We start from the raw sequence: 127604 nt of genomic DNA, 5'->3' as shown, positions 1-127604 counted from the left end.
TCCAGCAGGAGACCCTCAAGTAGCCTCTGCTGAGGCCCTTACTTCATTTTAGAAAGAACAGACATCACGGTATCATGCCAACCTGACCACGAAACAAATGTCAATTTGACCCAGGCCCTTTATGTGACCCATCTGCATGATTTTAAAAAGCACAGCATTCAGTTCCTTAGCATCATCAACAGATAGAAAACTCAATAACATTTATTAATTATTGTTATGATTTGTAGTTCAGCAACACAAGACCTTGATCCATTGTAAAGAAGCTCTAATAACGAGTAAAAGTCATAAAAAAGCAATCAGCAGGATTGAATCAAATCAGAAGCCATCTCATCTGGAATTCTGATTGTCATGTGATGGCACACAAAAAGAGATGAGGGCAGATATCATACTGTCTGTTGATTGGTGCTTTGGTCCTCAGTGATGATGTCCTGTGAAGGGTGGATATTTAAAACTGAATTAATGAATATTTTACTCTAATGAGTCAAAATATCACAGCCTGCATGGACGCTCTGACCAGTCTATATGCAGAAGTGATGCATTGTGTGTTGTGACACAGTCCTTTAAACATCACTGAAATGTTCTGCCACTTGTTCCACAGTCTGTGTCAGACCAGATGGTGTAAAGTTTGACCTCGCACATTAACTATGTTGCAGTTTATGGTTTGTCCCTGTGGACCAGTGTCCTTCCTCTGACAACCTCAGGTCTACACCACTACTGTTTTAAAGATGCTCTGATCCTGTTGTCTGCTATAATGATGCAGCTGAACACCCCTCACCTCACCCTCCCCTTCCAAACATGAAAGAGAACCTCTGGCAGCTTTCAGTTTTCATAAAAACTCAAAAGTTGTTTAGTTTTGGACTACTGTAAAAACAAAATAATGGCCTCCGTTGAGAGGACCCGCTCTGAATGTCAATATAAAGTATTTAAATATAAAGGGCCCATTCTAGGGTAAAGAAAACAACAATTCATACAATTTGGATGAAACACACTAGAGAAAACATAAATAGGATTATTATATATTAAATTTCTGCCAAAATATCCCTTTCACCTTTAACCTGTCCTACACAATTCATTGTTGAAAATCCATTAAAAATTACATTCTAGGTCCTTTCCTAACCACTCTGCCTTGACCTCAAAAAGTCATTAATACGAAGGTCACTGCCACAAGGAACTGTGTGATGGCATTATTTCCATAGTTTCAAAAAGTATCCTTAGTATTTATATAATTCAACCAGCTCTTATCAAGGCTGCCACTGGGTCATTTTATGCAGTTACTTTCTTCCCTGAGCAAAAAAAGACCACAGTCCAAGTGTCACTTAGTAAAAGCACTAATACAGCTGCAGGTTGGTTATTATTTCCTTGATGTCTGTGGCTTTTAACACTTGGCTGATGTTTATGTCATGGCTTTTTTTTCAAGAGGCCAGCAGCCCCCATTTCTGTTTCTTTTTTTGAAAATTGTATTTTCTACTTAACATGAGCGTCTGGTTGTTGCTTTGAATTAATGAGCCGACATTATCCTCACTGATGGAACAGAACTAAGTGACCACAGCAATGAAAGAGAGATGCAATAGTTCTAAAATCGAGTATAATTACAGACGGGATGGAAGGAAGATAAAACCCATCTAACAGAGGATGATATTGTGACACTTCTTCTACTCTGTCTGATAGAGAGAAAAAAATTATTTTTGTACATTATAAATTACACATTTGACAAATTATACATGTGCACTGTAACAATGATATGCTTGATATTAATGGCACAGCTGTGTGGAGGTGCTGCACTGTATTATATGACACAAAGTGGTATTTGGTGTTAACACAGGTATAATCAGGGACAGAACAGGCTGATTCATCTTGGGGTGGATGAATAGTGTTTGATTACAGAGGAGCCATTACCAGGCTTAAGTACATGAGCTATATAATAGGTGCCCCGGAGCTTTAGAAGGAAGCCTGCAGGATGGTTAATATGCTTAGCTCAGCTGTACGGTAAATGAAATCCTGTACGGAAACATGTCTTTGTATAAACAAGAAAAAGGACCATGGTGGGTTACTTGTCAATATGTCATCTATCTGTCTGTCCGTCTGTCTATCCCTCTGTCTTTCTCTCTTTCTGTCCCTATAATAAATCAATATCCACAAAATAAATGCTCTGTTAAACATATACAATTCATCTTTTCTGCTGCATTACTTTTTTTTTTGCAATTTCCAGCCGCTCCTGATTGTAATCACCACTGCTTCAGGATCAGTTAAAGGTCAGGTCGTCTTTTTACCGTGTCAGAGTCTCCTGTCTGAGTGTCCTCCCTCCACTCTCCTGCTGACCTGCGCTCACTTTACACATTAACAATAAACACAGACACTAGTGAGAAGTTATTAGGGCCTGAATAGTAGGATGTTTACTTTGTGTTGGTCCATTTGCTTCAGAGGTTATGAGGCACGTATTTAAACACGTGCCCACTGTGTGCACATACTTCATCTGCTACACACACACACACAAGGCACACACAGCAAGGACCTCTGTGTTAAAGTGACTGGAACCATCTGGACTCATGTTCCGACACCATGGATTGATAACTTAATACATGTAGTAATATTTTTTTGTGAGCGACAGAGAAGGGCACTCTCCCACTCTTACACACACACACATACTCATAAAGATAACATGCTTTTGACATTTAGAAAGCAAGTTCATTATATTTTATATACTTATGTGTCATATATTATGTGTTTGTTTTATATGTTGTCTGCATGCATGTGTTTATATGTAATGTGCAGTGTTTGAGGGATTGTAGGTTTGATTTGTTTCATCTTTATCTTATTCCTTTAAAAACAAAGCAGTACATATTCACAGCTAGGGAACAAAGGCATTGTTTGGTTGCCATATAACAGACCTGCCTTTAAAATTGTAATGTCCAGCAATAAAGTTTTATTTCTCACCATTTGCAGCATTAGTTGCCAAGTGCAGCGGTATTTTGAGTTTTACTTTTGTGGTATAATAGCCAGACAGCTGCAAGAAGAACAAGGGGGCATTGTAATATCTTCTAATCTTATATGCTTCTGGGGCACATTCTTATCTTTGTTGATTCAGAGAAATGTAAATGCAATGTGAATATGGCTTGAGTGTGCATTTGAGTGATATTCTCTTAAATCTGTGCTGAAATTATAGGCTCATTTAGTGCAAAGTTACTAACTGCTGTCAGCTCGTTGCATAGCCGCTAAAGCACAGATAAAGTTCTGTCTTGATTCCCATTAATAATCCAAAACAACCAAGAGGCACAGAGTGCACCTCTTACCCTCCCAGACACGTTTCCCCTGACTGCTGTTAAAAGGCAACTTTCAGCCCATTTCCTGCACTCTAGTTAACCTTCAGGGCGAGTCTATGAAAAGGTCTGTGTATCACTATGGTTGTGCTCCAGTAGAATCAGAGATGTTTGAAACCAAACATCATTTGTCTGCGATGTCTTAGCAGAGCCTTGACCTGACATAGTTAATTTTGTTTATGATGTTTTGAGGAGAACCTGAAGTGTAACATGACCAAGCTTTGGTACTTAATAAGTCAAACCCTTTCATTTACCTTGTGAATTGACAGGATTGTAACTTTCACATTCTGACAGTCTGTTCATTAATGCTCAGTATGAGTTAAGCTATTGTGCCACCATGTGGACAGTAGCCTACACCACAGTGAAGATGTGCAAAGTAAAATAATTGTGACAACCGATATGACTACTTTTAGAATGGGGATTGTAGGATAGAAAACCTCACATATAAAACTCTACTTTGCTGATCAGCTGGAAGAACTGCAAAAGTGCTGTCATGTTATTGTAGGTGATCTTCAATGTGCTGCACAGCAGGTAGTTGTTACATCCATCAATAGGCAGGATAGATTGAGCTCTGAGTGGATTTTCATACACTGATCTGGCCCTCTACCTAAAATCTACTCTAGTCAGGACTAGAGCCTGAACAATTTATCTCTTGGGTGATATTTGTCAATATAAAAACTTTTATTTTGTAGAGTTAACAATGTAGAAAGGATGTGCCTTTATGTTTAAAGTTTCCTTCTCATTTAAAAAGCCTTATTTCCATATAAATATATATATGACTTTGCCAATAAATTGGTATCAGCAATTTTTTCAAGCTCTAGACAGGGCCCTAAAAACACATGGTGGAGTCCAGTGACCTGAAAAGACCTATCAGACTATCAGTATGTATATTTTTTAGTTTTTTTATGATTTTGTGCAGTGAATTTTTTCCCCTTTATTGCTGATGCTGTCACCAAGGGACGATAAAGATTTGACTTTATTTGAAGGCGTTTAATGGAGATCAGCAGTGAGGCACTTTACCGCATGAGATCCTAAACAGCATCACCTCAGGCAAGTAAGCTTTGCATGTTGAAACACTTTTTAAAATTTGTCATACAAGATAAATTAAATTACAGCAGCCTGAATTACTTTAGAGAGCTGGTGCATCATTGCAACCATTAAGGTGCATGCTAACAGTGCAGGATTGCCTATATTCAATATACTCAATAATTAGACCTGATCCTGGGTTTTATTGATCTATGATTAATCCGGTTCCTCAGGCAGTGGAAAGGAAATGACTTTGGAGGACTTTACTGAGCCATGACCCCAGGGACTCACCCTGCGTTATCTTTGGCTTGGTGGAGACTAAATCAATTTCCCTGTGCTGGCTCATTAGCTGGAGCCCTCGGGTGCACCAGGCTCTGTGCTGATACCCTTGGAGAAACAAAGCCGAGTCACTTGAGGTGGAGTTTATGGGGCTGGGAGATGTATGCACACAGTAATAACAGGCAAAATGCTTTATGCAGAACTGAACTGCAGTTATAAATGTAATACACTGCACAACTATACCATAATTACATCTAAAAACACAACAAATATGAAAGGCTTCATCCTTTCTACACTGCATCCAGCCACCAGGTGGCGATTGAGACATGCTGGCTTCACTTTTGGAGAGGAGTCAAGTCATCCATCTTTATATACAGTCTGATTAATACCATTAACCTTTAAACAAACCTTTAATGTGGAAATCTGTAGTCCCACATTGATTACAGGCATGATCATCTTTGAATAAATTAATTCATTTAATAAGATTAATGAACAATTATCCAAACAGTTAATCAACCATCTTAATGATTTATTTTAGGATCAATGGGTGAAGTGAACCATCATCAAATATTCAAAATTAGGGGTATCATTTTTTTAAAAATTGCCTCTTTAGCTCACATTACAAAAAAAACATGCAGCATTTTGCCATCTGGTCCTTGCTGCATTACTTGGACTGCAGGATTCTCCTGATGCCGCTCTGCCTGGATACACACCCTCAAACACATTTGAGCATAACCGTGTGACTTTGAGGCTTTTATCCAGTTCTCACCATGACACATGGCACAACATTAATGTGGGTAAACTTGTGCCTTGTGATCCAATGAACAGCTCAGCTTTATAATCTCTCTGACCACAGATTGTTAACAGGTCTGCCAGTTCAACACCAACAGAATGCAGTGAATCTCAGCAAGATTACAGCTTTTGTTGTTTGGATTATCTCAATCTAATTACCTCGCAGAGGTTTATTGACTCCACCGTCTACTGGCCTGATTGCTTAACTGTCGCTGAATGTTGGAAAAATTGATAATTTAGGGACCAAACAGACGATTTAAAAATTATTATTTTACAAAAATAATCTTTTATTTTACAAATTGAACTCCATAGACCAATGAGGATTCACAGCTCTGAATCTACAAGGATACAGCTGTCTGATGGACATCAATGTGTTAATATTTTCTTGGTTCGTCTGTGTTTATTTTGACAATAAGTTTGTGAGGAGTATGAGCATTGTGAAAATTTCCCACACCTTTTCTCTCCTCAAGACCGAAAGAGAACATTGCCCTTTCCATATAAAATGCAGCTTCCACAGACTTCCCTAAACATGAGTCCTAGAGCAAACGCCAAAGGGCAGGCAGATGGTCAAACAATAGGTGAGGACATACTTATATATATATATATATATATACATATATATATATATAATGGAAATGTATCTGATGTAAAACCTACTTTGGCGTGACGACTGATTGGACTAAGTCTCAAGTTATGGCACTGAAGCGTCAAACGAATGATGGATGTCATGAGAACAATACAAAATCTCTTCAGCACACTTGCAATAAAATTTACAAAAAGACATGCCCCTGCTGGTCATTGTTTTACACAGCATGGGTTTGGTTTGGGTTTCGACAATTCACACACAAAAAACTTTTCCAAACACTTGAACAAGATATAAAAACAGAAAAACATGCATCAAGAAACGTTTTTAGTTTCTGAGCTTCTTTACAGGAAACATTCAAAGTTAGGTTTGATACATTTACTATTTGAGTCAAACTAATTTGATTCTTCTTGGATCTTTCCACCATTTAATTTCAATATTTCTTGGCTCACATAGTTTGTTATGTCAGAGACACATGCTGAACATGCAAACAAAATCATAAAAAATTAGTTGGCTCTCAGTCTAATTGCGATTATTACAGTATTTGAATGAAACAGTATCAATTCTTAAAATACACAAAATACACTGATTTTCAGTTTTAGTTTGCAGTGCTAATGGTAAATTGTCAGTTAGGGCTGATGTGTATAACTTTTAGTTTGTCATTATAATGTTAATGTAAATCTAAAGCTGACTTTGGGTCCAGACTCTATAAGAGGGCTGGCCTAAAAAAATAATAGCATTCTGCACATTGATCTGAGCTCTAAGAGATATTATCTCTGGCCACAAACAGTGTGTCCATTCTTCTCTATTCAGTGTTTCCCTGCTGAGGACCTGACACTAGTTACCAGCTGTTTGCAGACATCAGGCCCATGTCTCGTCAACACGAAGTGTACAGCACAGATGAATTAGTGAGTAAACCTTCACTTTCTGCTCTGTCTGTGCTCAAAGTGATCATTAAAGTTGATGTCTGTACTTAGCTGAAGCATCTGCTACTGACTCCATGTGGAGCTGTATGAGACAGCATTTACTTTTTAAAACATGCATAGTTAAGAAGCCATTTTGAGTGATGGAGGTTTTTTTCATCTGCCCAAAAATACTGCTGTGTCTTGCTCTGTGTCAAATTTTGCCATTTCAAAAAATAAAAAGTGAGTACATTTTTATAACCAGGAAACGCTTTTAAAAAGGATCTGTTGAATGTAGTGCATTTTACCCAATAACAATTTATCTGATGTAATCATCTTGATCAGGAACTGAATCGATTAAACTGAGAAAAATAAATTCTGAACTTTATCAGAACCAAATCAAATAATAAGATTAGCGCCAAAATCCAGCTTGACTAACAAAGCAAAACCATCAGCAATATAACTCATAGTCAGCTGATATCAGTGTCTTGGCATCTTGGCGTTGAACAAAAATAGTAACGGTTTGGAGATGTAACCACTTGGATCTAATTAGTTATCATTCATATCTAATCACACTTTGACACTGACTATGATGTGATAAGGTTAAAACCAACTAACTTCTACCTTCCAATGTATTACATTCTGAAGATTTGCTAAAATCATGCCTGTATATACACTCCTGTCTATCCATCCATCATTTATACTGCTTATCCACAGGGGATGAGCGGGTGGGTGGGTGATCAGAGCCAATCCCAGCTGACATTGGGCATGAGGTAGGGAGTACCTTGGACAAGTTCCCCAGCACATCATGGTGCTGACATAGACAGGAGTCAAACAACCATCCATGCTCACATTTACAGACCATTTTTGAGCCTAACTTCTATGTTTTCAGACTGTGGAAGGAAGCTGGAGTACCTACAGAACTCATGTCTGTGAAGTTAACCCAATTATTCCAGTGAGGTCAAAAGAGGCTAGTTCTATGGAAAATACATTTGTGAAATAGTCATTAATCTAAAATCAAAGCTCAAACACCTAAAACTAAAGAAACCGTGGCTCAGGAAGAGCAGCTTGTCCACGAACCCTGGGATGTCCAGCCCCATCTGTTCACATGTTGAAGAGATCATGGACAAGATATCGAGAATGAGAACCAACTGAACAGATCTGCAAGCAACCATTTCAATTATTTTAAAATTTCATCATCAGATTTTTTTTTTTCTCCACAACCATCTGGTAACCCCAATAAATTGAAGAATCACAGGCTTAGACCAGCAACTTGCATCAGTTTGTGTGTGCAAGTCAATGACTGATAAAGTGGGATAAAGTCACTTTTAAATGCAGCCATTTACCAAAAGTATCTGTATTTGAATGATCAGTTAAAGATTTGCAGCAGAATCTCTGGTCATGTCTGCCAGATGGACTATCATCAGTCATAACTGAAAACCACCAATGTTTAATTCTGAAAAGTAATGAAGACCAAAGATACTGACTCATCACTGAAATGATAAAAAACATCTGTGGCCATAAAAAAGCTTTTTTTGTAAAGTCTGTAAGGCTCTTGCAGCGAGTGGAGTTTGAAATTTGAAATGAAGTGTTTTCCCAAGCTTCCCAGCAGGATTCACAGGGAAATGTAGAAAAAGACTTGAGGCCCGACACAGCGTTGTCGCATGCAAATGAGCACCAGTGATTTCAGCAGCACAGACCTTCTCTAATAAACACATGTGCTAGCCCAAATGTGCTGTGAAAGAACTGTGCGACAACTTTGGTGGAAAAAAACTGCTTTGCCTCATATTTTCACTCAAGCAAAACATTTTAATGAGAATATGGGCCAGTCGGCAGGGTTCTTTCTCTCTCTGCTGTCAACAACCAGATAGTAGTTTTGCTTTCTGAAATAGATGAGGATGGGGGTGGCCTGTTTCCACCCAGATTCAAACTGCTCTATGGCTTTGATCTTAGTTGTGTTCGTGGATTCTGGAAGGGAGCTGCTGCATGAGATCTCACAGAGATAAAAGAGAAGATCAATTCCTCGACCAAGGCTTGGATCTGCCTCATTTGCCAGTCACAGCTTTGACTGAGTCCTCATTAGAACCCTTACGCACACTGGATCCTCTGTCACAGCGTTCAAGTAGGATGTTGCGACACAGAAGAAAGTGCATTGGAATCAGCTGCCGAGCACAAACTGACACGTTTCAATAATTTAAACCACTCAGACACACTGTCTAATTATGAATTTACAATATTCCATTTCACAAGCAGGGTCAGAGCAAAGCCCGACAAGTTCCTTCACACATTTCCTTTCGCTGCATTCGTATCAGGCAGTATCAGTTTGCACTTTCTGCAACCATTCATTGTGTGTGTGTGTTCGCGAGTGGGAGAGCGCACTGTCAGTGGCCATCCAATCCACCACCCACAACATTTGGTTTGACTCGCGACACTGGAGAAAATCTCTTTCTGGGTCGGGTCTCAGCAGATCCTCATCTGCTGTCACCAGACTGAACACGTTTGTTTCAGTATGAAAATGGAAGCAGAGAGTTGCTGACAATATGGGAAACATCCTGACCTTGTTGGGTACAGCCTCTGCGTCACCTTGCCTCAGCCAAGTCCACTTCCATTAGCATACTGTAAGTCATGTGTTACCTGTGAGCTGAACTGAGTTTCCCCATAACTGCAAGTTCTGAATGAGCTCTAACAAGTTCAGTAAAGGAGCTGCTGACATTAGAGACAAGAGCAATAATTCTACCCACAAGCCGTCATTGCAGACTAGCTTCCTGACTACTGCTGGTTACAGAAGTTCAGACAGGATGAAACATGATTAATAAAACTGATTGCCAGGTCAGGATTAGGACATACACTTCTCCATGTATACAGGACAACTGTCACTTTCCAAAAATACTACAATTTAAACAAAGGTGATTTCATGTCAACCTTGTTTGGTCCGGACCTTTGGTATTTTCATTTTAGTCTGAAAGGACAAAACCTAGTCAGACAAAAAGAGGTGGTCTCAGTTCGTATCAAACTGAACCATAGTGCAGTTTCTTTGCAGTATGGAAATATAATTTTATAAATGCAGTTGCGACTTAGGGACCAATTGCAGCTACTGAGACAGCATTAAACAATAAAAGAAGAAGCAGAACCATTCCAGTTTTCTCAGAAACAGAGTTCCCCAGGCCTGCAGGTTTGCTTGCAGTCTTAACAGAGATACAATGTTGAACAACAAGGACTACAAGGACGTTCATTTGTAACATTTAAACTAGTGTCAGGTACTGTGCCAGAAGTTGGAGATGCTGTGTATAACCAAAACGATATAACAGTGACAACATTTTAACGAAGTGAACTGGTTTAGTAATTTTCTCCATTCCAAACTAAAGAGTACTACTCAATAAATTGACAACATGCCAATGCCAGATTCACGCAGTTTACACATCAATCAATGTCTAGTTTAGGCAAACACAAACAAAGCGAGTGATGACAACAGGACATACATTTGTCATACAAAAGTCTATAGTGTACTGTACTAATACTAAAAGAAAGTTGTTACACCGTATCATATTTTCGAAAAACACCTGTTCTTTTTGCTGTTTAATTATTCCTGTCTTTACTTCCCTGTCCTCAGTATCCTAAACAGGAACTGTATGACACCAGGGTTGGCAGCAGTGGCTGTTAATTTTGCTGATTGGGAATCGTGAAGTAACAAAAGCATCTATACTCATCCATTTGGAAAGTTGCCACACTTGAAGAAGTGTTATGGGCTGGCCCAGATGAATTCTTTATTAGTGCTTCCCTAAGACCAATTTAATCAGCTGGCAATAAAAAATCCCGCTGACTGAACCTGTACAGTGTGCACCAAAAAAAAGCGCTGCACAAGTTAAGTGGGTTTTCTGAATTACACACAAGCAAGAAGTTGCATTAAAACACAGTTATATAACATGGGTTATGTCACATCATCATTTGATGGATAGACCCATGGTGAATGGAAGCAAACTTATTTGCATGCAGTGCAAAAAAAAATATTACTCAGTGATGAATAATGTCACCAATTTATAACAAACCCGCAGCAAAAAAACGGCAGCAATGTGGCCCAGAAACTGTCAGGAGAGCAGTGACATTTTTACAGTGTTTTACTGTCACACTGACAGCCAGAGGAGCTGGCACCACAATTATATAAAACCTCAAATTACATCCACATGAGATGAGCTTGGATACCTGACGAGAGACGACTACGCACCGTTCAGAGGAGCAAAGTGTCCTTTAACTCATAAATTCACAGATAACTGATATCATCCATTCTTTTTCTGCAGGAAAGGTTATGGGACCTATGCTGGTGGAGAACAATTACATGTTCAGCCACAATAAAAATGATCCTGATGCTAAAATACTGTGTGCCAGTGTGAATGTTTAATTAATGCTATGTTCAGAAGTCTAACAGTTAACAGCGCACTAAGCATGATTGTTTTGACCAGAACAAATAGCACTGCTGGTTTCGCCTCCAGCAACAGTGACACACACACAACGACACACTAGAACATTCAGTTTCTTTCCCTGACAACATGGTTCCTATGTGATGAAAGCAGAAACAACAAAGCAGTTCCTTTGGCCAGAAAGAACCCTTGTGAATTCCTGCCCAGAGTGAGAGTATGTCATGAGAAGTTTGGCATATTTCACACTTTTGGTTTAATCTGATCAGAACACTGAACAAAGTTTTTGTGGCCCAAAAGCTCCCTTCAGACGCTGCATCATTAGACAGATGCCCCTCAGTGCTCTAACACCATCACTGAGCTGTGTAATCTGGCTCTGACACACTTGGCATGCATCAATTCTACCATCACAAGATAGATTCGTGACATTGCAGGGCCTGATAAGTGTTCAGCAGAGGAGATGGATGCCTAATCACCACACCGCTGTGGCCGCTAACAGCCAGTTTTCATATTAGCTAAAGCCCCAATTAGATCCTAATTGTCCCAGGTGACGGTTCCCGTGGCAACAGGCAGAGATGTCTGCATTTTCACAGAAACGTCTCGTACCACAGTCAGTCGCGTTGTAACGTCTTACACGGTTAAACCTCCAAAGAAAGCTCAGGACTTACTCCACTTTTCACAGAGTTCTGACTCAATATAAAATCACACACACAATTCACTATGAAAATAAATACTGATCCAGTTCCAGACTGTATGTTAATGTAAGTATTCAGCACACTGCATCTACTCGTGTTGATCTTAAACTATTTGGACATTTATCAGACAGGCAAGTAAACAACAGGAAGTACTGCTTCTTCTGAAGACTTGATCATTCATTATTTAAATATATATATATATATATAGAGAGAGAGAGAGAGAGAGAGAGAGGGAGAGAGATCCATATCTATATATATATGTAAGATGGTCGAGAAAAACTGCACATAGAAGAAGGTCATCTTGTTTTCAAAGACTAATAATTAATCATATTTTACAGCGAGAGTTTAACTATGACTTAAACTTCATTTTGAAATACTCTGGCACAGTTAATTGAAAGGCTATTTTCATGCTAATTCTCCTTCTATTGTTCTTAAATAGATAGAAACTGTGTTTCTGGTTTATTCAAACTAGCTCACATGAGAGCAACTTCAGCATACAGCTGTTAAAAGGTGTTAAAGTCACATGTAAGATGTTTTAGCTCCGTTAATGTTTTAACAAACAAGATAAACTATAGGCGAGTACCTGTGTGTGTAGCTGCTAGCTGCTAACCCTGCTAGCTTGAGCAGGTGGCAGGTGGCTAAGCTAACAGTGGGTTCATCTCCCTGCCTGTGTGCTGTGGTGTCTCTGACATGTAGAGACAACATGGCTCCCTCTGCACAAGTGGATCACTGTGATTTATTTTCCACTCCGGGGAAATGGAGAGCTGGACTTCAGCTGCATTTCCTGACAGATCAAAAATGAATCCCTTCGTCCATAACTTTACCTGAACGCCTTCAAACTTCAAGAGTGAAAATCAGTAAGATCAGTCTTACTGTCTTTCCTGAGGCTGCAGGAGGAGATGAGTCCCCCGCGATGGAGGTGTCTATCCCGGGAGGGACGGAGTGTCCACACTCCTCCAGTCTGAGCTGAGGGACGAGCTGCCCACGTGCTGTGTGTCCATGTAGGACCACATGTAGAGGTTCTGTTTACCTGTGTGTCAGTGGACTGAGCTGGATTCTGCTGAGTCACTGTTCATCTTCACAGCTACACACGTTTGTCTCTGTCCTCATAGATGTCTCCTTCTACCTCATAGATGTCTCCGTCTACCTCATAGATGTCTATGTCTATCTCAGTGTCAGACATGATTCCAGCAGCTCATCTCACACTTCATTTACCTTCAGGACTTTTGAAGCTGCTAAAATATAAATCAACATGTTTAAGATGTTCTGTTTGTAACCTGCTGTGAAAAGTGCCATGTACATAAAAAATATTATTATTATTATTAGTATTGTTAGTAGTAGTAGTAGTAGTAGTAGTAGCAATTGTTTGCCTGAATTGAATACTTAAATCAGATATAAATAATGCAAATTTATTTCACAGCATATTTTGATCAACATTTTAGACGAACGTGTGTTGTACAAGGTATCAGAGCCTGAAGGAGAAATCCTCAGCTGAGTGGTTTAAAAGAATTATGGATCACTTATAACTAATTTAGCCTCCAGTTAATTTTACTTGCTTGCTCCATTTAAAAAAAGCTCTGTCATTAATTGATTAATTTTTCAATTAGATGCACTAATAGCTTTCCTGTGAACAGTTTGAGTTAGCAGGCAGTTTAGCACCAGAGAAAGGTGACACATCTCACACAGCACTTACTTCAAAGCTCATCTACCAAGATCAGAGAATCACAAAGTTAATTGATGCTTACATTTATCAGTGATGTCAGATGTGCATTAATCATAATTTTCACTGTCAGATAGAACAGTATCACTTTGCAGTTTTGCCCTCAACAAATGAATAATTCTTTCCACAGCTCATCCATATGCTGTTTTTAAACTGGAATCATCAGCAGGGAATCAGTTCCAAAAAATAGCATGCTATTAACCCCTCAATAGAAATATATGGCAGCACTATAATTAGTGCAGTTGTCAGAGAGTTGAATATAATTTAAATGTGGGTCACAGTGTAATTTTCATCACCCGGTCATAATCAGTGCAAGGACTCACAAAGCACTAGCAAAGGTCCACAGTGATATTCACAGAGATTTTCAATAATGAAGCCAATTTACTGCCGTCAGTGGTGCGCTAAAATACATGGCTTTTACAACCTTCTCTTTTTTTAAATTAAGTGATGATGAGCTTTTAGATCACAGACTTATACAAGGATGGACGACGTGAAGCATCCAAAAAGTGTCTTTACAGCCCCTCTGTCCTTTTAGGTCATTCTGCTGTGTCCAGTGCTCATTAGAGAAAGTTTGGTTTTAATTTCTTATTTGATGCTATAAAAACATGAAACCTGAGTCACACTCTGCACAGTAAGTGGAGTGCACGTATCAACGGGACCCTGATAACATGACTCCATCTCCTGATTGCTACAACACAGCCTCTCTTTTCAAATGATGAATTATGAAGCCATTTTTATAGGTAGTTGATTTTGGATGAGTGGAATACAGAGATTATTGAAAGGTTTAAAAAATAAATATTTAGTTATCATAGATCTACTATCACCTATCCCACTCGTCTGTGTTGCCCTTGGTGCACATGTCAGGTTCCACCAGGGGGAGCTTTAAGCAAAGCCACTCATGTAGTACCTGTACTCAGTGAAATACCACTAACAACATCAGTGCTATGTTCCTACAATGAACCATATAGGCCGACAGCGCACAGTGCAATCGCTACTATGATCATTTTTGTTTGTGGTGGGATTAGATTAGTTATCTGTGGGGACACAGGAAATTAGATCTGGTGATTACTGGTAAGGTCAATTTCCAAGAAAGAAGAAAATACTGTCCAGACCTCACAGACATAAAAAAGAAAACTGAGTTTGAAAAAGAGTGACGAGTGAAACAGACCGTAACGTTCGTTTTCATTTTATGTTGTAGGTCACACTATAGAGGTTTCTAATTAGCTAATCTCAACTGGTGATGTGTGAATTATGATTTCTCTCATCCCATTAGGAGCCTCTCGGCATAACAGATAACATGAGAACTATCCCCAATCAACACCAGGGGATGCTATTATATAAGCAACCTCAATTACAAAGGCCTTAAGTGGCAATCTACAAGTATTTACTTTGCAGATTACAGAGAGAGACGGAGAGCAAAATACCATTTCCTATTAATTAGGCTACAAAGTCGGCTCAGAGCCAAAAGATTTCCATATCTGTGTGATGACGTTTTTTGTATCTGGTCTTCTAAAAGTGTGAGTGTTCCTTTTCCTAATTGTGACACAGTATGCTGTAAAAAAACAGTTGTAGAATAATAATGAAAAATAAATAAAAACATATCATCCGTTACACTAGGAACAATCATCTTTAGTTGTCTGATGCTCCGAGCTGGAATCAAATGCAACACACCATATGTATGTATTTATAGGTGCGTGGGTGCGCCAGTGCGATGGGTTTAGGACAGTGTCATCATACATGGCTGATCATGTGTGAACAATGACCACGGCGGCATGGAACAAGGAGCGGAGAAATGTGATCTGGCCTTGAAAATTTGATCTCGCTTAATATGGATGCCGTGTTTTGAAAAGATGTAAATTTAGCATAGCAGTCTGCAGCCAGCTCCTCAACAAACAGATATCAGAGAACACTGGTAATTGCATGATCCCCCATGGCTCATTCATGAGCCTTTCCTCTGGGGCGTTATCTCCTCATGCTTGGACGCTGCTTTTTTGAGGACTTCTTCTTTTTTGCACCTTTCGCAAGCATCCTTGAAGCTCGAGCATAAAGTCACACCCTGTCTCTTTAACCAGGGTTGCTACACACACACACTCCATCTGGGCGGTTCAATAGATCGTCAACATAAGAACTTTTCAGAGGGAAGAGATGAATGTCACTCAATAAGAGGCTGACAGGTCAATAGAAATGCTGACCTTGTTGCCTCGTGCCTGAGTGTCACGTTGAGGGGCTGAAAGATCAAGAGAGATCGAGAGGAAGAGGAAGAAGAAGCAGCCTGCCCCCCCGCCCCCGCCCCATGTGTCATCTTCAGCCCATCCTGGATCATGGACTTAGAGTAAGAACAACTGTGCAGAATGTGACGCCCGTATTTGTAATAGAATACTTTAGAACCACACCAGTGTCCCTTTATGTTTAAGCTAGGGATGTTCTAAGATTTAATTCCTGTGGAAGCTGCTCACCAGTTGTATATATACAGCCTGTATATATACATGTATACAGACTGTATATATACAGGACGTACTCTGAAAACGTTCCTCAGGCGCAGGTTATAGATTGATTTGGTTCTTCATTGTGAAGGTCAACTTGCTGAGTCTTGAAACTTACGCTCATCCATTATGTGGAACATTCAGTTGTTCACCATTACTACACCTCCATCACAACTAATAATGTTTTAATGCATCCGTGAGCATTTAGGGACTATTATAAAATCTATCCTTCTTTTCCATGCAAGGTTTTTCCTACTAATTAGTTTTGAATTGCTTCTTGTGAGTTGACTTTTGAATGGTGCATTTATAACGTTGCTGTTGGCTTTTTTCCAGTTCCACTTATACATTTTCAGGGAAGGTTATTAATAAAGTGTATAAAAGTCATAGTCGTAGTACAGAAGCCATGGAAACCAGAAGACAAGAAATGGACACACTCCAGTTGAGACAGCCATCATTTTTTTAAATGTTCTCCAAGGGAACGTTTAACAGAGCATCAAAACGGCCTGTGTCTGAAATGTTACCTGGGCGGTAATAAAAAAGTTGTGTGAGTATCTTAATAATGACAGGGTTTTTGGCAGCTGTCTAATTCAAGTAGAGTCAGAGAGCTGATGCAGAATTTAGTTTTTTAAATACAAATCAACAATGTCAGTTTACTATTAGCATTCAGGCTCTGACCTTATCCATCCGCACGAACATAGGAGATTGGGAAGTTAAAATATATTCACAGATTTACATCAGGAAACAAGGAAAGGTTTACTGAATTAATCAGCCAAACAAAATCCAAATCAAGATGCCATGCAACCAGTTAAGTTGTCATTGAATATTTTATTTGCAAATGAAAGAGTAATAACTCAGAAGTCGTAAAAATATACATTTTTTACTTGTGATATTTACATGGATTGTTTTTCATCAAACCAACAAAAAAAAACTGTACTGTTTTTTTTTTTTACAAAACCAAAAAAGAAGCCACGGCAGAAAAAACAGATGAGTGTACAGAAAACAAAGGTGTATTATATTTCCCTTTTGTAACGCCGCACTGAGCGTGTCTGTCCCTGACATCAAAACAATGCGGTCAAGAGAAACAGCCAACCACACGCAGCCCTAACAGGCCGAGGTGAGTGTATAGCACACAAAAAAGTGCAAAGTACATGGATGGAAAAAAAAAAAAAATCAAACGAATGAAGACAAAAATAAAGCTTCATAAAATTTTTCTGTGAGTATATTTACAATTGTAGATTTAATTTTTTTTATTTTTAGCCTAATACTGTTATGTTACATCAAAGCAAAGCATTCCCGTTCATCTGCTCAATCTTCTATGACATGCAGGTACCTTTGCTTTCTTCCACTGGGTTGACTCTCCTCTCTTAAAAGTAATGATACATCACATTCCTTTATATCGAGACACAAGGCTTAACCACAAAGTCTGAGTCGCTTTGTCCCACTCAACAGCTTCAATCAGAAATAAAATTGCTTAATAGAACATAAAACCCTGTGGCTACGTGAGATTCGTACTTCTATCATATCTGCAGGATAACCATTAACGATTTCATGTTTACTGCACCGCTGAGTGTCGATAATAAGACATTATATCGTGCTGATGGATACAGTTTTCAAGGATGATTTTGGATGTGCTGCTGACACTCGTCGTGTGTTAAGATTTTCCTCCTCCACCCTCGACTGAACTGACCAAAGCTCCTTAAAATGAATTTGTTGGAGCGATCGCAGGTCTGTCAGCGAGTGGAGGGACGCAACACGAGGGCTCATAAACCGGGGGAATCTGCCACCTGAGACTTGCTGCTGCTGGAAATAAAATAATCAAAAAAAAAGCTTGGAGGAATTTAACAGCTGGAAGACTTGCATCCCATCCTCCACCTCCACCGCTACTTTCGTTTGTGGTGGGGGGAACTTCAGTGGCAGGAGCCCACAGGCCTGGCTCAATATCAATCCTGTTATAACTCTTCTGATTCCCAGCGCTTCTCTTGCAGGAGAAAAAAAAAGGTCTTGAATCACATGCTACCCAGATTTTTAAGATGCATAGCAGTGTCTGTCCGTCTGAGTGCATGTGTGTCGGCATGCACGTATGTGTTGTTACAGTTACTGTTTATATATGTGTGTGTGTGTGTGCAGTGTGTCCCTTTCTAGGCTGCATTTTGTATCCTGGTTCCATCAGTCAGTCGTAATACCACCGGACATTCAATCCATCAAATTGATTCTAAAGGAGCAGAAATGACTAGGATTGCATTTTGGGCTTTTATGTGTGTGCGCCTGTGTGCATCTGTGAGTGGACATGAAGTACACGCCTGTGTTTCCATGTGCACCCATGTGTACATGTGTACCTGTATGTATTGTGTGTGTGTGTGTGTGTGTGTGCGTGTGCGTGAGGCTTTAGATGCCATCATTACACCCATGGCCGAGTGCATTACACGTTAAGAGACAGCTAGAGAAGAGACGGAGCGTACAAGTGGCCTCCAGAGCTGACGACAGTTATGAATTATGGACGTGATTTGTCTCAAGATGCCACCCCCACAAGCAAAAACATGACTGCTGCCTGGGACGCCAGGTTCAGTAGACATGTAAGTCAATGAAAATGAAAGTAAACACTGCCAGTCTGCAGTCATATCAATTTGGACAGAGGTTACCTTGCCTGACTGGATCCTTCTCACTCACTGAATGGCCAACATGAGAATGTGTGGGTGTGGCCCAAGGGCTTATACTGAATTTACATGCACACACCCACACACACACATTCACACACATTCACAGACATGCATGCATGCACGCAAGCACGCACACACAGACCAACTCATCCAGTAGCTTCCCTGGTCATATATAAGCTGCTACCTCTAGTTGTATATAAAAGGCATTTTTTCCCCAGAAAACGTCCCTTACAGTTAAGTCACGTGAAATTCCACAGGTCAAAGTCAAACCACATGTGCTTTTCAGCCAGATGTTGGTTTTCAGCACTTTTCATCGAATGGTTTCACTATTTTCAGATTTGTAAAGTGGAACAAGAGTAAAATCCCTCTAGTGAAACATTAATAACAGGATATAATATTAAAGTGTTAGACATACTGATTATTAGAACCAGTAGTGGAGTTAAGTTTGTCCTGAGAGGAGGGGTCATAGAACCATTAACATAAAAAACACTTTATATTGATAATATTAACATGCTCACTTCATTTCATGGCAATCTGCCTATTGGGTTTGATATATCGTGTGCATAAATTTTTGCTGGATGGAATACAAGGTTAAAGGTCAGGGTTACACCGAACAATATTCATCATGTGTCGACTATAAATACTCACAGCAGATTCTGTGGTCATCTGGAAGTGACTTTTTAAAGATAAGTCGTTATTGACCAAAATGCTGGTCAAGGGAAATTCTTGAGCCAGCGGCAATGCCTCCAGAAAGGTCACCGGGTCCCTTTAATCAAATGAAATAGTTCCCACAGGATCAATAAAATCCATGGAACATCTCAACAGAATTTGGTGTGTAGTCGTAAAGACCGAGTGTCTTCCTTTGGACTGAGCAAGATGCCTTTTTTTCTTCACTTTCCTACACCTCCATACATGTGATAATGTTTGTTTCACATGAATTCACTCAGAATACAGCATCTGTAAAAGTACACGGTTTAAATTCACTTTTGGGTTTCCCATTTGACTCATTTGTAAGGGCTACATCTCCCCTCAAATACCCTAATTTGTTAAATTAAATGACATCATGTGCGTATACCTATCCGTATGTACAATATAAAACAAGACTGATTACAGAATATACATTACATTGTCCCGTGACACGGGATTGCTTTCTCACCACGGATAATTCACTCTGCTTGTGCTGCCAAGGCTGCGTCTGTTTATTACTGGGGCAAGTTTGTGAAGTTGTATCTTTCGGTATTCACTGCTGTTGACCCTTGAAGCTGGATGTGACCAGAGACTTAACCACTGGTGTGCTGAAGATAAGGACGAAGAAAGAAACCATCAAAAGGAAGAGGGATTGCAAAGGCACACTCGATAGGCTACTTGCCCTTTTTTCAGCTACTTTCAATCAAACTGCACTGGGTCTGTCGGAGGATATGACAAAGGGGGGGGGGTTGGCCGATAGCACGGCTCAACCAATAACCAAGCAGGGCCCCGTAATTCAGCGAGACAGCAATCGAGTGCCACTCCATTGTTATGGATCCAGGGAGAGTACTGACAATGATACCATACACGCCCGACACAATTTAAGTCTCCAGAATCATACTCCGTGTTCCATCCATTCAGACTTTGTAAAATTGAATGTCGAGGTCAATTCTTTGTGCCTTAGCTCGAATATTGATTCAGTACCTTATAGGAGGCTGAATGTAATGGGATCCACCATCATTGTACATCACACATTCATGGTAACAGATTTTGGTTTCACTTCAGAAATGTAGTAAGAGTAAAAAAAAAAAGAAAAGCAATGATAATAACCCATCCTAGGGATTGGTGGCACTTCTTCAAATGGATGAATGGACACATGGCTGTCTGTCACCCTTTACAACCTGTTCAACGAGAAGAGACACAGGAAACCCGAAAGAAAAAAGAAAAACAAGTCCAGCTTGGCTACTAGATGCTTATCCCCTATATTTAAATGACTTGCTATAGGCCTAATATATACTATTTAAATTCAGGGAGTATATTCAGTACCAGAAAAAGGAAGTCCATTGATGTAGACAGGATGTGGGAGGGGGTTACAAACTCCATTGGACTTAGACTCCACTGCCAGTGCTACATCCGTGTACCTGAAGTCTCCCCCTGCTGATTGGTAAAGCAGATGAGCTGTTTGCGAGCCGGCTGAGTCAGTCTCGGGGCCGCTGTGGTATCTGGCAGGTTCTTTATGAGCGCACGAAAAAGACCGAGAGCACTGAGGCAGATGATGCACATGCCACGCACTGTGTCTGTCCACATGGATGGGCACAATCGGCCCGGCCCATGGGAGGCGGAGAGGTTTGTGGTTTCAGAGCAGGTGCTGGAAGCAGTGAGTCGGAGGTGCGGGGTGACATGAATCACAGAATCGCCACATGCCTCCCCCAGCCCCCTCCTCCCACAGAGGAAAAAAAATCTGTGGCAGTCCGATGTCCGTTTTCTTCCTCTGTTTTCCTCTCCATCTTGCATTTGTTGACAAGTGAAGCTCAACATGCTGTATGACTCCATTGGCTCAGAGTTCTGATCTACCTTATTATCCAGCCTTCTCTCCTTCTCTCTTCCTCTCCTCTGTATGCCCAACCCTTTGATTCGATAAATAAATAAAAGCTCTACGAGGGGGCTTCTTCCACCTCTCTGCACACAGTGCTTCCCTGTGCCTCCCACAGCCAAAAGAAAGAACTCACAAAATAAGTTCTGCCTTCAGCCATAGAGACACAAACAGTTGCATCTCGGGTCTTGTTTTTTCTTCTGTTTTGTTGTTTTATGTAATTCAGTAGGGGGCAAGCATGTCGTATTTTCCCTTTTTAAGTATGCATTCATTAAAAGTTCTTTTGGACTTTATAGTATTGATTCTTTTAATTACATCCTTTTAACTAGTTGCATTTCTGTGTTTATGGGAGAGTCTTTAGGAAGGGGTGAGGGGGGCTTGGGCAGGGATGGGGAAGGGGTCTCACATGGTTGCAGGAATGGCATGGCTCTCAGTCCTACACAGTCTGAAAGGCCTTGGTCTGGGCGGGGACCATGAGGGTTGGGGGTGTGGGCCCCGACATGTTCCTGGAGTTGAATTTGGGAGTGGTAGGGGGCTCGGGGTTCTTGGGGGGCACCACTGTAGTGTAGGCTGGTGGGGACTGGGGGAAGCCTGGAGGCTGCCCATTCTCCTTGAGAGCTGCTACAGCAGGAGGGCGGGGGCGGTGACCACGCTGAGCGCTGTTGTGCACCATGGACTGGGTGGAAGAGGCCCCGGAGCGTGAGCTGCCGGAGCGGGACGAGGACAGGGAGTTTGGCTTCACCAGCTTGGCCTTGGGAGCCTCCGCATCCTCCCTGTGTTAGAAACACACACAAAGAAAAACAATGGTATATTTATTTTATATGAACTGTACCTCTAAAAATAGGAAAGAGGCACGCACACATACACACAGGGAACAGCAAAACAACACAGTAGCGTTCTCTCACACGATTCCAAGGCCTTAGTCACATGGGACAAGTGTTATGTGGAGCCTCATGTTATTCATGAGATACCCCGCAGCCTCCGAGTTTTGTGAAAACACATTTGCATGGAATAATGAAATGTGTGGAAATCACCAGATGGAATTTTTGAAGGGAAAAAAATGTTTTGCTGAAAATGTTTCTTTCAGAGTTCGGAGTTTTCTATAAAAGCCGGAAAAAAGAAATGTGAGTTAAACAAACTTCAGGTGAGAGCAGCGTTCATCACAAACCTACCGTCCAGGTAGTTTGTGCTAAGATTGTCACACGGATGGTGTTAAACCTCCACAGGGTGTGTGGTTGTGAGGATGAATCAGTAGATAACATTATCCCACTGATATAAGGCTTTTAAGTCTCTACAGAAAGTCAGAGAAACCCTTCATCAGCACTCTGGTTTCTACAAACCTTCCCGGAGATGGGTGTCTCTACTGTGCTGCTGTGTTTGGGTTAAGCACATAAGCAGAAAGGCTCAAACTCTTCACATATGGTACAAGGTAACACATCTGCATTATTTACTGGAGGTTGTCCGTCATGCTGCATTATTCATCGTTACATCCGCAATTATCCACGATAACCAGTCACAAAAACAAGCTGTTGCCTTTACATTCATTAATGGTGCACACTGTCCACATGACTTTAGAGTGAGGAATAAACACTAGTGTGCTCCCTCACTCTGTTGCCACACACACACACACAAACACACACACACACACACACACACACACACACACACACACACACACAGAGAAATACAAACATGGAAGGAAGGGTGGTGTGAAGAACAGACTCATAAAAACATAATCGATGAGCTCTTGACCTTGTAGTTTTATTTTTACACTCTCTCTTTCTCTCTCACACACACACACACACAAACACACACACACGTACACACTTACACACACATACACACACAGACATTTGTGCTTCTGTCTTTGTGGGGACAATCACTAATAATGCATTCCCTCTTTCATCTCTTTCAACCAAATGTCACAGTTCCAACCTTAACACTGAGCAAAATCTAATCCTATAACACTAAAACCAAGTGTCTACCCTAGAACATTCCTATGAGAGTGAATCAGAAAGTGAAGACAGGCTAAAATGTCCTCACTCCAAAGGTCTCAAATTTAAACTAGAAGAGAGTGCTACCCCTGCCAAGGCCAGCAGTCCCCTTATGAAACCACATTCAAATTTAAGATGTATGTATTTTGATCTGCACCACACTGCTCACACTCATAAATACCAGTCTCCTAAAGATGCCTGGTTTGTTCAATAAGATCTATAAATCATTTCCTGAGAATAAAATGTTGAAAAACATCTCGCAATGTTTAGGAAAGAGAAAAAAATTCCTTGATCCGCCCCCATGTTTTTGTAATCATCTGGTTGTTATTGCATAACGCTGCGAACTAACAATCAAACACACACAGATGAAAACATTGGCTGAGACACACACACACACACACACACACACACACACACACACACACACACACGGAGAGAGAGACAGGTAAAATGCAAAGACATTCAAGCGTTAAGGGTCTGGTGCTGTGTCACTTAGCATGTGATCCGCTCAGCTGTGCTGCTTTCATCTGGACTGGTTTGTCAGGGGTCACACGCAGGTCACACAGCCACATGCTCACATCATCATCATCACCGCTCCATCAAACCAAAGCTAAACAGGTCTGTAGCTAAATTGAATGTGCAACAAACTCAGTGATGATCCAACAAAACACAGATTTCAGTGGAATACTCAAAGTCACAAAATCACAGTCTGGGGTGTCACTAGAATTCCACCATTCCTACAATGTTTAATGCGTTACCCTGTTTCTGAGTCAAGTATTAAAGAACATATTAGCCGTCAGAAAACACTGTTCCATAGGATGATATGCATTTAAACATTTACACTATGTTTAGTTACTGTACATAACATTAATTATTAATAAGCTACATAGTTTTTAAAGAATCAGCATTATCTAATTCTCAAAGGAATCATTTTAGGCTCCACATAAGACAGCATCCTCATCAAGACCTTTTGGCGTCCAGCAGGTCCTACCTCGAACATCAAGAGACACACACACACTGAACCACATATTCCCACCCAATTTTAGCATCTTAGCAAACATTTTATTCCAGTTAAATTAGTTCAAAAGGACAAGAAAGTGAAACAATCAGAGAAGAAAGAAGGATGACTAAACCTGATCTCGTTTGGAGTCTCCTCCTCCTCGTACTTCTTCTTCTCCTTCTTCTGGAAGACGAGCCAGATGATTAATAGGACAATGAGGACGCCGAGGGATATTCCCACCACTATACCGGCCGCCATAGCGACATTCTTTGCCCCTGTGGACAGAGAGGATATGATGAGAGGTGGAGGCACTTCCTGTCACAGTTTTTATTCTTAACTTTTAATGGGAATTTCTTTAACACTCCCTTTGTTTGTGGCAAAATAGCCAAATACAATTTAGTACCAAGGCTACCGAACTGCTCCCGCTGTGGTGATAAACGTGTAATCATTTTCTCGACACATGACCTCGGCCGTGCTGGGCCTCTCAGCGAATGTATTAGAGTGACAATGAAACATAACTGTTGCAGCAGAGGTGGTGACCAGTAGCCACCAGTTTACATTTAGTGCAGTCCCTGGTGTTGGAGCACTGGGGGTAAGAATGGAAAGTGTGAGCGAATGGGGAGGTGGGTAGAGAGGCAGTGAGGAGGTAAAAATGTATTTCCAGCCACAGTTTGAAACAATAACCATCAATCAGTGTGACAGTTTGGTGTGAGGCGAACACAGAGGGGTCGACTCCCTCTCTCCTAAAACTCACGCTGGATTGTAACTTCGATTGTGCAGTTTTCCTCTCCCACGTTGTTGTGTGCTGTGCACCTGTAGACACCGGTGCTGTCCATGGTGAGATTCCTAAGGGTCACCATCTCTGGGTTCTTCAGATCTGAGGGAATAAGACAGTTTTTATTTGTTTACCAATTTTGTTCAAATCTTTCTGCAGGTCCACCATCCTCATTTGTAGAACAGAAATATAAATATATATCATGACCGAAGACAGAGAGACATTGACTACGTTTACGACTTACAAGACACCATTGTTTAGAAAAAGAACAAAACATAGAGCAGCAGCATCAATATCAATATGCGACAAATAAACCATTCTGAGGTTTTTAGAATTAAATGAAACAGCTATTCCATTCTGTCATCATCAGTGCACTGGAACATTTCAGGACATTTCATGTATTATAAAGATATTTAAGTCATCATAAACACAATTCATACAACCTGTTATCCTTCAGGGATGTTTTTAAATCAACAAAACAGAAGTGGACATAATGATGAGAGTTACAATCAGACTCTGCTCTGTAACATGTTAACAGGAATGTGAATGGAATATTCTATTAGCAACTTGTGTGAACACCACAATCCAAATAATGTCTTATTCAGAATTAGTCCAATAGTTGGAATATTGAATACAAGTCAACACAGTCACTGAGGCCCACCACACTGAAGACGACTTAAAGAGAGTAACAGGAATGTGAGTATGAGAGGAGCCTCACAGCCCCATGGGATATTTAGTCATCTCAACCAATGACAACCATGCGATATTACCTTTCACCAGAGCCATAAATAATGGTCGCAGACACTGTGTGTTATCGTCCAATGAAAACTAATTAGACTGAACAGGTGTTGTGTGGTGGAGGTCATTAATTTGAAGGTTTTCGTCTGGGCACGTGCCATCGCCGTTGCCAGTTGAACCGTGGAGGGAAAAGTGAGACAGAGATGTTGGCACCCCGCTGTGTTTATTCTGCTTTAGAGAGTTCAAGATGAGGAGAGCTGCTCAACCACTCGCTTTTATTTCTGCTTTAAACTGTGTCAGTTACTTTGTAGAGGAAGCCATGTTTGGTTATGATCCAAGAGGAATTCAGGAATCCACATTACGTGAAGAAAAAGTGTCTCAGTGCTTCTACTGAGCCATGTTTTTATTGTTCTTGGTCGGCTGACAGTTCAGTTGGATTTTCTTAACTATAAACACACAATCCAAGAAAACACTCCCTTCACACGGACTTTCCACAGGTATAATTCACTTGGGCCACACTGACATTTCAACATCACAGGTGCTTTCATCAGTATCAGTCTGGATCCTTGTGTTTATATAACTCATCCCAGCAGAGCACATTGAGAAGCCACACGGCTGTGTTGTGTTTGATTTTCGTGCCGTGCATGAAGAATCAGTGGCCTTGGCGGGACGATCCTAGCCCATCTAAGTGCCCTTGAGCAAAACACTTTAACTGTTAATTACTCCAGTGAAGCAGCTAAAGGGACGAGTGGTAGAAGAGTGTTGAGGTGTACCGGGCAGATTTATGTTTCAGTGTTTGCAAACGTGCAAATCTAAAAACGGGAGGGAGGTGAGGGAAACATGGTGTGCTCAGCAAAACACTCCATTGGATGAATGCAGCCTATAAACTCACTAACATGAAAATGAATCCTCGTAGCGTTTCTCTGCGGAGCGCGGGATGGTGAATCAGCATGTCACTGTGGTGCCAGTTATTTTCCTTACCTATCAGTGCCAGGTTTGGCAGCTTGCCCAGGCTCCTGCCTTTGTCCAGCACTCGCTCCCACTTGTAGTTGATGGGTTCTGACCCGTTGCTGGACTTGCAGCTCAGCTTGACATCACTGCCCTCCAGGAGTTTGCCGTCCATCAAGCACGTTGGCTTGGAAGGCTTGACTGTAAGAAGACATAGGAATTACAAATGGTTTAGTACAAATTACAAGTCATGTGTTCGTTATCATATTAGTTCAGATTTATTTATAGTTTTGCATCAGATTTTAAGACCTTGGATTGTATTATGTAATAGCATATATGTTAATCTGCATTTCAATTGATTTTTTTTTTAATTATTAAAATTGTAGGTCTATTATTAAGTAGTCAATCAATTAGTCTTAGATCAGTGTATATCCATCCATCCATCGTCTTCTGCTTAGCAGGGTTCGGGCAGCAGAGATAGGATATCCCAGACGTCCTTCTTCTGAGCCACTTTCCAGCTCCGCCTGGGGGAACCCAAGGCGTTCCCAGGCCAGATAGGACAGAAGGCGCCCAGGAGGAATCATGAATAGATGCCCAAACCACCTCAACTGTTCCCTTTCAACATGAAGGAGCAGTGGTTCCCCTGCGAGCTCCCTCCGGATATCTGAACTCCTCACCCGCTCACTGAGGCTGAGCCCGACAGAGAAAAGGCACTTCAGTCGCTTGTATCTGAGACCTGTCTACCCAGAGCTTGTGACCTTAGGTGAGTGTTGGTCTATAGCATCGTCAAAACAGGCCGTCTGTGTTTGTCCCATTACTAGTCCTGTCCGGATATATATGGTAATACATACAACAGAGAAATGTTACTGCTGTAGAGCATGACCACTTTTAGCTCAGGCTCTGGAAGTACATTTCACATTCTTTTTTTCCATTGACTTTTTAGAAAATCCTTATGAAAAGAGTTTTAAGCCTGGAACCAGCCTGACCAGCTATGAGGTGAATATGATCATCATACACTCTTTTCCTCATCTCTAAATAAACCACGGCATGTTACAGAGGGAAATTATGTTTGCTCTGTGGTAAATGCAATGTACACCAATCAGAGACGTTGCCTCTGCCCCTGATGATTGTGGGTAGTTTCCCCGATTTGAGAATAAAACACTTTTTCTTAAAACGCAGTTGAAATGATAGGAATTTGTGGCTTTGAGAAGCATTTAACATTGTTTCACAATCTCGTAATCCGCCTTGGATGGTAACAATGTTACTTATGTAGTGTAATTTCTTTTTTTAATAGTATTTTTAGAGAAAAATCATAGACACACAAAACATCAGCTACAACAACAACGTTAACACACAAAAAAAGTACTCTTTCCAGTCTATAATCTTTAATCTATATTCTATTTTGTCTGATAATTAAAACATCTATTCAGAAAATAAAGTTTAAAAATTCAACACCAGCTAATAAATCTTAAATTCACTGTTGATATGTAAGTGATTATATTATTTTCTAAGTGTGTAAATAGTAAATTTACCGGAGCTTGATTTATTCCATAATGCAAAGTCAAGTGAAACAGTGCATATGACCTTTAGGATAAAACATAACGTAAAATGTAGAGCACATGCTGTAATGAGATGTTAAGTAACTTGCACAAGTTAAATTTTTACTGAAATGTGTCCATCATTATCTATTACTGGTGTCAAATACATTTTTAATGAGGGATAAGTGAATGTAACTTTCACAGTCATTCCTCGGAGCTGGTGACACACACGGGGGAAAAAAACAGTCCCATAGGGAACGGATCAATGTGACCCCGACGCTGGCTGTGAACGCTTGTGGTGATATGTTCTCCACAGGTCAAAGGTTTTGGTCATGGACCAGTAGCTGGAGGCAGAGTGCAGTATAGCTGGAGCCTGCTGAGCGCTGTACAGCTGCTCTGTTTAGATACACGCCAAGAGGCACCGCTATAAATGCAGGAAAAAAAAACAGCACATCCTTTTTCTCTTGCCCAAGATATATTTTTAGATCAGGGGAGAGCTAAATTTAAAAACGTCTATTTTGTATTTTGGCTGTGCTGTCTATTAGGCAACTTTTGAAATCAGACTCCGCAGCTTGTCAGCAAAGTAACTCCTGACTAATGCTGAGATGTAGTGACTTAGCGATAGCCGCTACACAAAGCCAGACAGCTTACGTGCATCTCTCCCTTTGTTCGTCTTCTTCACTCCCCTGGTCTCAGAGGCAGAGTTCTCTCTCTCCCTCTTTCTCTCTCAGTAAGCAATATAATGAGAAGAGCCGAGCGGACGAGCACCGACGCTTCATCTGTGCATCTCGCAGCTCTGTCAGGGTCAGTTAGGCCCAAATGCTGCAGGAGCAGTAACGTAGTAACCTCATGCACAAACTATTTTCCAGTGCACACACATAAAAAAAACAGCACAGACACTTACTAAGTCAAAAAATCTGCACATGCAAATCCACATTTAACAAAAGCAGAGAAGGCTATCAGGCATGAACCTGCAGGCTTGCCCATCAACACATACACAACCAGTGGAGGCACGAGTAGAAACCCCTGGCACGCACACAAATACATACACCCGCACACTGCCTTGTGCCAAGCCAGCTCCTGGCTCTGCTGCCAAGCTATTATCTTAGCATGGGGGGAGAGAAAAATGCAAATGTTCGTCTCTCTCAAGATCGAAAGTGCCACCGCAAAGCTGAGGGCAATTTGTAAAAATCGAGGCACTAACTCACTGAAATGTCTTCATGGAAGGGAGAGGAGAGCGAGAGCGAGAGGATTAACAGACTGTTCCATTAGAAAACCAATAACTGCGGGTTGAACTAATCTCCCATGATGTTTTAATAAATCTCCTGCTTTTCTGACATTGAGAATGATCTTGCTCCTCCCGCCGGACTTTGTGGCCGGCTTTTGTGGTGCAGCTCTTCCCCCTCCTCGCTGTCTGTCCTTCAAAGTTGTTTAGCTATTTGAGATATGCAGGCGGAGACGCACATTACCACGGAGCTAGCTATAAAACTAAGCCATTTATAACCATCTGTGCGCTGGGCATATGAGCGAAACAAAGCGAATTGAGAAAGAGGCGGATAAAATGTACAATGATGTGGCTTATGAGGCCAAAACAGGCTTTTCTTTAGTTGCTAAGAGCTAAGACGTGACTCCTACAAGTAATTTTCCTAAGTAGCTTATCAACAGGGAGATTGATGACTTTTTTCCAATGTCATTTTCAACTCCTAAATTTCATTAGAGAATGTACCTCAAACTTGGAACTTGAAGAAGAGTGTGTTGCTGCCTGTTCCCTCATAGATCTTACAGAGGACAGAAATGAATTTAACTTGATGCTTGACGTCCATGGAACTCGGTCCCTAACTCAATCAATCAGATCTGTGCTCTTCCAAGCCCAGTCGCCTGTTTCTGGTCTCACCTCATCGACAAACCAATCCGAACGAACCCAAACAGCATGAGTGGAATCAAATCACACCGTCTGAATCAAATTGAATCATTAGATCAGTCAGCATGACGGAGGAAATGTGCCAGGCTAATGATCCAGTGATTAGCTCTTGGTGTGTGTGTGTGTGTGTGCGTGTGTGAGAGTCTATGTCCATTTTCCATATACAAACGGGTGCAGGTCCCTTCATAACCTGATGGCATGTGCACCTGTATGCATTTCTATCAGTAACCTGTGTGTGTGGAGTACGATGAGCCTGCAAACACTCACCCAGCACAATGAGGTTGACCTGGCTCCAGTGGTACTTGCCCCCGGTCTTAACTTTACAAGAGTATTCACCGGAGTCGGACAACAGCAGGTCACTGATCATCAGGGAGGCATCCCCGCCCAGGTACTCCCCGGCAAAGGACACACGGCTGGCGTCAGTGCCCGTTGCCTCATTGGTGTAAACCTTGCCCCCGAAGAAGGTTATGATCTAAACACAGAGAAGAAGAAAATCAGAAATGCATTTTTAACTTAACTGGCACTCAGTATTGCATACCTCCACCAAGGCCCAACAGTCCCCTCAGACTCAATCAGTGTCCTACACTCATAGATATCAGTTCCCTTAATGTGCCTGATTTTTTTTTTCATAAAGATCCATGAATTATTCCCTGGGAAGTCAAAATGTCATCAAACGGCCTCTCTTGCAATGTAAAAACATAACCTCCTTGGCAGAGGTAATCACATGGATGTGATAGTGTAAACCAACATTTTAATTGTTGATGTCGGGACTCATGTAATTATTGCAACCAACTAACAATAAAAGCTTTCATGTTACATTAAGAACCTGTTTGTTTAACGTCCCAACAGCAACACTCTTGATATTATCAACTGGTCGCCTTCCATTAACATTTACAAGTACATAACTCCGATGAGGGAGCATGTACAGCTCAGACACTTCCATGCAGTCCCTCACTGGGCGCAGTGTTCGAGGGAAACGGTACACCAGCACTCTTGGGTAACAATGTTAACAATCACTTTTTAATTAATTAACACTTGGGAAATAATATTTTACAAATGAATGCATTTGTCTGAATACCAGTATCCTGCCAACGTTCATTTAGCTGATTGTCTGTGAGCACTGTTATCTCTCCTCATGCTCCTTCTACAAGCCGAGCTCTCAAATTGACCAAAAAAATATTCTATTCAGGGGCTGAGATAAAAGATTCATGTCCCCACAGTGGCACTGATGTGATGGCAGCACACTGGCACACACAGATCTGAACACGTTCCAATACCACTGTTCCCCTTCGGATACAAATTCCAATATCAAGATTTTGCGTATCTGGTACTGATACCGAGGGGGTGGACAGAGGACATTTGGGCTAAAAACACAGTGTAAATGACGCCGTTTCAAGTCCAATTTAAATGGCGAGGCTTGCAGACACTTGGATGACACCACAGGATGGTATGTTTGAGGAATCGGTCGCCATTTACTTCAATTCTATTGGTTTAAGCAAATTACCCCTGAGACTACTAAAGTGTTTTCAAAAGGGAAGTCTTGCATACAGGGCATGGCTGTTTTAATTGTGGCGCACCTCAGCTCCAACATTTCAGCTAGCTCTGGCTAAGGCCACATTACTGGGCATCACTTCTTCTTTGCCGCTCTAAAAACAGCACTTGCCCTTGTCAGTGCAGCACGACTTCTGATTCAAAGCAAAGAAAACTAATAAACAGATACCAAAAGACTTGGTATCTGATCGGTACATGGATCTGTATACCTGTCATTCCTGTTAATGGTATTGGAACATGTTTAGTGAGAAAAACAAAACAATGTTTTATATTTAAAGTGCACACTAAACTATAAGGCTACTATAAATTCAGACAGTAAACACGTATTATTCCACTTTGCTCTGTTTATCTCTGGCAAAATCAGGTCATGTTTGATTTCTCTCAGTTTTCTCTTGTTATTTAGCAGCTGCACCTTAGCAACAAAGATGTCAGAATGTATTATAGCAGCTGTTGTGTTGATATAAAGACTCACTTACAAGTAGAACTGCATCAGTTTTGTTTCCCGGAAATATAACACACATAGTATATGCATGTGTGTATTATTGGCTAATATAATTATATAGCCATAGCAGTCATTTTTGAAACACTTTGAACTGCACTTACCTGTATAAAAGGTGCTACACACATTTTGTTGTGTGTGTCTACTTTATGTGCACAGACTTATATGTTTGTACTGTGTATGTATACATCCCTTCATCCATCCATCCATTATCGTTACTGCTTATACTTAAAGGTCGAAGCTGAAGCCAGTCCCAGCTGACATTGGGTGAGAGGCAGGTCACAGCCTGGAAAGGTCACTAACGTATCGCAAACATACTGTGACAAACAGCCATTCACACTCACATTCACTCGTACGGTCAATTTAGAGTCTCCAGTTAACCTAATCCCAATCTGCATGTTGGAGGACGCCGGGGAGCCTGATGAAAACCACACAAACACAGGGAGAAGATGCGAACTCCTCACAGAAGGACCCGGTCAAAAGTGGGATTCAAACCAGGAACCTACAACATTGCTGTATACATACATGTAATATGTGTATATAATCTGGGTGCAAAAGATAAACACAATATAAACCATAAAAGAAACAACAATTGGGTTTAAGGTGTTTTTATCAGAAGTTTTAAACAAAGAGTGAAATTGGGTCAGAGCAGAAACAGGCGTGTTGTGATTGACACAATCTATTTTCCATTTTTATTTTTAGCTCAAGGTTCATTGATGTTTGCAGTGGCTGAGTCTTCAAAGAAAAAATCTCATGATCTGAAACTTCACCGAAGACATGTAACATCGGTAAACCTGCTTTCATTTTCTCTTCCCTGCCTGTTTATGTCTACTTCTCTTTGCCCCCCCCACACCTCCTATCTTCTCTCTCTTTCTTTCTCTCCATCCACACACACACACACAGAAACACAAACAAACACAGCTGTCACGGTGGCCTATTACTCAGGGCAAGTGAGAGCCTGCAGATGGGGCCTGCTAAATGCCGGTGCCACAGTGCATCAGCGCCTAAGCAACAGGGGCACCTGCTGTGATTACAGGTGACGACTGGCCATTTACACTAACACACACGTGCACAGGCCTACACACGTAAACCAGCTCCAAAGCAAACATGTGGAGCGGAAACACACCATGGACGCAAACAGACATACATTACTGTGCCATGGCTGCAGGCACGAAGCGACACTGGCCTGGCACCTACACAAAGTGGGACATACTTGAAAAGCATCAGCCTGCGGGTGCACGTCTACTGCCCACACCAACTGTTTATTACTCACATGTATGTGTGTGTGAACTATACTATCTGAGCTGGTTATGACAGGATGTCTTCTGAACATATGAGACTGTGAGTGTGAGGAGTTTAAGAATAATTTAGTAACATGACCTGCGGTTGTTGGCAATAGTTTGCAATTAAAATGACGTTATTTGTTTATTTAGTAAAAATGATAAATACTTTATACAGATATGGAGAGAACCTGCCAGCTCTGGCATTTCTGAATGGATATGTAGATGACTCTAAACATGTTTCAAATTGATCGGTTAATAAAACCTATTGATTTGAATAAATGTATTCTGGAAACAAGAGGGAGAAGTTATCTTCAGTATCAGACTGTGAACTCTGTACAAACATATGTATTAACATCTATCTTAGTTTCATACTAACATCATTTGATTAAAACCATAGACCTTATTTAAAAATATATGACATGACTCCACTTCCTCACATTGTACAAAAATGAAGCCAAAATATTCCAGATGCAGGCGCTGCCATCATGCACTTTGCATAACATTTGAGCCTGAGTCTGCGCAGCAGTAATCATGATGAGGAGCTGCAGTAAAAAGATCCTGCCCATACACACTCTTGACCAATGATGAGTCAGTCTCAGCTGTCAATCACAATGTTTCACTCTGTTTTTATTGCATCAAATAACTTTTAATAACTAATTTAATAACGAATAACAACTGAACTAACATCATCAAATAAAAGTAGAAGCAGATTTCTGACCTTTCTAAGAATCTACAGTTTCATGAGCACTCGGAAAACTATGCAGACATTAATCTTTTGTTGTCCATGATAATGTTAAATTAAAACAGTCGATGGATTTTGGTCATCTACATGGACGCCCTGTCTCCTGCCCCTATGTGTCCTCAACACATGTCGTCTGTACATTGCTAACAGAGTTTAAATGTTGACACGATGCTCTTTCCCTCTCAACATGGCCTTCCAGCAGAACAAAAGAATGATTTATTCATTCAGCTACAGGCGCAGTCTCTTTCCTAATCAAATTTTCAGACGTTTGATTTTAATTAATGGCGCCTTCAATGTTATCTTCCTGTTAAATATTCATCGCAATGTGGCAGCCCCCCTCTGAATCATCAAAGCGTGAGACACTTGTTTTCCCTTTTCTTTCATTCCTAGCCCCCCTGTTTCCCCGCCCTTCCCTCCTTTTCTTCTCTTTCTCACAGCGCTACACGTCTGTGCGTTAACCAACACATCAGTGCTCGAATGAACGACTTCCAAAAAGGAAAGGAAATCTTTTTCTTCCGACAGAAAGCCGGTTCGATTTGAATGCTCTGTCTGTTATCAGATACTAAGCTCAGTTTGGGTGAAGAAAGGCAATGATTCAAACTCGGTGAAACGATACCAGAACATCTTCTGAGGCTGTGAGATGACAAAACCAAGTGAAGGGCATTTAAGGATTTTCAACTAGGTGATGCTTTACTTATCGCAAAAGGAAAGGAAACCCCCTTAAAAAATGAGTTAGTGGAGCATTTTCTGGCATAGCAGAACATGTAGTGACACAACATGTGAAGTTGCTCTATTGTTTATCTCTTTTATGCTCAAGATAAAGCTGAGAATAAAGGGTCCAAGGTTACGACTACAGAATTAGTCGGGGAACATTCTGCGACTTGATTGTTCCTTTGTGGAAAGGCACTTAAAACTTGTACTGCTACAGTAACTTTAGGCATCGAGTTAATGTGCAACTATTATGGCTCCCGTTGGAAATCAATCAGCATGGCCCAAATAGAGAAGAAAGAAGAAATGTAAAAGAAAAGTGTTTGTGAAAGAGGAAGGAAAAGAAAAATATAAGGCAGGTAAAAAAATAAAATAGCAGCACTTAGAGCTTTCTGTTCCTATTTTCAAAACATTCAGTCATGAAAATGTTTACATTACTTATGTGCTGACGTTCCCCGTGTGGATTAAAAACAGTTTCTCAGACTGCATTTTTTTTACTTTAATTTCCAGCAGCTTATGAGAAGGAAATCTTATGAGGAAGTTTCCAGCAGATCTCAGATGATTTAAAAAGGTTTATTCAAACTTGACGCACCAAGGAGAGAAGTGTAACTAGAAAAGCACACATGGCCCCAAGATCCAGTCCCCTTACCTTATTTAAAGGTTCAGTGTGTAGAATTTAGTGGCGCTGAAGTTGCATGTTGCAGCTGAATACTCCTCATCTCACCCTCCCCTTCCCAACAACTTCAGTTGTCATGAAAACTCAAAAGGTTATAGTTTGTTCAGTTTGGACGACAGTAAAAAAATATGGCAGCCTCCATATAAATATAACGTTTTTAGATATAAAGCTCCCATTCTATGGCAAAGAAAACAACAATTCATGCAATTTAGATGATTACACACCAGTGAAAACATCACTACGATTATTTTATATTCAATTTCTGCCAAAAATCCCTTTCACCTAAATCTCACACACTGTACCTTTAACTCTGTTGGGCTGGCAGGAAAATGTCTGAAGCAACTGACTTGGACGTTTGCTTTCTAATATACAGCCCCTCTGGATGATTTCAAGAAAGTGTCTGGAGTTCAGTGGATGATTGAAAGCAGCTCAAAAGAAAGCTTGTATAACTAATGACCTGGAGCCCTAAGACCCTGGCTGGTTTATTATGGCTCCTCCACCAACCACTATGACTTGCTGTGGCGGCTGCCAATGGGAGGAAAATACACCTAATGAAAGAAAATAGGCTTATTTGGAGAAAATTGCTTCACAGTGTTAGTATGTCCAAAAAGCCAAAGAAACAGCAAGTAATTACTATACTATTACTATACTACTATTACTATAGTGACATGAATGTGTCGACTGATTGTCTGATGGTGGAAAAGTGGGATAAAACAAAAGGAATCTCCTCTCACCACTCTCTGTTTGGAGTTTGGTTTCAGCAGGAGCCACTCAATGTCGATAGAGTTGGTCGACGGGAACTGGTGGTGGCAAGGTAAGGTGGCGTTGTCCCCGACGACCTTCTTCATCTCCGTCTGGGCACCCACCGACAGCAGGCTGAAAAGAGCTGAGGGAGAAGAGGAGAGATGAAGTCAGATGGGGACAATAACTCGATCTCAACTTGAGACATGAAGCGGATGCTGCCGATAGGAAGAAAAAAAACACGGCAACAGAGGAAACTGAGACGCAGTGAGAGATGACCAGGAATCCCAATAGCTATCTCGACAGATGCGGAGATATGTCACACGCAGACATTGAAGAGAGACAGTATGGGGATTCTATTTTTACAGGAAATAGAGTTTGGTATAAGAGGTCAGAGAGAGAGGGGAATTATGGTGATCTTTGCTTTAACCCCTTTTGACAAGGGCAGTCAAAGAACACATTCTTATTCACAGCAGCCGCTTCGGGGAGCTGCGGCCTGGCACAGGGAAGCACAGAGCTTTTGACGAGTGAGACTTTGCTCACATGGACAATTCTGCTGTTGGACTGAAGACTGTCACAATTATTATTATTATCAGATTATCAGAGGACATTTGAACACTTTTCTCTCACCAAAGGAAGACAAAATGGAAACAGGAGAGATCGGACACCTCCCACAGCTGCATATGAGTCATGCAACCACGACGACAAAAAACAAAAAAACAAAATTGCATCTACTTAGTGAAGAGCTTGGAGTGCTGTAAAAAAAAGAGTAGCAATAATCATGTGTGGTCACAAATGAGTGACTTTGGGCACCGGCCAGACTGTCAGGGCCTGTGTCTCAGTGGGAGAGCAGCAAGGCTAATTTATTGTAGGATGCTGGACAGCCCTGTGGCCTTGAGGGGAATTAGCCAGAGGCGTCACAGGGGTTTGCTGAAAGCTCGAACTATGGACGGTGTGTGTGCGAATTTTTGTGTGTTTGTGTGCAAGCATTGCTGAGATAGTTGACTCCCTCCACCACCAAGAAACCCTGCACAATGCTGCAGAGCTCTGTTCAGCTTTCACGCTCAGATGTGACAGATATCTTTGGCTCTACAACATTTAACTTAACTACCTGTGCCTATAATTTAATTGCCGAATGAGCTGATAGCTCCTGGGGAATCTGAGCGCTTAAAATAAAGTTATCTAGCCTGGCAGATGCTCATTTGGAAAGTACAGTACAGTGTGAATAATGTTACCTTCTACTTTCCATTGTCATGCAGAACTTAAAGTCGCCCAGAGATTCAATATTTCCTCCTGTTTTTGCACAGAGTAAATACACATCATGGCGCAGGACACATATTTGACCGACAACTTTGTGCAATCACAGGTGTTCTCTCTGTGGCAGAGTGATTCAACCCAGAGCGAGTCGTTGAAAGAATGCCTCAGTGCTCTGCAGACACAATCGCATGCTGTCAGTTGTTCCACAGGAGGCCAACTGTGTCCTGTGAAATGCATCAGCACTCGCTGGGCGCCTGTCCACTTGTTCTGTGGTCCACCGTCGCAGGAGCCAACACCCTGTCCCATAAGTGATCTTTGGGGCCACTGAAAATGTCAGCTCTGTGCTGTGAAAGCAATGAGTCAGTGCTGACACAGGACACAGAGGGGAAGAGGAGAGCATCACAGAAACTCCTCGTCTTCTACTAGAACTTCAGCCACACAGATGACATCATGTGGTGGATCTCAGCAGTTTCTTTAAGTTTTGTTTAACCCCCCTGTGTTTATACTTTGTGAGCCTTGGACGATAAAACCCGAGCTCCGGGCTACTCATTGTCAGTCAAAGTTAAAAGTTTCCAGTTGGCATTCACTAGTTGGACAGAGAGGGAGCACTTCACGGTTGCCAGAGTGTTTGTGCGCCCCGCTGGAAGCCCGGGACTGACAGGCCGAATTGCTGAGGTCTGTCTGCTCTGTTGGACCACCTGCTTGGTTTAAATCATTAGTCAGCAAATAAAGTAAGAGCCCCCCTCCCCAGACAAGCTCCTGGACCCTGAAGGTATCAGGGAACTATTTATGACTTTTTAATGCAGAATTTGCAGGGTCATTCATCTTGTGGCTTCCTGCTGACATTAGTTTGGATGTCGGTGAAGAGAGAGAGACCTTTGCAGGAGAGAATATTGAAGAGGAGGAACGGTCTGACTGTATGTGTGTGTGTGTGTGTGTGTGTGTTGGACCTAATGGTGCAAACTAATGCTTGATGGTATAGGTCTCTGCTGGGAGACCTGTGTCCACCGTCTACCCTCAAGTCTCCTCAGGCTAGCCTCTGTAATCAGCGCTCCCACACCCATCAGCAGCCCGGGGCTGAACCCGGCAGTGTGTAACAGGCCTGATAAGAAATCCCTGCTTCCTTTCTCACCTCCCATCACCCTGAACTGCCCATTGCTTCGACTGTATAGACTCTGTTAATGGAGGGGTTTATGTGAAAGACAGATAGGGCCAGGGTGACCGAAGAACGCCCAGCAATTCAATCTTTTTTTTCCACACAAAGTACTTGACTTTCCAGCTGACTTTAAATAGACCTTCAAACAATGACAGCGGTTGGCCATTTGTATACTTTCAGTTTTACGTCAATATGTTAGAAACATCATCAACACGCACACTCGCGAATTTTGGGCTAACTCTGACATTTTTGGTTACATTTCACCAGTGTGCTAGCAGGAAAATGCGCGTTCAGTGCACATTCTCAGAGCGTCTCACTCGGACATTTCATTCACACATGCACCTCCTCCAGAGAAAATATGGAAGAACTGCGGAGTCTAGTGCATGTCTGAAAGCAGCTTTTAAGAGCCTCCACTCTACCATGGTTGCTATGGCCAATGCCCATTGGGTTTGGTATTGCAATCTTTTTCCACACAATGTGCCTGACTTTCCACTAACTGACTTTAAATTGACCTTCAAACAATGACTCACAAACACCAGAATGACTTGTGGGCTTCATCGCCAAACAATGAGGTTTTCAATGCCATAAATTATTTGTATTTTCAGAGAAGAAGAAAAAACAAGATGGGAAATATGCTGTGTTTCTGTGAGAGAAAGAAAATTGTCTTCATTTTTGCCAGAAAGAGTTGGCAGAAAAATCTGAGAGGGGGGGCTTTTTTTGGTTAGTATACAATTGCTGCTCCCCACTTCCCCATTTATTTTTAGTCCTGCAGAGGGGGCTTATGTGCTCGGGAATGGATGACACAGTGCTCCCAAAATAAGCTCGCCTGGATGTGAGTTTATGCACACATTTGGATTGGCCTCATTCACCGTGTGCACAGCTGGGGTGGTTTGGACTGCGAGAGACCCCATCACTTGTGTCAACATCAAATATGAGACACAACAAATTAAACTCTGCTTGTCTGCCAAGTATGAAAAATCGTTTTGTTTAGTTGTTTTTGGTTTCTCGACCTTGGCTTAATAGGTTTAGCTGTGAGGTGACCCACAAACAATAAAACCTGTTTAGCATATTAGCTTAAACATAGATAAGATTACTGGTGTAATCCTGGTTCAAGGTGCTTTGTAAGCATTCACATGTTTCTATGAGATTCCACAAGAACACGGGAAAGAACATCTGAATAAACATGGCCGTCTTGAGCGAGGGATAGAGAGGACTTGTGATACGGGGGCCAGGCCATGTCCTCCATCCCTCTGTCTCCTCTATTTTCCTCAACTCTGTTTGGCTCAGACTCTTGCAGCTCGGTTCAGTGTTAACCCCGCAGAAAGAAAAGGAAAAGAAGCCTATTATAATTAACAAAAGAAAGCGGGAGCAAACACCAGAGGTTTAGAAAGAGAGAGTGAGAGTCCGGAACACAGACATATCGGACAAAGCGGGAGAGAGAGTGAGGCGAGGGTGAAATATGGAGGAACCAATTTCTATGAAAAGGCCCTAGAGGGAGTTGTGCTCCAGTAAATCCGCCTTACAGGGCCCTGCAATCTTATTATAGTGTGGCCAGTGAGATGGACAGACAGACAAACAAGGCAGGCCTGGATCTTTCACACTGCCCAAAGTCAAGCTCCACATATCCCCTCAGTCAGCACATAGGCCTGGCTGCATGGGGCCTTTGCCACGTCCAAAGCTTATGACCTCTGGTACTCAAACACAGCACATCACAAGAGAGGGGGGCTGGTGAGGGACAGGGACAGAGGCAGATAAATGTGGGGAGTGAAAGAACTCAGGAAAATGGGTGGAGGGAGGGATGTTGCAATGCCTTATTTTGAGCACTTACTGTAAGTCACTGGCGTGGAGGAAGGATTAAACCGTCACAAAGGTGGTTTTAGACACAGGTTAGCAGATGCACAAGGAGACAAAAAAAGGATCAGAGGCGTCGCGACAATTGTGTGCGTACACGGCTGCTTTTCCCTCCATAGAGAACGTCTTCATTTTATGTACACGTGTGCCTGCCGGAGTGTGTGATGTGTGCTTTATGGGAACACATGCTCTGTCACAAACACACTTCCACCGCCGCCTGTCTGCGTTACAGAGACGCAAGGGGACTATCTTTTGCAGACGGTAAATCAGCGGCTCGGCACACAAACCTGTGATTTGCTGTCATGCAGGCACACAGACTCCAGTCATATTTTAGTAACGCGCACTGTCTCCCTGCAGCAGGCAAAGGTAACAATCATCTCCCACCTCTGCCAATCTGTGCAAGAACTGTTTTATCTTCTGTCATCGCAGCAGGATTAAATGCAGGGGAGGCCGACATTTTCTTCGAGGCTCTGTATAAATTCTGTAAAATATAGGATTTCACGTATATAACAAAAAATTCTGACATTGCAAATAAAATACAACTCATCCCTTCTTATTGCTGACATAAAGCTAGTTTTTAGCTGATTTGGGAAATGCTGAGAAGAGCACATAAGGCTGAGGAGACAATAGTGAAATGCTCACAGCTCAGTGTGCTGCTTCAAAGGCCGTGTATGTGCCCACCAACAGTGCTGTTGCGTGACCTGAATTGGCCATTCTAATGCCAAACATATATATTATAAATACCACCGACGTTTCAGGGGGAATCACAGATAGGAGGCTACATCTTGCCCTTTACTCTCTCCCAACATCTTTGAGGGGACGGACTTGCTTGAAATGCCATGAAATTTGACAAGAGGCCGCCTCCAGTTGTCAGTGCAAACCCGACCCCCTATGCACGCTCGGCAAGAGTCCTTTATTCTCACAGCCACAACTCAATTTTTAATTACAGCTTCTTAAGGGGGTTAGTCTCTTTCAATGTACCGAGTTAACATGCTCCATTAAAACATGTTTTTGCATATGGCACACTACACTAGTCTCCTTGTAGTTTCAAGGTCCAACTCATGAATATATTGCTCCTGTGAAAATCAAAGGGGCTGTTTTTTTTCCTCCCTGACTGGAGGCTGGCTCTTTGAAGGGATGAAATCCGATAATCCTCCTCGCCTCACACACAGCGACCGATGTTCCTTTCTGCTGACACTGAGCTTTTGTCAGTAACACTTTACAGTATAGGTGCATAGAGTCATTACTGAGTAAAGAGTGAGGAGCGACACAGATATAATTGCTAATTAGCAATATCTTACTCATAGTTCCTGGATAACTCTGTTCTGCTTCCTCTTTAATTATTACTGTTTTAATGCCATATTCATTTATGGTAATAATTGATGTGAGAAATAATTTTATTTCTTTTCACTTTTGTCCCTAGTGACACATATAAAGTGTCCTTGGGTCTCTTTAAAGGCGCTATTTAAATTCAAGTAAATATTATCATTATTATTTTTCGTTTCGTAATTATCTTATCAGAAGTTGCAATTTTTGTGTCCCCTCATGGAGAATATCACATCCCACAGCAAATTTTTTTATTTATTTTTTTTATAAAAAAAAAAAAGACTCCATTTGCAGCTAACACAGCCAGAGGCCAATTAACTATTACCAATAAGGTAAGCTTGGTAAAGTGCAGCTCCCATATGAAACCACATTTATATTCACTACATCTATATTTTTATCTGGATATGTGCCAAATTGCAAACACTCATATAAGGCAGTCCCCATAAAATCCCTGATTTTTTATAAACAAGATCCATGAATTATTCTCTGAGAAATCAAGTAAAAATGTCATGAAAGTGAAGGAAAAAAGTCTGAATGGCATCCACATCAAATGTTATTGGATTCTGTACTCACACAAACCACATCCTTCCACCAAACTTTGTGGTAATCTGTCTAGTGATTTCTGCTTAATCCTATGTAATGATGACATAAAGGTGAATTAATAACAAAACCTCACTGTCATGTAACACTTTACTTGAGGGCAGAGAAAAAAAGTAATATTCAGCCTCCAAGAGTCACCATGTTTCCATTAGTCTTAACGCTGTGAGGGCCACAACAGGAATAATTTACTTGAGAGGAAAACTTCTAAAAGCGGAGACCATCCTCTTCATGTTCATCTTTGATGAGAGGTTTCTAAGAACTCTGGTTGGGGCAGTAATGGGAGGGTTTGAAGAGGAAGATGGAGGAACAGAATCATTCCCACAATAATCCCCTGAACCTGGAGGGGGAAGGCAAATGGGAAAACGAGAGGGAGGACCAGTGGGAATGGGAGAAGAGAGATGAAATACCACCGAGGTCTGAATAATGTAAGGCCCTGTGGTAAATGTTCACCTCGTGGTGCTCTTATTGCCTTCATTAGCATCCCTTTCATGGCTTTGTCACTGCTGTTATGTCGAGCAATAGGGACGCCATCCCACCGACAGATCACCAAAATAGATCCGAAATTAGTTTTGCGACAAGCACTTTTAATTCCCCTAAAGTATTCTTCCTTTTTTTCCTTCAGCAAAATAAGCAAGTAGGGAGGAGATGGGGAGAAAAGCTAATTACACCATGCCCCGAGGGAGGGAGAGTCAGTGAAACCTGCTTACAGTGCTATACACATCTTATCAACACTGCATCTGGTTTCGTCACCCACACTCATGGGTGTAGCTGTCCAAGATGCTGCGGCTGTTCCATTAATCTTCTGGGTTTAGCCTGAAACGGTCCAAAAAAGCAAAGAGCTCCTTGTAAAGGGTTCAACTTCGGTCTTTCATTGTCGTGCAACACTTCCAACAACATGCGCAACAAATAATGTCTTCTTTTACCATCCTAAGTAACTAACCTGGGTTTCAGTTCTCCCCAAATAAGTACAATATGCATTAACTGAAACTAAAAAGGAAATAGGACTCTCAGAGACTGTCCATCAGTTTAAGAAGTCTGACTTTTCATTCTTTCCATCTTGATGTGGCCTTTATAAAAACCACAGCTTAGACACGTGACCGAATGGAAAGAGTGACAAACAGAAGAGTTAGAAAAACTCCAGTCCCTCGCAGAAAGAAAACTGTGATTGTCATTGGCTGGAAGTTTTATTTTTTTCATCTTCTTTTTAATTAAAAACCAATTCATCATTTTTGGAAATAATGGTCCCCATTTAAAATGTTAATTACAGCAATGCATCTTTCAGACTCAATCCTGACTTGCAGAATAATCTCCAGAAGTGTGCGGTAAAAACTGTTTCCAGAGTTACGTTCAGCTTCAAAAGAAGAAGAAGAAAAAATTCAAGACATTTTTTCCTCCCTTTAATGTGTTGAGAATGAACAGGGTCCAAATGTCAAACGGTCTGTTTTGCACCAGATAACACGCTTCAGTTAAATGGGCCTTGGACAGTGACCTCTCTATTTCGCTGTTGCAAAGGATCCTCCCAACATCTGGCAAAGCCTAAACAAACCAGCGTGTGCGCACATTCACTTTGTTCTGCATGAGCGTCTCCGAAGCTGAGACTATATGGAGAGGAGCATGGGGCGAAGAGGAGAGAGAGAGTTAACATCTTGCAGAAACTTACCACTGACGCTGTGTGCGGGTACGTGTGTAAAGGGCACATCCTCCCTGCAGCACATGCACACAGCCTTGAATAAACCTAATGTCCCCCCACTGAGGAATTATGGAGGATAGAGGAGAGCGAGTCCTTTGACATATTAAAGCGTTAGTTCTTTTAGAGCATTGTGCTGAAACTCATTTCCACTTGCATGTGTCTCACACTGGAGACAAAACAATTGCTTGGTTTCAAAGCGGTAAGTCAGCGATTTTGTCTATCAACAACTCAAAATGTAGGAAGAAAAAAAAAAAAAGTGCCTCTACAAAAATTAAATCTTCTCACAAAGAAAACTTTCCTTCCATTCCGGCACTAAACATATTTTTTCCCATCCCTTTATTTTCGAAGAAGCTTTTGTCCCAGGGCTGAGCTTATTCTCGGCCTGCGCAGCATTAAGGTATTTTTTTTTTTTGTTGGCCTGACTTTGTGAGTGAAATCGGAAAATATTTATTGCAGAGCTCTCCAGTGTATATACAGATACAACAGTGTAGAAAACACAGTGGAAAGCAGTTTCTTTGCTGAGTTCAAGCTCTGTTTGACCCTGCACGGCTGACAGATGGTGCTTTGAGAAACAAGACGAGCTGTATTCATTAAAACACTTTGAAAGACAGGTTCGCCTGCTGCTGATCAACTTAAAGCTTTCCTGGTGGGCATTGGTGTGGCATGATATCATATCAGCAAGGCACTGCTGGAGTCTGGACAGATGGGCAAGCTATGGTATAAACACTCAAAAAGCCCACAGTGCACACACAGCTTTTTCACCTCCTTCAGCTTTTCCTGGCAAAACCACTAGCACGGCTTTTCTGCTCCTCGAGACACAAAAACTCCTCAATTTCCCCAGTTATTTATGTGGTCTAATCTCAATTTGTGGCTGGCAAACGTGTGAGCGAACTCCTCTCACATTGTTGGAGTGGCTGAACATGGGCACTGACCTCAGCCGGATCAATACTTAATAAGCCTCGGTGCTGCCAAGTCCATTCTGCTGCGATCTGCAATTTTTTTTATGTCCATTAGGTTGAAAATAGAGCTGACTAGGTGTATGACCACAGGAAGTGGAATGCATCGTGGTCGCCTTAGCTCCCCCCCGATGATGGATGCTTCGCAATAGTGTGAGACCAATGAAAACTTCAAATACTATCCACCTCATGTGATATAAAGTACTACACCCCTGACTTTTATTAAATGCAATTCAATACCCCAATGGTGTTTCAAAGAAGCATTTAACAACTTGTGGGAAGACAATAAAAGCCGCAGCAGGCTATATGGTTAGGTTCGTTGGCATGTGACGAACAAGTGGAATGAGAGGGAAGTGAGCCTAGAGCGACGGTGCTATATTTGGAGAGGCGGTACAGCTCGTGCTTTAGAAGTGCTGGAAGATAGGCCCCAGTCTGGATGTGTAAACACCAGATCTTGGGAGCTCACAGTACATTTGTGTAAGGGGATTCTGGACACTCCCCTTATTCATCTCCTCCTGAGACTCACCTCTCAGCATACACAGATTCAATTCCATTATGTAGGTCACTGCAAATATTCATCACTGTCTAAAGTCCACGCCTTTCTCAGAAAATCTGATCATTTAGTTCCGTGGAAAACTAGAAACTGAACACAACAGAGCAGCTCCCATGTTGTACATTTCATCAGTTAATTGAAAACAGACGGGACGCTAACTCCCTCTCTCCATCCGCCCAGGACTGCGTCGCTGACATATTAGCGCTGTCGCCAGTCTCATGGTATGCATCTGACGTATCATTTTACCCGATCAGTTGAGTGGAAAATAACAAAGCAGGGGACGCCTCATACACATACGAGAGGGTTATGTTGCTACAGCCGCTCACACTGTCGCTGCTGCTGCTGCTGCAGCTGTAAAGGACAAAGAGGAGAATCTATACATCCAAGTCTGTGACTGGGAAGGACACGTCAATGGGCGCCATTTCCCCAGAGGTGAGCAGATGCCACGTCTGTTTTGGCAGCTGTATGCTGAGAGGTGTTGATGGGGGGGGCGGGTAGCTGACAGAGGCAGACTGGTGTCTGAGTGATGGTCGGGGAGGTCAACGGGTACTGCTGGGGCTTCCAGGAATGGCCTCGCTTTGGCTCATTTAGGAGAGCTAATGGAGCCACCTACCACCTGTCCTTATGATTAGCGAAAACACATTGGTGCAGGATGCCAACTTTAATCAACACACACAAAACACACCCTGAGTACTGGATATCCATAGACTACGGTTGGGTATTATTTGGGTCTTTTCAGATACAGGTTCCAAATCGATACTTTTGAAATGGTGCCAGTGCCTAAACAATGCCAGAACTGAGCAAAATTAGAGCAAATTAGAAGTTAACAAATATACTTAACAAAATCACGTAATAAATGTTACCTAACTCAACAGTTTCACTGCTTAACACAGTAATAATACTACATCTCCGAATTCGTCATCGCAGACTGCCGGCTGGTTTGTCGTATCATTCACTTTACATGGGATTGTTTTCCCACATTTGCTGCACGTCCCAGTTTTGAAAACCTTTCGTGTGATGCACAGCCTCACTTGGGACCGTGGAGCATGTGCAATGATGTTTATGTTGCCTGTAAACATGCAGTTTTTTCCAGTGTAAAGCTCAGGCACTGACATGAGGCACCGAAGTCTGCGTTGTGATCCGATCCAGTAGGTAGACTACCAGCGACATGTAGTGGAAGAAATGCACAGAACAAGAGTAAACAGTATGTAATGTGGATCAGCTAAGAAAACAGAACAATGTGGTTCTAGGTAGTGACTCCATTTTCTGAAGAGGATCAACATTTAAAAGTTTCATCACTTTGCAGCTTTTCTTAAATAACCAGTTAGGCCCTTTCAGCAAGCTACATATTCTTAACACACACACACACACAAATACACGCTCCTCCAAACAAATACTGCTGCCCCTTGTTGCGGCTCAGCCCACTTCCCTCCACCTCCCCTCCCCAGCGTCTGGAAAAAAGGAATGCCCACGCGGCCACATCCGAAGGCGGAGAGAAGATTGAAACCAGATGAATGGAGCTTGGGTACAGCCTGCTTTGCCAGGCCCATATTTCACTCCCCAAAGCCTGATTAAAAACGAGGTACAGCACTAGCTGGGCCAAGGCAGCTTCTTCCAGCTCAGAGAAGGACATTCACTCGCTGTGACAACACGAGGGAGAGGAGGAAACAGGGCGAAGGTCACCAACTAAAGTCTACGCAACTGGCTCACACTGTCCCAGGAGGGGTTTCCAGGGGAGCAGAACCAGTTCCTAAAGTTACGCTTATAAAAGAAAAATCCAGCTGTCATTTAAAAATGATTTGACTGAATTTGATTCATCTATTGAGCAACATCTGTCACCTTCCATTGTGTGTGTGTGTTTTAAGGGGAGTACAGGGGCTGAGGATGTGTAAAGTAGGACATAGTGGAAGCTGTTAAATGACATGCCAGAGGAAATGAGGGCAATCTGCGTGAATTGTGGAGCAAGAATTATTAGCATCACACAGAAGTCAGATACTGTGCAGAGTGTGATGGGGATTATTAGAAACACAAACGCTGCGGTGAAACAGAGACATTTTATTTTAGTTATTTTCATTCTGATGTTTGAATAATGAAAATATGGATATGCTTTTTTTCATTTTGTACTATAATAAACATTTTAGAATAACGTGTTACATAATGTATTTTGTTGGGGGTCCTTTAAAGTTTCACACAAAAAACATTGCACTTTTTATGGCGTAGTGTGCATGTTAAGAATAAATACTGAGAATACCGAGAGGAAATGATTCTGTTTTCAAGGTCTCTAAGGCAAAATATTCATGTTTGTGTCCGCAGACATTACAGTCAGTGTTGAGCAACGTTTCAAAGTTTCAACAACAAGTCCCTTGGAAAGAGGAAAGAGAAAAACAGCCAAACATGCCACGTGTTGTTTCCTCCTGCCTCCACCAGTTAGCGCGCGCATACACACACAAAGACTGAGCGTGTCTTTACACTGGAGGTCATGTCGTTGTATGCATGTGTGTAAATGAGGAGAGAGGGTGTCGTTTGCATTCTTTCTGGTTAAACGTGTGGAGCGGGGAGAAAGACACAGAGGTGTTTGTGAGTGCAGCCTAACACTTGTGCGAGTGTGACTGATTAGCGGCTTGATTTAATCGGCTGTCTGAGATGGCGATGGCAGAGGGGAGAATTTTTGGGACCTTTTTTACCCCCCAGCGTCGGCCGCCTCCTTTCTCCCTCCCCGTGCAGCTGGTCGGCCACACTCTCGACCCGATGCCAAACGCACTCCCTTCCATTCCCCTTGACATTTTAGCTATGTTACTGCTGAGAGAGTTGTGGCTCGCCTGCCTGCCGCCTGCCTGTACACATGAGTAAACAAAGCCCAGCTCATTTCATTTGGCCATAATGTGTAATCTACAGTCGCTTGGACAACGAGAGGTTAATCTCATTACCTCGTGCTAAATGGCATGCTCGGGCATCCTCTGACAAGACCAAGACTAGACACAAGTTAATTAAAAGAGCAATTAAAAGAAGACAGTAAGTCCACGCTGAACAGCAGCAATACCTAAGTCCCCATGCACCAGCGCGATGATGTTGAATAACACTATTCCATAGTGTCGTTTGTTAGTAATAACAAACCACATTTCATTATGGGGACTAGTGAAAAATAGTGAAGCGTGGCAGTCGATTAGGTGGTTTTGTGGTTGAACATGTGCTTCAAACTAGCCTTTAGCACTTAGTTGTGGTTTACCTACTGTGAGAAGCCTTATTAAAAACATTCCTCGCCACAGCACACACTCATTACAGAAGTCAATTGACTCCCACAGGTTGACATGCAATTAGCTGAGAGTGAACTGGAGGAGACTTACATTAAATACCATCAATAAGGGCAAGACGATGCACTGGTGCTTTGTGATTGAATCAGGTTGGGATGCTCCAGAGAAAAACACACTATTCATTTCGTACAACACATCAGAAGACAATTAAAAGATTATAAAAACACAGTTATCTTTATAGATAATGTCTATAATGAAAACAATGGTTTACCATGAAAGACAAATATTCAAGCAATAAACTTTTTTTTTTTTATGAAAGTTATTGTAAAAGTTGGTCATCTGCCAGCTTTTAGGTGGTTGCTTTCAAACGACACTTAGGTTTTATAGCGTGTTTTTATTAGGCGCCTTAGGTCTTAATGGGTTCGTTGGAGACTCACATGTAGATGCGAATGTGAGTGTGAATGGTTATTTGTCTCTGTATGTTGGCGTCCTGTCCAGGGTCCCCCCCCCCCAGAACCCTCAAAGGATGACTGGGATGGATGGATGTGTGATCTGTCCCTTTATCCTTGAACATATCATAAACTGATTTAAATGCAGAAGGTGTTTTAGACAACAACAATGCAAAACAGTTTGGTTAAAGAAAATCATAAAGTTGTTTGTTGAGGCTTTGTTGAGAAACAGATGTGAAACTACTATAATTACACTTTAAACCTTATTATTATTAAGCTAAAAAAATGCACTCATTCATAGCATGCATCATGACGCAGGATTCACGTCATAAAGGTTTACGTCATTCTAACAAACACAGCATGACTTTCAAGAGAATTCTCCTTCATCGTATCTCCTTCTACGTCATCTGTACGAGAGACTACTTCCTGTGTCCTGCGTTAGCATATACAGGAAAGCAACGGAGCCAGAGAACGTAGCCTGTTAGCTGCCCGCCCTGTGGGTACCACTGCCGGCTGCAGCCTCCGTCCAGATGAATCATAAACAAGTCCCTCGGCCTCCGAGACTTAATCCCCTGTGACATCGCCACAGGGAGATGGAGGAAAAAAGGAAGCGGGAGGAGGGAAAACATGCCCTGTGCTCAACTTTCAAGTGAATTAAACATTAGGATGAATGTGTATGAGGTGTATCTGAGGATATGTTGTTGAGTTGAGGTCGTAATTTAACACATTATAGCATCTGCATGGTGGTGCTGGATATCCAAAATATATGGTTGGTGTGTAGGGGAGCAAGGGGTCTATAATTTCTTTCTGTTTCATAAAAGTCACTTCATCTTAGTCTTTACCTTCCAGCTCCCTCGTTTTCTACATTTGTATATTATGTAAATTCATGTCCCACAGTGCTTTCATTTAAATTTGGCCACACAGCTTAAGCTAGGGTAGTCTACAGAGTGTGGCAGCTCAGGCTATAATCAACATCGTGCTCCTTTTAGGCATGAGAAAGCATACCCAGGAGGCAGCAATAAATGGATTTATTTTAGGAACCAGAATGTAGAATCTTAGTTAGGGCCAGACACGCTAAGTACTTTGTCCCTTATGCATCTGTCTTTGGGCAGTATTTCCTTCCTAATTAGAAAAAGAAAAAGGTGCTGAGGAAAACGGTGTTCGGCAGTGCAACGGAGGCGGGAGCTGCCTGGCCTGGCGGAGTAATTTTTTCTTTCTTTAAAAGTTTGGGGTATGATTCTCACTCTGCAGGTTGTGCTGATGCAGGAGCTTTTGTCTCGAGATTAATGAAAGACGTTTGGCTCTTTGGCGTTTTGGATCCCACACAAAAGATAAAAACTGCCTCGGACCACTGGAAGGTTTATGCGGCTGCACCACTGAAAGCGCTCTGCTCGCACGGGGAGGCAATTCATTCATCCTACGCTCTCTCCTCCATTTTTACCAACACAATGAATAAATAAAGTGAAGTTCAGCTGTATTTCAAACTATTTCCTCACCTCACAACTGTCTTTGTCTCTTTTGTGCTAAATATTTGGATCATACTGAAAGAAGAAGAAGAAATGTTATTTTCCAAGCTTTATTTTGAAGAACACAAAGTTAATAAATAAAATGATTTCTCAATACCTATAGATCGGATGGTAAACAAGGAATGGTCCTTACTGAATCAGACATCGTGCATGGATGTTGAACGTATAATTGGCCCCTCTGTTTAAATTGTGGCCCCTTTATGGCCCCAAGATCTGCCTTTGCAATAGCCTGAATCTAGTTAGGAGCAATTCAAAGAGCCAGGATAAAATCACAGGTCACATTGTGTCTGTCTGGATAACGTCAGGGAATTTATAGACTGATAAATTCTTAAGCAACTGACTTTCTCAATTTAGCAACTGAGGCCAAGTATTTGCCTGTTGACGAGGAGATTCTGTGCGGTCACATCCTCAAAAGCTTCTCTAATAAAGATGTTTGAGAACCATCCTCAGCCTTATCAACTGGTAGAACAGTTCAAATGACCCTCAGATAAATTGTCTCAAAATCTTATGGAGGTGCTAGAAGAGGAAGATGTTGACATCAAGTGTTACTTGACAGTATTCAAGATTAGCACAGAGCCTTCATACATGATTAAAGTAAAATGAAACGTGTAAATGCCTCCAGCTAAACTTGAGACTTTGAGGAAGAGTGTTAAAAAAAGAGACAACTTATCCCGCTGTGTGTGATGCCCTGCTCCAGAGGGAAATGTGCCACTGGCCACACAGCATCTTCTCAGACTGATCTCTGCTGTGAATTACACTGTGCAGGCTTCTCAGGACCCCCTCTCCACCCACTGTGCGTCTGCTCTCACGTGGGAAATGATGGAGGCTGGGGGAGCCTGAAGGGAGATGTTATCGCCACCACCAGCTCCGCTGCCCCATCCCCCATCATCACCATCATCATCTATCTTACGTCGCTCTTATCTCTCTGCCTTGCTGTACATCAGAACTCACAGGGAACACACACACACCCACAGTAAGGGCCGTGAAAGCACACTTTCAGCCCCTGCATGGCGCCTGCTCAGCCGAGAGTACATAATGCCTGTGCCATGCATGGCTGGACCAACGCCAGGACGATGACAATGTTCTCCCCTGAGTCCAGAAGAAGAAACTATTCAGACTTCTCAGCTTTGCTCCTACGTGCCACATGCTGGCCTGTTACACCCCTAACCACTAATTCGGTCTGAAGAGGTAGGAACACCACGGCTGGGCTCAAAATGACTAGGCAAAAAAACAACAACACCATCTACAGAGAGAAAAATCAAGATGATAAACCAACCCTGTCTGAGCTAATGACCTCAGCCTAGAAACAGATGCTCAACCAAAGAGTTATAGATCCACATTAAAAGTAATTTAATGTTTTACAGGTTGTGGAAATGTAATTTCTGTACAAATACATTTGTTTAAATGAAATGTTTTTCTTAAAGCTCTGAGGCTAATCTATCTCATTGTACTTTCATCTCAAGATATATTGGGGAAACCCCAGAAATAAGTGAAACTGCTTCGGAAAACAAGTGGAGTTATATCCCGCTGGCAGAATTCAATTATCTCAGAGTAAGTACGATTTTAAAGCTGAACATGAGACGAAAATGATTTGATAAAAATTGCCCGCTGCAGCGCATATCCATTTGTAGCAGACATGTGTTTATTTATCCCGATGTAGCCAATCAGGAACAATTTATCTCCCCTTATCCCTGGTGGATTAGGTACTAATCTGTTTGCTGAGGGGAAAACGAGAGAGGGGGCAAAAAAAAAAAAAGAAAAGCTTTTCTCTCTGATCCTCCTCATATTAATATTTCTATTAGTGGTGCCTTCCAGTGATGTGATGTGACACTTGTGGCTCTGCATGAGAAGCCAGGCTAATAGGGGGATAGAGGAGGAGGTCAGAGAGACAGAGGACTTTGTTCCACCTGAGCTCTGTCATCACTGTTTGGCTGTACACGTGCATTTGTGCATATACATAGTGTGAGAGTGTGAGAGAGTGTGTGTGTGTGTGTGTGTGTGTGTGTGTGTATCAGTGCACTTCATAACCCTGCATTAATAAGAGTAATATCTGCTGGACTTGTTAATGCAGATGTTCACTGGGTATGTAAGCAGTGCGATCAGGGCTGCGCTGTATAATGATTAAGGCGCTCTATTCCAGAATGATGGCGAAGAAGACGACTCCTGTGTGGTTTAATGAGCAGAGGAGTTTAGCCCCAAGCAAGGTCTTTGGGTGCAAACACACATCCAGCATCATCTCTTCACATATTCTCACTACATACAGCATGCATACCTAATGACGCATTTGTGCGAGCACAGGCGCAGGACGTGCGCTCACACACGCACTCCTTACATTGTGCAAACCTTGCAGATTTGTAAACATACGCGTGCACGCACACTTGAGTGAGAGAGTAGTGCTGCCCTAAGCAATGTGCTAGTGACTCCATGGTACGACCTTCAAGCCCCAATGTCCTTCGTCCCTGAGATGTCCTTTATTACAGCCTCGCTCCTATATCCTGCTCTAATGTAAAGGGATGGGGGGTGGGAATAACATCTGCATGAGTACGGCTATAAAAGCAGAATGGGTGCAGGGGGGACTCCCCTTCTCCGTAGCACTCCTGCCTGAATAGCTAATGTATTTTACTCACTACGGTCACAATGTGGAATTCTCTTCCCTCATGCACACCTCGCAGGTCTTTAACATAACCATGTTTTATTCTGAATGCATAAAGTGATACATCACAAGTGCATCTAACATGTTAATGTCCCCAGCGATAAAGGTGATTTAGATTCTGATCACGGTTAGAAGGAGGCTGCGTCCCTCCTCTTCAATCCCCCGGCTCCTCGGTACAGTATATGTAGATCATCTCAGCTGCTAAAAGCACTGAGAAAAATGCCTAATGACATTTGAAGGGCTGTTCGTTCACTGCAGAGTTCCCTCTGGCAGTTTCCCCCTCAGTTCTACATTTTTCACTAAACAACGCAGTCGATTAAAGATGGTCAGTGGACACTTGTCGTAATGTCACTGGGTTTTAGCAGGAATTAGTTTTAATGTCACTCTGTCTCCAACACCTGAATGTCACTGGCTTTTAATTGGCCTGCTTGTGAAATGGCAGTGTTACTTGTGGCTGGGAGCTACAGACGGAGGGGGGGGGGGGGGGGGGGGGGGGGGGGGGGGGGTTTACATAAAGCATCTGCAACTTTCATTGTATTCTAACTAGTTCCACTTTTGGGACCAGGCTATGCTACAGTGCACCAGAGCCACAGCCATGCCAAACACTTAGTGTTTGAACATGTGCCATTGCAAATGGACCAAACCCCACTGTAAATGGACTGCTCCACTGCTGCATTGTTTCATTACTCGCAGGAATTCTACACGATCAAGTGTGAAAGAAAGTGCACAGGAGGTAAAAGTTTAGAAAATGTTTATATTATCCAACACATCTACTGCAGCACCACAGATGCACTGCAAAGCTTCATACTAAGGAAAACTTTGCACTTTTTTGCTGCAATACAAATATCATACAGATCATAATGCATATTATTGTTTTAATCTGTCATGCAGTCAAGAGAAAATATATATCGGTCTGTAGCAGAAATACCCTGGGAGTAAAATACTCAAAGGTCAGAGGTCAAACCAGTCACAGCTGCTCTAAAGTCCATGACCGACGGGCTCCGGGGACACATGGAGACTAATCAGACAGCTCTCTCTCTCTCTCTCTCTCTCTCTCCCACACACACACACACGCACACACACACACACGCACACACACACACACACACACACACACACACAAAAGAGCAAAAAAGGGAATCTGTGACATTTCAGGCTTGATGAAAGACCTACAGTATCCAGCATCATATTTACAAAGACTGAATGAATCCATGAAACATCCAGAAATATCCAAATATGTTAAACTGGATCAAGAGGGGCCATTTATTCTTTCTCTTCCAATATGCTGCCATTCTGTTCTCATTGTGTGCACGCACACACACACAAACGCGCACACAAACACACACACATCACTGGATATCACATACCAAACCTCTTGCCAACCTCTTTCTCCCATTTGACCACAGTGACACTATTGTGTGTGATCGGTGGCTCGTGCCAGACTAGTGGCCCTACAATAGCCTCTTGACCGTAGCAGTGCTTCAGCTACACTGGAGTGAAGTAAATTCCTATTGTTTGCTCACATTCATGTCGATCCTTCAGAGACAAGTGGTTGAAAGAGTGTTCGCACATCATAGCTCAAGGTTAGTGTATCTGCTCCCTTTAGATCTTCCAGCTGGGCTACATCTAGCCCAAGTTTGTATGTTAGTATAAACATTAAAGGAGACATATTATCCTCATATTCACTCTAAAGTAGTTTTGTTTGAGGGGTGTGCCAGACTAGCTGTTAAGCAGGTATTATGCAAACGTGTCATTTTGTCAGCACAATTCCCCAGATGTATCGGCCGGACTCCTGATGAGGGGATTCAGGAGCTTCAGGAGCTTCAGGAGCTTCAGGAGCAGTGCTGTCTTTGGGAGAAAGAAGCTCCCTTTACCAGCGATAGTTTCTGTGATAGTCAGAGCGAGTTGTCTGCGAATGCAAACCTCATGTGCTCACATCGCACCCCCCTTTGCTCACTGGAAAACCCATGACATGCAATACCCCGTGGATGACAAGCGACTAATGATCCCTGTGGCTGAGGCAAACAGTTAAGTTTCCAAACCTCAACTGTATTTCACCACTCACCCAGAGGAAAAAGTGCAGATCCACTGTCGCTGGTTAGAGGTCTGAAATTGAACAGGAATCTGAGGAAGGAGCCAATTGGGAAAGTGTTGTGCAAATGTTACTGGAATCGAAAAAAGTAACTTGTATATGAGGTTTCCACTTTCAGCAAATAAGATGAGTTGTTGTTGTTGTGTACAGAGCCTGGTGTCTGGGAGGAAGCATTTAGACTCAGATAAACACAAGTAGAAGGTGGATAAACACATGAAGAAAAACATCACAGAGATACTGAGAGGAAGAAAAGTGTTGCAGTGGGGTAGGTGCCCTTGTGTGTGTGTGTGTGTGTGTGTATGACTCACGGATGCATTTTTTTATCTCCCTTGTGTATGATTGTGGTGCAGACTGAAAATGTTCCAGCAAAGGGTGAATTTGTCATCTCCTTGTGACTATACATGGCAATCAGGTAAGTCTGGGGATAAGAATAGCCTGCTCCTGTAAATTAACACAGCGCTTCCACTCTCAAGTGCACGGAGAGAATATTTAACTGCATTCAGTTAAACACACTCAGAGACACAAGTGCAAACACACACACACACACACGCACACGCACACACACACACGCACTCATCCAGGTTGACCCTTTGCGTCTATGACCAACAGTGCAGACATTCCTCATTCCGGCTCAGCCTGAGCTTTGTTTGGATTAGCTGAGAGAGAGCAGAACCCTTTTGGTCCCAGTGGCTGTCCGGCACACGTCAGCCTGCTGCTAGGCTGTAGTCACACTAAGACACACCCGCACACACAACACACAAAATGACCTGACATATACTAAAGTGAGTGCTCCCACCCATACATATATTCAAATCCCCAAACTCTTGGATACCACAGAGCAGTAAGTAAATTTACTGAAACACACATGCACGCATACACACACACACACAAACAGTAACAAACACACACACTGGCAAACACAACACTGGCCAGTCATCTGGCCTTATACAGGCATGGTGGCGACCCATTGCCTTTCATGGAAGCTGACTTCCTGACATTCTGTCCTGAGGCTCTGTGTTCTCTGCAGCCTGACTAGTTCACAGCAGGAGAGGAGGGAGGGAAGGATATAGGAAGAGAAAGGTAGAGAAACAGATAAAAAAAAGCAGGGGTTGAGTAAATATGTAAAGAACAGGCAGAGAGAGTGGGGGTGAAGGTGAGAGAGGAATTTGGAAAAGAGGGGGAGGCATAATCTGATAGAAGGAGAGCCCAGAGATGAACGGAGAGGCACGAGGCAGGAGACAGAGGGGATGAACCGTGCTCTCACAGTGTTTAGGTTTTAGTTGTTTGGCACCAGCTTCGTCTCCTCACAAAGCCTCATGCTCCCAGACTCCAAAACACCTGAGAGAGTCCCACAAGATCCAAGCCTGGAGGAGAGATGGCTGGACTGTGACAGCAGAGTGTGGAGCAGCATGTGCCTTCAGCTTCTCAACAGCTAAAGTTAATTCACACTAAGTCCTGTCTTCATTATAAATATGGAGTCATCCTTTTGCAGTTGAGCGCTGTCTGCTGACAGGTAACATAAAATGGGCTGGCGGTTGTTTTGGGTATAGAACTAATTGGATAAGGCACAGTGTAATACCGAGAGATTTCACACACATTGGTTATAGTGTTAGAGGGAACAGTGATGAGACTTGACAATCTGACACATTGTTAAAATAATTACTGAAGCAACCTTGAACTTAATCAACAATTTGCCAAATGCATCCAAGCTACATCACTGGAACAAAATAAAAGAAGATAGTGGAGGACATATGAGTGACACTGAACCCAACAGAGCATAACTGAGAATGTAATGCAGTAGCTCAAGTGAATCCAAACTAATGAGAGCTTTTAAGCAGGCGGACAAACATGTCGTCCTCAAAACTCTTCTCACAGAACAAAATGAACCAGTATGAAACCAGGTTAGACATGTAACTGTAAATACACTGGATCAAAGAAGTAGGTTTATCTTAGAAAGATGATGGCTATGTGTAATCCTGGGCTTTGCAGTTTTGAATATAGTTGCAGATACCTTTCTTTGCAGCCCGTGCAAGGTCATTGTGTCTTTGACAGAAGATGAGACAAAAGTCCAGAATTTGGGGGTGTAAGAAACAGAACTATACAACCCTATGTGTCCATCAACCGGTGAAGTCGATATATATGTTTTTGGTCACTGTGACCTTTGACCACTGAAACCTAATCAGTTCATCTTTGAGTACAAGTGAAGATTGGGTCAAATTGTGAAGAAATTCCCTAAAGACAAGCTTAACTTATAACTAAAGTTAAAATAATGTGTGACAACTGCTGAGCGATGACACCTTTATGGGAACACTGACTAAATAAATTTGTCTCAAGTTAATTTGTCTGAGTAACCCAGAGAGATTCATTTTTATGTTATAGTCTTTGATGGAACACAGTTTTTTTTTCTTTTTTTAATTGGATTGGAAGTTGGGTTTTAAGATTTGTTCTTCAAAAAATAGAATGTTGCACTTACCCAAAAGGAAAAGTTTTGTTTTAGTAAAATTGTATTGTATAAAATTGAGTGTTGAGTGTTGGATCATGAGTTGCAATGGAACAAGCATATCTTCTCCTTGGACTTTATTTAAAGATGGACAACATGAAAACTCCCAAAAGTGAAGCCAAACACCCCTGGTAATTAGCTGCAGTACAACCATAAGTATATGACTGAAGGTAAAATGTGAGGAAGCTCGGAGGTCACTATAACTGACAGCTCTGCATGTTACATGAATCAAGCAGCATAAATTTGACAGTACAATTCCAGTCATGTATTAGATTCAATGATCATAACGAAATTCTGCTCATTGTCTGTGGATGAGCAGGACATGAGAGTTGTGAGCTTCCTTTAGTGGCTCATATTTATTATGAATTTATACTATAATGACTTGGACATAAAACTAAGAAGATATGAAACTACATGGAGGGATAGCAGGTTTGATGTGTGCATCAATTATCTATAGGCAAGTGGATTAAGGAAATGGTGTCATTAATGTGTGTAAGAGAGAAAAAGAAGAAAATAAGAGAGAACCAGGCACATGGATGTGCAGAGTTATTTTTTTAAATATTGTGTCTTTGATATAAAAGAGCAAAGTCCCACTTTGACAAGCAAGTTTTCAGATCCAGGCTTCATGGTATTTCCTTTAAATGGGTCATATTGAGCTTCGCTTCAAATAGACACTTGAAAAACACCACAGCTGGAGTTTTGTTTTTTATGATTTTTGCTCCGTGATGACACATTTAAAATTCTAACCAAACACTGTGTGCTAAATAGATCTGTAATTTTTATTTCCCGTATTCACAAGATGCTAATATCACAGCAGCGTTTCTCCGCCACTGCGTTGCAGACGCAGTATGGTGGCACATCTCTGCGTTTCCTGCTCCAACAGGAGGTTCTGGTTGACTGAACAGTAGAAGACTTTAGTCTCCAGCATGACTCAGGGGAGTCATAACCGAGTCATTATAAATGAATGAGGCGAGCAGAGGCTACAGTACATATGCACAGCACGACAAGCACAGTGTAATGGACGGGGCATTTACAAACGTTGTTTTACCAAGTTGCAGGGAATTCATAGACCAGAATATTGATTTTAAGTTAAAACATTATGACATGACTTAAAAGCTTTGCGGGAGCAGCTGGGTGGACATTTATGGCCATTTTGCAAATGACTCCACCTTGTGCGCTCACCCTGGAGGTGGAAAAACAAAACTGGGGGAGTCTGAGGTAGGTGGTGGTCTAAGTAGTGCTCATGTATGATGTATGACAATGAGGCAAGTGGGTGTGGGATGATGTCCCACAGTGGAAATGACTCACTGCACAGTGTCTAAGCCAAGCAGCCTTGTTTAAGGACACACTAACTACTCTGAAGTCTGTGGAGGAGAACGAGAGTTGGTTAGTTGACCATCAAGGAGCAAATGTTGTCGTGCGGCTTGAACATCTGCCAATATCCTCCTCTGTCACCACTACGAGCTGATGGGCAATGATAGCAATAGCAGTTCCTGATTCAGGGTTACAGAATGACCATTAAAAAAAGTGGCCCTTTCTTTGTGCTGCGGATCCTTTTAGCGTTCGCCGCAATACATTCTGGCCCTCGGTGGCTGAGCCCTCCAGGAAAATAATACATGTTCCCATCAGTCATGCTACACTGCAGTGCTCCACAACCCCCTCCGCTTCCAAGCACCCTCGACCCAATCCATCATCCCCGAGTATGGTGGCCTCGGGGCACAGTCTGGGAGCTCTCTCTAAAGGAATGAGGGGGAACAAAAAGAGGAGAAGTCAAAAAGGGAGCGGAATAGCAAGACAGAGGGATAGAGACGGAAAGACAAGAAGACAGAGAGGATGTAAGGGAGAACAGGGCGGGATGGTCTCAGTAGGAAGGTGCGGTGCTTGGCAGACAGCAGGGGGCCACTCCCATACTGTCTCTGTGGTGTTACATTTCATGGCTTGCTTGAGTTGAAGCAGAATTTTGTTTTCTATTTTCTTCGACCTTTCTTTGCTTTTGTTACCCCACTTGCCCTCACTGCTGTTTTCCCGTGAGCACATCTGTGTCTATCTGATGTACAATTATTTGCTGTTACAGTTTATTTCTTGCTTTCTTGTTTTTCCGTTCTTTCTGCTCATTCTAGTTTCTCCCGCTTATTTTTTCTTTGTCCACCTCCTGACTCTGTATTTTTGCCTCCCTAGATTTTTTACCTACTTTCCTCTCTGCTCTCTTCTACCCATCCCCTCCACTACTCTCTACCCTCTCATTAACACACCATCTCTCTTTCTCTCTCTCTCAGGGCTTTTATCTAGCCTCTGTTTCCCTCGCTCCCCTCCACTGTCTCATTAGCTGACAGCTACAGCGGTACTCCTATGAGAGGGCCAGATGAAACCCAGAGAGTGCTGTGACCTTCATTTCATGGTGGGGCCACTATCAGTGACAAGCCATCAGCTGCAATGTCGTCTAAGGTGCACACATGCACGCACAAACACACGCACACACAAACACATGCAGTAGGTGCTAATAAGCTACACGAAACCCTCACGAACAGCCAGACGCACACACACAAACACTGCACTTTCTGGCATGTCATGGTCTGAGCGTATGTCAGCAGCCTTCAACCTTCAACCAGCAATTCACCAAAGCTAAAGAGGTGTCACATCCAGTAGAAGGAAATGACAGGCTTCTTGGCCCCCCCTTTGCATGGCTGGGGATGGGGTTATGAGGCATGGAACCTGCAGGGCTCAGAGGCCTTGAGACACAATGCACACGTAAACAGAATTCCCCAGAAACACACACACACACGGGGGCCGTGCAGTAAATAACGTCCATCAACCTGTGTTTTAATCAGCTTCAGGGACGCATGGGCGCTCCCTGTGACGCTAACAGGCCATCCCTCATCGGAGTGGTCGCTGCTGGGGTGGATGAAGCATGGTTTTACAGGCTTGCAAGGTCACTGATCAAGCCCTCCGATTGACCCCTTCGGCGCTGTAGTGACAAGTTTGCAAAGATACGTCACCATAAACCCAGGATGAAATTACCACAGGCCAGGAGAACTTACAGCCTTGAGACTAGACATGTGGCAAGAGGGATGTGGGCAGTGGACACATGCAGTACCTCCATTTAATCCATCTTCTTCATTGGATCATGTCCTGGCAGTTAAGCTGCTCTTGGTTAAACCCCTAATATAGTTGATTCTGCACACTGAGACAGAGCATCCAATCAGTATTATGTGGAAACCTCCGCTGAGATGATTGCAAAAGATGCAGCGGATGCCTATACAGCAAGAGGTGAGACAGTGCAGTCAAGACAGTGATTGCTAATTGCCTTGATTAGCTTCCCTCCTTCCATTTCCTGAATTAATATCAGGTTGTTTATCTAATAAGAGCATGTTAGAACAATTCATTGTAATGAAATAATATCATACCTTAAGGGAAGCTACATGTGGCTTTGGTTACTCTTTAGAAGGAAAATAACTTCTCTGACGTTCTAAACCACACCATTAGAAAAAGAGAAAAGAAAGCAGTGAGTTGGGCTGAAATAGCAACAAAAAAAAGAAGTGAAAGAGTTAAATATATGAGAAACAAATGTTTTTGGATTGGGGTTGAAGTCGGGGAAAATAAAGGCTGAGGCTGAGACTAGTTTGCACAAAAGCCTACTGTGCCAAGGAGTGAGCTGCCTTTGCTGTGCCAAACTTTTTCACAGTTTGCAGCATGCTGCCGGGGCCTCGCATATTCTTTGCATGTCCACAAACATCTGGCACCCAACCCATCCAACGTACCCAGCTCGTCACTGACAGAAAGAAGTAGATTCCTTCTTCCCCCTGGCCCCTCATTTAGTGAATCCAACCAGGCTTTCACAGGCTTCTGTGAAATTACACACTCATAAGTTTCTTCTTCTTCTTCCATGACTTACCAGCAACGTGAAGACCGAACCCTTTCTTCTCTAACAAAATGGACTCTGCCCAAAACACAATACAAAGGACTTTAACTATGGAATGAACTGCCTAAAGAATTGTGAGTCATTTCATGTTTTAATTTGCAACTTAAAACACCGAGCAGAATTCAAACGCTCTGTAAAGAAGTTGCATTTCATCTGAATTGCTAATTCAACACATTACTCACGCAAAGCAGAATTACAGAAGTACAGTTCTACCGAGAGGAAGTGATTAACACTGATGGCGGAGCAGCTCTAGTAAAAAAAATAAATACAAATAAAGACATGTTGATTGCATGCCAGAGGATTTACACCTGCTATCAAGAGATTCTCATTTTCTCTTGGATTGTTAGCAGCTTTATTGTGATTAGTAAATTAGCAGCTATGCAGCTGAAGAGGAGCCGAGGTGCCAGAATCAGCAGCCACCAGAGGAGTAAATTGGAAACTGTGTCAAATATGCAAAGCTTGATCTGTTGCACCTCCAGGGCCTCATGTGGCTTCTTCTCAACTTCTTCTATCCACTGTTTTAAAACATTTTTTACTGCAGAAATCTCATTTGACAAACTCATATTTAGTTTGGCACAGTGTGAAAGATGCAGGTTGAAGAACAATAGACGGAGACAGAGAGGAATTAAAGTGAGGTGTTAGGGGTTATAAGCCGTTTTCTGATGTAAACTCCAGAGAATGTCAGAGTAATTGGGTCCAGACTTTGCCTTTTGTATATGAAGAACGCAGCAGGAGATTGTCCGTTCACAACAAAATGGAAATCTCTTCATGCAGGATTCAGGACATGACGTACACACTCTTTCGTCATGTGTTTTTTGTTTACAGCACAGCGAAACCTTTGGCATCTTCTACGTGTTCTCCTGAAAAATGTGCATTCTTTTTATTTTTTTGCTTCCAACCCCTGTGAGAAACCTGCCCACTCACTTGAAGTGAATCCTCCAGGAAACACCCGGCTGTATTCTAACACAGGCGTACTCTGACATTATCTGAAGTTTTTCCTTGGGGCCCGACAGGAAAGACTCAGGAAAATGACCAAAGCAACTGACATTTGCGTTCTCACATACAGCCCCTCTGGTAAATATCAGGAGAATATCAGGAGTTCGGTGCATGTCTGAAAGAAGCGCTAGTAAGAAATAGTGTTTCTGGTTCTGGTCCTTGCCTGTACTCTCAGTAAACAGCAGCACCTTCAGCTGTGCAGAATCCTCATCTCCCTCCTTTTAATCAGAGGCAGCAGATGAAGCAGCATTAGCCACACTCTGATACCCTCTGTGGCCTGTCTTCAATGGTGCTCCTGGCGCGTCAGAACTCCTCGTCACTCACAAAACCATCTTACAACAAGTCATGTCGCAGTAGTGGGCTTTGTCGTCGTTCTCTATTTGCCTGGCTAATTTTCTAAGACATGCATGCAGTGGCTTTCCTGTAATGAGCACTTGTAAATGGTTTCTCTTCTGATTAGGATGCAGGTGCTGCTGCTAAAATTTACTCTATTATTCCATTTAAGGCAGATTGATGCGCTTAAACACCCCTTCGTCCACACAAATGAGTTCCAACCCTGACCTGGCTACGACCGGTGTGAGGTGTCAATCTCAATCTGAGAGTAATGGGGGATTGTTCTCTCTTGCTCAAATGGATCATTGCGCTCCAGCTCCCTAGCTGAGCCAAGAGATAATTTGTAGGGACAGGCGGAGTCTCAAAGCAGACACTGATTCAGTTGGATAGCCAGGGTCCCGAGCAGATGCACTCAAACTTACTTGAAGGGAAAAGGGTTAAAAAAAGCCTTTGCAAAACCACCAAACAGGGGAGGAAATCCTTTGGGTCTAGTTTATCAACTAAAGGCGTTCTTTAAAAACCCAAACTCATCCCTGATTAAAGTACCTGTGATCATTTTGAGGCAGAGGGATTCAAAGTGAGCATGGAGGAGAGACCAAAAGAGGTCAGCTGGGCTGTTAAACAAGATAATTAACATAAACTTCAATAGCCCATAAGGACGAGTGGGGAGACAAGATTTAACGCTTCATATTTCACTGTGCTGCCGCTCAGAAATGCCACCAAGAGCTCCATCTGGCAAAAGCCATGAGAACGTGGGTGATAAGGATCGACTCCCACACTGGCCACTACCAGCTTGGCCTCATCATCAGAAACAGTCATTCAGAAAACAATAAAGCAAGGAAATGGGCTGCGATTAAGCTGCCCCCTAGCATTTACTTTTTTCTTTCCTTTCATGAAACGCGCCCTAATAATTGATTTAAGTTTTAATCACGATGAATGGAGTCATGGGATTTTTCCCAAAACTTGAGTTCAGCCAGAGTTCCCTCTTCTCGTCTTCCAGAAACAAAGGTGATAAAATATTTTCATTGGTGTGACTCCTACATGTTGGGATTGATTACTCCCTCTGCTCCGTTGTCCTAATGAGCCTCATCCAGTTCAAAGGGTGTGTTACGGCAGACTTGCTTTGGCAAATGAAGCGGACACATAGAAACTCTGGGGGGTGGGCTGCATAAGAGAAAGAAATCCAGCAACAATGAAAAGAAAGTCCCTCTGACGGTGGTTTGTGCTAGATCCAGAGGCTGCAGCTACGTAAACAAGCAAAAAGCATACAGCAAGCACAGATGTGGATATTGGCCCTGAATATGAGCTGGAGAACAATAGATAAAAAGTACTTTTTTATTTTGTGAGCTCCTGGCCCTTCTAGCAAGAGTCCAACTTAAACACACCTCATGTCCCTTGCTGTACACGTGATCCAAACCTTAGGGGTGAAGTTACACTTTAAATCCCTGAAATCCCCATCTTAAAGCAGCTCAGATCTTATTTTCAGACGTCCATTTCCTAACATAAGAAGGCATCTTTCATTGTTTTATAGCTTTGAAGGAGAGAAATAATATTGTCAGTGGATTACACAACCTGCCTCTGATGTTGAATTTTAGAAACTTCTCTTAAGGTAAAGCCTCGAAAATAGTCCAAAGTGAAAAACATATCTTCTCCGGTGACTGTGATCTGCTCCAATTGTACTTCAAACTAATGTGTTTCTTCACCTAAAAAATGCAATCAACCAATTTTATTCACATTATATAACCATTGATGATGTGTGTAAAAGTAAAACATTTACATAAGGAGCCAGGAACTTGTGGGTGTTTTTGGATGAACAATCATGAGGAATCACAGCAGATTAAAAAAATATCCTCGAAAATGCAGCACACCCACGTCACAGTGAAAATAATGGGGGCTTTGTTCACAAATGGCTGTTTTTTCTGAGGGATCGGAGGAATCTCACTCTGCTCAGCCACACCTTCATTTGTGAAATCTGTGGCAGTGACAGGCAGAGAGGAGAGGAGGAGGAGTAACACACACACACACACACACACACACACACAGTGGAGAACCCCGCCCACCCCCCTGATGATTATAAGCTTGACTTAATAAGTGACAGAGGGGCTCCAGGTGCTTTTAATTGTGCATTAGGGCAGTTTATTATGAGTGACTTGAGGCTTCACAACAGGATGTGCTAAACACTCTTAAACATCTGCACTCGTTCTCCGCTCCTGCCTCGTTCTCTTCGTCATTGTTCTGCCTCACATTTACTCGGGTTTTCTTCTCTCTCTGCGTCTCCCTCTCTGCCGTTTTCTCCTCTGTCTTTTTCTCTCCTCTCTTGCATCATTCCTGTGATACATGATATGTTAGAAATGTGCAGCCCAGATCGAGATCCCAACAGGCTCGACGGATTCAGAGAGTCATGAGTCGGGCCTCGTTTTAATGTGCATACACTGCAAGTCAATGGCGGGGTGGGGCCCACATCACGCTTTTACATTTTCAGTCATTTTCAGTACAGCTGCAGATTCTATGAGGGGTTTGTTGCTTCAGTTTCTAAAGAAAAACTGTACCAGAAACATCTTTTCAGTCCACGACTACAACATAAAAGCAACTGCAGCCACAGAAATCTTCATATATCTGAATGGGTCCACTTCTTCAATAACACACTGTTAATAAATAGGTGGTATAAAGAGATAGCTGCTATTGCTCTTGCATTGTGTTCAATTATATTTCCGTTTTTAACGTTTCACTCTATATAACTGTAATTTAGTCCGGCTATAGAAGGTGTGAGATTAGAATCTAAATGAGTCAATGCAGCAGTAAATACAGCATACAGTCAAATTTAATTTTTCTCCCTTCATTAGATTTTCAGGGAATAAAACTCTGCAGGTCTGAGCCAATCGTGCACTGATTACTTTACTTTTATTAGAATTTCTGATGAATCCGCAGCAGAAAATAAAGCAATATCATCCTGCTGAGTATACCCAGACTATTCATCATGTTGTCTCCGGCCAACTGCTTATGCAGTAAACCTTGACTGGTGTTTAAACTGGACTCAATGGGAGTTGAATTCACTCTGCTCCTCCCCTCTGCTTTCTGCAGGGATACTAGATGCACAACTACCTGAAAACTCTAAACAAGTTTCATCTTATTTTCTTCCTTTTTTATTACAGTTGTTCATGTAAAGCCACTCAGCCACAGTCCACTGTTGGCTGCCCCATGTGTTCAAACAACGATAATATGAACACATACAGTAAAGGTGCGGGTGGAACTGCATGACTGAAACAAACATAGTTAAAGATTTGAGAATGACAGCAGCCACTCAGCCACAGTGAGTAGCAGAGCCCGCCAGAGACATTAAATTCAATATCCCTGTGTTTTTTGGAATCTTAGACGGACAATGGAAACTTCCCTATTGGTTCACCAATTTAATGAGGCAACATGATAGATAGCTTAATAACAACAGACAAGACGGACAGGGAGCCTGTGTCTCCTGTAGCTATTGTATGAACAAGAGAGAAACTACAAAACTGCAAAGTGAGTGATGATGATTAAAGAAATGTTTATAGGTTAGTCAATCGATCAATGTTTAATTATATAGTATCTTTCATGCAACTATTAAAAACTATCAAAAATAAACTGAGACAAATGCACACAGTATAGTGGAGATTGAAAAAATTGATAGTACATAAAAAATTCATGAATGAGCGCAACATAATAAAATGACTAATATAAAGGTAGAAAATAAAATAAGAAGAAAGAATCCTACATTTTCTGGCCAATGTAGGATTTTTATTGTTTTACATGAGAAGTTTGAAAGTGTTAAATATCACATTCTTTACAGCCATCCTTCATGGGTTCTCCATAATTGCACAGTAGAGGACATTCAAATATGAGGTAATGATGGAAATCACAGTGTGGTGTAATTCCACTAAAGCCCATGATCCCATGAAAACACAAGCTCTCACAACACGGGAAATTCAACAGTTGGAGTTTTCTCTCATTTCACTACATTATTAAATTCTGATTTGAGCTACAGATAGGTTCATGCCATGAGACTATTCAGGACACCTCACATACACTGTACATGTTCATCTGTGCTGACTGCCCTCTGCAGAATCAAAATGACATCTGGGTGCCAACCTGTATCTACAATTTGGAAAATGTGAGTGTGCTGTGTGGCTAGCTCCACTCGTCTCACTCTGCTTCTCTTCCTCTCTAACAGCAGCTCACATGCCACGAGATGACGAGGCGGAGGAGAGTGATCTGGTCGGACAGGGAGAAGCTAATGGTTACGCTAATGCACTGGAGGCCCGCAGGCTAATGAATCTATTAACAAATATTCATAAATGCAGAGTTGCATGTCATACGGAGATAACCTGGCAAAGTAACGTGAGCATACATGTGTAGTTATAGTTAAAACAAAGACATATTCACAAACTGACACGGGGATTCATTTTAATCACTTCATTTGCATCCACTCAGGTTTTAAACTTGGTGCGTAAGGGATAGAAACAGCCCCGCCCATGAAACCCACACATAATCACCACTTACACACACCTTTTTGTTGTTGCACAAACCTCTATAGTATAATATCTGTGGAGCATCTGTCTGTGCCTGGTGCAGTAGTAAATAACCCATCCCCTGGAAGGGAGGGCCCTGCTAATGAAGTCAACTGTATGCTACTGCACTGCGTAACTCACTGAGGCTGGCCGGGCCGCAGCACGGGGCTCCTGCTCAACAGGGCACCGTGCCTCTCTTCGCCTTGCCCCGCTCTGCTCATGCTGCAGCGACATAGATTGCTTCTTGAATAAGAGAGAGCAGAGGGATCATCGGCTTTTAACTTGGGTGCGCTCCTCTCACTTTCGCTCTCACTCTTCGCACGGCAGAGATAGCTTTGAGTGGAGTCATTAGAAATCCGCTGATAGAACTGGGGAGCAGAATGGGATGCAGATGTTTCAGACAGATAATAGAAGCCTCTCCAGTGTAGGGGCCCTCCTCCTTAGTGCGTGCTGCGCTATCATCTTGATGTCTTTGTAGCGGAACATTGTTCCCTAGTTTGGAAAATGAGGTAAATCGGATTCAGAAAACAAGTGGATTAACTTAATCACCCCTCGGCTTTGACAATGACCTTCGCTTCTGAGGCATAATAAGGATTAGTTAGAAGTGGAAGGACATATGCCACGCAGAAGAAAAAGATTATAGCTCTCTCATGACAGAATGATTGAAATGTGCTATACACCATTCCTTCATGGTGAGAGGCTGCGATAAGAGGCCATGGAGCACTGCATCATAATGCTTGTCTGTGATACTCCAAAGAGAAGGAGTGATATTTGTAATCCTGCACAGTGAAATGCCTTCAGTGTTGTTCTCTCAGATAGAAATCTGATTTTACTGTATAGAAATGTACATAAACAAACCACAAGACTGCATCTGAAACAGGAAGCCAAGAGTTTACATTTACATTAGAGCTATTGATTCCAGGCTGGCTATTGCACATATTCTCCATGATTCCTGTCATTATAGCGAGGGGAAATGGCGTACTATTTCTTACATCCCGCACCACGGTATTGATCCAAGCACAGGAAGGAAGTTATTCTCAGGACTGTATGAAAGACAATACAGGCGCGCTCCAGCTCAATAGGACATTACAGTCAACAAGGTCATGCAAATTAATATCAGACGTTGACCTCCAGCCTGACTTATGGGAGAGGTGAGGTCAGGTGGGAACATGAGGTCACAGGGCACGCTGCTGCAGGCAAACGGAGGAAACAAGATCTTGGATAGAACAGGACGGATGGCGATTGATCTCGAGTGACGTGACGAGCTGATCAATCAGCCACCAAACCCGAAACCTCCTGATAGGATGCTTACTTATCTGGAAAACTTCTCCTTTTCCAAATAAAAACACGAAAGCCGGACTGTGCCGACGTGAGTTCAGCGAAGGACGCAGCTGCCCATCGCTGCTGCTGGGATCAGGATTTATGCTATTGTTGCTATTGTCAGCTGCAGAGCGGCTATCTATGAAAGGAGGCTTATTGAGGGGAAAGCTGTGTGCGTGTGTGTGTGTGTGTGTGTGTGTGTGTGTATTCCTCTGCCGGTGTATCAGGAGATCTATGCGTTTACAGTGTATGCATGTTTTTCTCTGTGGCAGGACTGATAAGCAACTGTTTTAGCTGCAGACACAGGAGACAGTGAGGCAAACATACTGCAACTCCTCCTCTAGTGCTCACATTCCTCTCACTGTATATGGGGCCACAACTGTTTGCATAGATAAGTAACTGTGTGTTGCTAATCAGATTTTTAAACTTGTAAATGAAAGGAATCTGCAAGTGTGTGGACATATCTGTAAATGTCTACAGAAATATTAAATTGTTGCTGAAAAGTGCTTTGATCCAAGAGCTGGAAACAGAAGTTATGAAGGAATCTGACGACTGCAACTGATGACATGTCATTTACATCGAAGCAGCCATTCACAGATTTGTCTATACGTTTACAAATCCGGTAACAAACACACAGGCACAAGTACTGAGGTGCAGTAACACAACCCTCCCCCTACATTTGTAAACAGTTTTGCTACGATAACGGACCAGCACGTCTGTCTCTCTCCCTGTGTCCCTCTGTTCTTTCCCTTCTCATCTGTTTCCGTTCATTTTTCATCGCTGTCTGCCTCAGCTATTCCAGCCCTCCGCCCACCCCCGACAACAAGGTGCCGTTTCGGGAGGAATGATATTAAAATGTGGTGACTGCAGTTACGTAAGTGGAGCTGGTGGTTGAGCTGTGTCTGCATGTGTTCGTATGGTTATCTGGGTCTGCACTGACAGTCTGTGTGTGTTTTGTGTGTGTGCTCAATAATGAACTAATTTCTAATTTTAGATGACTCTTTATGTGTAGGTTATCCTAAGAGAATCACATGCCCAGAAAAGTGCCTACCTGCAATACAAATCATGCACTTGTCGTTACACACAAAACACACACACACACACACACTTTCTGCTGCTTGATGGGAGAGAAACAGGCAGTCTGTGTTGCATCATATGATTTTCTCACTATCTGCCTCACTTCCTTGACCGTGAAACCCATCACTCTCAGCAGTGTAAGTTGGTCCTGCGTGTGCTACTGCTGTGCCGTCCGTGAAGAGAGTTGGAGGTCACGTTCACACACACACACACACACAAATAACCTTACTCTCGATCATGAAACAGCAGCAGCGACAGTGGCTTAGCTGTGTTGCGTTGGCATTGTCTCTTCAGAGACAAGCGTAAACAGAGTGATTGGACTGCTACACTGCAGTTGCTCATGCTGACTCACCCTGTACATTACCAGCGAGGGAGACATGCAGGGATGGGGCAGAGAGAGACCGCGGGACACTCATAACACACTGGGCTGATCTCTCCCGTTGTTCTCTCCCCCATCTGCTTCCCCATAATCCAGCCTTTCCAAGGTTATCCAGCAGGCGGTGGGGGATGGAGAGGGTCAGAGAAGGTGACAGTCCACCTGAAGCAGCTACACTAAACGGCCGTGGACAAATGAGGGTCCTTCAATAGAGCCCTGGCTGTGATTAGCGACCTGTCCCTGCAGATACGGCGTACGGAGCTCACGGCGAGGCGACGAGTCTGAGACCGTAAGAGTGATTGTTACTGCAGCGTCTAAGTTGGCGGTTTGGCTGGAGGGGGGGAAGCAACGTGCGGTGGCAACACTGGGGGCGGATGCACCATTTTTCTAGTCCAAAATGAGCCCAATGTCACTGTGACAGTGCAACGCTCCTTTGAGGGCACTGCGGGCCAGGGGGGAAATGATGGATGAGTTGCCAAGCAGCCTCTCCTGCTTCATCATTGTGCACGCGCACATGCACTCCCGAGTCAAGGAAAAATGTACACATAATGCACTCACACTATGACAATGCATACCCAGCAATTTGTTCTCACTAAGGAATGTGGGAATACACACACACACATACACCTGCACAAATAGAATACACACACACAGTCGTAAAAATATTCTCACTCAAGGCCATCTAGGGATACACACATGCACAAACACACACGCTTTGACTGATATATTTGTGTCCGCACAAGTTATAATTAATCACTGGGATACTTGTTAGTTACAACACACACACACACACACACACACACACACACACACACACACACACACACACACACACACACACACACACACACACACACACACACACCACTGGCTTCATTATAACTGCAGCCCAGGCTAATGCCACAGGATCAATGACAGATCCTCTCTCTCCGCTCATTTCTCTGACCCAAAAGCAGCAGCGCGTTGCCATGCAGAGCACCCTGCAGCGTTTATTCCTTCTATGACCGAGCAGTAGCCTCCAATAAGGCCCTGGGGTCATCTCTTTGCTAATATTCTACCTCAACATATCCATCCAACCCCCCCTAACATATCGAGACCAGCCCACCATTCACTGCAACACCAATGATGAGGGTTAGGAGGATTACACCCAAAGGTAATTACTTAAAGTGCTGATTACCTGCAGAAAATTGTGAGCAGTGATGCTGCTGGAAATGTAAATTTATGTCACACTCTTCTAATAGCCCTCAGTTAGATAGGACTCAATTTAATCTACAATTCTGCATAAAAAGAAGAAACAATTCCACAGTTTAGATGCTACAGTTACACTGAGCTATGCAATAACTCTGAAGCATCACAAGCATCTGTGATCAGATTACCGCATATTTACAGTAACTGCAACAGATTACAGATGTCATCTTTTTTGGAATCAGATTACTGTAATTCCATTACATCTAATCAAATACTCCTCCTCGGCCCTGCTGAGCTTACAGAAAGCAAACATCCCTGACTGTCCTCATGTGAGATGCAGGTCTATAAGCGGGCAGTGAAGGAGAAATATGGCCGGCCTCTGGTGAGTGAGCTGCGTATAAGCTGAGTGGCCATCTATCATGACCCTGCGGCAGGGAGCCATGCACGCTCCATCCACTCAAGACCCCTCGTCTCATAGGAGGGAGAGAGGAATGAGAAGAGACAGGGCAGGAAGAGGAAGGGCTCATAAACATACTCCCTCAAGATGAGGCGGGGTGGGGGGTGTCATGTAAAATGCTCCAACATAGGGTTGGAGAAAAAATGTCTGGCCTCTTAGATTGATGGACTAAGCTGCTGTGCTTGTAGTGTTTTTCCTGCAGCACAATACACACGGGTGTATGGCTATGATTACTTGTAGTCAAGCGGCAGCCGGGAGTGGATGGTGGCTACAGTCTAAATATTAGGATTAATGACTGCGCTGGTCAGTCTAGTGAAGCATCATTCATACTTCTATTGCATTCCAACGTGTAGGCAAACAACAGCAATACAGTGAATATTTGTGGTCTGAAAAATAGAAACAAATCTATTTATTTTTATATTTTCCAAATCAAAATGACTATACAGTGACAGATAGGGTAAATAAACAATAAGTGGGATTACTTGAGCTCAGCTACAGGTGAAGTGAAGCAAAAATCGATATGTAAAATAACGAGGGCTTTCAAAGCCTATGTTCTGCTGGCCATACTAATGTATTGAGATGGTAATGTGTGCCATACATCAAATTTCCACCCGGTGGACAGAGGATGTTAAATATCTTTTCTCCCCCGCACCTAAAACCACCACTCTCTCTTCAACCAGATCAGCTGCAGGAGGTGATTATCTACGCAGTTGGTCCGGCTATAGAAGAAGACAACAGAGTGAAGAGGGGATAACAAAGGAGACACCGGGATGGGTGGTGCTGTTGAGCAGGCTGCAAGGAGAGCGTCGTGCATCAACGTTATAACTTTCATTTATGATTAAAAAAAAAAGTGCTGGCGCCGTTTCATTATGATTTCCCTGCAGACCTCATGTGGTACAGTTACGAGATGACAAAATGGAACTAACTTGCATGTCAGTGAGAGGGTCTCGTGGTGCACTTCACAGGGGCAGCGCATGGGTGAGTGACGATAACGACATGTCTATTTATCTTAACAAGAGGGCTGTTAGCTTGAGCTAATGGAAAACATTGGTACATACACAAACACAAAGGTCTGTCGAATCGTCTGTCTTGGGTCTGTATCAACAGACTGTGACTCATTGGTGCACAGACAAAATGAAAAAAGAATGAAAGAGCCGTTCCATTGTCTTGTGCTTCTCAGCTCTGTGAGTTGAATGTAGAATGAATAAATCATTTCCCAAACGCTGTCATGAAAGCTTTGTGCCATGTATATGCTGAGGACAGGATTATGTCTGGCATGAGGAAAAAGAAGCATGTGCACGTGAGCAGTGATGGTGATTTCTGTATATTTTGCAGTACTGATGTGTGACCTGTCATGTCCCGTGTCAGTAATTTCAGCCAGCTGCATATACACGTGGCCCGTTGCCGCTGCAGCCCATTGCTCACTGAGCACTTTTACTGGCGCCCTTGCCACTGTGCATCTTTTGTGTCCTGTAACTGAAAACCACAGCTCTGTTCTGTCCTCTCCAATCATGCCACTTCAGAGGCATCCGTGTCTAACACCGAGCCGAGGTAATCTCTCACTATTGATCCCCTCACGTGGCAAAGGCAAATATGTTAAAGTGCACAGTGAAACCTGCACACCTGGCTAAAAATGTGACACTAACAGGAGCCACAGTGCTCGCTTTCTCCTTCTTCTTCTACATTTGTCTGTGTGGCTTAAGCATCTGTTTGCCTACCGACATAAGCTCCTACGAATCTCTTCTAGTAAGTTGTGGCATCCGCAAAACTGCAGAGGGGAAGCTTCAGAAGACAGTGGTTGATTTCAAACAGATCTGTCCGGACGTCTTGTCTTTTTGGTTCGGTACACCTTTCCATGGCTAATGAGCAGTCATCTTCGTTCCCTGCCGAGTGAGACGTTCTTTTTTGTGCCTCGTGTCAGGAAACGCTGGTGATTCATTACCAGTGGGGAGAGATAGAGGAGGGGAGAAAAAAGGAGTGTGATGGTTAAGCCTGAGCTTTAAGACAGACAACTATGTCCCCTAATCCATTCTGAGCAGCCGTAAGCCTTCCGTTATCACACGTTCGAATTGTGCATCCCTTAAACACATTAACTCGTGCCCTAATGCAGGCCCCTTTTGTATGACACAGCAGCTACTCGTTGCAGCCAGTCACTGGGCTAAGAAGGAAGAGACATGCTAATTGCTGTCAAACTCATTTAATTGGGTAACAAGGGTGTTTCTTTAATGGATGCTGAGTATCAGCACATTTTACAGCAATCAACGTTATCCTGGCGAGCACTCGAGGCAATTGCAATTCCACGCCATCCCTCCAACATGTGTCAGAGAGGGAATCTGATGATAAAAACAGGCATGAACACACTCACTGACAGCCACTCAATCACTTATGCACTCACACAGTGTGTCTCGTTCTTTATGCCACACAGAGTACTCTGGTCCACTTGTTATCAGTACACAAGTGAAAAAGCAAAACAGAAACTTGTTTTTTCTTGTGGGACTATACGATCAGAGCTGGATCCTCACTCTGCTCGTCTGTAAATCCAACGTGTGTGCACTGCTCCTCCTGACACTGGCCTTCAGTCGCCAAACATCCTCTCAGTCTGTCTACAAGCAAGAGCTCTTTTAGCAGCATGAATAACTCATAACGTAAAAGAAACAAGGTAAATACTCAAGTCAACAGGACCCACAGAGGCTAAGTAATAGTGGTAAATGTGGGCAGCACTGACACACTGTACATTCACTGTTGAAGTAGGATTAAGAATACAATAATTGTAATTCTTTACTTATGTATGATTTCTGAGTTGTCTGAAACACTGACAAACTAGAATGGCACTCAGTCTATAGTGGATATATCAGGCAAGACTCAACAGTCTCCTTATTTAACCACATTTAAAGTGACAAGGTCCAGATTTTTCTTCGGATCTTCAACAAATTGCACACACTCAGATATTATCATGGATAATATGCATAGTCTCTTTTCTCAAGACCGATTAATTATTCAGAGAAATCTACAATAATATTGAGAAACACTGACTGATAGAAACTCTTGGATCCAGATCTATACCAAAATGTTTTTGTGTAATCCTTGTAAAGTAAAAAACATGCGTAAAAATAACCTAGGCAAAGGTAAAATGGCGGAGGTGAATATCAGGCATGTATTTATTCTGAACTTGGATGTAATCCAGGCGGGTAACATCACTATTTGATTCCTAAACAGTGCTCTAGGTGCTGTTGGTGTTAACACAAAATAATGTAGATAAATTGCTATGCTATACCAATGCAGCCCACCATGGACTCACAAACAGAGCGCAAACATAATTTTATTTCAGTGATTTTCTTCCATTTGCTGCGATTCAGTGCACACGGATAAATGTGGCCTGTTGCTGCCTGTGATCTCCAGCTGTGCTGAGGGTTGCGCTGACAAGGGAGACCTGCGACTGGGCGACCACAACAACAAAGCAGGGCTTGTTATGTAGTCTGACTGCAGCACGGCAAAGACACTTGGTGTTTGCTGAGACAGCAGATGACTTGCCTTCCTCTCTCTGCCCCTTTGCTCAACCAAGGCAGGATAGACTTAATTGCCTCATTAGCAAAAGGGCCAGCAAGGAGTCGGCCTCTTCCACATTGTTCAATGTCAAGAGTGCAACCAAGAGGAAAGGTTAATAGAGTAAACAGCATCTCCCTCTCCTAAATAGAAAAATGTTTGCTTTCCATTATGATGGGTCGGGGGCCAAAAGCTTCATTTCACTCCACAGTGGCAGAATTATGCATTTGATTTCATTTTCATATCTGCACATATCATACATTATTTCTACTTTCAGAGTGAAACACAGCTTGCTGTTGCTGTGGGGTAACTCCCAAAGCTGTCTTTTTTTAGGCTTGGACCCATCTAGAAAGCAGAGTCATCATGCCAACTTTAATTATTTTAAGAGCTTGAATTTGCAAACTCTGCTATTTCCTCCTGCACGGCGTCTTTGGACCCCAGACAGCAAATCAAGCCAAATGCTAACACTCTTGATTTCCCTCTTGAAGAAAGACACACAAAGTAAAAATTATGTCTGCTGCTCAGAGAAAATGTGAGCCTCACGTTTCATAATTTTGAGAGACGTCAAACTCAGAGTGCAGCACAGTTTTCACACACTGCTGCACCGTTCACACACAAACTGAAGAACACCACTTTCCTCAACCAGCCACCGCAATAAGACAGTTTTACGTGTGACAGTTTGGACAACAATGCCAAACCATGACAGGCATCTTGAGTGCAGTCCTAAGGCCCTGTCTATTTCTCGACAGGAATTGCTGTGCTCTATGAGTTGGGACTGACAAGCTGCGTGATGGGCCGAGCTACACAAGCGTGCACTAAACAAAAAACGAGGGAATGTCAAAAACAAATGGCGGAAACATGCTGTTTACCCCACTGAGCTGCGAGTTATGATTGCAAAGTTGTTGGCATCAATTGGTGACTCTCTGAGGTGCACTACATTACTGCAGTGAGTCTACACAATCACATGAGCACAACTAGCCTCCAGCTGCAGCAAGCACTTGTGTATGAGTGTTTGTCAGGCGGTAACAAGCACTAACACACTGCTTCATGTCCTTGCACAACAAGTGCAGCCTTAATGACCATGAAGAGAACAAGTCCTACTATGTAAAAAGAACTACATAGATTGTTGTTAAAGCCTTTCCACCGGTCAAAAAACCAACTAACACTCACTTAACATCTGGCTTTTGTCTGCAATGATATAATCAGCATTCACTCCAAGGAAAAATAACTTGAGTAGACGCAGGTTTTTATCGGCTCCAGCTCCGATCGTCAGTGATGGAAACCTTACACCCGGAAGAACACGCTACTTTTGACTTCATCATCAGATGCTGAAGCTGCGCTTTTTCTGCACAACATCATGATACGCATTTAAATTTCGGGCATTGGAGCGTAAATAGCCATGAATGTTCAGTTGCTGTTTTTCTTACATCTTTGGAACAAATGCAACAGGACTTTTTGTCTTTATATTGTGCAAAATGCGACACTGGCAAGACAACGAGGTGAGTAAGCTCCTCAGTTTCTGACACGTTCTTGAAATCGAACATGATTCACCTGGGGGAAAAAACATGCAATGACAATGGGAAAGAATTTGATTTTTAGCGATTTACCAGTGTGTGAAAAAAACCTGCCTATACTCACTAAGTTTAAGATAAACATGTGAAATCAAGGGCGCAGGCTCTTCAGGCTGTGGATGATGCCTAACTTACTGCAGGGCTACATTAACAAATGTTCAAGTTCACATCTGCTCGGCAGCATAGCGTAAAGGCTCCATTTCATCAACAAGTCAAGTCTAACGAGTTGGAAAAACAAAGGTGGTGGTGCCATCTGTTCTGAAGCTCTTTGCTGGAAAAGGGGAAAAGTGGGAGGACAGGAGGGGGAAAAGGCTTTTTTCAGCTCTGGTGATACACACACACAGTCTGAGCTCCAGAATGATGATTTATCTCCCGTGAAAAACTAACTTCTCAACCTTTTGCCCTGATACAGGACTCGTTTGCTCTTTAATCTGAAAGAGGGAATGGAGAGCCGTGGTTCCATCAGTGACATTACCTAATTAATTTGTGGACAATTTAGCAACTGATCAATGATATTAAGTTTACAGTGTTCTCACTGTGCTATGACAGAGCAAATGGCTGGTTTTGTGGTTGGATAATTAAACCATCCATCACACAACATCCACTGGAAGAGAGCAGCACTGGCAACCCAAGGCTGGACCTAAGTTATTGCTTTTTACAGTTCCTACTGACACGAGGCAAGGTTCTGATGACCAAGGATTTCATCCCTATAAAGAATCAATTAGTGGAATTGCATATCTTGCAGAGCTTTAAAGGCCAAAGTTTTATTACAGCCAATAAACAGATTAAGCCTGGAATTTAAAGTTACACGATGAACGGAGCTTCTTTTCCTCTCTAACCAAGACCAAGAAGATCTTTTTTATCCGTCACTCAGTATAGATCTATATTTGACAGATGGCTGGGTCCTGACTTCAGCTATCAGGCACTAAGAGTGGAGGGGGGATCTGCCAGATGGTGTTCAGGTCTTGTGCAGGTAACCACTTTGTCTTCCACCACTCTAATCAATGGCCACCAAATTCCCTGCCTTCCAAACACCATCCATCTTTAGGTCTTTCCAGGCTGCTCGGTGACGACCAAAAGCGGCTGAAGCTAAATGTCTGAAGGGCAGAGGGGCCTCTACTGATTAAAGCCACTAACGCTTTAGGGAAAACTGGCAAGCAAAAGAGGAAATGGAGTGAGACAATGTAGCACACGGGTTCTAATGGTGTGTCCTGCTTGCTGGCTAATAGACTGCTTCAAATTGAAAGGAACAGCAGGCGTCTAAATAGAGCGACGTGGAACATTTCCTCCTGCTCATTCAGTCGGCTCTCAATTGGAAAAGCTGAAGGGGAAGAAAAAGAAACTTGCCTGGGTCTCCATTAATTGGTTTGCAAGTGCAAGTTGCTCTTACTCATCTGCAATCAATTCAGGGGATTGAATTACAGCTGAATGCCATGTACAATGAAAGAAAAGATGATGGATGAAAAGTCAATATTTTTGTGCATCTGCACCAGGCTGGAATAAATCAAATACATGTACATTTCAAAATTATTTCAGTCTGCATGAAAGATCCTTTGCTCTTAAGAGTTATGTGCAGGACTCCCTGTGGTCACGATCTGGCTATGAGCCGCATTCTCTTGCTGTTTCACATTTCAGCAGTAAGATGCTGTTGGAGTGTCCAAGTCCATATTTGGACATGATAATCAATAATCACAGCATGAGATGAGGCGGCGCACAGGTTGGAGTCTGACAGGTGCACCCCATGACCAATTAAAGTGCTAAGCGCTGGTAATAGATGATCAATTATTGGCAGATGGTTTACTAGGGTTTTGACACTCTGTCACTCATTGAAAACGTTGGCCAAGCACACAACCTGTCCAGCAGTGAAAACGCCTGCGCGCCTAATCGAGGTACATTCGGCAGAGTAAAAAGAACCATTTCAAATCATCTTGACTTGACACGCAATCAGTGAGCTCACGGTCATGTAAACAGGGATCCAGGTGACAAGGGCGACGATTTGAAGAGATGCACAGGCTTGACCTCGACTGTAACACAGCCAATGTCACTGCTCTCTGGGTGTAAATGTTTCATCAATACTTTGCGTTTTCCTCCTTTGTGTCACTGATGTAAGCACTATGCTAAGCTGCTTGAAAGTGAAAGACACCTCAGCAGAGAGGGATTTGGCTTTTTGAGCTGTTTATTTTTCCTGCAGAGCCGCGACGAGCAGCTGCACTGGAAACAGGGACATACCTGGTTTCAGAGACAGAGAACATAGATCAAAAGCATGTTCTGCTAAGAGAAGACAAGCATGCCAGCTTTATTCTGCACTGCCAGTTTTCAGTAAAGAAAAAAGCACTTGAGAGCGCCATAACCGGGCTGGGAGCTCAGAGATGATAGTATCTTACCCCCCCCACCACCACCACCACTGATAAACAAATCATTTTAAGGTATTTTTGCAAGATGCAGGAATGTTGATCCCCTTTGCTTTTGTAGCCGCAGCAGTGGTGTTGGTGATAGATGGAATCCCATTTAATGCAAATGTCAATAAGTGCATGAGATTAATATTGAGACAGACCTTCAGTCGGGGGAATCAATTCCATGCTCCACCTCACCAACAGCATCAGCATTTATCTCACCGTTTTGTTCATTGTTTGATCTCCTCGCTGCTTACATAAAACAATCAAAGCCCTCATTACAATATTTTTGCTCAGAAGGAGCACATCACCTCACATTTTCTAGGAAAATGGCTGTGATTGCACTTGCCTCATTGACTTTCATGGTTATTCCTCCCTTTTGGAGGACACAGCCATGGCGATTACAGGGAGATCGAGGCCAATGGAACCTTTTAGAGTCACTACCCAAGGACTTTGAGATTTAGAGTAGCTGATCTTAATACGCTAAACCTGCTGTCTTGGTTATTTCCTGCATTACCTTTTCCTATTTGTATTTTGGGGTGAACAGAACACATACAGTCAGACGTACTGATGATAAATGGGACTGACTTTACAGATACGGATACAGGAGGAAATAAGCTAAACTCATGCAGTCCCAAGACAGTAACAAGTAAAAAATAAATCTTGCTTCGCCAACAAGGTCTATGGTCATATGTAATATCTGCTGAGCTGGGGGGCGGCAGTAGTAGTATCAGCTGGTGCACTTTAATAATTTTAATAATTAATACCTCCACCAAGGCCCAACAGTCTGCTTCGATTAAATCAAGCTGCACCAAATCGCACACACTCATATATCAGTCCTCTTAATGTGCTTGATTTTTTTTCATCATCTTTGAATTAGTTCCTGAGAAATCAGTGAAAATGTCAAACAATCAAACAAAAGAAACCTTAATGATCAAAATTCCTGAATCAGTCCTGTGATCCAGATCCACTTAATGAGTTCTTTCCTAAACATCCTTCCAACAAATTTTGTCGTAATCCATCGTCCAACGTTCGCAGCAGAGGTAATCATTTTCACGTTAATTAAAACATGTATTTATTTGTTACATTGGTTTTCAACAAGTCTTCTCCACACAGTGAATCATACAGCTTATTAATCTAACTCCGGAATTGCATCAGTAGACAGCATCAACAGTTAACCTGGAAACCAGGCCAATCAGCAAGCTCACATTTATTTGCTCTTACAGGCCGTGTCCGTCCCTCCTCCTATTTAGACTGATTTTTATCTCTCCTGGGACAAGTTCAGCCAATCACAATAATTTATATAAGTGGAGGCAGGTTCATATAATTACAGTCAGAGGAGCACTCCTGAAACGTTTTCAGAAACAATCAAGATGGCTGCCTCTGATGTGGAGAGGTCAGTTAAATCTGCGATTGCAACAGTATCAAACAAACGAGCAGTGAATTTTCTCTAAAACAAGAACAAACGATGGCTCAGCGTTTGTTGATAACCTATGTTTCCTTGCTCTTATTGGTTGTAAGTGTATTCAACTGCATCCAGAGGCCTATGTCTGTGATATTAATATAGTGAAACATAATTCCTTGGAGATATTTGGAACAGCTCTCTAAAAAGTTAATTGTTGCGAAACTCGATGTGATCTCATATGAGTTTGAGTTTCGATGAACAAAACTGATGGTGTAAAACAGCCTGTAGCTGTCAAACATACAGTATAAACATTACTTTATCTGTTGAAAAGGTCTGCCTGTAACTGTTGGTGCACTGTACAGAGAAGTGAAACACACTGGTGTGCTGTACTGTCATATGTAGACTGCGCATGTGGCTCCAGTTAATGTGAATGTGAGCCTCTCCGGGAACATCTGTCAAAGATTAGCAGTAAAGTGAAATAGGCAGTTCCTGTTCATACGTTCCAAAATAATCTGGCAGTAATTTTCCCGGTGAAGGATGAAAAAGGGGGAGGGTTTATAGGTCAGAAACACTACACAAACCCAGCTCTGTCTAGGCATGTGTCTTGTGTTTTACAAGATGCAAGTGACAAAAAGGCCCACATTGAATTATGTGTGGACAGGTTGGAAATCATGAAAAAAACTGTCAGACAAAGAGATGTTGATGAAATAAGAGAATAATTCAAGAAAGGCCACATCCGTTCCAACACTGTGACCTTTATTTTTACCTTACATGTCAACATAGCCGACCTCCACCCTCTATACTATCAGGAATAAAAGCACTTACTTCACAAAGCAGGCACACTTTCACCTACAAACACTCTCATTTCAAACATGGCATCCAGCCTGCTGCGACACAAGAGAAAGACCCTCTGACTAAAAGCACCACAATCAATGAAACATGAAGAACCCCTCAGGTACAGAAGATGGATGGCTTGTTATTCTGGGAAGCATGCTGTCATTCAAAGGCCATAGGCATCAGGAGGGTGGGGGAAAGTGCTTGGAAGGCAAATCAGTGTTTGTTAATGATATGGATCAATTGTTTTGAGGACGGCTGGACCTCTGTGCTCATCTCTACCCCTCCTCGGTCACCCTGGATAGAGGTTTTGTATTCCAGAGTGTTGTGCCCTTGCTGATCCTTTCAGATTTGCCACTTTTGCTTTGAGTAATAGAATCCTCTCTTGATGGAAATCTGTTTACACTTTGTTCTGCATGTCAAATAGCTGACACTGCAGGTGGAAGGGAAGTCGCTTCACTATCTGGAGCAATACACTTGCTATATTCCCTCTTCAGCTGCAGCTATACTGTACTGTGTCCTACCGCTCGAATGCAGTATCTAGTTGATATTGATTCCTGAGTACATACTGTATATGTGTTGTGATGCTTTACATCGGCCCTTTGCTCAGTCTGTGTGTGAGAATGCGCTGATACATCTGCATCACTTTCATCAAATAAACTTAAACGAATCGTACTTGCCAACTGAAGTGAGATTGAAAGTCATTTCAAAGTTCATGCTTCTCAAATGTGAGGTGACCGTTGACTTCAGTGCTCTGCACAGTGCTCTGCACCTAACTGACAAATGCTTCAAGCATCCAGCATATTCACGTCTCACAAAAGCGAGATCTGCCAAATTCATCACCTGCGCTCAAAAAAAACATATTTAAAATAATATTTTCAAAGCCGAGGATGTGCATGGGGAGGACGCCACGTGATGACGCTGAAGAATAATGTGAGTCAAAAGGAGATCAAAACAAGGCCTTAATGTATGGTAACTAGACGTCAAATATCGGAATGTCTCTGGGTTTGTAGGGAATGTCAGAAGTCTGGTCCTGAGTGTGTGTGGGAGTGTGATTCAGGCGCAAACACATCAAGATGTCACTTCATAACCTCTGGCTCAGGAGGCTCCTGTCATCTTCACATTTCAGAGATCCTCTGCCTTCCCCGGCAGACATGCTAAATATAGAATGGGGACAGAATTTCTGTTTGGAGCCACCGCTCGCTTCATCTCCATCCAACACTAACATGTGTGCTTGCATGGGCACTGCCATCTCCTCACATAAAGCATGGAGACACACATGCACAGACTCGTGCCCACTGTATTCCCATGATCACTCGCATGGCATTGTCTTGCACAATGATGCTCAAGCGCATATAAAGACTCCACCAAATGCAGGGTGCAGGCTTTGGGCTCTCACATAGAGAAGCCACTCATTCTTTTCAATTACATCCCTGTCAAGTGACTTACACTATGTTATTACTTCTTGGGCAGTCATTTTCAAATTCCCTCATTCAGAATCATTTAATCCTGGCACAAGGACAGATAGGCAATCCATCACTGGTCTCCTTCACCTGGCCCAATCTACCGCTGCACTGCGCTGCTACTCTGCTACTTTATTCGACCTTGTTCCGTTTCTTACTTTGTATCGACAGAGTTACCGATGAGGGCTGCGAAAATCTCCGTAGCAATTAATTGTGCTACTTATCTGTAATGTGAACAGTGGATATTACATCTCCAGTAGATATTAAATTAAGGATGTCTCATGACTTGCGAGGCCAAAGCCAAATGAAAAAAAGGAAATGAGACCCTATTATGACTATTGATTTTTTTATAATAAAACAGCCACTTCCTCTCTTTACTTGGCCTCGGTGTTGATCCTGAATTAATACGGGCTATAACTTTAGGAAAATGTCCTCCAGTCTGGCACAGCAGAGCAGCCTAGCCTGAAAAGCTACATATACTGTATTTCCTTGCTCTCTTTCAGCTGACTGGCGGATATTTTGTTCCCCGCATGAGAGATGCATGACCCAGGTTGCAGCTGTACTGGACACTCAGCTTGATATCATTTTGCAGCTGCATGAATTGTCTTATACATTCATATCTTGTGACATGACAGGGGAAGAAGAAACTGCCTCACCATGGCAACAACAAGTCATTTAATACTCATGGCACAGGCTGATGGTTATTTTAAGAAAAATGTCTTTATCTTATTTTAGTGAATAAATTGCTATTGTGCAACTGACAGTTTTCATCGTGTTTCCCTCAACATTATCAGTAAGACACAAGTGCCTAAATAATCGGAACATGACTGATGAGCTAAAGTAAAAAAATGTCCAGTGCTGATTCAGCCCTTTAGTTAAACCAAGGATGAGTGACCGTCACGACTAAGCACGTACTCAGGATCCACCGGCAGACCTATGTAACCCCTACCATAATGTATGCAGGCCCACAGCGCGGGTCAATTTTTCCATCCTCTATACTGCTTATCTTACTCAGGGGTCACAGGGGACTGGAGCCTCTCGCAGAAAGCACTGGGCCAAGGGAAAGGTCACCACAATATGGACGGAACTGAATAATGGGGAGCCGAGGATAACAAACTCTTTAGGCGTTCACGTCTACATCACAGGCCACATGGAGCATGAGCGGGCAACATCAGTTGTATGTCTAAACTAATCAAATGAAAAATTAAACACAACTGAACTGCCGGTGTCTAGATTTCTCCTCTGCACTGCGATATGGATGGCCAGCAGATTAGAGCACGACTTCTGGACTCGATCCAGTGGGGAAGAGCTGCCAGGTCTTTGTTGCACTATCCCTCATATGGCCAAAGCTTCATACTAAGCAGCCCCATTCACTGACAATTAAGTGTTCACTCCCTTTTTGAAAAACTCCCTTTTACCCAGTTACACCCAACTAAAGGAATTTGAGATTTTTTTTCACTGCAGATGAGGAGACAGCGGTGGGGAGTGTGAAACCTCTTACTGGAAGTCGTTTTTACACACTGTCTCCATGTACAGCAACTTCCAGTCAGTGTATTCACAGAGGAATTAAACAAGCCTCCATTTAACTCTGTACCTGGTACTTCCAGGCTCCACTATTTACAGCCGTGTTTGAATTAGTACAATTAATGCAGTATATGTACATAGATAAAATAAGCTTATCTTTTATTCTTCATTATGACATAAAACATACATTTTGCAGCTCAATTTAAACTAGAAATTCACAAAAAAGTCTGAACATTATATTCAGAGAATTTTAAACTGGGCCAAACAATAAGAAAGGCAGATGAAAAACATCTGACCCTGCAGGATGGTTTCTATCAATGCTCTCCTCCTCTCCAAATGATTTGCCTGTGCCAGAAAATCGCAAACAGCTTCTTGTTTATCTGCAGCAGACCTGCCTTTGCAGAACCATTGTCATTCCATGCACATGTATGTACAGTGGTGGGTACATGTGGAGAGCAGATTCTAAGGGAGGGGTCAGATGAACTTTTTATCCTTTCCTATTTTTTCCACCTTTGTTGAGAGCAAGTAGAGCAGCCCATGGGTTGGAAAGCAGCGTCAACTTGAGCCATTTCTATTTCTCAAATATATGTAAATAGCAATTATTTTTTTAACACATGCCGGTTATAAAATGTCGAGTTAAATAAAGGAAAAAATAAATATATTCTGACATCATCAGAGATATGGGCTGGAAACATCAGCCAGATGTGCTGTTGAGGACAATGAAATGAATCCAAAAGAAAATAAGGAATATACATAGAATAACCGCAGCAGTGTCCACGTCCTCAGACACAAATGACAGACAGAAACACGCTCCACTGCTTTTTAAAAAGAATAACCCGTTAACGAATCTTTGAAGGGACTTACCCAGAAACAAAGAGCGAAATATTGCAGACATCGCGGCTGGAAATCCCATACGCATCGGAGGTGGAAACAATGCGCTCAGACTGCCTCCAGACGCATTCGCCTGACCTTAAGTGCGGGCGCGTTAACGCAGCGGCACCGTCAGCGTAACGAGGAGCGAAATCACGAACAAATCAATCTTCTTCGTTGAACGCACAAGTCCAAGGGCATCATATGTGTTGCACGCGCCCGACATGGTCTTAAGCCTCCCGGTGCGAAGAAGCGCGGCTCTCTCTCTCCGTCATGTTCGTCGCGGGCTTTGCCACTTGGCGTCAAATCAAAGTTCCCCGGCTTGTCTGGCTCTGGCGTGGGACGTGTTGTCTCCGGGTCCCCTCCGTCTCCTGCACTCAGCAGCCTCTCCTCCTTTCCTCCTCCGCTGCACAAAATGCCAGAGAGGAGGAGGAGGAGGAGGAGGAGGAGGGCGGATAGGTGGATGATGAGGGGATGCTGAAGGATGGAGACCTCTAGAGTCTGAAGTTCTCTTGCACAGCCACAGCATCCTGCTACAAACACTGTGTTAAGAGCTGGTGTGGGTCATCATGAGAGGTGGAAGATTATCTCCTGGATATGAATGGAATTGACCGTTTTTAAGGAAAATTAGGTTATAAAGAAACCATATCATTTTATAGTTGTAGGGATTAAAGTGAAACAGGTCTTTGGGACATATACTCCTTTAATACTGAAGTGATATTTAAATACATTACATCTGGAGAGGGTCCTCTCTACGGAGGCCAAACTGGACAAACACCAACATTTTTTGAGTTTTTATGACAACTGAAGTCTACCACAGGTTCTCTTTCATGTTTGGAAGGGGAGGGTGAGGTGATGGGCATTCAACTGCAACTTGCAACTTCACCACTAGATGTCACTAAATTCTACACGCTGCAACTTTAAATCTTATTCTGATGTTATTATTTCAACAGTACTATTTAAAAGTATTTGAAGCATCTGAAGCAAGATGCTGCTAAATCAAGTCACAACGCAACATGTATTGCAAGGTAATGCAAAATTATTCCTAGGGTATGCAAAAAGTATTGCATGGGAACACAATAGTAATCCTCTAAATATACAGGGTTTCTGTGTCTCATGTCATCAAAACCTGAATATCTTTGAGATTTGGAGAAAAAATAGTAATGATGTAATATTTACTAAATTCACTATTTTCTGACCTTTAACAGAACAAACTGCTCACATACATTATTTAAAACAAAAACAAATCTATTAGTTATTTTCAACCCAAAAAATTAGAAGTAGTGTTTTAGGTTTTTTTTGGTATGAAATTGGAAGGTCAGGTTAATTACATATGATATTACAAGAAGAAAAAAGCTATATAAATGCATGTTTGGGGGGTGTGGGTCATCGTGGGAGATCTAAGTTATCAGATCTCTTTGATATACATGAAAAATATGTCTTTGAGGGGAAAAATATGTTATGAAGAAATCTAAACATTTTATATAGGGTTCGCAGTGAATAAGTGTTTGGGACTTGATAAGCTTAAGTGAAAAATTGCATTTTAAAACTCAAATCTAATTATAAAATACATTTTTTGTGTAAGTGATATCTTAAGAGACGTTTTAAAGCACTGAAACATCATTTTTTTGAATCATGACACAAAACTCTATTTGCTGAGGTTAAAACAATTAGTCACCTAGTAATTAATCGATAAATTAGAGAGAAAACCTCCCTTATTCCACATACCAATATTTAATCGAACCTGAATATCTTTGGAATATGAAGATTTCATGGTTGCACAAAAACAGACAATACGATCACTTGGGGCTTTAGTCAGAGTAAATGCAACTATTTGTAATTTTCCACTATTTTCTGATGTTTAATAAACTAAGCAGATATATTATTTCTTGATTAATGCATCAAAACAGTCAGATTAATCAATAATGATTTCACTTGTTATTTACAGCCCTATAGATTTATTTATTTATTTATTCTAATACCATTTGGAAGGTTGGGTGAACTGGATATGACTTAATAAGAATATGAAGTTAAAAAGCATGATACATTTTCTTGGCTACTTATACTTCCCAGCCTCTGATGACACTTGTAATCAAAGACATTTTTTTTTCTATTTGTCCAGCAGTTTCTCAATCTAAGGATTATTCCATCAATCTTTTAAAAACCGCCACACCAGATTTGTCCCTAAACCAACAAACACAGGGAGTGGTGCTATGTGCTGATGGCTGCTTTGATTACTCCCCCTCAAAAGAAATGAATAAAAAAAATAAAAGGTTCTCACTGGCCACTGGCCCCTCTTCTCTTTCTTCCCCCCTCAAGTGGCCTGCTCTTCAGCACCAGCCCTCGTCCATTCCTTTCCGTTCCAATAACTAGTTCCCTCAAAACAATGCCTCTCATACCAAAGCAAGCGTGCGCACACATTCTTTCCCGGTATTTCTCTTCATCTTTCACTAATACAAACACAGATGCACAAAAACATACGTGTTCACTGTGAACAGCTGGTGAGACACGTGATTCCAGATGTTGAAAGAGGCAGATGAAGTGGTGTCTTTCATCTGGTGTGATCTGGCTTTTACACAAAATATTTGGCATCTCTTGTTCACTTTATTTCTTGTTCACTGCATTTCCACCATAATATAAAACGTGAGTGGTCTGGTGAGTAACACAGTAAGCACAACATGCAAAAACTACTCTTAACTGTTGCAATATCATCTGTCAGATGAAGATGGACGGCTGCTTATAACGGACGTGTTCACCCCTGCAATCACAACAGTCCAGATAAAAACACCTGATTGGAAAAAAATCGCCCGATAGTCCACACACATTACATCTGTGTGAACATTTTCCTCCCTGAAGCCGAGCGTTTTCATCAGAAAGATGCGATCTGGTTGCAGCGACACAACACATTATACAACACTGAGGTTATCATGATTGCTCCTTTAAAAGATGACCTCACTTATGTGTAAACGTATGACAACACCACTTGAGAAACGAGGGCACATGCATTCTTGATAGCGGTGATTTTACGATAACTCACTTTGTCTCATGTTGCAGTTTTGATGCCACTGGAGGCGACCGGTCTGTGTTTGGTGGTGGCTTGGCCTCGGTGCATGATATAGCACCACAATGCAGATGGCCTCACAGATGGTTGATATTTATACCGTGGGGCCTTGACAAGTCACTTGTGTGGAAACTGCTCTTTCTCACTGAGTTTCACATCAGCCAGAGCACAGCCATCTCCTAACACCCATTTCTCACTGCACTAAAAACCAAAAAAGACAAAAGGAGAAATGTTCTGATTATCAATGTTCTCCTTTTTGAGGTAACAATGATAAAGATGATGATGATGATGATGATGATGATGAGTTGGGACCCCCACCCCCTCGTTTTCTTTTTTCGCACATGAAAATGTAATCCTCCTAAGTGCAAGGTCCATGATTTTTTTAAAATCTTCCAGACTCAACACGGCTTGCATCTTAGCTGGGAGTACTCTTGACTTATGTACTTTAAGTGGATTTGCAATTTAAATTGGAGCAACAAGATGCACCTCGGACCTCCTGGCAGAGACGGAGCACTTCAGCGAGAGTGTCCCCATCCACCAGAACAGCTGTATCCCCCACATAATGACATCACAGGGATGTGTTAGTGTTTTGTTGAAGCCCGGACGACACCCCTGCAAACACACACGTGCGCGCCGGGATGCCGGGCTTTGGCCACCTTTCTCTCTTGACCTCAGGGAATGAGAGAAGTGGGTAGTTAAAAGGATTCTTGAGTAACAATATGGATGTGGAAGAGAAGGGAAAAAAACTCCTTTGTTTAGGCCGCTCTATTTTTAGCGACCTATGTGATGCTTCACCGTTAGTGTTTCACGGCTCACGGATCCTTTATAATTTAATGAGGGAGAGGGGTGGCCCTCTGAGATTTATGGTGAGCGTCTTAAGGCGGCATTGGCCACTCGGATTATTGATCCAAATCGGACATTTGTTTATGCCCCAGTAAAGCTCTTTTCCTCCTGTGCCACCGACCGACCCCACGTCGGGAGCATTTAAATCATCAGCTTCTTCTTAAGCCAATAAAATAAATGTACTCATGTTGATTATTTTAGTTCCCTCAGTTGTGTACAGTGTAGAGACCACAACCATGGATATAAAGAGTCTATAACACCTATAATATTTCCTTTTCACATGTTATTTGCATAATATTACATTCATTGAGACACAAGTTTATAATTCAACAGAATAAATGAGGCTATAAGAGCAACAACCAATTTATATTGTAATTTAAATAATTATTTCTTGATATTCATATTCCACAGTCACTTTGATGATGAAATGTTTATATGAGAAGATCTTGTTACAAATTTAAAAAAAAGTACGTGTCCTTGTCATTCCCCATTTCACACCACTTCTAGTTCCACACTCCTGAGCACACTCGTCTCCTTGTACTGTAAAGCCCAGTGAGTTCAAAAGTGGATGTTCTTCCTCAATTTATTTATGAAGCCTTTCATGGGGGAACACGAAGCAGAGGAGGACGGAGCTTAAAAACATGTTATCATGCTCTAATTAAAGGCGAGGCAGACGACTAAATCGCATCCGGGAACCCAACGAGCTGAAAGACAATTTTATTCCACATCCGTAACTGTTGGCCTGCAGAGGAAAATGAATGTGCTGAATGGGAATGATTGAATGAACGAGTGAATGAATGAATGAATTCATCAAGCGAAGTGAGAGTAATAAAGCACACATGAGGGAGTCATTTGGAAAAAAGAAAAAAAAATGGAAAGAGTGATGGTTGTTTATTTTAAACCATATAACTGACTCTGGGAAAAGGTAATAATGCTCCAATCCAGGATAAACAGATCAATCACATCTGAATATAATTTCCACCGTACAGCTCACTACATTAGAACACTGGCATTTTCCACACTGGCAGATACTGGAAAACGCTGCATCCTGCCTGTCACTAGAAACCATAGGAAAAGAAAAATCTCATAAATGTTTAATTAGAGGAGGTTGTTCGGTCTATTTCGACATGTTTTTCCATTAGTGAGAAGGTATAAAAGATCACACCATCACCATTGAGATTTAACCTGAGAGCTGGAATGCTGGCATTTCATTTGAGTCCATTTCATTTGTACCAATTTAAAACTGCACTTAATCACATTTATGACCTCTTTAACATCAGAGCACATCTTCTCTGAAGCAAAAAAGCCTATTTTAGTAAAACATACTGGTTGTAAACTAATTTGTGTATTATTACTAACAACAAGAATACAACCTGATTATAAATTCAATCTGCTGTGACTCGCTTTGCTCCCGAAAGCACATTTACTGTTCTTTTATAGCTATTATTTCATGAAAGCATGTTGTGGCTGACAAATAAGGTCATATACACGAGAAACAGTGGCAGTTGTGTAACACAATCCCTCCGACCACAATTAACTGACCTATGTAAAATGAGAAAAAAAAACAATCCTTATGCTCATCTGAGGAGCCTTTTGTGTGGAGATGCGTTACAACACTGAACCAAGCAAATTAGTCGATTAGCCTCAGATTTAAGCGTAAATTGAATGCCTTCTCTGTCATTGATCCCTTTTATTGACACGGGATGGAACGCGCGCAAGCCTGTTGTTGTTTAGCAAACAAACAAGTCTGGCTTGATTGAGGAGTACGAGGAAAGGGAGATGAGGGACGCAGGTGAAGTGCTGAGGCTTTTGTTTGATTTGGCTGATTTTGAAATCCTTGTTGTCCTATAACCATGACTACCGCTACCACTACTGCCCTTCCCTTGATGAAGTGGTCTCCGTCCTGGTCACTGGGGAGTGAGTGATGGGAGCCATATGGCGGCAAGGAGGCGGCGTAAATCAGCAGACGCTTTGCATCATACTGTATGTCAGGTGTGGGTGTAGCTGGGGGGCCATCCATCTTCAACATGTCTCTATTCATCACTCGAGGAAATAACCGAGCTGCTGGTAAACACTTTGGAAGTATAACACCAACGGGTATTTTTAAGAATCACCCTCAGTTTCATACACTGGAGAACCATTTACTTCAGTAGTGGAAACTAAATCTGCACCCAATTAAAACCGCTCCACAATTCAGCACTAAAAAATCAAGACAGCTTCTTAATCCAACAGTGAAGGGCAGCTGTGTTAACTGCTTGTGTGTGTGTGTGTGTGTGTGTGTGTGCTTGTGTGTGTGTGTGTGTGTGTTCAGAGGTGAAGATCTCTTGTGTGATGTCAAGGGGCTTTTGAACAAACCTGTTCCATTTGTCTGTTAAATGACTGAGGGTTGCCTCTCTCTATCCACTCATGCTCTCTCAGCTGGCAGAGCCTGCAAGGTCAAATGTGTGATTGCATTTTTGAACGGGTTATTTGTATCAAACGATATGTCACTTCGCTCGGGCCAAAAGAACCTTATTTCCATCCATAGATGTGAAGTCATCTGATATAGAGGAGAGGCTTGAAAAAAATTAAATTACAGAAACAAGAATGGGTATGCTCCAGTGAAGGTGATTTATTATTATTCATTATACTAATTTATAGAAGTAAAAATAGAGATGTAGAAGTATTCATTTACACCTAATGGTCCTGCATTAAAGATTTCAACAACCTGCAGTTCACCTCTGCGTAGTGGCTATTTCAACTTGACTGTGTATATCCTGTATTCTGTAAAGCAATATTGGAAACAACAATTGTTTGACGACGAGTTAGCCTCTTTATGGGGCTTCTAGCGTAGACAGCAGATATTTAGGCAAATTGTGCATTCATGTAGTGTCAGAATAATCTGAAAAAGGGAAGAGGGAGAAATGGGACAAAGTTAGATAAATAAAGGCCTCAAAAATGAGCTGTGGGATTTTTATTGAATTTTTCAACTAGACATAACAAAAGTTTGTAGGATTACGTTGTGCGTGCTTTAGGGGCTGCCTGAATACACCCAGAATTGAAAATAAAGAAAAAAAAAAGAAGATATTGGTCATGGACAATCCCATGCCCTGAGCAAGGGACTATTCTAAAGCCCAGGCAATTTTCTAGAGCAACTCTGGGCTGAGGCGTGACTGATGCAGTGACCAGTGAAGCAAAATCATTTTTTTGACAGGCCCTACCAAGGAAGAATGACAAGAAATGAAAAGTTCAGCACAAAGCAACGACACCCTTATTGGGCAGCACGGATCACGTGACGCACACACACGCACACAAACTCACCTGACGGCACAGGGATTCTTTTTTACGATCATGAGGCTTCACTATGCTTCACCGAGTCTCGGTTGGTCTGATGAAATATCAGTGATGCTCCATAAATATCATTCCTTCTCGGAGGTTAAAGGAGAAACATATTCCTCTGTGCAATGATATCATCTCATCACATCGATAAAACAATTAAAAGAATTGGCTTTTAGAGAAATGCCAAAGGGCGCTAGCAGACGAAAACCATACCCCAATACACACACATGCGCACACGCACATGCACACACACATGCGCACACGCACATGCACACACACACACACATACATACATACATACATACACACACACACACACACACACACTGGACCCCCTCTGCCTGAGCTCTGTGTTCTGTTCGGTTACTTAGCATTCACAGTAGGAAGCTGCTAATCACGCTGAAGAGATTTTAGGAGTATCTGCAGGCGACCAGGATTTACACACTTGAACGAATCAATCGATCGATCTGTCCATTCGTCAGGTGTCAAAACTGGTGACTTATTGACTTATGCCGTAAAACACAACAGTTGAAACTAACATGTGTAGCTGAGGGTTGTTTGTGTTGTGGTTTGACGAAAAAAGGTTCAGACCATGAAGCCCCTACACAATTTAAACAATAAGAATATGTGAGCATCCTACTGAATAACTTCAAATAAACTTACAAACGTAATTAAGAGAGGCTAAATTATGGACATTTGTACAAATCAAACCAAAATGTCAGATACCTCTCCCATGGAGTAGACAGACTTTCTCAAACTTCCCATATATTTACTGTACAGGCCTTAACATGGCAGCTAATAACTGTTTACATAGATTTTGTGTAAATCTGAATATCACTAAGTAGACTTGCATTGTTTCACATGCACGCATAAAAACAGATTGTTTGAGTCACAGAAAAGTGGAAAAAAAGGGAAAATAAAAGGCAAAGACATCAGGTAAAAAGTAGTTTGCTTTTTCAGATTTTATTTTCATGACGCTGTCAGCAAACAGCTTGACTGATTAACATCGTCTACCAACTCACATCAAAGCTGTTTTCTTTGATGGATGGGATGTTACAGCAACAGATTATCGAAAAACAAAGCAGCCGACTATGCGGATAAAAAGTTCATTTCTGGTTATCACCGTTTCGATTTATCACCTTTCTGGCTGAAAACACAAGCCTCCATCTCTGTCGTGACCTTTCAGGCTGGGTACAGGTTTCATTTATCACCAAAGTAAGAAAAAAAAAAGATCTCTGTAGATCGCTCCTTCTTCTTTCAGATGAAAGCACAACAGTTAGTGCCAACATTCTGGTTTTATCCAGGCCAGCCATATCGGCCAAATCAAATAACTTCAGTTTAATGCCTCGGAGGTGCTACACCAATGTCTGTCTTGATTTTCTGCCTCTTTCTTCACGGACAAGTTTATTCATGGTCTGCCTAATTTGTCTTGATGGGATCTCGCCATGTGCACACCCAGTCACAGCTTGGATAGGACGAGTCATGACGAGAGGAGCTCAATATGAGACTAACATTAAGCCAGCAGAAAGCAGCACGGGTAACCTCCCGTCTCCAGGGAGAGCTCGTCTGCATGTGAGGTGGCAAGCTAGGCCCTGCACGTGTGGTTTCCAATAACACAGGTAATGAATATGATAATGTAGGTTCAGTCTGCCTCGTACGTCAATCATGTTTGAGTCAGGTAAAGTGGCACTTTCTGCGGAAACTATTGCGCTCAAGTAGATGCGAACGCTCCCGAGACAGCAACAGAAGGAACACAATCAAACGCAGCTACAAGTCCTGGGTCCACTGGGATGCCTCGCAGCCAACTCTAAATAGAGATTGCCTCAACCTCTCGCTACGAAAATAGTCTAACAGTGTTCTAGTTTCATTTATTCAAATGCACAAAAAGGCCTAAAACAGAAACAGTTGAATTTTACATGAATGTACTTTTCTAAAGAACTTTCTCATAATAATTCAAGGAGAATTATTTCAACAGGAGCACAGTTTTAGTAGGTGACCTCTAGTAGCCATAGACTGGACAGAAGACAGGACCTTGACGCAGTACACCACTGATGTGCAGGATAATGAAAAATGTAAACATGGATAAAATGTATGATGTAGAAAAACATATCCTTGATCATGAACACTATTACGAGCCCAAAAGAGAGCCTATATGGGTGTAACTGATACAGACAGAGCATGTTTGTCTATCATCATTGCACTTTTTGAAGTGGAGGCTAGTAGTTGTAAAATATACATACATAAGGAATTGCAACTTGTTAATTATAAATCAATAAAGTAGGCGGCTGGACTTAAACAGTAGTATTGAGCTGCTTGGTTGGCAGCTGGTGCTTATTGAAGGAACAGGATCATTTTGCTAACAAAGGGGATGTCATCCCTCCTCATGTCCCCTCTAACAACCTAGTGAGTATTTTTTGTCCCAAGTTATTTAGCTGTTTCTGATACATGTCCTTGTCCTTTTTAATCACAGGAGTATGTATCTTAATGAATAAGATACAGCCTGTTTGTTTTGGGGTATAATTAATTTATGGACAGGGCAGTCAAAAATGAGAACTAGGCACTACAGCACAACCAATAGAGTCCAAACCTCACAATCACAGTTCTTCTTACCAAAGAGTCATCATTATCCAAATTAGCAAACACGAATCTCTTGAGTCTCTTATTTTTAGATTAAGATGTGCACTGACTGGCATGCACCCAAATTAGGTTCTAATTGTGTTTATTCCTGTTATTCGTGTATAATTTCAGCTATAGCACATGAGTGTCTGAGGAGCAGACCCAGATTTTACATTTCAGCGATTTCACAACTCTGATTTCAAGCTTCATGAAAGACTGGTGCAAGTTCATCCACTCTGAATTAAGTGTCCTGGGGCAGAGGCTCCATGTTCTCAAGTGGTGTTTGTCTAAATATTTCTCTAAGAAAGTGGTTTGGAATAGATTGTCCAGACCGATACATAAATCTAGATGACAAAATCGTCTTAAGAATTCTTTGTGAGCCAACAACCAATTCAATATTTCATACACAATAAACCACATTGCACTGAAAGATGGCAGCCGTGTCAGACGTATTAAACACAACATCGCTAAGCAGAGATGTGATTGTATCTTGCATCAGCCCTTGAGATTGGGGGTTTTGTATGCTGCTTGAAACTGCTGTTTACTAACCAGTGAAATGCAGCTCGTGTGACACATTTTCACATGTAATAAGCTTGGACACCGAACTGGGGTTTTATAGAAACAAATTACAACCTAGCATGCAGCTGTCACTTCGCTTTTGTCAGGAGGGCCACCCACTAAATATCACCTAGCTCATTACTGTACAGAACGCTATGGCTGCTGCACATGAAAGGAAATCTATTCCAGAGGTATTTTACATGAAGGACGGTGTGATGTATAAAATATAAATAAATACTGGTATATATTCAGCTTGCATGCAAGGATGTGTGTGTTTTGATTTGGTAGCAGTGCACATACACAACGTTAACAACGTTCAAAAATAATATATTATACTGGTATAGGAAGTGTCAGGCATAATGCTCCTCTCTTCTATAAAATGGTGAAAGTCAGTTTCACTGAATGTACACTCATGGAATAATGTTAAACAAGGTATTTTTTGTACATGACATGCCTCATGGGCATAGTTGCCATTTATGCATGACTGCACTGGTCTGCAGCATGTTGGGTCAGCCACTGCGCTGTGGGTAGATACAACAAGGCTATGTTTAATGCTTGTGATGCATGTGTTCATTAAATAAGCTATACAAGGAAATTAAGTGAATTTTTAAAATGTAGTGTTTCCAGGTCCGCTCCGGTTGCTGAGCTCACTTACACTTGCAATCCACCTTGATGAACGCTTCCCGCTGTTTCATTGCAAACAACAAATTGTGCATTCTGACTCACATAACACTGACTGATTTGTGGCCCCACAAAATGAACACATTGGGCCGATGCCAGCTGTCCAGCCTCTCGGTCTTCTCATTCTGTCCCTTCCTCTCTCGTTCTGCATCTACAGTCTTTCATAAGCTTTAATCTTCATGCTTCTTTCTCTGCTCTTCTTCTGTCTGTGACATGTCTGATAGCTGAGGTTGATTCTACAGGCCCTCAGCCTTGATAGGAACTCCAAGGAGGTTATGTTTTCAAACCTGTCCATTTGTTTGCTGGTTGAACTGGTTGATTACACTTGGTGGAAGGATTTGGTATGGGTCAGAGAAGAACCCCCTAAATTTGGCTACAGATCTGGATCAGGCGGTGGATCAGACAGCAAGATCAAGAAAGAGAATAAAAAATCAGGCCCATTTAGGCGACAGATAGCTATAAATGTAAAAATTGGTGGAGCTTGATTGAATTTAAGGACTGTTGGGCCTCGGGCAGAGATATGTGCTCTGAGTGCCATTCTAGTTGGCCACTTTGTTTCTACAGATTCTTTTAATGTTCATAATCGGTTGTATACAAGTGGGACTACATGCATGTGGAGCATAGAATGTGGTTGTGACTTTGAAAAATGGAGGAAGAAAATAATGTGTCAGGCTCACATTCTGCATGCAGTAGCCTTGACAACACTGTTAACTTCAGCGTAGAACATGGGTGGCGGAGTGACCTCTGCGCTGCCGTCAAAATAAAGATGGGATAATGCCATATGGCTGTCATAATTACAGTCGTCACGCTCCACACCAAAAATAGCTCTCTGGATGAACAACAGTTAAATTATGTTGGTTTTTTCTTCCAACAGATGAATGGGCAGAATAGAGGAGCAGTTCCACTGTACTGCCATTCTCTGGGTCTAGAAAACAGCTGACAAATTTGATATTTTTGGAGGATGATACACACAGACACAGTCATATCCTTTTGTCTCCTTTTAAAAGTCTCCCAGAAACAATATGATCAAGGCAATCAAGATGAGAGATCTGAGATTTGATGATTTTTTAAAGTGGTCGATAAGCAGCTTGAAAGGGCAGGGCTTTTTTTTCTTCCCTAACCCATTTCTTCTCTCTGGCAGGACAGAAAGGGATAGTTAAGGGTCAAAGGAAGAAAAAAAACTGACTGAATGGAAAGAGAGAGAGTGTTTTGTAGTTTTAGGAGGGAGAGAGGGAAATGATAGTCAAACAAAAGCGAGAAGACAAATGTTTGAGTAGGGAGTGAGCGAGCACACGTGTGAGAGAGGAAGATTGGAGAGAGGGAGAGAGGGGGAGAGCTGCGTCTGTGGCCTCTCTTGCCTGCATTAGCCCCGCAATGTCAGTGAGGACTAGTGTATATCACTGACTATATGAATGGATTTTCTGTATAGCTACTGCAAGAAATTATTCAAAAGCCCCAGCCATGAAGTTCATTAATTGACTACTAGCTGAGTCAAATTAAAAGATGTTAGATAAGCTTTCTAAAAATAGACCCTATACAAGCCCCACAATGTACTTCTTACTATTTTCTTCCCCCTCTATAGCCAACTTCGCGCATCTTCTCAGCCGGTGCAGTTTGGGAGATAAAAAGAGGCGGCAGGGGCTTTGTGATTCATCAGCACATGGGCATGGAGGTGGACTGGGAGTTGAAAGAGGGGGCAACACACCGATGCCCAGTCAGCACATGGAGCAGCGGTGCAAGAGAGAGCATGACGTTCTAATACGAAGGGGGAAAAAAAGTACGTAAAAGAAGGATCAGGGCCGAGCAACAGCTTTTAAAAATAGCTGCCCTCCCTGGCATTTTCTATACCTTCCAGCAGCTCTGCACCTAATAATAGCAAATATACACACATAGCTCAGGGCCACTGCAAACAGAGTGGGGAGAGGCAGACTGGCACGCCTGGAGGATAGATACACTAGGTTATGGTAATGCTTTTGGAAGACAAGCTTCCTCCTCAGGACATACTGCTCACTTCACCCAATCCCTTAGCCCTGTTTAATGAGCTCCAACAGACAGATATGAAGTACACAGAGAGGGAGCGGAAGGCTAAGTTGGTATGGTGGTGTATCGCTTGCTTGTCCACAGCAAACAAGAATCGTTTCCAGATGCCATAAAACGCACGCACACACATGAGAATTCACCTTGAGTCTGGTTGAATATGAAAGACCAGGCTGAGGAAGGAGCGCACCTAGGCTGCATAGTACTACTTTTTGGTTTAAACAATCTCTGTCTAAGTGTTTTGGCTCTGTATCAGTTCTAAATCCTGTCCATACCAAAACGCCTGAAAACACATCATGGGACCTGTCACGTACACTCTGCATTCCAGTGTAAACATTAATTTCCTGAATAACAGCTTGTGTTCTATGCATGTAAGCAGTTGTATCATTGTAAAATGCAGAATTTAAATGCACAACAGCTGTTAGCAAAGACAACAGTGTCAGCCACGCTTGTAATTGATTATCCATGTTGTGTCCTACACTAGTTGTTTTCTTCCAAAAGGGGGTCATGTGATAAGTCTGAAAAGAGGCTACATCATGACCGAAAAATCCCCAATCAGAATGCCTCTGCTTCTATGTTATCATTTCCAAACATCTCTGTTTTAGTCCATCCAGACTAAAATGCAGCGCCAGAGTTTTTAAATCAAAACGGGGCCAGCAGCTTTTCCAAACTTCTCTGCTTTAACTGCTCTAAACTCTGGAGTAGATGGATGCCAGGTGTGTCCATAGTAATTTATGTGTTATCAATTGATAACGTAGCAGTGTGGATGTAACCTTAGAAGAAAACCTTTAGGTAGAAAGCCTCAGATGCTTGGATCACTCAGTTGTGTGAACATACAGCACAAAGACTCTCATTATATCAATTTCAAGTTATGGCTACAGAGGCAATATCATGGTCAGGTAGACAAGGCTGTGAGGGGAATAGTCTAACAAATGATGGATGCTTCCCTCCACAATGGTGTTGTACTAAATAGGTATTTTAAATTCATTAAATACTTCCCTCACTTTGGATAAGCCCATGCAGCCCAGCACCATTAGACTTGCAGATCACTCTGGCACAGCGCGGGATGAAACTCATTCCCAGTAATTTTACATATCTGGCCACTGTGGCGGAATATCCTCTGTCACTTGCCGTTTGTGATTGGTGAATACACAATGTGTGTTTTCCCATGGCACGCCAAACAACCGGGGAAAATATCAGGACATCACTTGGACATGAGAGCTGTGCTTGAAGGAGCACATTTTTTTTTTTTTCCTTCATGGTCGAACCTGGGGGCTGCTCGTTGAACTGAGAGTAGCTTTTGTGTGATTCAGCAAACAAATTACTCAAAATGTGACAGAAAAAAAGGAAAAAAACACCGACAAGACCTCCTGTGCATATAAAAAATGGAGGAGCACAGACAAATGGTGTGGGCTCCGGCGCCACTCGGAGGTGGGGGGCCATCATTCAAGCATGGCAGATGAAATTCACAAGGCAATGAAAAACAAATACAGCCGGTTGTCTGCAACATGATTTCTAATTTGCTGATGCCACATCGATGTAAAAGTGATGCTGTTTCAAAATAAAGCATCTGAAGGTGTAAATTGGATGTACTGTGTAACAGCGCGGCTGTTGTTAACAACATGTGGGTCACGCTACCAGTGCCTCCACACAAAAAAAGTCTGATGGTAGTCCTCGAAGCAAGAGGGCGTGCAGACCTGAATGATATTATTGTGTGTGTATTATCATGCAGGTATGAACCAAACAGTATAATAGACAGAATGTTATTGTGAGATCAATCTGAGGGCACAATATAATACCAGTGCCACTAGGTTCTGAGCATTATTAGCTGTAAAATTTGTTAGCTAGCTATGGAAAATAAGGCTGTTTGGGCTTAGCTCTATTAAATGTCAACACCGTGTTGCAGATTTGGCTCATCCACCTTATTGTCAGCAATAAGAGACGGGAGAGAAAGAAAATATTAAACATGTCTTCCACTTTGGCCGGTGTCATGCTTTAAATGCTACCATAATTTCTGTATGAGTAAGGCATCGTTTTACCAAAAATGCAAGAAAATTAAAACCATTATCATATCACCAATTATCATTATAGCCTTTTGGTGTAATTGTCCAAAATTTCAAACAAGTGCCAAAGTTGCAGTTGAAAACACAATATCTGTATTTCCGTTTGCGTCGGAGGGCAGATTTATTTATTTATTACACGTTCACATGTTTCCACACACAAATAGAGCACCAATTAAATTTTTCTCCCCCTAAAATATCTGTGATAATTCCTCTACAAAGACAGAACTGAAGCCTTTTAAATCCCGAATGGTCTTGTCATAATCCAGTAAATTCAGGAGCCTAATTGGATCTTTGAAAGGCCCAGAATAGTAGCAGAATATTAAATACTAACTCTGTCAAACTCTGTAATGGAAAAGGGGTCAAGTGGAAAAGCCATCAATGACACACACGCCTACTGTCGCCGAGGAAGTCATTTTTCCCATATCATTTACCCCAATGCCAAAATGTGGTCAGTGACCAGAGCCAAACATTAATGGCGGAGTTAAACCCCGGAACAAATAGGAGAAATAAGCCTTTCAACATCCAAATATAGACACTGAGAATTGTAATTCAGAACCTAGAAACTAATTACAGACCCTCTGTGAGACCCAGTGCCATGCGGGCATCTAAATCTGCCACTTTCATTTCAATATGCTGACTGAGGATGTTCAGACAGAGCGATCTGTCTCATTCTACATCACAATGGATCCGACCAAATCATTACAAAACCACTTCTGTCAACTGGCATTTAAGGAGAAAGTAAAGCAAGAGTGAGGAACCTCCTTCCTCTGGGCCACATTTGGGCCTCGAGACAATTCCTGAAAGGTCATGGTCAGGTCAGGTGAGGGAAACACAAACATACGGTACGAGTCATCGCTGATAAAGCATACTGGCAACTGTCAAGAAAAGTAAAATGGATGCGGAAGATAAATGGACCGTGGACTGTATATAAAGACGCACGATGCATCTCACTTCGTCCAATTATCCAGACATGGGTCTAAAATATCTCTGAATCTAACATTGCCATTTTGTGTATTTGGAGTTATTGTCTATGCAGTAACAGATCTGACTGATACACTGAACCAATCACAAGTCAGTCTCAGCTGTCAATCATGATGTTTCCATTGTTTTTACAGCATCAAATAATTTATTAAAAACCAAACTTACAGGTAACATGAACACATATGATAAGAACCACCTTAAAAGAGAGAGACCATCTTTGAGGAAAATATGTTTAATGTGTACTTTGAATTTCTTTTTGTGGCCAAGTACTGTTAACATGGAGGAGGCATGATTTACGACCTATACTGCAGCCAGCCACCAGATGGAGATCAAGACAATTTGGCTTCACTTTAGGGGAGCAGTCATGTCCCCTAAAGAGTAGTCATGTCCTCCATCTTTATTTAAAGTTTACGCAATAGACAAATGGTAGAATCTAGCCCTATTAGTGTGCCTTATTACTGAGACACACTTGCAGTGATGAAAAAGTCCAATCTTGAGCATCATTACACCACTTACCTTAACTGGATGAGTTATAAGGACAAATGTTCCTGGATTAAGTTTGGGCACTTTCACGAGACCACATCCTGCCAGAGACAATGTTATGCAGGCAAGTTTTGTGGTGAGCGAGCTTAAGGCTAAGAAGTTGAATTTGTGTTATTTATTGAAAAGGCACAAGATAATGAAAAAAACAACCCCAGGACACTGTCTGAAATTTCCAGTTTTTTCCTCTGGCCTGTGATAAAAACACCAGACATAAGAAATAACACTGCTACGGAATCAATGCTGAGTCTGATACATGGGAGATATTACTGTCTTTGCACAGCATGTATGGCTGTTAGTTCTACCACCTGGTGCATTGCCAAAGAGAAGCAGTTCCAGCCATTGCAAAAGAGAGGTTTGTGTGAGTAACTTATAATTACTATAGAGTAAGTGAAGTTTGTTTGTACAGCACATTTCACATATATGAAGGGATTTAAATCAATAAAAAAAAACACTATTACAATGGCGAAGGTTAAACTCACAAACACTCGTAAAGATGACAACAACACACAAAGACACAAAATCCAGTATATGTGGTTTCACTAATTCAGTATGGTCTGCGATGGATGTTATAAAAATTAAAAAGGCCCTTGATACGAAAAATGTCCCCCCCGCCCTGCAGTGAAGGAACAGAATCAACAAACAAAATCCCTGAGCTGTCCTTTTAAAAATGCAAATCACGCCTGCTTGAAGTTATTGTGGCTCAGACACTGGCTAAAGGGGCTGATGTTTAAAAATAACACCTTGCGAGTCGTGACCCAAATTTAGCTCAGAAGTAACTCCCTGAAAGACCAGAAACCAAGAGCGGAACATGTGAGTCTGAATCCGAATCTGATTTACATTTCAGTCACACCCGCTTGCATGATGCCAGCATTATTTATTGATAACATTTAGAAATAAGAAAAACACACAAGAGGGCTGATGAATTGTGGGATATCAGATGTTTGTTAATTAGCTCATTGTGCGCTCTGATTCATCAGGCTATTATTCAAGTGATCTCCATAAAAGATGAAAAGAATTCTTAAAAACTTTTAAAGGAGCACAAAGAACAATTGAATGCTGTAATTGTAAAGTCTGAAAAATCTGCTACAGGGTACTTTTGTAATAGTCTTAGCCGACATGTCAGTACACTATCTTGATTTGTTGGCTTGACCTTTCATCCCCTGAGGTTTTACCATCAAGCTGTTTCCGTGGCATGTGAATTACTGGGGGCGTTCGTCCTTAATTAGAGGCTGAACCTGGTCCTGTGCCAACATCTTCTTCTCCTTATGCATATTTTAGACACATGAGTATAGAGGTGATAGCGCCAAGTGATTACCTCCCCATCATGTCTTTTAATTGCACCTAATGCCATTTAACTGCTAATGGTTGTCATATGCAGAGAAAGCTGATATCAAAAGGTGTTTATGAGGGGAACATTCATTCTCCTCTTGATAAATATTTCCTGTGAGAAAATCCTGACAGGTGAGGAATTGGAGGTCTGTGTGCTGTAATCACGCCTCTGTGTGCTCACTAATGAATGCAGAGCCTGATCCATTTCCCAATCTGCCCTCTCTAATGAAAAGAAGAGAAGGCCTTCCCCTGAAGCACTGCCTTGTAGGCCAAGTTAACGCACACGCATGCCACCCCTGTTACTAGCAGATTAGATTCACCATTAAATTATTCACTAATCTCCATCTACAAAAAATGCCTCCTAAACAGGCAGCGGTATAGTTTGGCCTGATATGTTATTTGCATTTAAAGGGCTGTACTTCAAGGAGGTAGGCGGGTGGTGGTGGTTCTGGCTGAGGCTTGTGAAGGATACAGGTTGTATAAATGGAGCACAACAAGCTGAAATGTAGGCTAAGATGATGCTTGTCTTCTGTGATCATTTAGGATCGAGGGCATGCACAGTGAACTCTGTTTTAAACTACTCATTGAGGGATGTTGAGTGTCAAACCAAATTTTTCCACTCTCACTCTGACAAACCTCAAAACAATTGAGAGCCTGGATGCCCTCTGTTCCAACCACAATGTTGTGATAGCTTGGATGGCAGATGGGAAGCAGAGTGTAAACAGTTTCCTGGTAGCGTACACTGTATTTTCCATGCAGGTGAATATGACGCAATGGTTGGCAGTTCAAGTCTCCTCATGCACTAACACACCGATGCTCAAAACAACAAAACTATAACAAAAAGCTACAAAAGCCAGCTTCAACAAAACCCTGCAGGTGTATGCATCTGCAGCATGTCATGAGATGAGCAGTGAATTCACTGGTTTCTGTTAGCTGAACGAATCACCGAAAAGCTGGAGACTCTGAGAAGTGCAGTATCTCTAACATGCAGTATCAACAGACGCATACTGTGCCAAGTTTGAGATTTCAGCATACGGGTCATGGGCCTACACTGAGAGCTCAGTACACTCATGTGTGTACAGAGATCTTGTGAGGAAGAGAGGTTGAAGGAAAACAGCAGCTGGATACCAAGAGACAGATGTTGTTGCATTATGAGAAAATATAATGGCTGTTTGATATTCAAACTAGAAATATTTAAGTTGGTAATCATTTAATTTACTAAAATATTAGGGTAGCTGCTGGTGAAACCTGCAGGTGCCTTGAGTATCTGAAATGTTTGAGATCAGCAAGTTCCTAAATTGCTGTTATTGTCATAGTTCAGTAGCACCATAATGCAAACTGAACTGGGTTCTCAGTTTGTTGAAACCATCCATTTGGGACACGAAAAATGTCCCATACATGATAAGTAGGTGTTAGGCTATCCTGATTTTTGTTGTTGGAGGATTACATTATACCAAACTGTACACTACTGGACTCAATAGGTGATTTATTTAAATTTCTACCGAGGGGGATGAGGACCAGATGATTAACTTTTGGAATTGATCTGTCAGAGGTGGGGGTGGGGGTACAACACCCCTGCAGTAGAGAACTGTGTTCTTGTTTCATGAATGTGCATGTGGTATCTATGAGGATTAAGTTGAAGCCTGCCTGCTGAGGATGGTAAAATCTTTATGGATAACTACTGAAGTGGGCAGGATTTCTCTCGGTGCAGCTGATGGTGTTTGGGAGAACGAAGCAAAGAGCACTGTCCTCTTGTTCTTTTCAATGCCATTCAGCCATCATATCTGATTTTCACCAGCAAACACAAATTCACATGCAGCGCTCTAGGATGATGGCAGAATTTGCAGGTTATTAAACTGAATGATTTTTGGTCACTTTGGTTTTGAGGGGATAGCATCCCCCCTCATCCCCCTAGAAAGCGCCTATTGACTATACTGTATTGTTTTTCTTCTTGTAAATTCATTTCTGGATGTTATAGCATTCTGTGAAATATTATGTGAATTCCAAGTAAAGGGCAGTAAAAGGTCATATTATGGTGATAAAATCAAGGAGGATAAGAAACTGAAAATATGCTCATATTATCCAGCACTGAAACATCTTGCTTTTTATGTCCTCAGTAATATTTGTTATAGCTCACATCCCAAGTGTTTACAGAGACAATTGTGTTTGCTATTTAAATATCTATAAATAGATGAATATGGCTGTGACTGATCCAGTGTTTGCATGAACTATAACTGCACTTCTTGATCGCTTCTTTCTTTCTTAATCCAGAGAATCCTATGAGTGGTTCCTGTAGCTGATCATCAGAGAAACTTTTTGACCCTGCGTCCAATGTTGTGGAACCCCGGTCACTGCTCCACTGTCTATTTTATCCCTTTGCCTCACTTTTCACCCCCTCTCTCCCCTAACGGTGTTCAACCTATCAAACTGTACCAACCTCCCCCTGCTCCGTTTACACTCCACTGAGCCGATGTCATCATTCCTACATATCTTGCCAGGTAGAATTGGCCTCCTTTTCTCCTTCCTGTTGTTCAACTGCTAAAAATAAAGCTCCCTTTTGCAGAGCTGCCAAGAGGCTCCAGTCTGGTCCTCTGTGGGGCTTAAAACTTCACTTCCTGACAAACACACTCCGCTTTCAAGAGTCAGAGGCAAACCTGGTTGTCTGATTATTGTTCGAGTGTGGACCTACATACATCTTTGAAGCACTGCATTAATCTCATTGTCGTACAATCATGAGTATAGAGTTCAATTATCACTTAAGGCTCTCGTGTAGACAAATAAAATCCTTAAGTGTAAGACTATTATGTGATATACAACATCTCACTAAAATGTAAGGAATTTCTGTCTCTCTGAATGTAGGTACGTTTTTCCCCTATCTCAAAAATCGTTCATCCCCTCTCAGACTTGACAGGTGTGTTTCTGGGGGCGTATGGAAGTGGACAGCTCCCTGTAGCAGTGGGGGCTGGGACTCATGGACATAAGTGATGTCATTGATCCTGACAACGAAGCGTCGCAAAGATGGCTGCACCCAGTCCAAAACAGTACATCAATGAGTCCAAGCATGATTCCTCCAGAGAGCAAGCTGCAGCTAAAACAACCCCCCCCCCCAATCATCTGAAAACCCACCAACGTGATGCTCTCTGAGCTCTGCTCATCACCAGTAATTCTTGCACTGCGGCTGTAATCTAAAAAGAAATCTATAACACAGGGGTTCTGTGTAAACTTCGGAATATGAAAATGTCTTATCTTATGAGGCTGCCCTCATATATCAGGATTATCACCATTGGGAATGTGCCTCTGTTACCAGTAGGTAACTCACTTACAACTGAATTTCTAAACGTTTCTCGATCTGCCCCACGAGTATTTCTGCACTGCTGCAGTGAATGTAATGCATGTTAGATCATGTGTCACTTTGTTATTTGGCCATTTTAAATTTTCTGTTCAATTTAACAGTTGAATGTAACTCTGTTACTCTGACTGTCTTTAAGTGTCTGTAAATCATTTCAGTGTAAAGAGTGAAGTTGATTGAAGTGCTGCATATCAAACCAAACAGCATGTATAGACCACACCACAGACTGTTAATTAAGATGGTCGACATGACTGCCCCCAAAACTGGTTTCTGTAATTTTGGGTAGTTCTTATCACATATGTTCAAATGTTGATTTTTATGGTAAGTTTGATTTAACTAGTTGTTTGATGATATAAAAAGGGCGGAATGGTCATGATTGACAGCTGAGACTGACTCACAATTGGTTGAACAAGTGTATAGGGTGGACGTTACTGTAACCATCTGTGGCAGGTGATCATCTACAACAGCAAGCCAAACAGGTATATATTTAATAACACCAGGTTTCACTGTGACTCAAATTGATATTTCTGCATGCATTAGATATCTAAGGCTGCTGCAACTGACCCAAATTTAATGATAATGCCAATGTGTGTAAAATGACAGTCTGTGATCCAGATACAATTTACCTAACCCTTCAGTAGAATGTAAAAAATTAGAATGACATGTTTCAAGTCATTTTCTTTCAGGGGCAATCTTTGTTAGCTCTTGTCGAATGTAGTTCATAAGATACTTACGATTATTGCTCTGAGTGAAAACTCTGCGGGCCATGTTCCCCTCTTTAATCCACAGCACATGTACTGTAAATGAGTCACTCATTTTTTACCCCATGACAGCAACTTTGTTGAACTTCTTAAGACTTTCTCTGTCTAACAGGCACAATTACAGCTCAGAGTGGAATGGAAGTGACAACAAAGGAGCAGAGATCTAGCCACACTTGAAAGCTTAAAAGCTAAAAACAGAATAGGGAGCAAGCAGGGATATGTTTTGCCCAGAATTTATAGTAAGTAATGCACATGGACATAAATGCATCTTCTTTGATGTCGGGATCAAAATTACTTTGGGCAACAGAAGACATTTAGAATGACAGAAATGTCATGATTCCCTCTACAAATTAGGCCCTTAGCAGATCGTTATTGGATGAACACAGATGAAGAAGAAAAGTTTGAAAGGGTCTGACTGCTTTGCAGCTGTGTGTCAGTTTAATGGGACAGGAGGCAGGAATTTAGGACTAAGACAATGCTGTGTTTGGGATGTTTTCAATAATTTATCATTGCACTAAGTCAAAGGCCAGACGGTTTCTTCCTGCACAGCCTTGTCTTGTTTCAGCCATGCTCACTGAATGGAAAAAGCACTGAACAACAAAGCGGCACGGCTGGATTAGTCAGCTGAAATATAAAAAGGTCATAACGCTTACTCAGTAGAACTATGACTTTAGGAGGAATATTTGATGAACTGTCCTCAGGTTGACACGTTGCTGACAGAGGAAAAAGAAGCCCGACAGCACGTTGTCTTCTCAGGACATTTCTACGACAGAGTAATGACCAATTTAATTCTATCTCACGTGGAAATAGGAATATATATATGTGTGTGTGTGTGTTAAAAATTGAAAGCATCATGCTTGTTATAATGATATGTATTCGCAAATTCTCATCTGCAAGCCAGGGTCCTCTGGTGATTGTTTCACTGTGTATTGACCCTGTCCTTTCACCTTTAAAAGTAGAACGTTAGCCCCCTAACCCTTTTTTTAAAATCAAGATTCTGTGATAACCTGAGGTCCTGCTAGCCATTCCACAATCCCAGCTGAGGACCCATGGTGACCTTGCCTTTTATGTTTAGGACCCCATGATTTGGAACAACCTCCCTGAGGAAATCAATCTAGCAACTCTTTTAAATCTCTCTTAAATACACATTTTTATGAGTGTGCTTTCTCAAGACTGAATTGACCTTCAAGTTTTTAACTTTCTAGATTTACTTTGGGATGTCTAGGTGTGTTTACTTGATCACCATGATGTTTTCTGTTCACTAGGTGGAGGGAGAGGGATCAGAAACCAACTAAAGTAAGAACCAACTAAAGTAAGTTTTTATGTAATCCTGCTGAAAATCCAACAAACTAATCAACCAGCCACCAACAAAGCGGCAGAGGTGAAAACATAACCCCCTCGGCGGAGGAAACAATACACTTTCAGAGATTCTGTAAATCCATTTTCATTCAGGAAAAACACAGATTTTTCTTTGAAAATCTACTCAGCTCCACTGTCACGCATGCTAGTGCAGGTGGTTGCTCACCTTGATCACTGGTCAAGTTCACCTGTGAGCAAGCAGACATTTCTGCACAGATGGGACTGGACAGATGGAGATTGTAAGCAAGCAGCTGATGTCCTTGGGCACTGGAAAATGTAAGTGTTGTGGATGGAAAGTAGGTAACTGCCTAACGCTGTACCTCTTGATGAGTGACTAACCCAATTAATTCAAGCTCTGGTTTCAAGCCGCTAGTATGCAGAGACAAATGTCATGTCAGCACTAACTCCGAAACATAGGATTCACATGGTTCCAGTGAGTGAGCACAACTTCGATCAGGCCGCGCTGACACAGAGAAATAAATCAGTTATTGAAAAGCTATTTGCTATAAACATTTTCTGAATAGCCAACATTGAATTCTCACCCATAGAAACATACGATATTCTCTGATTTCACAGCCTTTTTCTGCTCCATCTTACAGGGCCATGAGGTCGAGGATGTTGAGCAAACCACTTCATGTCTCCTCTCTTCACTCTAGAAGTGATTACATTCATCTTTTTCATCTTTCTTTCCTTCTCGTTAAACCAAAAGGACATGCTTTCAACAAAAGATTGCAGTAGAAATCATCTCTTTTATATTTCTTTTACTGACATTGTTAGTTACTATCTATTGATTTCCTCCTGATATCCTCACTGGCCCCTGCTCTGGATGCTACCCTCCTTCAAGGCACCACAATAAAGCAGCATTGATTTTTTTCTTTATACCGCCTTGATTTTAAAAGGACAAAAGAAAGGGAGTCCATAGCCCTGAAGAATGTACCTTAATGGAATTGCAGAGGGATGCCTCGTCTGCTGGCAGGTGTCACTCACTGGGACACACTGCGTTCATTCTATGGTAGAAATCCAACTTTGTCGTAATTAGTTTGTGATAGGAGGTGGGCTAACACATTTTGTTTATGTGCTCTTCAGGCTAATTTCTTAAAGTAAATACAATTACAGAAGACATTAATTTGCCCATTAGCCAATGTCATTGGGGACCTACTTTACATTTTAAGTTCATAAAATGTCAATTGATAATATTAAATAATTTATTTAGTGAAAACACAAATTTATTCTTTATTCTTTTATTTTTTCTCATCTCTCATCTAGGGATGACCCGTTACCGACAACTTAAAAACTTGTGAAAATAATATCAATTAGTTTGAGTGAATTTAATGCATTCAGTTTAACATAAAATACTCACACTGGTCAGAGAGAGCAAATGACTGCGGTGAAGTGAACAGCAAATCACAGCAGTTAATCGTGCTCTCTAATACCCGATGTGTCAAGCCAAAAAATGGATCCCGCAGGTGTAGTTATTGTAATTAGTCTGCGCAAAGTAAATGAATGAAGGAGCTAGCGCTTTTGCCGATGGGGGGTAAGAGAGAGGGCTTGAAAGTGCAGAAAAATAGATTAACTCAGGCAAAGGAAAAGTGACAGCATTTAAGTCCTCCCTCAACAACAACCCAAGGACAACCACACCAGTGAACTTGACCCAGAGGTGTTATTGGTCATTGAATATATTTTCATCGATCTGTCAACAAGGTATAACATACATACACATAGAATTATTCTCTAGAGCTGCACGGCAGGAGCAGGAGGGGGAAGGAGCACCCTGTGACCTTTTCAATACGAGAAGGTGGTCTCAATTAGCTTCATATCAGAGGAAGCAGGCTTGTCTTGGCGTCCCAGTGGATGAGCACTTTAATTACATCTAAGGAAGGTAAATATATGTCTTTCTGACTGTGTTAAGAGAGGAGCTTAGCTGGGAGGCTCTGGCTGCACATTAATATCACATTTAGACACAGCAAGCGGCTTGTGGTATATTTCTTCAAGAGATGTTGGCTCATCTGTAAATATCTTGTGGTTATACAACACGATTCCAATGTGTTGACAGGATACATTTAAAATGCTGCAAAATAATTGAATGTATTTATCAATTCTCCAAATTCAGATGTCTAGATATATGTACATTTTGGAAAACTATGATCAGATCAATACCATCATAAAATCTGTCTGGTAAAGACAATGCTACAGCTAGCAGCTGATTAGCTTTGCAAAATAACTAAAAACGGAAAAACAAGAAACTCCACCCGCCAGCACCTCTGAAGCTAGCTCACTAGCAGGATTTTTTACTGTAGTCATTTTTACGCAACAGAGCATTATAGATACATGCTAATATACACATTTACGCAGCCTGGGCCTTGATGTACAGAAACATCAACAGAATACATAAGGTTTGCTTCTAAGCTGGATGCTCATGTCTTCGTGCCAGAAAGAAACCACATATAGTGGGTGTGCTGTTGTTGCCTCTAGACACCATCGTATTTCCGAGGGGGGGAACCAACACTTACGAGCAGCTGAGAGATTTAAGAGGGTCACCTTGGCTTGGATGCTGTCACCTCTCTGCTGGCCTGCCTGTCTCTCTTTCTCCTGAAGCAGCAGTCCTCAGAGCATGAGGGATTGTGAGAGTGGGTGTGTCTGTGTGTAGCATTTATTAACACACACACACACACACAGCCTTTTTCAAAGTCTCACATGAGCTGCCACTTCAACCTGCTATATCTCCATCGATAGACAATTACCTCAGTCCGGTGGAGAATTTATCTCCAGGTTTGCCGACACAAAAGAATAATTTGCAAATTCAATTGAGTGAAACAAAAGGTTAATAGGTGTGTGGGAGGCAGAGAACATAAATAGTTTGTAAAGGAACTTGATGGAAATGGATTCTCATGCGAGAGAGGGTTAACTAAATTTTCTCTTACGATTTAATGCGCCTCTCTCCGGCTCTAATCTGTATCAATACATCAGATAGCCAGATGGCAGGGAGTCATTGTGGGAATAGAGTAACTGACAGGCACAAGAGCTTGTAAGATAGATAGAGTGAGAGGGACAATGGCAGAGGGAACATACGCTGAAACAAAAAAATGCGATCCAAATGATGCTGATACTGCAGCTATTATGCTTAATATACTAATTTTCAAGAAAATTTAGAAGATACACTTTTGAATATGCATGATTTGTAAAAATAGTGTCACCTCAGGCCTTAGGGGCAACATTTCCTGAGGCAATGATCATACCATGGACTGTATATAAAGATGGACAAAATCAGCCTTAAGCTTTTCAATTGCCGCCTGGTGGCTGGCTGCAGTATAAGGCATGACTTATGTTTTTAGCTTATGTTTCCCCTCCTGTCCGTTTGTTTGTATGTTTATTTGTTTGTTTATTTATTTGTTTGTTTATTTGTTTGTTTCTAAGCAAACTTACAGCAAAATGACAAAACAGATTTTAACAAAACTTGGTGGAGAATATTTTGGGGCAGATCTGGATCAGATGACAACAGCAGGATATATATATATATATATATATATTTTTTTTACTTTCTTCAACTTTGCAAGATTTTTAAACATTATTTTCCAAGGGAATAATTCATGGGTCTTGATGGTAAAACACAAACACATTCAGGGAACTGATATCTATGAATGAATGAAATTTGGTGCAGCTTGAGTAAATTTAACGGACTGTTGGACCTTGGCTGCACTCTACTAAGTGCCATTCTAGTTATTTCATATATTTATTAAATGTAATGCTATAAAAACAGGGTGAAATGTTGTGATTGACAGCTAGGACTGACTCGTAATTGGCTGAACATGTGTGTTGGCAGGACATCTCTACTGTAGCTCCCCCGATTGCTACTGTGCAGACGCTGGCTACAAATAAGGTCATTGGCCCAAGATGGCAGCGTTTATGTTCTCGATAATTTGGCTTCATTTCTGCATAGAAGTAAGAAGTGGAAACTTCTATCTTTATATACAGTCTATGATTCATACAATGTCCAAGGACCTGTTGTGTTGTAAACGGTCTTGAAGTGGTCCCTACGACGCTGCAGAGGCTTCACCTGCTGTCAGATCTGTAGGTTTTAAGTGTGTTGACGCTAGCCCGCTAATTCAGCAATTCAGCACAGCCTTGTCTTAAAATACTTGATTGCTTTTTGAATGAGTAAAGCAAATTCACAAACAAAAACAGAGCTTGTGTCCTTCCACTGAGATGCGGTAATCCCTGGACATCTGTTGGTGAGCCCTCCTGAGAGATGGGAGAAGATGTGGGAAGGAAAGTACGGCCAATTTCTTTTTTTTTGGTGAGTGCATTGCTTGTGCCAATCACAGGCTATGTCCTGTACAGGGCAGTAAGAGCTGGCCCGGCAAATGGAAGCAAAAGCAAATAAAGAGAAGAAGTAGACCCTGTAGGCATCTCCTGATACTATAGTATTTGATAAAACTGAAGTTTTGCCTTGTAGATATGTGAATTAAGTAATGGGATCGTTTCAGAGGCATTTGAGGACAACCAAGTGTCTCTTTGCCTCGGTCTCGTCTTTCTCAGTATCCTTTTCTTTTTTTTTTGCCACGCTCGTACATGCATGCACGCACACACACACACACGCACACCCCGAAGATGACATGGAGGAAAAGGCTGAGAAAAGACAGAGGTGAGAGACCTGAGCTTTCTGTACGTGTCACAGTTTTCTTTCACGCGACGTGACACTCAGCTCTGTTTACAAGTTCTGTGACAGAAACTAAATTTAAAGTCAGGAACAGGCAGGAAATTGTCCGTTTACACTCACGGTAAGTCATCGTTCAGCTTAGTGTAAACTATACGTAGCTCTGGTTATACTGTATTTGTCACATGGGCGGTTCATCCTGAGTGAGCCTGTTGAATTTCAGTACATGGTAATTGTAATATACTGCAGTTGTGAGATGAGGCAACATTGAGGCGACAATATGTGATTACTGAATGGAATGTGTTTTTAGGGAAAATTTATTAGGAATATGACAGTCTTTGTGTTAACATTTTTATACTTTATATTAGAAAAAGCATTCTGTCAGATAAAAATTTTATTTTTTATTTTTCTATTATTTTCTCTTTTTAGCCAGATTGCATAAAACAAGAAAGTTGACACCATTTATTGAGTCGATTTGAGCTTTTCGGTGGATGACACTAGTAATTATGTTTTTTTTCATCAAATAATCAGTCATCTATTGTAAATATCAATTCATACTAATCTTTGCAACCTTGGCATTAACCCTGTTTACATTCCTCAGCAGCTGATTAACAGGGATTTGCCATTCCCTTATACCTCCAGTCATTTTGTTGTTTACTTTATGTTGCCAGCCAGATGCATATTTACAATGGAGCCTCGCCAACTGTTTGAGGCTATGTTGCTTTGTACACAACAGTCAGCTCGTATGATGAATGAAGTGGAGCTGGAACAAAAATTCAGGTGAGAGGTAACGTGGTTATTTATTTCCTGTGTCTCTACTAGAGAGTCTTCTGTGTAGTTTTCTTTGAGTTATTATGATCCAGTGGTTACTCTTGATTCCAAAATGTTGGCTAGAAATAAATACATTAACAATTTGCACAAAATTTGTTAAGCTGTTAAAGATATAATATAATTTATAGGTTCTTTTCTGTTAGAAAAGGTTTTATGTTGTATCCTTTTTGTATTTAACTGAAGGAAACAAGTACAAACATTAAAGTTATGCATTTAGAAAACCTGTATCTTCCAAGCTATTAAGGGGGATGGGATACACTATATTATTTTACAGTGCATTGAATGAGATTTACTGAATTGCACTGTAGATAATGATAACGCAATAAAGGTATACCTGATTTAGTGTGTGACCATAAATATGAAGCACTTTCACTTCCCTTGAGAAAAAGCATGTAAGGTACCTACACAGAGTCATCTTAAACTTGAACTCAGTCCCACACTATACCGTTGTATTACAAGTTACAACATAATATGTTTTAAGTTTATTGTGCGTGTGTGTGTGTGTGAGGTGCTCATGCATAATTCAACTAGTGTCTGAGTGGGGACCTAAGGTGAGAATGTAAGTCTGCACAAGTCATGCGGCAGCAGATAAGATGATACTGACGGGGTATCACAAGGCCTGTTGGGGGAGCAAGCTAATGCATAAATAAATGTAAATGTTGGCTAAGTTGCACACAGAGGGATCTGGAATCCTACAGCTGCGCAAGCTTTGACTACCTGCCCAGGTACAGAGAGCATACTTTCTTTTTCCCAAATCATGTGCCAGGAAATCATCACTAAGAGTCATGCTATCTTGTGGATTTGCAGTTCCGTCACAAAACCCCCACAGTGTTGCTGTATTCTTTCTCCCTCATTTGTTCTTTCTACCTTTCTTCTTTCGAGGCAATTGTGTTTACATCATTGGGGAGAAGATCAGTGGTTTCCCCCACAGATGGTCTCAATTTAGCTCAGCCATTAGCCAGTCAGACCATAATCCGACCACTGGGCTACCCATCTGCACTATTCATTCAGGGAAAATGGAGACTCTTGCCTTTTAGCACCCACAGGAGTGAGAAAATGACAGCCCTGCTCACAGGTTAAATGCATTTGTGAACAACCACCATTATAGGTCATTAATTATTAAAAGGTGCTTTACTGGGAATGCCCCTTGAAATCAAACGGTCACAGTAATCAGCGTGAACCATTTTGGTGTTGAAGTGAACAGAGCAGAAACATGGATTGGATGTCTCACATGGCTGACCCGAAGCTAATACCAGACAGAGGCCAAATACAACCATCTGATTTCCAAAAAGACGATCTGATCCAAGACAAAATGTGATAGCCAGAACGGGCTTACCTTATTTCAGTATTGGGACTTTCCAGATTTTTTTCTGAATGATTACTTCTTACAAAGCTCCCAGTTATTTACTTCTTGCCAGCCTCATGAGTATGACAGGGCTTGAACAAGGAGCTGCTAAGAGCTTTTTTCCGGATAGCCTTTCCCTTCATTGGATCCCTGCCTCTCTCCATCCATCCCACAATCAGCCTCAGAGGGATGACTGAAGGGGTGTTCGAGACAAGGTGTCCAGGATTTTCAGGATCTTGTCAGGACTGTGGCTTGGGGGACATGGAGTATACACTTGTCAACAGAGGTGCCAGCCATCATCAGTTTTCAGGAAATACAATATGAAAGGTGCATGGCCTAATATCGGCCAGTTTTTCCCAAAGTGGATGCCGTTTGGGGAGAATCTCCAGACGGTTACAAATGACCTTAGTCTGCCACTAGCTTTGCCTAGGGGAACTGAAGAATGGTTTGGTTGGATGCTCAATCAGGAAAACACTGAGGAGGTTGAGAATAGAATAGAAAGAAAGTATGGAGTTGCCCTCTCCTCCAGCAATGAGTATCCTGCATTTTCACACTACGGAGAAAATAATCTGTTAACTGACAACCTGTCTTTGTCTGATTGTCTGACCATGAATTATTAATAGGCCCACTAGATCCCTTGAGCCTTTGTACAGGCATATTCTGCTATTTTACAAGGAACATGTTTTTCTCATAGTCTTACAACGTCAAACCGTAGTGGTGACAGAAATCTGTAAAATTACCGAACAGAAATATTTTTAAGCAAGAACCGACAATAACCTCAGATTTGGTCCCTTCTAACGTACTGTGTCCAGAGGTTGTGTGTGACCTTGTGTGTGTATTCGTTGGTCCAGCCCATTACACAGTCACCTACAAGACCAGTGTTTTCCATTAGGCCTGCCGATCAGCTCTCTTTACACTGTTGATTCACTGGGTTTGACTAGCATGTAGTTCATTACAACTAGCGTCCACTTGTTCATGGCTGGATGGCTGCGGAACATTGGCTTGTCATTTATCTCTGTGGACGTGGAGGTGGCTCAGAGAGCACCTCCAACTGTACCAGAGGATTAATCAGCTGAGGGCTGTGGGCTGATAACTCCTTATGTTCAAATGGCAGCAGCAGAGCTGCCACACGAGGTTGCAAGGAGAAACTCAAAAAGAGACACACACATGACAGAGACACATGGACAGAGCTGAACAGTCAAGAAGCCAGCAGAAACGCCAATTTAAGTTGAGTTATTTGAATTATGTGAAGTTAAATCAAATCAAACCTGGGTCAGATTGGTATTACTGTGTTTCAGGAAAAACCCTGTGTGCTATGTTTGCGACTGTGAAAGGCATAATAAAAAGCTGAAAAAGCGACTTGTTTGTCTCTGGCTGTGTTTGAGAGACCCATCGTCTATTGCCACAATCTTCAAGTGGGGAATGCGGCAGATTAAAACAAATCTACTAAAAACACGATGACAATATGTCTAATACTTAGCTGTAAGAACAAAGTCAGGAGCTGCATCAGAGAATTGCAGCTCTGGAGTGAATTTAATGGCAACGATGAGTGATTGTGACAGAGCTATCAAGGAAAAGAAAGAACAACAAATCATCAGGCGTACATCTGATTTAATCAGAAGCGATACGGAAGTTATCCCTATGTTAGTCTAAGAAACAGACATACAAACGTCAAGAGCAGCAAAACTGAGTCATCAGTCATGGTCATCATCTGCAGACCCTGCCCTGAGGACTAGGCTAGAATAATTTTGTGACTCAGCATCTGGGGCTAATGTAAAGGGCAAATGCCATATTATAATTGTAAATCACTCCTTACTCAGTTGATCAGGCTATGAATTAATGAATTTACAAGGGGATTATTGGGAGACATTATTAAAGCGAATTATTTTTTTTATAGAGCAAGGCTTTCCTGAAGCAATAAGCAATGAGCAAGCAATGACATAGTTCATCTGATTTCCAGCCTGTGTTGCTGGCTCATTCATTACTGTCACCTTAAAACCCCTCAATATAACCAAACACTATAAGTATTTTCCCCTTACATTGTATCAGTGTAGGCTTTTATAAATTAGGCCACACAATCAATCCAACAAGCATGTAAAGGAATTCATATGCACTTAAAAAAAGAGACGGTCTGCAGTCCACAAACACACCACATCTCTTCCCATAGAGTTGATTTACCTGTTTAGCCATGGAGCTCCTTTCTTATCTTTATTCAAGAGTGTGGTCTTTCATTTTCAGAGTATTACTTCTTCATATCACTTTCAGATTTCCTATGCTTTCCTTCAGAACCCTGCCATCTCTCTCAAATAGTCCCTGCTCTTGTGCAAATTTGCTCTACTTCTGCTCATCCCCTTACATCCATGGAACAAAAATGAATGTCATTGCGTTATACTGTTTCTGCCTTCTATTAATATGAAGCCTGGAACTGCATATCTGGTAATCAACAGTCCTTCCTTGAAAAAGCCATGTATGCAATGATCACCATGATCAATCTACAAATGGACTGATTTATCTGTGGGGGTGCACTGTCCTTTCTCTGCAGCATCACCATTTCCCCACGTGCATCAATCATGCTTATGTCCCATAATGCAATCAAAAGCTTAATGGCAAACACGGCCCAGCAGCACAATGCTGATGCAGGACATTTTTCTTGCTGGCATAAGTGGACACGTAAATAAGTGAGTTAGGCTAATCAGGGAGTAGAGATAGCTGTAGCTTGGGGTATTTGTGTGATTGTGTGTGTGTGTTTCTGCCTACGACGTCAGCCCAATATCGATCAAATTCACAGCTGCAAGACCATGTTGGGCAACCTGCCTGCTAGTTTGACAGGTGTCCTTGTCGGCCTAATTCCTCTCGCACCACTTTCTTTCTCCTTCTCTTTTCCTCTCGGAGGTGCAGTACCCCAGAGGGCTGCTCACGTGACAGGTGTCCCAGTCAATAGGGAAAGCACAGACAAAGACAAAGGTGAAATAAAAGACACCTGCTTCCGTGGCTCCTTCTTTAATATGTCAAAAGTGGCCGGTATGCAAATTCACGTTCATGCTCAGCAGACGCCTTAGCCAAAAAATACGGAAACATAGGCAAGTAAACAGCAAGGTGTCCTCATATGACTGGATTGAGGTCAGGTGTGAGGCACCAATGTGTTTGAAGAATCCTTGGCATAGCTATATCAAAGGTTCAAAGGTTTTATTTGTCATCTGCACAACAGATATAGCGTACATGTTGGCAATGAAAATCTTAAAAATATATGAGCAGCTATGTGGCACGTTAAAGGAGGAGTGGTAATCACTATTCAGAAAGCAAAAGCTCTTTATTATAGGGATACACTGCAATGATGTGAGGCAGTCTTGCGTGAAATTGAAGAACTGACATACTGTGTTTTCATCTCCTTTTTTTATTTGTCAGCCTTCCACAGTTCAATAACAAGTTGAGTCAGTCACTCACTCAAGTCGAGTGAGGCCATGTTATTATTTTCCTTTTTCTGTCATGCTCAACTTTTTCCTTATCGCTGCACTGAATGGGGCAGCTGATTGAAGCAACGTACCTTCGTGACACCTGAAAACTTGTGTGTCTGCATCTGGAAGGTTGCATCCCTGTGATTGAAGGAGAGAGGCCTTCCTTTGACGTGCCACAAAAATATGTCCAGGAGAATGGGTGATAAAGGGGTTTTGGGAAGGGACTGTCAGCAAAAATTATTATCAGCAAAGGAGGACACAACACAGGCAACGGTTCAGTGGTTCACCATGTTCTGGCAGTTATTCATGACGGCAACTTTTCAAACACTGCTTTGCATGACTTTATCCCTTAAATAATGAATTCATCCAAACCAACAGAATCTACCTGGCTTATGAAGAGCATTCCTGGCTTGTGTCAAAACTGTCATTCTGGTTGTCATGTAAATTTGGTTGTCATCCATCATGTTAAATGTCTCAGTTCATACAATTCAAATTAGTGGTGACATAGAAAGAGAGTATTTTTGGCCTGACCTCTCTAAATTGGAGAAACACACACACTGTTTATTCTTGAATAGTCAAGCATGTATTAATTACTAAGGGTACCCTCAAAGTGTTTGCCTTTCTCTTCTCGTTTTTCCCATTTTCACCCCAGATATAAAACAAGGCAGTTATGTAGCTGCTATTAATCAGTTTTATTGCCTATTCTGAACCATTTATGTACATGGTGGAAACAGTGGGTCTTCTGTTTTCATGTTGCAGCGAAAAGTAGTGCAACAAAATTAATGTAATGTTTTGCTGCACTACTGCAAATGTATATCAAGTTCTATTAGTTAAATCTCAAAGTTCAACAACTTCCTTCACATAACTTGAAGAAAAGTTTCCTGTACTGTCTGCAACAGGCCTTTCATGCAGTCACTGGACTTGTTTTGAGATGCACATGGAGGTGCTATTGATTTCACAGACTCCAGCCTGCAGCATGTTGTTGTCTCCATGATGCTGTGATGGGGGAACTCTTTTTTTTTCTGCTTGGAAAGTCTGGTTTTCTGTTATACAGTTCTAACAACATTGTTGAAAATGATTGACATCACAATAATTCCCTGTTCATTTCTCCAGTGAAAGTGAATTCAAGGCAAGGTAAGCTGAAAGTATGTTATCTGTATTATAGTTCATGTAAATGTTGGGCCATAATTCTATTTTGACACTGCTAACACTGCTGTCCTGTTTAGGAATATCTACACTAAACAGACACCTCTTGTTTTGTACAGTCTTCCTTTCTTTTACTTAATCTGGTTTCTGTCAAACTCTCACTATCTTTCTGTTTCCACTCTGGCATATCCCACTAGTCTTCTGTCTCTCTGCAATGCATTTTGACTCTAGCTCTCAGAGTAAATTATTTCACCTAGCTAAGACTATCCTAAACCTGCCTTACATTAAAACACAGATATCCAAGAATATAAATAGATGTATGCATATAGTTGCATACATATATACCACTTCCCCCATTCAGTAAAGTTATATTCCCATCTTCACTAGGGTTACTTTTTGAATTAGAATTAGCAGTAGAGATAATTCAATAGTCTTGTATCAGCCATGAAAGTTTGTGTACTTAGTTACTTTACATCTTGGGAACAGCGCGCAACAGTGATTGTTTATTCGTATCATGCAAAATGCAACACCAGCAAGACAGCTAGGTTTGTGCTTTTGTTATTGTCTTTGGTTATTTTTTTATGTAAGCAGAGTGGTAAGTTTTCTTCAATGTCTTTGCCTTGTGTCTCATTGTGTTATCTCTATTGTCTAAATATAATCTAATTTAAAATTAAAATATGAAAAAATATGAAACATGAATCTGATCACTTCACAAGAGGCAAAAACTACTTCATGGAATATGTAAGTAATTGGCCGTGACATTTTAACCACCAACACAGTTTCACGATGTGAAATGTGAATGTTTTGTGTGTGTTGTATATAAACTGTGGTTGCCATAGCGTTTTTGCTCTTTATTTTGAATTAAACCTCCTAGATTTGCTATTTTAAGATAATTCATTCACTATTCCTTGTAATTCTTTTTTGAGAAGCACTACTGAAAAGTAGTCAACATTAGAGAAAAATACTGTGTGATTTTTTCGCATAGATTTTGAGGACATCATCTTAAGAGCCCAGTGAAACATGCAAAGATCTAAGGGAGACAACTGAAGAAACTCAGAGTGGGAGGAAACAGCAGGGGAGAGCTAAATTTTTGCCACCCAACCACATCCATGGTGGTGGGTGGGTGAACAGGCAGTCTCTGCTGGGGTAACAGAAATGAGAGACTGTGGGTAACATTGCATGTCGGTATAGCAAGAGGTGGAAACTGGGTGTATGGAATATAAAAAGCCCTAACACTGTTATCGTTGACTGTCTGCGCGTGCGAGATGCGATGTGACAGCTGAGCAGGGCTGTGAGGGCAGAGATGAATTCACAAATGGTAGCCCCAGGGACCTGTGTTAGGGGGGTGGGGGGTGACGGTGCATGCTGGGGAGGGAGGGTTATCGTGGACTATACCGAGGGTAAACTATCTGCAGTGCAGCCACAATTTTCCCTTTGCCATTCGTCGTTAGGTCTAAATAACACAATATACACTTAATCATCCATTAGTAAATTTCATGAATCATGAAAACCAGAAGTAGATATGGTGATAGTTGCGTGAAGCCTTCATAGCATAAGGTTGAATTCAAGGTCACCAGCAAGGTCAGTAGCCAAGCGACTCAGCTTAAAGCAGTATCTGTAAATATTAGGAAATACACATATTTACTTTCCTGACAGGAGTTAGATAAAATGTCTGATATCAATCCAAAATCCGAACAGTACATATGAAGCTGTACAGCTGGTTAGCTTAGGATAGCAAAGCATGAAGACAGGAAAAGCACTAAACAGATAACTTGGCTTTGTCAAACAGAGTATCAAAAACTTCCAGGACCTCTAAAGGGTTGGGACCCGAAACTCTACTTCAAATTGGAACCAAATCCCAAGGGCCAGTTACTGGGTATATGTGAAAAAACTTTTTGGCCATGCTTATCTGTTCCTAAAAGATATTTATATTTTACAACCAAAGGCTACGCATATCTGCAAGGACACCCAGAAGCAATGCTGCCAAATTCATTTGCCATGCTGTAGAACTGGTATTTAGAAATTTATGATGTCCTGATGCACTAATGGAGAATCATTACTTCTTCTGATTTGTCATCTTGATTATTCATAAAGGTGTGTAGTCTATCTAGAGGGAATCCCTGCAAACATGTGTGTCAAATAGCTTCATGTGCTATTCTAAAGACAGGACATGTACATTAAACTGTTTCAGATGTGTAATGAAATCCTAAACTGTCCTGGCTGTGAATTACAGGTGATTCTCATTTACTTTTTGTCACCACATTCTCCCACATTGAAACCTCTTGTCATCCACCCATTTCTGTAACCTCCACCTGACACTACCCTAAAAGAGGGTCAGTCCTGGCCTTTCCTCATGCAGGACAAATTCAGAGGCTAAATCCTGTTGTGGTGTAGTTCCCATTCCCTGAACAATACAACTCCACATCACTGGACCTGTTGAAAACAATTGCCAAACACCAGATTGCTGATGACATGAGGCATCAGTCCACCAACTCAACACCTCCTTCCATCTAAGACATGCACATACAAATGAACACAGACACACACACACACACACACACACACACACACACACACACACACACACACACACACACACACACCTTCACTTCAACTATTCAGCACTGGCTAAATTAATCACACCCACCAAGAGTGAATTTAAAACAACTGAAAGAGAAAAAGAGTGTGTGTGTGTGTGTGTGTGTGTGTGTGTGTGTGTGTGTGTATAGTGCTGGTAGTGTAGTAAAGGGTTTGGGTCTTTTGAGCAAGCAAGAGAAAATCCGACAAACCATTAAGCATTTTAAAAAGCTGCACCATCTCCAGCTCAGCCGAGCCCCATTAATTAAAAGGGACATGGCCCGTTGAAGCCCAAATGAAATCTAACTCTTACTCACTGTGGAAGATGCCTGTATAAATGATATTTTCCCCGTCCCATGGTAAAACCACGTTATCTAGGCTACAGCCTCTGTTATAATTGGATGAAGATGATTTATGCCAGGTAGTGAGAAATGATGAGCGGGGAAAACCAACTCCACACTCGCTAAAATTCTTTCAGCTTAGGAGGATGTCACATACAACTGTACACAGTAAGAGCTCCTTGCAGCTAACATAGTGAGGGAGGTACAAATTATCTTGATTGACATTTTCATATCATCAGGAGATTTGTCGGCTTAATTTGCACTCCATTTGTCAAGTTGGAAAGTTGGCCGAGTTTGAAGTGTATGAGGTGATTTTACATACATATATTAACTCCTAAACTCTGGCATATGCAATCGGTTTGTATAGTCTATGTTGTACAGTGGTGGGATGCAACTACTGCATTACTGTAATTAAGTACTTTTTTTTTTCATGTATCTGTATTTGACTTAAGTAGATTTACTTTTCCTTTTTACTCCACTACATATATCAGCAAATATCTGTATTCTCCACTCCACTTCATTTTTAAATACAGCACACTACATGTTTACATATATTTTTAATATCTTTTAAGTAATTAATAACGGGAGGAGAAATTATCCCCTGATTAAAACAGAGAGGACAGGTGACATTAAGCCCCGCCTCCTTCAACTAGAGAACAGTGCACTAGCAGCAGCAGAGAGGCCACCGCAGAGACTGAGCCATAATGATGTAGCAGACCGTTGCATTTCAGGGAGTAGGTTACACTCGACAATTACTTTTATTTTCAATATTTTAAGTATTTTTACAAGCAAGCTCACTCTAATTATAACTGAAAATTCGTCTTGAAAAACCCCATTTTGTTCACACCACAAATTCAGTGAACTGGATTATTTTGGCCTCAGAGTGTCTGGATCAAAAGTGACGAGACACAGATTTCATACAAAGTCTAAATCTGCTTTCATTCAAACTGAGTGTGACTCAAGTGAGCCCATCTATTTTTTAAAGCAGAATATAAGCCTTATTATTCCTCTTGCACGTCTAAATATTGAAGCAACCACAAATTTGATGGTGGACTTGTGGTTGTGAATGTGTGTGGTTAATGTGCATTAACATTTATGTTTTTATTCATGCGTTAGTAATTTACACCGCTTCCTCCACTGTTGCTTGCTGTGGGGCTTTGCTTGTGGCTATCCAACCTACTTAAGTTTCAGGTAGCAGCGCTCCTTGGGGAGATCTTGTTGTTTGAACAAAACTTTCCACTGTGTATTAGTGTAAAAAGTAAAGCAGGCTGCTTGCTGCACTGGTGTGTGTGGCCCATGCATAGTGGAATGGAAGAGAGAGAGAGAGACAGAGAGGGAGGGAGGGTGCAGGGCAGCTTTAATAATATTTCCACATAAGGTTTTTAACCTATTCAGCACTGTTACAAAGGCAGGAGGCTTTATCCTACACACAATAATGGGATTGAGTGATGTGGTCAACAAGAAAACATAATTAATTGATGGTATTTTATGGAATACAATGTGCTGTGGAACTGAAAGTATGCATGACAAAGATACAAACTGTGAATCTTTTTTTTTTTCCAAACCTCTAATTACTACTCAGCATTATTCATCCACAGCTTGTTAACTCTTATCAGAGATGATATAATGAAAGAAAAGGGGGAGGGGGATAATAATAATCCTTGCCCCACTGTATATTGGGAGCGGATGCGCAGCTAATGAAATGGACAACACAGTGGACATGTTGCTGATACAGTGGTAATTACCAACTGTTGCCACTGCAGTACCTACACTGCCTCAGTCACATGCTCATAGCCCTGAGCGTGACTTGGGCAATGCTCAGAGCAGCTTTGCCCTCAACACTGCTCTCCCTGCCCGTCACTGCTCCTGTCGATCGCTGCCTCTTCACTAGCTTTACTTTATTCTTCACTGCAGTGGTTTGTTTTTACACAGGCTTCCATTGCATTACCATTCAGTGTGCAATTAATGGGTTTCTTCTATGAATAATATATGTATCTACACTTTTATCCTATACAGATCACTATGCAAGAAATGCTAATTATGAGGTCCTATCAATACTAAATCCCCATTCTTCTAAACCAATAAAGATAAGGATAAAATAAAAGCGGATCCTTTCATTAACACATATCCAAGATAAGAGATTTAATTTAGTCAACACCCTGCTGTTATCACATGTAGATCAAACCAGTCATCCTTCTCCATTCACTTATCACTGAGTGTACTTGCAAGGCTTTATAAAACTGCACACTCAATGCCCTGATTTCAAATTCAATGTGTGCACTGATGAAAACTTGCTGATTCACATCTTTCCTTTAGCACCAATGTTCATGACTCTGACTAAATTGATTGTTGACCCTAGAGCAATAATTCTCAACATAATGAGATTGTTTGAAAGTAAAAGGTCGGCAAAGTTAAAAAACCCAAACTCTACAATAAAGGGAGTTCCTCTACCCTACAGAAAACACTGCTCCTGAAGTTCTTGAAACTCCTCATCAGTTGTCAGCCCAATACTTCCGGGTACCCTTTATGCCAATTGACATCATAATACCCAAAATTACCCTAATGCATTTGCCAGACTAGCCTAACTATACTTGCAGGTAGTCATGATGTCATGTGCTACCGCAATGCCCCATATTAGCATAATGCTGAGTGGCAAAGTCTGTCTATCCCCCTAACAAAGCCAAGTAAAGCGAAAGTGGAGGCTTACATGCACTGAAAGCAGTTGACCACAACAGAGTGAGCCACATGGCCTATTAGAGTAGATTAAAAAAAAAAACTTCATGTTTCAGACAGAGACTGAAAAGAGGAGCTGTAGCAGTACAAGGAAACATTAGAGCATGTGCACCTTTTCAAATAATAACCCAAATTAAATTTAGGAACTTGAATATGAATATTAAGCTCATCCATTAAGGTTAGTGTTTTTCTACTCTGAGCTGTGTTCAACAAACTGTAAAACCCCTTACTATTCTAAACTTGTCCATTCCATTAGCTGCATGGTACACACAGTTTACTCATCCCAATGGGGTTAGTATATGCAAATGTTGTAATACATGAAAGTAATACCACGAGACAAACAGGATTTTGAAGGTTGCAGTCCATTGATTATGTTAAATAGAAAGTGAAATTGATGCATGTATAGACATCAGAAGTTGTGAAAATTGCAGATGCTTAACAGATCCAGTATTGAAGTGATTGCATTGAGAGATGAAACTGATAATTTCCTTAGACAATGCAACTCACAGCACTTCTGTGATAGTCAGTAGGTCTATTCCATTTCCTGTTCCAACAACACTAGACGGCTCATTAAGAGAAGAAACATGGTTTAACAACAAACAATTATGCACAGAACCTAGCACTGCGAGTGGGATTGCAACACCTGCAGAGACCCTTAAAGCTAATTTGGGAGAAATCCTTTGAGTGAGACATTAACTCAGCACAAATGATATGAAAAACTCAATTAACATTTAACCAAGTGATGGAATGCAACAATACAAACAAGTGCGCCTCTGGGCACAATGAAAATAAGCCCTCATTAGCCAGATGGAA

General features: G+C 41.8%; 1 protein-coding gene across 1 annotated transcript; it reads right to left on the bottom strand.

Annotated features, from left to right (window-relative positions):
• Positions 1-17014: 17014 nt before the first annotated feature.
• On the bottom strand, positions 17015-86626 carry clmpb (CXADR like membrane protein b). The gene is made up of 7 exons (XM_020095175.2): positions 86205-86626; positions 36534-36685; positions 30608-30812; positions 26915-27082; positions 25175-25297; positions 24554-24695; positions 17015-22199 (listed from the first exon to the last, which is right to left on the bottom strand). Exons 1-7 carry the CDS (start codon positions 86257-86259, stop codon positions 21863-21865), a joined length of 1182 nt encoding a protein of 393 aa, XP_019950734.1. The 5' UTR covers positions 86260-86626; the 3' UTR covers positions 17015-21862.
• Between the last annotated feature and the right edge of the window lie 40978 nt (positions 86627-127604).

The sequence above is a fragment of the Paralichthys olivaceus genome, chromosome 11 (genome assembly GCF_024713975.1).
Source record: "Paralichthys olivaceus isolate ysfri-2021 chromosome 11, ASM2471397v2, whole genome shotgun sequence".
In the NCBI taxonomy this organism is placed as follows: domain Eukaryota; kingdom Metazoa; phylum Chordata; class Actinopteri; order Pleuronectiformes; family Paralichthyidae; genus Paralichthys; species Paralichthys olivaceus.
Note: the sequence above shows the minus strand (reverse complement) of the source record. Positions and strands in the feature narration are given on the sequence as shown.

Excerpts from the sequence above, each read along its gene's own strand:
- clmpb (XM_020095175.2), bottom strand. The coding sequence starts at position 86,259 with ATGCGTATGGGATTTCCAGCCGCGATGTCTGCAATATTTCGCTCTTTG. Across the intron at positions 30,813-36,533 it reads CAAACTCCAAACAGAGAGTG|ATCATAACCTTCTTCGGGGG; the intron begins GTGAGAGGAGAT and ends CTCTGTGTTTAG. Across the intron at positions 22,200-24,553 it reads GAGACTCCAAACGAGATCAG|GGAGGATGCGGAGGCTCCCA; the intron begins GTTTAGTCATCC and ends TTTCTAACACAG.